Source organism: Vulpes vulpes, chromosome 15 (genome assembly GCF_048418805.1).
Source record: "Vulpes vulpes isolate BD-2025 chromosome 15, VulVul3, whole genome shotgun sequence".
NCBI lineage: Eukaryota > Metazoa > Chordata > Mammalia > Carnivora > Canidae > Vulpes > Vulpes vulpes.
The window spans coordinates 64115300-64259478 of NC_132794.1; the positions used below are offsets into that span (position 1 = coordinate 64115300).

The window sequence follows — 144179 nt, forward strand, 5'->3', positions numbered from 1 at the left end:
CGACCCGGGGGCCCAGCGGGGCTGTGGGCGAGGGCAGCCGCGAGGCCAGGTTCACCTGCGCAGGTGGGGCGTGCCCAGACGGTGGCCCCATCGGAGAGCTGCTCCCCGTCTGCAGGGGGGAGGCGGGGAGCGAGGGGCGCGGGGGCCCCGGAGAGAGTCGCAGGGCGAGCCCCGCGGCGGGTCCTCCGCAGGCGCCGTGTCGCCACCCGCCCCCCCCCCCCCCCCCCGGGTCGTCCAGCCCCGCAGCGGGATTTGTCTCCCGATAAGCGAAATCCCCGCCGCCAACTCCGCGCGGCTGGGCTGGCAGCGCGGCGGGGGGGCGCGACGCCGAGAGGCTATTTCGGGTGTGGGAACGCGGAGGGAGGAGGGGCGGCGCCGCCGGGCTGGGCGCGGGCGCGGGCGCGGGCGCGGGCGCGCGGGGAAAGCCTCCAGCTCGGGCTGCCACGGCAACCGCGTCCAGGCAACGCGCCCGGAAGCCGCTCGGGCGGCGCGCGGCGGCTCGCGCCCCCCGGGAGCCGCGAACCCGGCCGGGCCGCGCGCGGGGCCGGGCGGCAGGCGCGCGCTGATTGGACGGCGCTCCCCGCGGCGCGGGCCCGCAGCCGGGCGCCCCGCACAGCCCGCGCCGGGGCCGCCGCACCCAGCCGCGCCGGCGAGGACATGGGCAGCCGCGCCGCGCCCGCCCCCCGCGCCGGTGAGTGCCGCGCCCCGGGCGCCCCCCGCAGCCCCCCGCCCCGGCCGGCGTGCTCGGCTCCCCGGGACGGCCCGTGACCTTGGGGCAGCCGCCGGGGCGGGGGCCGGGGGCGGGGGCGGGGGCGGGGGCGGGGGTGCCGCGCCAGAGCGGCGCGCGGCCCCCGTGACGTGCGGCGGGCGAGGGGGCCAGCTGCATGCTGACGCGAGGGGTGAAGTTGGGCGCAGCACGCAACTGGCGTCGCGTTTCTGCGGGGGCCGGGGAGGGGGCAGCTGCGTGCTGGCTACACCAGGAGCCGGGAGGGACTGTCTGCGGAGCCGGGGGGGTGCACAGATTGCCGGGGTGCGGGGCGGGGGGTGAAGGTGAAGCCAGCCGTCCCAGGACTCGGAGCTGAGTGACCTTGGACCGGATAACCTCTCTGCCCCCCCACCCCCCACCCCTTCCTCATTAAAACGCGGAGCCCGGGCTCTTCGCAGTTGCCCAGGGCTGTGTGCCTTTGTACGGGAGCTGAGAAAGGGCCCTAAAGTATGATTCCGCAGGGACAGGGTGCACAGGACCTAACCGTGTTGGTTGTGCAAGCGATTTCCACTAATTGGCCCGCAGAGTGGCGAGAAATGGTGCCGTTTTAGGGGAGATTATGGGCAGAAAGCAGTGGGAGGTCCAGAGAGCGGCTTCCCACGGTCGATGCCCCAGTTAAAACCTCTTGGGTGCTCTCAAAAGTCAGGAACAAAGCCAGGGTTCATAGTCCCGAGTTGTTCCCTCCTGTAGTTAATCTCATAGGAAACTTTGTATCTGAACAGGTAAGATCGAGACCCAGTAGTGGCAGCAGCAGCAGCAAATTAAGTGAGTCATGTCTTCAGCATGCACGAGGTTGTGTGTGTGTGTGTGTGTGTGTGTGTGCGCGCGCGTGCCCGGCTGCGCTCACGCTCTCATCTTAAAGTCCGTGTATGTCGCTGTTAGAATCTCATAGGAGTAACCAGAAATAATGCTAAAGGGATTTGGATCCACAGAAGTGCAGCTCTCCCCGGGAAGCAGGGGCAAACATTTGCAGCTTGCTCTTTAAATAGGAGTTGGGTTTGTGAAAGTAAATATGTTCTTCCCACCCCCCACCCCGCCCCCGTCCCCCCAGAACCATCCCTCGGGTTTGCCCATCGTGGGGGCCTTGTGGAGGAGTGTGTGTATGGGAGGAAGGCACCCCCAGACCCGGTAGGCTGTTGTGACACCTCTTCTATTTTTAGTACCAGCTGGTACTAAAAAGACACTCAGGCCCCTTTCTGTATTCTCAATACTTAAACTTCCCTCTTCCAAGGAGAGGGAAGGGAGGAAATGCCCTGTCCCTCTCATGGGCCCTTGGGCTTGCCTCTTCAGGCTTCCTGCTCCAAAGCCACCCTTAAATGTTCATCCCAGTCTGCTTTCCTCTGTACAAAAATGTGGGTTGGGAAGAAAACATTTTCGGTGTTAATGAATAAGCTTCTGTAAGCTTGTTTACCTGACGCTTTAATAATCTTTAATGGTTTACATGTTAGAAATCTGATAGCATTCAGACCGAGGAATATTTCCTGCAGGAATTCAGCCCACTGAAGCCCTACGAATCTTTAATGAATCACACTTCATTACACTCGGAAACCTCGTTGACAAACTATTCCACCTTCTGTCTCTCCAGTCTCTCGTTTCTCACATCCTGCAGCCATACTCCTGAATTTTTCCTTTTCTGAAGCTCAGCCCATCTTCTGTCCCTCCCCTAGCACCAGAGCCTGAGTGAACAATTTCCCTCACCGGGAGCAGGGATTGGATTTCCTGCTTCTCGATGCTGCTTCCAAAGCATTAACCCTGCCAATAACAAGATCTCCAGTTTACAAGGTCATGCAGTCTGCTCGTGCCCCATCCCCTCCTCCTCCTGTTCTGGATCAGTGCTTACCAAACCTGGGGGGGGGGGGGGCTCCTGAGAATCACCCGGAGTATTACGAAAAATGTGGCTCTTTAGACTCTCTCAAATACACAAAATGAGAATCGTCAAGATGGGCAAGACCTACAAATCCTTATTTTAAAAACAAACCCAACAAGAAGGAGGAGGAGGAAGGAGGATGGGGAGAGAAAACAGAGTTCTGTGGGTGATTCTGATGTACACCCAGGTTTGGCAAGCACTTCACTGGATGCTACAAAAAAGTAACAGACAGATAAACATGGGCAACTAGCTTGGTTCTCTTCTCTACCTTGTCCTTTGCCCATGACTTTGGGGTTTATGTTGAGGCTCTATTAACTCATTGACCTTGAAGTTCCTCAAGGTCTTCAACATCAACTCCTGTGGCCTCAACGTCCACTTTACTTTTCAACCCCTCACATTTTGGATTTGTTAAGGCTTGGGAATTTTTTTCACCTTCAAGATCTGATCAGGACTTTGGCCTGCTCAGCTGGTTGTCTCCATTTACGGCATTTTATTTTAACCATTATTGAGGACTCTGGTCCCTTCATTGCTTGCTGTTCCAATCCCTTTATGGCTCCATTTCTTCACTTGGAGTCTATATGTTGCCAGCCATTTCGGTTCTGTCTGGAATCTTTATTCTTAACATATCGGGCTTCTCATATTCCAGTCCTCAATCCAAAATCACCCTCATTATCTACTTTTTCTTCTCCCAGCTTGCCAAGTTATCCAGGAGAAAGTCACAAAGACCTGTGGACTGGTTCCATTGCAAATTTATGCTGGCTCTAATTTCACCGAGGTCTTGCTTTTCTGTGAAAAAAAAAAAAATCCATCTTTTATTAACTCTCTACTGCATTCCTTTAGGGATTGTGCCAGATTTTCCCATTCCTTCCACTTCCTTCAGTTTCCTATCAGCAGATAGCCTTTTTTGCATTGAAGAGATGAAGGATGTCCATGTCCTGGTTTACTGCCCTCTGCCTCAAGATGAGCTGTCATCCTACCCACCTCGCCACCCCAAACATTTTTCTTTACCTATCTTCGTTCTTCTTTATTTCCTCTTTCTCCAAGGGAAAAAAGAATGTCTACAAGTCCCCTCCCCATAATTAACCACATACACTGCACACTCTCTGTTCTCTGGACTTTTTCCTATCCTTCTTGCCTCACATGGGAATTTGCTCTGTTAGTCCCTTTCTTTGGTTTCTTTGGTCCCTCCTTACTCTGCCCAGCTCTCTCCCCACCATATACTCCAGTCATCTTTCTCATAATAAAAAACACTGTGTTAGAGTCCCAGCTCTGTCCACCAGAACTTTTTGCGATTATGGGAATATTTTGTACCTGTGCTGTCCAGTATGATCGTCACTAGCCACTTGTGATTACTGAGCACATGAAATGTGGCTAGTGTGACTGAGGAACTCAATTTCTAGTTTTTGTTAATTTTAAAGATTTTATTTATTTATTCATGAGAGACACACAGAGAGGCAGAGACACAGGCAGAAGGAGAAGCAGGCGCCCTGCAGGGAACCTGATGTGGGACTCGATCCCAGGACCCAGGGATCACTACCTGAACCGAAGTAGATGCTCAACCACTGAGCCACCCAGGCGTCCCTAATTTTTGTTCATTTTAAATTAATTTCAAGAGCACACAGGGCGATGGCTGCGGTGTCTGGCGGCGCCACCGGGTACCCGCTGCTGTGTTACACTGTCCTCGGGGTTCCCTCCTCTGACCGCCCACTCACTTGTCTGGCCCCACCCTTACCTTTGTGCTGAAACTGCTTTCTTGTAGGGCTCCCGCAGAGGTGTTCTGGTTGCAGAGCTGAGGCCTTTACTCTCCCTCCCTCCTTGATCTGCCCCGCTGCCTACTGCCCAGATCTCTCTCATTCCTTGTCACTGTGTCACTGGTTGTCCACGTGCAACTTGAACCTCATTCATCTCGTTTTTCCTCCTGACTTCTGAACGTGGGATTCAGTGGGGTCCCGTCCTTGGCCTCTCTTCCTCTGCCAGCCTCCTGTCTCCTCTCCCTCCCAGCTGTCAGCTCACCTTGGAGCTAACATTAGCTGTCAACGCGTGGTTGCCCGGGGCCTCACTCACCACGATTCACTTGTATCCTGTCCTTCTGTCCTTGCGCTGCCTTTGTGAGGCAGATACTCCCATCAGTCCTATTATGTAGGTGAAGAACTTGAAACAGAGAAATGAGAATAACCTAGGTAAGTGGTTGTGAAGGAGCAGACCTGTGAAAGGAATTGGAGCAATGTGACCTTACAGCCTGCTTTAGGTTAGCCTAACGAGGCTTTCCTGAAGCCTCCAGATGCCTTCAAATCTGCATTTGGAGCCTGCCTTCTCCCAGATTCCATTTGGAATCTGTTACCCAGAACCCCAACTATTTGGTCTCTAAACAGCTCTTCATCCTGGCTTCCTTAATCACTTTCCCCTTTTTAACTTATTTTGAAATAATTCAGATTTACAGAAAAGTTGCAAAAATAATTTAAATAATTCTCCTCTTTAATCCAAATTCTATAAATATTAACTATTTGCCCTGCTTGCTTTATCCTTCTTTCTCTATATGCTCTCTCTACACACACACACACACACACACACACACACACACACATATGTTGTGGTTTTTCAGAACCATTTCAGAGGTAAGTTGTAGACATGATGCCCCTTTATTTACCTCCTCCAGTACTTCCGTGTTATTTCCCAAAAAACCAGGACATTTTTTCGTATAACAAGCATCCAAAATTGAGACATTGTCATTGAATCTGTACTGTTGTCTAATCTACAGACCTTACTCACATGTCACCAGTGGCCCTAATAATGTCTGCTTTTTTTTTTGAAAGTTATTTATTTATTTGAGACACACACACACACACACACACACACACACACACACACACGAGTGGGGGGAGGGGCAGAGGGAGAGGGAGAAGCAGGCTCTCTACCCAGGGGCCTCTATCCCAGGACCTTGAGATCATGATCTGAGCCAAAGGCAGGTGCTTAACTGAGCTACCCAGGCGCCCCTAATAATGTCCTTTATAGTAGAAGAGAAGGAAAAAAATCTTTAAATCTTTTGCTCTGTTAGTTCTCACCCCTCTTTAATCTCCTTTTGTCTGGATGGTTCCTTCGTTCTTTGTCTCTCAAGGCCTTGATGCTTTGGAAGAGTATAGGCTGAGATTTTGTTCCATATCCTTTAACTTGGTTTTGCCTGTGTTTCTCATGGTGGATTTAAGGAGGCACCCCATGGGGGGACAGTATGCCCCTCTCGCTGTGTTCCCTAATGATTTCTGTGCCTGTCGCCATCCTCTGTAACCTGCTCTTGGTCGCCAGGGTTATTCCAACTTCTCTGCACTCCCACAGGCAGTTGGTCACTGAGCATGGAGGTGCTCCCTGCACGGTGTCTCTCGATTACTCTCTTCCTTTCTGTTCCTGCTGCTTCTCTCCTGTCTCAGGGGCCCATGCCTCTGCAAACAATCCCAGCGACCCTCCCAGCCTTTACTTTCACTGCTTTCCAATAGGAACCCCTGTGCTGGGAAATTTCACCAGTCAGTGCTTCCTCTGCTTTGCCCTCCCTTCACCATTTCTCATGCTGCCCTGTGTTTCTTTAACCCATCCTTTTGAGTGTCCAACTCAAATGCTTTTCTGGATGGCCCAGTTCACACTGGTCCTGCCTTCTGCCCAGAGGCAATGCCTGATTTGTACCACTCACGGGGCAGGTTACCAGCCTCTCTGCTCTTGCATGGTGGCCTGCCTGTTTTATTTCCCTGTTGAATTGAAGCTCTGAAGTGTGGGGGCTGTGTCTTGTTCAGCACTGTAGAGGCTCAATGAGTATTTGCTGACTGGACTCATTTACTTGATTAATCATGTAGTGAAATGTGCAGGATGATCTTAGAATTGTCAGCAAGCATCCGGTATGTGATAGTGGGTGTGAAACCCATGCCATACTCCAGGAGTCAGGTAGATGTGGGTTCAAAATAGAGCAAAACGGTGGATAATTCGAAAAGGTACTAACCTGTTATAAGTGCAGTAAGTGATTTTCCCCTGATGACACCTAAGCCTTGGGTATATGTGTCAAGACAAAGAAATGGCATATTCAATTTAAAAAAAAGAGTGAAGAAACCTAACATAGCATATTAAAAATGGCCCATCTATTTCTTCACACCCCAAATGAGCAGCTGCATGTGTGAGGAGCAGTTTTCTCAGGCTTGCATCCTCCCTGGGAGCCCTCGGACCACCTGTTTCTCTCTTCATTGTCTAGCCGCCTCTCCCTCCTGTCACCCATCAGCACTGCCTTTCTGCCTTCACTCTTTCCCTCTGCTCCTTTGATTCTCCTGCCTGTTCCTTTCTCTTAATAACTCTTCTGCTTTCATCCCTCTCTGCATGCATGATTTTACTTTTTGACTTTTGGATGTGATTTTATGTTCCATGCATTTTTAATATAAAAGCAGGTGAAAAAAGATAAGACACTTTTGATTTTTGTGTTACTACTCGGTGATCTTCTGTTGTTCCTCCCCTCCACCCCCATTGGTTAAGTGGTTCTTGGTATTTTAAGAACATGGTTAGCAGTGATAATAAAATGGTTTATTGGGGTACCTTTCTGGTCCACCAGGAAATGACTGGGAATGTGTTGGTTGACAGACCTCAGAAGGCCTGAGTTTTTCAGTCTCTGTGAAAGCAAAATTGGCATTTGAAGTCAGTAATCAGATTTTAGGGTGGTGACTTGTTGAGCTTGTTGGAATGACAGTATTTTTGCTTAAGGCGTGCCTGCGCTTGCTGGCTGGTGGTCAGCTTTTTTTTCTCATTCTTAAGAGAATGCTTTTGTGCAGATGACATCTTCTCTGGATAAAGTAGCTACCCAAGTGAAGGCAAGAGATTCTGCTGCTTGGCTGAGTGGGGCTTACATACAAAGCGTGTTTATGTGGGAGAGAATGTGTGGGGGTTGCTTTCACATTATGGAATTCTTAAAATTGTTTAACCGGGAAGATGTTATTCAGAAACCCCTGGTGCCTTCAGCTTGTTTTTTGTTGATTTCAGATTTCTTTTTTTTCCCCATTTTTAATTATCTCTGGAAGAGCTCAGGAGTCCTCCCCTGCTCTCTCTAAAATAGTTATAAAATTAATGCACTGATGTCAAGTTGTTACTCCAAATAAAAGAGTCTCTCATAGACTCTTGTGTTCAGCGGAGAAGTCCAGCCCCCTCCTGCTGCGTATGAGAAAAAGGGCAGAAGCTGGAGGCTGGATGTTTCTTCCAGGGCCAAATCCTTAGCTTTTCAATCACAGACGCATATACGGTAGAACCCGGGAGTCGCAACTAGAGTTATCTCTACACGAATGTACAAAGTCATGCCTTCCTTTCGATGGTCCTTGGTGCATCTGGGGGTGTAGGTAATTTAGTAGGTAGAAAGTTTACACCAGCTTTTAGAAATATTTTTTCTGTTCTGTTGCATTTGGCAGATTCCCTTTTTAACATTTGGTAATGTGTCTTCTCTAATGCTAGAAAGAAAGTTGCCAAATATAGCTGTTGAGCATAATAAAACACCCTGAAAGTAATATTAAGACACTTCTTTTTGGTGTGGGTGCACGGATGTGTGAGTGCCCGTGCACACTGCAGGGCAACCTGAAGGAATCTGCCAAGCTCACGGCTGGAAGGGATCTTGAATCAGCAATCAGTATGTCATCTGGGCAGAGCAACTCAGTAATTAAAATGATGGGTCTTACCAAATTAGAAAAATAAGCAAATAAACAAATGTTTATGAGTGTCTGTGAAGAGGTGCTGTGCTGGGCTTCATGGGTGTTACAGATGCATGTGGTAGCATGTCCCTGCTGCCCCAAAGTAGCTTAGCTGGGGAGACATAATCCATGAAAATTCAAATAACAATAGAAGATTTAAATAGTATTTCAAAATAGCTATTATTAATAGATGGGAACAAAAATTGGATGTGTTTTTGCAAAAGTTCTCCTGAAAACATTAATATTGTTCTAAGATATGGAGAGTGGATTAAAGCCACATCAGTGGCCGTTCCGTGGGTTTTAGGGGTTCAGATAATTCCAGACCATTTGTGAATTCATCTGGACCTGACAAAGGCCACGTGTATGTTACAGATTTATTGGTAATCCTTGCACTTGCTGGCAGCCACCATAAATGTTTTGAGCATTTTGAAGGTTTTTTTTGTTGTTTATTTGTTTGTTTGTTTTAAATGGGTCAGAAATACAGCCCCTCTTCACATTTGCAGAGGGGAAAGAAAACAAGGCTTGCAAAGTGGAATCAAGGCCATTTTCACAAAAGGCAGAAGAAATAGTTGCCTTGGGACCCTGTGGAGAGACTCACACCGTCTCTGGAATCTAAGACTTTTGGAATGCTGTCCTGGCCGTTCCCACTGATGGCAGCCACTGGACCTGTATACAGTGCCTGATTCCCTACATAAGGGCAATCCAGGGCTCTGATGAGGGTTTCAGCAGGGGGACTGGGCTCAAGCCTCCTTATGTGCCCACAAGGGAATGGGGTTTGGGGAACAATTCATAGGAAAATGGGAGTTGTTTGGTGAGTATAGAGTTTCGGTTTTGGAAGATGAAAAAGTTCTGGAGATCTTTACACACCAGTGTGTATACAGTTAACACTACCGTACTGCACATTTACATTTTTTAATGATGATAAATATTTATTTATTTATTTATTTATTTATTTATTTATTTATTTATGGATTTTATTTATTTATGAGACACACACACACACACACAGAGGCAGAGACACAGGCAGAGGGAGAAGCAGGCTTCATGCAGGGAGCCCAATGTGGGACTGAATCCTGGGTCTCCAGGATCACGCCCTGGGCTGAAGGCGGCGCTAAACCACTAAGACACCCAGGCTGCCCAGTCTTTTTTTTTTTTTTTTTTTTTAAGATTTTATTTATTTATTCATAAGAGACACACAGAGAAAGGCAGAGACATAGGCAGAGGGAGAAGCAGGCTCCATCCACGCAAGGAGCCCGATGTGGGACTGGATCCCGGACCCCAGGATCACACCGCGAGCCTAAGGCAGATGCTCAACTGCTGAGCCACCCAGGCATTCCAAGGATGATAAATCTTGTGTTACCTGTTTTTAACCACAGTAAAAAAAAAAAGAGCCCAGCAAACTTATTTTAACTGAGCATATCTTTAACATAGCGTATCTTTTAAACCCAGAATCAGACTTGTCTCTTGGGTTTTGATAACTGTAAGTGGGGAATTTCTTTCTTTCTTTCTTTTTTTTTTGCTTTGTTTTTGCTCATTGGTTTATTCTTTTATTCAAGGAGTTTTTATTTAGATTTTTGTCATTGTGAAAATAACATTCAGGTATTTTGAAAATAAGGAAAAGTGGAGTATAAATGTACCCAATGCCACTATTTATATTTTGATATATTTCTTTATATTGTTATAAAAAATATTATCATAGGGGCACCTGGGTGGCTTAGTGGTTGAGCTTCTGCCTTCAGCTCAAGTCGTGATCCTGAGGTCCTGGGATCAAGTCTCACATCGGGCCCCTACTGCTCGCTCTGCCTATGTCTCTGCCTCTCTCTGTGTCTCTCATGAATAAGTAAATAAAATCTTAAAACAAATTATAATAGTACTTTTAGTTCTTGAACCCCTCTCACACTCCCCTCAGGACAGTTGAATGATTTGTGCATTGCTGGGGTAATATAGAATTGGAAAGAAATGTCAAGGTGTGTCAGGTGAGATTCACCTGCCATTGATTTAAGGTGTCCAGAGAAGGACATTTTGGTGTGACGATGCCCAATGACTTAGAGACTCTGTAAGGCCTTATAACATTCCTTCTTTTGGTGACTTACCCAAATTTCTCCCAGATCCACCTCATAACCCTAATGCCATTTCCATCCCCAAATGTGCTAGTCCTGTACATTTCTTGCAAGCATGGCTCATTTAATCACCAAAATTCTGTCTAGCTTTAGGGAGAGGGAGCTGTCTATTAAGGAGACAGATGTGCTTCTTTGAACGGTTTTATTTTCTTTGCACATAGTTTGGAGGCACAAATCTTAACCCTCAGTCTTCACCTGCTGTTATCCATGGTCTTTCTTTGGCCGTCTTTATCAATCTAATACTTTGGGCTTGGAATAAGTCATCCCTGGCCTCAGTTGCACAGCCCTCTTCATCCTACTTGTACTGAAAACAAATGATTTACCCTGATGCCAGCTATTCACATCACAAAGCAATGCTAGCCGTGTGGCACAAGGTAGGTTGGGGGAGTGGCATCACAGGTAGCCACAAGTCAAGGAAGTGTCCATTCATGGAGGCAGAGCCCTGTGGTGGGTCAGATAGGAGAGGGGAGGGAGGCAGGTAAGAGTGGCCTGTGCACACAAAGCGGTGGTGGTTGTCTTGTCCTTGACCACTCCATCCATCTCCCTGGGCCTAGGGTCAGCTGAGCTCCTCGCTTTGGGGAGGAGGAAGAAAAAGGAGAAGATGGCAGAGGTAGACCTTAAAAATTGACAAGTTCTTTAAACTCAAGTTAAAATGTTTTGTACCATTTAAATTGTGGTGCCATAAAGCAAAGCCCTGGTTTCCAGGTCCTGATTATGGTTTTATATAGCACTATAAATCCTTTTTCAAATCGTGTTCTTTTAAAAAAAAACCTTAACATTATAGCTAGCATATAAATATTTTCTATGTTACTTCATAGTCTTTGTAACTATGATTTTATTTTATTTTATTTTATTTTATTTTGTAACTATGATTTTAAATAGCTATTGATATTCTCTTAAGTGGATGTGCCATATTTTAATTAAGTACTCTTTTATTGTTGGACATTTAACCAATAGCCATTTATAGGAATATTAACATTTAGATAAGATCACATATTAAGTATGGATAAAATGCTTTATGGCTAGAGATTTGATGAAGATTAGTTACTGTTCTAATTTCATGGTCCTTGGAACGTCTAGGGCAAGACTGAGTTCTGGGTGTGTGTGCTGGAGAGACTAACACTTTGACTTCCTTCCTCCTCATGGTCTTTACATGATTGTTTGTGTAGGCGTGGGAGTAAGTAATTTTCTTTCTTTTTTAATGGTACAATGAAAAATTAAGAAGTAAAACATCATTCATTTAGTTGAAACCCTCTGTATCCATATGTCTAATCCCCTCTGTCTCTTGTGCATCTTCAGCTTTACTAGATATTGAAGATAGCTTTCCAAAGTAGTGGTACTGATTCACATTCCCATCTGGTGTTCCTGTTGTTCCATATATATTCCTGTCAATACTTGATCTTGCTGCACTTGATTTTTGCCAGTCTGGTGGGGTGAAACGGTATCCCTGCGACTTTATCTCTTGTGGCAAATTAGATTTATGTTATAATTTGTTTTCACTGGCCAGCACAGAGCCAGTGTTATGAAAAAACTTTAACAAGTTTTTATTCTTATTCTGGGCAGCCTTGTTAAAGTTCTTATTCTGGGCAGCCTTATTCTGGGCTCAAGCGGTTTAGTACTGCCTTCAGCCCAGGGCCTGATCCTGGAGACCCAGGATCGAGTCTAACATCAGGCTCCCTGCATAGAGCCTGCTTCTCCCTCTGCCTGTGTCTTTGCCGCCTACCCCCCCCCCCATGTGTGTGTGTGTGTGTGTGTGTGTGTGTGTCTCATGAATAAATAAATAAAATCTTTAAAAAAAATAAAGTTCTTATCTTTCTTCAGTATTTTTTTGAGATTTTTTAAAAAAACATAACAACCATTTGGAAATTTATTAAATGACATGAAAGTTGGACTATAAAGTAAATAATCTCTTCCCAGTGAGCAGAACTACACCTTGTGTGATTTGGTATCAGAATCCTAGGTGATTACAGCTGCCAGCTGTGTACAAGTGACTGCCATATGACTGGTCTCTGGTTTATTCTGTTAGTTAGGAGCATGTCACAGATCCCACCATACTCAAGGGGCGGGGATCATACAAATATAGACTCCAGGAGGCAGGGATCATGGGGGCCACCTTACATACTAGGCTGTCCCCCACAATAGTTACCATGTTGTGATCATCATATTTCAATGTCATAGGTTTGGATGTTTAGCACTGCTACTGCAGTCAGAGACAGTCAGATTTCAGGAAACAGACTCGTGCAAGTCTGGTTTCCATCACAGTGAGAAAAGTAGCTGGCAGACTAGGACTTGTGCTAATTCCTGCATGATCTCCTTTTATACACATCCAAATGGGAAGCTAAATGAAGTGCTTGGTGAGTGTGGGCTCAGGGCAAGAGGAGTGAGCAGGAATATCTTAGTGGCTAATGTCATTGGACCATGAGAACTTTTTTTTTAACGCATAACTTTGTTTTTAAAGATTTTATTTGTTTATTCATGAGACAGACAGAGAGAGGCAGAGACACAGGCAGAGGGAGAAGCAGGCTCCCCGTGGGGAGCCCGATGTGGGACTCGATCCCATGATCCTGGGATCACGACCTGAGCCAAAGGCAGATAGATGCTCAACCACTGAGCCACCCAGGTGCCCTGGACCATGAGAACTTAATGCGTTCCTCTCCATCAGAGAACTCTTTCTGCTGCTCCAGATTCTTAGATTGTTGGAAACACTGAAATATTTTGCCTCTGCAAACTCTGCTCTTACTAGACATGCTGTGTATACCATCCCCCTTTCTGGTGCACATTCATTCTCTAGTCAGAATATAATTCATTTGATTGAAGTTGACATTATGAAATGTCTTCATTTCTGTCATCTATCCTTGAGATTCATTTATCCAGCAAACACTCATTGATCATTACTGTGCCAGATGCTTGGAATAAAGCTGTGTACCATACAGCTCTTCATGGAGCCCTCAGTATAGAGCCAAAGACTGACATTGAGCCAGTAATCACAAGTGTGACAACCGTTTGCCCTGTTTTATTTTTATTATTTTTTTAAATTTTTATTTATTTGTGATAGAGAGAGAGAAAGAGAGAGAGAGAGAGGGAGGCAGAGACACAGGCAGAGGGAGAAGCAGGCTCCATGCACCGGGAGCCCGACGTGGGATTCGATCCCGGGTCTCCAGGATCGCTCCCTGGGCCAAAGGCAGGCGCCAAACCGCTGCGCCACCCAGGGGTCCCCTGTTTGCCCTGTTTTAGTTGTGTCAGCAGTATCTTGGATTGTTCTTCATGATCCAATGATTTTAATCCCATCTTGATTCTTTAGATTTCACTGTCAGAGTCTCACTTTAACCTTAATTTTGAAAGTAACTTGCATTCTGTCCCACAAACTTTTATACTATCTACATCATTTTTTTAAAGATTCCATTCATCTTTTTGACAGAGACAGAGCTAGAGAGAGAGAGTGAGAGAGAGCAGGGGAGCAGCAGGCAGAAGAAGCAGGCTCCCCGATCAGTGGGGAGCCTGATGTAGGGCTCCATCCTAAGACCCTGTGATCATGATGTGAGCTAAAGACGGATGCTGAACCAACTGAGCCACCCAGGCGCCCCCTACCTGCATCATTTCATAAAACAAAGGAAAGGAAAGGAAAGTAAGAGACCAAAAAGTTGAACTGACTCATGATTTAAAATAACATTTCAGTGTAAATGTTCATCAGTGAGAGGCTGCCTAAAAATTTAGTGTATCCATTCAGTCAGTGTAATATTATGCAGGCATTAAAAATCATGATGTGTCTTTATATATTTAGATGGAAAGATGTTCGTGATACAGTGCCAATTAGGGAGTGCAGGATACACATGGTATAGCGTATGATCTCATGGTTTTTCAAAAAGGAAAATGTATCCCTGGAGAGAGATCTTTAAAAAATGTAAATTGATATATTAACATCATCAATTTCCAGTGGTTTTCACTGTATTCTTTACACCTTTATGTAGAACTTAAATTTTAATATTAATCATTGAAAGCACTTTTCAGTTTAAGAAAAGGTGTTTCTTAACATGTTTCAAATATCTTCATACAAAATATGTACGTTACAAATTGCTCTTTTCACATGATGTGCCCTGAATCAAAAACACAAGTGACAGCATTGCTTCAGTGTAGCGAGCGGTAACATCAGCAGCACATGCTGATGCCAAGAGGAATAGCATTGGCCAAATGAAAGGGTTAAAGCAGGTACCCAATAATTTCCCCACTAGTCCCACCCAGGAAACAATATATCTCCTTAAACCAATAAATGCTACTTGCTGAACTATTTATATAAAATTTTATTTTTTAAAATTGGTGTATTTTCTATCAGATGTGCATTAGCCAGAGAAAGGAAAGGAGCCAGCCCTTCCTGGGAGCATATGGAGTGCCCTAAGGCCAGACAGTGTTCTGGATTCCCCATGGTCCTCCTGTGGGTTATGCCTGGTGAAGAAGAGACCCAAGGTTCAAATCTGTCCTCCCTCCTTTCCTGGCCACGCACGTGTGGTTGGGCCAGTTGCTGAACATTTTTAAATCTCTTTCCTCTGGGTAAATGGTGATGATAAGAGCATTCCTTCACCGATAGTGAGGATGAATTCAACTGGTGCACATGAGTGTGCTCCGGGAGCATCTGACACTGGTAAACACTTGGTGAGAGTGAACAGCTATTATTTATGTGGTCCCCAGCCCAACAAGCTAGGGCCAGCCTGCTAAGATCACATTGTTAACGGGGAAGCTAGGATTCAAAGAAGGGTCTTTCTGACTTCACCGCCCATGGTTTCCATGCTGGAGAAATGTGCCTGAGATTGCACAAAGCACGAGTGGGAGAGGAGGGAGAGTACAGACATTAGGGGGAAGATAAATGGACAGTGAGAATGGGAAGTTAAGAAAAAGGAAGAGGCAAAGGAAAATGCAGGGAGAGCCATGAGGGTTAGGAAAGGGAAGCCAAGAGGCCAGGGAGTGGAAGAGTGGGGAGAGCGAGAGGAAGGAGAGAGGAAAGCAAACCCCCCCCACCCCCCCCACCCCCACCCCCCCCCCGCGAGTTCCTGGCGAGTTTCTGGTTAGTTCTTGGTCCTGGGACTTCTTCCCTCTTCTTTGCCTAAGGCAGTTTGCTTTTCCCAGTTCCAGCTCTGGCCCCACCCTCACTGCCCCAGCACTGCCCCAAGGACAAAGTCCCAATCCCTGAGCGTGGGTTAGAGCTGTAAGTTAAAGCACGACTCCCTCCTACCTAATCTTTCTAGACACACCTTCAGCTGTTCTCTGCTCTCTATCCTTTCCCTCTATTTTTAACTATAAGAAAATAGACTTTATTCCCCTACTGCCAGATTACAACCACTTTATTCATGAATGCTTTGCCTATTTTTAAAAAAAGTTCTGACACTCAGCAGAACACATCAGTGCTGTATTTTGATAGTAAACTGAAAAATTAACTTAATTTTTATATAATTGGTATTTAATTTTTCAGTAAAAACTATCATTATCAAAATGATGTATCATTTTCCGTGAAATGATACTGTAGTTATTTCTACCCAGTGTCATCTTAGTGATTTTCTTTAAAGATTTATTTATTTATTTTAGAGGCAGGGGAGGGGTGGAGGAAGAGAGGGAGTGAGAATTCAAGCTGACTTCCCACGGGCTGGGAACCCAAAGTGGGGCTCTGATCTCACCTCCTGAAAATCATGCCTAAGCTGCAGTCAAGAGTTGGAGACCTAACAGACTGAGCCATCCAGGCATCCCCAGTGTCATTTTACTTATAAAAATATGATAAGAATTCTCACAATCACAAAAAGTTATTTTGGTTTAGGGAATAGCATATCCCTTTAATCTTTTGTGAACTCCCAAACTGTATTGATATATTGCACACTGTAGGCATTGTGATACTTACTTTTTCTTATTTCTTTCAACTCTTCTCTCCTTGCTTTACCTACCTGTCCCTTCCCCTGATTTCCCCAAGTTTTTTAAACTCATAAACTGGAGATGAATGTTATAACAGCAAAATACAGCACAAGCAGACCAGCATACAACCCAGATCTGCCTAATAATGTCGCAGACCCACTTGCAGTGCTAGAGCTCAGATTTATAAATGTATAGGAACTGATGACCACAGGCAAGGTAAGCCAGAATTGACAATGGGAAGATCTGGAAATGGTCTTTGAGAAGTTATTTAACCCAGTGACTTATTTATTTTTAATATTTTTAAGCCTTATTCCTTTGTGACATAAGCCCCATTGTTCTAGCAGACTCAGGATACTAGCCAACCAAGCAAGCTAATAAACAAGTTCCCACCACATTTCATGAAGAGGGCACCAGTTCTGAACAGACCTCAGTGTGTGTTGTGAGCTCATGCCACGTGACATTTCCTGTCATAGAGAGTGCATAGTGCTTGGTAATAGGTTTGTTATTGAAAGGCAATCTCAGACAATGCATAGTGGATAGAATCCTTTTTCAGGAGGTTGATGTGGCTGGGCTTCTGTACCTCCAGCAGGAAAATTCTAGAAGGGTGAAATGACCTTCAGAAAAGGGGATTCTGGGCACCTGGGTGACTCAGTAGTTGAGTATCTGCCTTCAGCTCAGGTGGTGATCCCGGGGTCTGGGATGGATCCCACATCAGGCTTCTCACAGGGAGCCTGCTTCTTCCTTTGCCTATGTCTCTCATTAATAAGTAAATAAAATCTTTAAAAAAAAAAAGGGGGGGGATTCCAAAAGTGTCCATTCATTTATAAATCTTATATTAAGTGGCTGTTTGGGATACAGTCTTAGTAAAGAACTATACTTTTTAACAAAACATTCTCTAATGCCTTCATTGCTGCAATTTCTGATACTGGAATGCAGGTCATGCTCCCATTAGCAGACATGTATGGACTGTTCTAGGTCAGCTCTATGTCTATTAAGATTTGAAATGTGCTCTTATGGAACATGTAGTTTAATAGAGAAGACAGACTATTAAACAGCTAAAAATAACAGTATAATAGGTAGTATAAAAACATATAGAATAAAGTGCTGAAGAAATACAAATGAAGGAGCTATTTTATTGAATTGAAGGGCGGGTGAGGCCTTAAAGGATGAATAGGAGTTTTCTAGTCAGGAGGGATGAGAAGCGTGTTTCTCATAGAGCTCACCGACAGAGGTGTGAAGGCAAAAGAGTGCATGACATATTCAAGGACGGTGGCGGATGGAGTGGCAGTGGGGAGGATTAGCATTGGCTGGAGTGGTACCATATGGAACTGGAGGAATGAACTAGGCCAGAGTGTGCTGAGAGCCTAGAAAGTAGAGGTGATGTTGGAGTGTTGAGGAAAGAAGGTGTGGAACAATCTTTCTGTTTTCTACTTGTGGAAATCTTACTCATTTTCATTAGTTCCTTCCTGACCTAGCTGCTACCTGGGAAAAAGTAAGGCCTCTCCTTTCCTCCCCATGTGTTTTTGTTCATAGCTGCTTATCCGATTGCTTCATGCTTGGCTGAGATATATATCTATCTTTCTCTGTAGGCTGTGAAGCCCCTGAGGGGTTGGGATTTTGTCTTATATATTTAGGTTACTCAGCTGCATAATAGATGCCAGATAAATGTTTCTTAGACTGGGCTATTCCATAGATTAATATCTCAACTAAGGTATATTCCAACTTTAAAATGGTAAAGATTCTATGATTCTAAATCTTAATGTCTTCCACACTGGCCTAATTTCATGTGGTCTAAATGACAGAGATTATTATCTTAAGAATTAAAGAACTCCTTTGGCATCATCACTTGTTTGGCATGAATCACTTTTTTTTCTTAAATGTAATTTGTTTAAATTCAAAGTTTTTTGTCTAGGAAAATGAAATGTTCACATTTTGAAACTCTAAAAATAACACACTGGAAGAGTTGGTGCCAAAACAATGGTTTCAATCAGAAATGCTCTGTGAATCTAGCATCTAAATGAGACCTAATTACTGAATCAGATCACGGTTACTAGGCATTCATTATTTTAAGGCAATTAACATCACTATTGAGAAACCTAAGTGATGAAATATTTTAAAAACTCTCCAGTTTTGCTCCAATTTCTAATGTGTTAGGATGACCAAATGCTCTTTATAGGCGAGATAAAATGGCAATGATGATATCTTTTAATAAAGTTTTAATGAAAAAAAAAAATAAAGTTTTAATGAATATCAATCTTATTCTATTTGTGGATAGATAGGTTCTCCTGAATCAGATCCGGTTGATTACGTATTGATTTAAGATGAATTTAGAAATAAGTGCTCTTAATTTGCTATGAATTTACTAAATTTGCTGAGATCATATTTACTAAGGTAGTTTTCTACCTTACATGATTGAATAAGCCTGTTAAACTATCTTGTTTCTGTAAAAGTGGTTTCTCAAGCTTGAAATGCAGTTATGGGAGGAGGAAACTTCAAAAAAATCTGTTTAAGAGTCCTCGTTGATCTGTCTAACAAGGCTTAGCAGTATTTTTTTTTTTAAGATTATTTATTTATTTATTTATTTATTTATTTATTTATTTATTTATGAAAGACACACACACACAGAGAGAGAGAGAGAGAGAGAGAGGCAGACACACAGGCAGAGGGAGAAGCAGGCTCCATGCAGGGAGCCCGATGTGGGACTTGATTCCAGGACTCTAGGATCACGCCCTGGGCCGAAGGCAGGCTCTAAACCGCTGAGCCACCCAGGTGCCCCAAGGTTTAGCAGTATTAATTTTGATTTTTCTTGATCCTTTTCTCCTTATTTGCTGTTTATTTCATGTATATGATATAAGACCTTTAATAATATAACTGATCAGTATGTCAGCATTAATATACGATCCACTTAGTAATTTAATAATAAACTTTAGTTGTCATTTAAATTCCAGATATAAACTGTTAAATAATTTAATGCTTTTTTTTCCCACAGATGTGAATTATTAAAAAGAAAATGGCCCAACGGAGCACTGTATTTCCTTCTCTCGTCACCGAGGAAAGGTATAATATATGGAAAATATGCATCTAAGGTATACTTTTCCTTTCCACCAATCCCATGAGGGCTGCTAGTGGGTGTGATGGTTATTATAAATGAAGCCTTGTGGCTGTTACATTACCCAAGGATGATTTTATTCAAGGGCAAGAGAAGTACAGTTGCGTCCCTCTCCAGCATCCAATTTGTAGGATCTGCTCAGTGATGATAAGTGGAGACTTCGTAATAGCCCTACAGTACAGCTGTACCTCTGGTCACTAGGAAAATGCAACTCTGGACGCTTGGGGGCTAATGTCCCACTAACCCTCTTAAATCAGAAGTTGCAGACTGGGGATCCATAGACCAGAACTGGCTCATGGAAGCATGTTGTTTGGCCTGCATTATCATAAATGCTTCTTTTTTTGTATATATATTTTTTGGAGTTCAATTTGCTGACTCATAAATACTTTTTAAATGACTTGTTAACATTTAAAAATCAGGTGATTTCACATACAAGTCTGAATTTCCCACTATTCTTGAAATAAGAGATAATCTGGAAAAATAGACCTGCATTCCCCATTGGTCATTCATGGATGGAGCAAAACTGTGGCTGCTGTAGAGGAGGAATGCCCTTTCCAGGTCTCCAAGGTCCCCTCCCTGTCCTATCAAATATGATATGCATCATTTGTTTATGTCATCTGCTTGACCCTGGTAGGCATTTGAATTTGTTGTTATGTTAAAAAACAGCTCTAGGGGAATGGAGGGGAGGGCGTGTCAGGAGACTTTGTGAATAGGTTTTTTTTTTTTTAAAGATTTATTTATTTTAGAGAGAGAGCCTGTGCATGTGTGAGTAGGGGGAGGGGCAGGAGGAGGGAGAGAGAAAGAAGCAGACTCCCCACTGAGTGTGGAACCCAAACTAGGGCTCCGTTTCACAGCCCTGAGATCATGACCTGAGCCGAAATCAAGAGTTGGGACACTTTTTTTCTTTTTTTTTTTAGATTTTATTTATTTATTCATGAGAGAGACACAGAGAGAGGCAAAGACACAGGCAGAGGGAGAAGCAAGCTCCATGCAGGGAGCCCGATGCGGGACTTGATGTGGACTCAATCCCGGGTCTCCAGGATCAGGCCCTGGGCTGAAGGCGGCACTAAACCGCTGAGCCACTGGGCTGCCCAAGAGTTGGGACACAACCAACTGAGCTATGCAGGTGCCCCAATAAGCTTGGTCTTAAGAAGCTTATATTGGAATTGGGCATATCTCTGTATGTCCAGTTCCACCAGCCTCTTGCTTTTGGAGGCCATGGAGCCTTGTTATCAGCACAGTTAAGTCTCTGGGTATCACTGTTTAAAGATAACTGGCTCCCTGAGAAAACTCTTTGTGGCAGAAACCCGGCCTCAAACCCCATTTAGCTTGTAGGGATAGATAATTTGCATTTCCTTCTTTGGGAAGGAAGTTTTGAATCTGACTTTGAAAATTACCTTTTCCCAATTGACAACCCTAATAATGTGGCTCCCTTCCACAGGCGAGTTAGAACCATGCCCCGACATAGCCAGTCCCTGACCATGGCACCATACTCCTCTGTAAGCCTAGTGGAACAACTGGAAGATAGGATCCTCTGCCACGAGAAAACAACCGCGGCCCTTGTGGAGCACGCATTCCGGATTAAAGACGACATCGTCAGCAGTTTGCAGAAAATGCAAAACAAAGGCGGAGGTGACCGCTTGGCCAGGCTTTTCTTGGAGGAGCACATCAGAAACATAACTGCCATCGTGAAGCAACTCAATCGGGATATTGAGGTGAGTTAGGTGTGTGAGAGTCAGGGTGGCCGCGTTCCTCCTCGCACACCTGCTCCTCTTCCCCACATGGGGTCAGCAAGTCAAGTTCCTGCCTCCTAGGCAGTAATGCATTCACATCAGAGCTTTCCAGTCTTGTGTATTCTAGTGATCACCAAGGAAACAAGCTTGAGCAAATATCCTAATTAAATTTATTTCAGTATTTGATAGCAGTTACTGTCAGTGTTATTTATGTTTAATCTAAATTTACCTTGCTGACTATTAAATCACTTTGTTGTGTTTGGCTCTCAATGGAGAAAGAGAACAACTAGTCAAATAGTTTCTCTGTAAAACCCTTCGTATCGTCGAAGATAGCTATTAAGTCAATTACTAGGTCAGCCTTTGCTGCTTCAGATGAAATGTTTCTAGGCCATGATGATTATATATATAATACAGTTTATTACTCAAACAATTTAGGGATTTGAATTGCTTCTCAGACTTTCCTTTTATTGCTTTATTTTTTCTCTCTGAAATGAGCCCAATAAAAAGCCAATATTGTCTAATTTTTAAAGTTTGTAAATCTGCTATTTATTGAATAATCACAGAGACCACACAGTTTAGTTCAGAAGCGTAATAAGATCATTTAGGGCTTGGGCTTTCATTACTGAACAGTGGTAATATCCTTCACATGTAATTTTTAAATATATATAAATAAAAGGTATCTGGATAGATTAAGGAAAACCTTTGTTCCAACTCATAGAGATTGTATCTGAATTATGCTTCCTGAAATTAAGCCTCATTTTTTTTCAGTGTCAAAGTGTGTTTATTCATTTTTTTAACAGCTTTATTGAGGTATGATTTATAAGGCACAAAAATCTACCCAGTGTAAGTATATAATTCAATATTTTTAGAAAATGTATAGAATTGTGCAACCATCAACATAATTTAATTGTAGAACATTTCCATCACCCCCGAAATTTGTATAGTTCTGTCTGCAGTCAGAACTTCTACCCAAGCAAGGCCCAGGTAACCACTGATCTGCTTTCTGTCTCTAAATGTGTCTTTTCTGGGCGTTCCAGTTTTATAATATGAAGTCTTTTGCAACTGACTTTTTTCACCTCGGATAGTCTTTTTGAGGTTTAGCTATGTTCTAGCACGTGTCAGTGCAGGCATACCTCAGAGATATTACAGGTTTGGTTCCAGATCACCACAATAAAGCAAATATTGCAATACAGCAAGTCAAATGAATGTTTTGGCTTCCCAGTGCATATAAAAGTTATGTTTATACTATGCTGTAATCTATTAAGCATACAGTAGCATTATATCAAGAGAATGTACATACCTTAATTTAAAAACACTTTATTGGAGGTGCCTGGGTGGCTCAGTCAGTTAAGCATCTGCCTTTGGCTCAGGCCATGATCCCAGGGTCTTGGGGTTGAACCTCACATCAGGCTCCCTGTTCAACGTGGAGTCTGCTTGTCCCTCTCCCCTCTCTTCCCCTCCACTCATGCTCGTTCTCTCTCTCTCTCTCTCTCAAATAAATACATAAAAATTTAAAAACAATGGCAACAACAAAAACCACTATTGGGCTCCATGCTGGGCATGGAGCTTACTTAGAAAAAATAAAAAATTAAAATAAATAAATAAAAATACCTTATTGCTTGAAAGTGCTAACCATCATCTGAGTCTCCAGTGAATCGTAATCATTTTGCTGATGGAGGGTCTTGCCTCTATGTTGATGGCTGCTGACGAGTCCGGGTGGTGGTTGGTGAAGTTGGGGCGACTGGGGCAATTTCCTAAAAATAAGACAATAAGATCAATCAATCAATCAATAAAAGTCTGCTCCATTAATTGGTTCTTATTTTGTGAACAATTTCTCCATAGCATACGATGGTGTTGATACTATTTTACCCATAGTAGAACTTCTTTTAAAAGTCTTACCAACTACCTATTCTGAATTTTTTGTTGTCATTTCAATAGTCTTCACAGCATCTTTACTAGGAGTAGACCGCATTTCAAGAAACCACTTTCTTCGCTCATCCATAAGAAGCAGCTCTTCATGTTTTATCATGAGATTACAGCAATTCAGTCCCATCTGCATGCTCCACTTCTAATTCCAGTTCTCTTGCTATTCCCACCACATCTGCGGTTACTTCCTTCCCTGAGGTCTTGAACCCCTCAAAGTCATCCATTAGGGTTATAATCAACTTCTTTCAAGTTCCTGGTAATGTTGATATTTTGACTTCTTCCCATGAATCATGAGTGTTCTTTACAGCATGTAGAATGGTGAATCCTTTCCAGGGGGATTTCCAGAAGGAATCCTGATCCCTGGTAGCTGTAGCCTTGTGAAATGTACTCCTTAGATAGTAAGACTTGAAACTTGAAAGACTTGAAAGTACTCCTTGATCCATGGCTGCAGAATGGATGTGGTGGTGAGCAGGCATGAAAACAACATTTATCTCATTGTACCTCCCCGTCAGAGTTCTTGAGTGACCAGGTATGCTGTCACTGAGCAGTGATATTTTGAAAGGAATCTTTTTTTTTTTTCTGAGCAGCAGATCTTAACAGTAGGTTCAAAATATTCAGTAAACCATGTTGTAAACATATGTGCTGTCATCCAGGCTTTGTTCCACTAACGGACAGCACAGGAAGAGTAGGCTTATAATTCTTAAGGGCCCCAGGATTTTCATCATGGTAAGTGAGCATTGGCTTCAACTTCAAGTCACCAGCTGCATTAGCCCCTAACAAGACAGTCAGCCTGTCCACTGAAGATTTGAAGCCAGGCATTGACTTCTCCTGTCCAGCTATGAAAGTCCTAGATGGCGTCTTCTTCCAATATAAGGCTGTTCCATCTACATTGGAAATCTGTTGTTTAGTGTAGCCACCTTAATTTGTTATCTCACATAGATCTTCTAGATAACTTGCTGCAGTCTCTACATCAGCACATGCTGCTTCATGTTGCACTTTTATATTATGAAGATGGCTTTTTTCCTTAAACCTCATGAACCAATCTCTGCTAGCTTCAGATTTTTCTTCTGCAGCTTCCTCACCTCTCAGCTTTCATAGAATTAAAGAGAGTCAGGGCCTTGCTCTGAATTCGGCTTTCTTTGGCTTATGGGAATGCTGTCGCTGTTTTGATCTTCTGTCCAGATTACTAAAGCTTTCTCTGGATCAGCAACAAGTCTGTTTGGCTTTCTTATCATTTGTGTGTTCCCTGGAGCAGCACTTATAATTTCCTTCAAAAACTTTTCCTTTATGTTCACAACTTGGTTAACTCTTTGACACAAGAGACCTAGCCTTTAGTCCATCTTGGCTCTGAACATGCCTTTCTCATTAAGCTTTATCATTTCTAGCTTTTGATTTAAAGTGAGAGATAGAGGGCAGCCCGGGTGGCTCAGCGGTTTAGCACCACCTTCAGCCCAGGATGTGATCCTGGAGTCCCGGGATTGAGTCCCATGTCGGGCTCCCTGCATGGAGCCTGCTTCTCTCTCTGCCTGTGTCTCTGCCTCTCTCTCTCTCTTTCTCTCTGTGTGTCTGTCATGAATAAATAAATAAAATCTTAAAAAAAATAAATAAAGTGAGAGATATTTGGGGTACCTGGGTGGCACATTCAGTTAAGCGTCCGACTCTTGGTTTTGCCCCTGGTCATGATCTCAGGGTTGTGGGATCGAGCCCCATGTCAGGCTCTGAACTCAGCATGGAGTCTGCTTGAGATCCTCTCTCCCTCTCCCTCTGCCCCTCCCACTCATGCGTGCTCTCCCTCAAATAAATAAATTTTAAAAAATTTTAAAAAGTGAAAGATGTGCAACTCTTCCTTTCCCTTGAACATTCAGAGGCCATTGCAGGGTCATTCGCTGGCCTGATTTCAATATTGTGTCCCAAGGAAAGGGAGAAAGATGGAGGAATGGCTAGTAGGTGAAGCAGTCAGAATATATGCACGTTTATTAAGTTCACTGTCTTATATGGGTGCAGTTTGTGGTGTGCCAAAACAAGCATGGCAGTAACATCAAAGGTCACTGATCACAGATCTCCAGAACAAATATAATAATAATAATAATAATAATAATAATAATAAAGTTTGAAATATTGTGAGGATTACCCAAATGCGACGTAGAAACATGAAGTGAACAAATGCTGTTAGCAAAATGGCAGTGGCAGACCTGCTTAGTGCAGGGTTGCCACAGACCTTCAATTTGTAGAAAATGCAGTATCTGGGAAGCTCCATAAAGCAAAACACAATAAAGCAAGGTATACCTGTAGTTCATTTCCTTTTATTTTTGAGTAGTATCCTGTTGTTTGGATATACCTCATCTTGCTTATCTGTTCATTTATTGATGGGCATTTGGATTGTCTCCAGGCTTTAGCTATTATGAGTAAAGCTGCTATGAAACTTGTGTACAAGCCTGTGTGGACATGTTTTCATTTCTCTTGGGTAAATTACTAGGAGTGGAATTGCTGGGTCTTAAAGTAGCTTATGTTTAACTTTTTAAGACATAACCAAATAATTTTCCAAAGTGGCTATACAGATTCTACAATTTCATCAGCAGTGTGTGAGATTTCTTGTTTCTCCACATCCTTGTCAACACTTGGTATTATCTCTCTCTTTGATTATAGTCGTTACAGTGGATGTGTTGTCATATTTCACTGTAGTTTAATTTGCATTTCCCTGATGACTAATGATGCTGAGCACCTTTTCATGTGCTCATTGGTCATTTGTATGTCTGCTTTGGTGAAATGTCTACTTATGTCTTCTGCCCATTTTTTAAAAATTAGTTTTTAAATTATGGCAAGATATTTACCATTTTAGCCACTAAGTATACAATTCAGTGACATTGAGTATGTTCACTGTGTTGTATGCAACCAACACTATTTGCCACTTCCAAAACTTTTTAATCATCCCAAACAGAAACAGTGTTTGCATTAAACAATAATTCCCCATTCCACACCTCTCTCAGCTCCTGATAACCTCTACTTTACTTTCTGTCTCTGAATTCACCTATCCTAGGTATGTTATACAATATTTGTCCTTTAGTGTCTGGATTATTCACTTAGCTTAATGTAGCATATACCAGAACCTATTTTCAATTGGGTTGTTTGTCTTATTACTGATTTGTAAAAGTTCTTAAGATAGGCTAGGTACAAATCCCATGTCATCTATGTGATTTGCAAATATTTTCTCCCTTTCTGTGGCTTATATTTCATTTTCCTAATGGTATCTTTTGAAGTACAACATTTTTTTTTATTTTAATGAAGTTCAGCTTACCAGTTTTTTCTTTTATGGTTTGTACTTTTAGTATTGTGTCTTAAGAGCTGTTTGATTAACCCATGTCACAAAGATTTTCACCTATGTGTTCCTAAAACAGCAAAGTTTTAGTTTTAGTTCTTACATTTAGGTCTATAGATCTATTTTATCTTCCTATAAAAAGTGAAATAAAGGTCTAAGTTATTTTTTCGCCTGTGTGAGTGCTCAAGGAAAATCTTCTCAGTTGTCCCTTTGTCAAAAATCAACTGACCATAAAATATAACGGTTTCTTTCTGGATTCTATTGATCTGCATGGTTTTCCTATACCATTGCCTTAATTTCTAGCTTAACAGTACATTTTTAAATCAGGTACTCTGAAGTCCTCCAATTTTGTTTTCCTTTTCAAAATTGTTTTGCCTTTTCTAGGTCGTTTGCATTTTCATACAAATTTTAGGATCAGCTTACCGTTTTCTGTAGAACAGCCAACTGAAATTTTTTTGGTAATTATATAATTATATTAATTATGAAAAAATGTAAGGATGGAAGAATTATGTGATACAGACTGATGAAAGTAAATCTCTTAGTTGCAGGCCTACTGAAATTTTGACAGAAATTGCTTTGAATGTATAGATGAATTTGGGGAGAATTGCTATCTTCACCACACTGAGTTGTTAATCATTGCAGAGAACCAACTCCTGGTTTTATTCATCTTTTTCTATTGCTTTCCTGTTTTCTAGTTCACTGGTTTCAACTCCATATGATTTCCTTTTTTTTTTTTTCTACTTGTTTTTATTTAGTTTGCTTTTCTTTTTCTAGTTTCTTAAGGTTGAAACTTAGGTAATTGGTTTGAGATTTTTAGTCATTTCTGATAATGGTGTTTAAAGTCATATAGTGTTCTCTAAGCACTGCTTTAGCTGCTTCCCATGAATTTTGGTATGTTGTGTTTGAGTTTTTATTTAGTTGAAAATATTTTAAATTTCCTCCTGTTTGGTTTATGTGTTATTTATAAGTGTGTTGTTTAATTTCCAGAAGTTTGGGATTTATCAAAATTTATTTCTTTTGTGGAGCTCTAGTTTAATTCCATGAGGGCTAAGAACATACTTTTTATATTTTTGATCTCTTTAAAATTATTGAAACTTTTGTTCTATCAATTATTTAAGTCTCTGACTCTTACTGTTGAATTATCTTTTTTTTCCTTTCAATTCTGTTAGTTTTTGCTTCAAGTGTTTTGGGGTTCTTTTATTTGGTGCATATACATTCATAATGACATACTGACCTCTTAATCATTATAAAATGTGTCTCTTTCCGGGCACCTGGGTGGCTCAGTCAGTTAAGTGTCTGCCTTTGGCTCAGGTCATGATCCTAGAGCCCTGGGATTGAGCCCTGTGTCAGGCTCCCTGCTCAGTGGGGAATCTGCTTCTCCCTCTCCTCTGCTGCTCCCCCTGCTAGTGTTCTCTCTCTCTCTTTCAAATAAATATATAAAATCTTAAAAAATAAGTTGTCTCTTTCTAATATTTCTTATCTTAAATTTGATTTTATCTGATTTTTTTTTAAGATTTTATTTATTTATTCCGAGAGACAGAGAGAGAGGCAGAGACACAGGCAGAGGGAGAAGCAGGCTCCACACAGGGAGCCCGATGTGGGACTCGATCCTGGGTCTCCAGGTCAGGCCCTGGGCAGAAGGCAGCGCTAAACCGCTGAGCCACCCAGGATCCCCCTGATTTTATCTGATATTAATATAGCTATCTCAACACTTTCATGGCTACTGTGTGCATAGTTAATTTACTTTTGTGATAATTCTCACTTAGTTTATACCTAAATGAGGTCCTGATGAACCACATGGGGTTACCAGCTTTCACTGTTCATTGAGATTCTCATGTACCTTTACCAAGAACAGAGCTTCACTTGTAATTGTACCCTAGTTAAAATACATTGGTCTTCAGGGTTCTAAAATGTCTGTACTTCTTACGTTGTTTAAAGAAAAGGATTATATGTTTGTTATTCAGGAGATGTAGTGAATCTTTGTTGTTTTGGTGTCTGAGGACATCCACTCCAATTTCTTTCTTTCTTTTCTTTTCTTTTTTTTTTTTTTTTTTTTTTTTTTAGAAGGGGAGAGGAGGGGGGAGGGACAGAAGGAGAGGGAAAGAGAAAATCTTAAGCAGGTTCCACACCTGGCATGGAGCCCGTCATGGTGCTCCATCTCATGACCATGAGATCATGACCTGAGCTGAAGCTAAGAGTCAGGCCTTTAACTGACTGAGCCACCTAGGCACCCCTCCAACTTCTTTTGGTTAGAAACTTGATTTCCATGATGCCTGGGTGGCCCAGGGTATGATCCCGGAGTTCCAGGATCGAGTCCCACATCAGGCTCCCCATGAGGAGCCTGCTTCTCCCTCTGCCTATGTCTTTGCCTTCTCTCTGTCTCTCATGAATAAATAAATAAAATCTTAAAAAAAAAAAAACTCGATTTCCTTTTGGTGTTTACCTTTCTTCCATTGGTTACAGATTGGATGGCTGTTCATCAGGTGCTGTATCACCTTATTAGCTAGAGAGAATTGGAACCCATAAATTAGGCCAGAGAATTGAGACTCTCATTCCCTGGAACTTGAAACCTGAGCAGACTGATCCAAAGAGTGGAAATGCTTGGAGCATCTTCCCTGCAGCAGCTGTGCCTGCGGACACTGGCCAGTGTTCCTGCTGCCTAGACTCTAGGAAACATCCTTTATGTCCTTTTCAGTCTGGATCCCCAGCTTCCCTTTTGGTTGTGTGCCTCTCTTCCCTAATCCTTTCACTAAATCCCATTTTTTCCCCCAAAGTCAGTTTTCCATTGCCTGTAACCAGAGAACTCAAATGATATCAGAAGGGCATAGGAAGTTTAAAAGATTGCTATAGATACTATACATGTTTTTGAAAGGTGGTATTGGTATTTAGAATGATCTTTCCAATTTTCTTTTTGTGTGCTGAAGTATCCCAGAGGGTGAATAACTTGCCAACCCCAAGTTGGCACCTTTACCAAACTGAGGAACCCCAATTTAAAGATTTCAATTTTGGAAAGGGGCAGAGATATATTAGGGGGCTGATATCCCTGCTGTACCCAAATCTAGAGAAGGAGATGGATAAAATCAAAGCTGTTGGGGATAAATCATGATTCTCACATTCCCATCCCTTTAACCAATGGCAAAGAAGCGTTTCATAAAAAAATAACAAACATCCTTCTGTTTCATGCTAGAAAATAGTGTGACCTTTTCTTTCTTTCCACGCCCAGCATTTCCCTGGAGGTACTCAGCTAGGCTCCCTCTGCTCATGTGGGTGGAGGACAGACTGTAGACTGGAGCCAACCTATTCTGGCAGTACTGTTCTCAGGTAAAAGCATAGAATGTAACCACATCCTTAGAAAATTCTGGACTTGGGGCATCTGGCTGGGTCAGTCGGTGGAGCATGTGACTTTTGATCTCATGGTCATGAGTTTAAGCCCCATGTTGGGTGTAGAGCTTACTTAAAATAATAAGTAAAATTTTAAAAATTTTCTTAAAAAGGGAAAACAAGAAAACCCTGGACTTAATTTTTGCTGTCATCATAAAAAGTAATAGTGTCTTGGCTGCAACTGTGAGGTCCAGGGAATAATTTCCTCTTTGGTAGCTGCTATGTACTAATCCAATGATCAGAACCATTTTAAAACATATCATTTCCAAGCTCAGTGGAGCCCACTATTTAATGCTATTTAATAGTTTTTTTAATTTAGGAAGACCTCCCTGCCAGCTCCTCCTTTGCTTCCAATTCCCTTTCCCTGAAGGTATCCTGTGCACCCAGCACTTGCCACTGTTACCACAGCATTTAATGAATAGGACTGGCATTGTTTCTTTACAAGTCAGTTTCCCCAATAGATTGTGAACTCCTCAAAAAGAAAGAAACCTTGTCCGACTCATCTATGCATTGTCCAGCACAGCGTTTGGAGCAAAATGCCATGAATGCTTATTAAGTGAATAAATGCCCAATTCATAGTGAAGCCAGTTGCCGATTTGCTGGTAGCAGAAAGAGAAGAAGAAACCCTAAGGTCATCTGTACAGACTGCAACCTTCTCAGATGAGGCAGCCAAAGCCCAGGGAAGTGAAGGGACTTGTCTGAGATCTCAAGACCAGTAAGTGGCAGTGCTAAGACTAAACCCAGATTGTTAAAATCCAAAAATGTTTTCCTTTTCTTTTCTCCTTTGCTTCTTGGAAGCTCTTCTAGAAATCTCATCTTACATAGCCAACTCTCAATCATGATCAGGAGTGGTTTTCAACTATTCTTTGCTTTCTCAGTATTTCTACCCCTTCAGGAAGAATTTCTTCATGAAAATAGGGAATTCTGGCTTTAGTTCTCACTGAGTTCTCTCCTGCCTCTTCATTCCTTTGATGCAAGGTCATTAAACTGCTTCATTACAGTTATTAGCAAACATTCCTGCGAATCCAGTCATCAGTCATGTTGGTTTTTGCTAATTCTTTTTCTTTTCTTTTCTTTTTTTTTAAAAGATTTTATTTATTTATTCGTAGAGACACACAGAGAGAGAGAGAGAGAGAGGGAGGCAGAGACACAGGCAGAGGGAAAGCAGGCTCCATGCAGCGAGCCTGATGTGGGACTTGAACCCGGGTCTCCAGGATCACACCCCGGGCTGCAGGCAGCACTAAACCGCTGCGCCACCGGGGCTGCCCGCTAATTCTTTTTTCTTAAGGTGTGTTTTTAAAATGTGATTTTTGGGCTATTTATTATGTAGTGAGTTTTAAAGTAATTTCAATTCTGCTGTTTTTCCATCTGAAACACGTTGTATGGAATGATTATTCTTGCCTGAATCAGACAGCACTCTTTTCCATTTACATATATTTTTGGATTTGTGGTTTTGCAAATGAAACGATTTCCGTTATAGAGAGGAAAAACAGTAAAATCTGATTCTGATAAAAACATACTTTGCATGTATGAGCACTTACTTTTTATAACTGGTAATAACTATATATCATTATAAAGTAACAGAAGGAAATTTGGAAATTTAATAGATTCCAGTATGAAACACTAATTATATGGCTTTACATATATTATGAGCCTAAGTATGTTTACCCACACATAACTAAAATTAGGATGCTTGATGACATATCAGAATTGCCACATTGTAGCCAGAATTTGTTAAAGTAAAATCATGGTGTAGATTAAAATTTTAAAAGTACTAAAAGGAAGTCTTTATTTATAAGTAGTATAAAATTGGGATGTGGGTATTATGCAAAGGCAATATTTGCATATTTAAAGAAAAGAGGTGTGAAGATATTCAAACTGTATTTAAATGATGTGAGAGATGTATTTTTGTCTGTAGATTCTTTTTTTTTTAAAAAGTAGGCTCTATGCCTAATGTGGGGCTTGAACTCACGACCCCAAGATCAAGAGTCTCATGCTTTGCCAACTAAGCCAGCCATGTGCCCCTTGTCTTTAAACTCTTTTTTTTTTTTTTTAAGATTTATTTGTTTGAGAGAGAGACAGAGAGCATGAGGAGGAGGAGCAGAGGAAGAGGGAGAGAAAGAATCTCAGGCAGACTCCCTACTGAGTGTGATGCCCAATGCAGGGCTTGATCCCAGGACTGTGAGATCATAACCTGAGCTGAAATCAAGATTCAGACTGGGCCACCCAGGTGCCCTCTTGTCTTTAGATTCTTTTTTTTTTTTAATGTTTTATTTATTTATTCATGATAGACACAGAGAGAGGCAGAGACACAGGCAGAGGGAGAAGCAGGCTCCCTGCAGGGAGCCTGATGTGGGACTCCATTCCAAGACCCTGGGATCACACCCTGAGCCAAAGGCAGATGCTCACCCACTGAGCCACCCTGGTGCCCCTTGTCTTTAGATTCTTAATGAATTTCTTTAGTGAATTGCCTGTTTAAAATTATTCTTATTGCTGGTTTACATTTGTTTTTCAGTTCAATAAATAAAATTTTATTGGGTATTTGTTTTGTTAAAATCTGTCCCTGTAGATGATTTTGTATCATCAAACTAAAGCTGTAGCCATATCAAGATGTAAAGTTCACTCTTGGCTCCTAATAGAGCTATTTGAATTAAGGTATGTTAATACTATAATTTGGCAAATTTACCTTGATAAGTCTTTTTTTATTTTAAAAGAGTTTTATTTATTTATTCATGAAATATATATATATAGAGAGATATACAGAGAGACATAGGCAGAGGGAGAAACAGGGTCCCTGCAGGGAGCCTGATGTAGGACTCAATATGAGACTTGATCCTGGGGCCCTGGGATCAACGCCCTGTGCCGAAGGCAGATACTCAACCACTGAGCCACCTGGGCATCCCTTGATAAGTCTTTATGATTCTCTGTCATGTGGCTCTGACCATAGTACACAGGAAGAAAAGTAAAATATATTGTCTGACCACTAGCCTATGTGATCCTTAAGAGCCAGAACTGAATCTTAATTTTTCTATTTTTAGCACCTACCACACTGTCTAGCACATAGTAGGAACTCAAAAAATGTTTTATAATCAAATGCCCTGAGGACCCTGGCCCTTCCAAAACTGTGATTATCTGCCCAGCAGATTCCAATGTCAAAATAAATGACTCTTGTGTGCTAGTACACAGTAGGTGCTTGATAAATGTTGAACGAAAGAATCTATTGTTTTTAATGCATCTCCACCCATTGTCTCCTTTGGCAGTTTGCCTAATGATGTGGTGTATGTTATCAATTATTTATTCCTCGGAAACATTCCACAAATAATCGTCATCATTATAAATTTAGAAGAGGTAATGTGGTCAACTATGAATTATACATGTCTAGATTATCTGTACTGTTTTTTATCAATCCCTGGACGCCAACTCCTGATAATCAGTCCATGGTTTTTTTGTTGGTGATAAGCTTCCCCTTCCATGACACTTTGATGACTTGGCAAGGGGTTGAGACCCCCATGTCCCCTGAGGGTTTTTCCCTGTGTCTTTAGACTTTGGGGAGCCAGGCGGTGGAGTTTGCTACCTTGCTGGTTGGAATTGGCAGATCTGCTCCTGGTTTTCACGTGCTCAGGCTTCATAATGTCTCTCAGGCTTGGGGTGGCTTCGACCTAGTTAGGTTATGGGAAACTGTCTCAATCCCTCACCTATTAACTTGATTGTACATATTGCTAGTTTAATAATTTGCAAATGGGCCACTTCTGGAGAGTTTTCTGAACTCAAGTGGTAATGCGGAGTTGGGCCTTATTAGCATGTCACAGCAGAGGTGTGGACAATCAAGTTAATGTACAGTTCGATAAACATATGGGAACTTGGTTCAGTGTGCATCTAGCACTGTAAGCAAAGAGAGTCTAGGTGGCCAGACTTCATATATTTTACCTAAACAGGGAATTTCAGCCTGCAGCTATGATCTTGTCCCATTGGAACAGGTTTATCAGCAGAGGGACTTTGGTGATTATCATCTGTATTAGTCAGGATACTCCAGAGAACAGAACCAATAGGTTATTTATTTATTACTTATAAGGTATTGGCTCACATGATTATGGAGACTGAGGTGTCCTATCATATGCCATCTGCAAGCTGGAAACCCAGGAAAGCCAGTGGTATAGCCTTCAGGCCTAGGATCCAGAAAGCTGATAGTGTAGACTTTAGTCCATATCTGAAGACCTGAGCACCAGAAGTGCTGAAGGCAGGAGAATATGGATGTCCCAGCTCAGGAAGAATGGGAATGCCACCTTCCCCCTTTCTTTCCACCATGGCTCTCAAAGGATTGAATGATAACTACCTGCTTTGGGAAGGACATGTACTAGTTCAAGTGCTAATTACTTCTGGAAATACCCTCACAAACACACCCAGAAATAATGTTTAACCAGTTATCTGGGCATCCCACGGCCTGGTCAAGTTGACATATAATTAAACATCACATTATCAAAATTCATTTTGTGTTAAGTCTACCCACTAGATGTGGCTTGTCATGCCTTGACTCTAGGGAGAGAAGACAGTGAATTGAATGCAATTTGAGTATTTGTTCAGTTCTGTTGATAGAGGTTTTTCAGTGTGAATTAATAAATTGGTGTTCTGTTATCTGCCCTTGTCTCTAATATATTTTAGCTTGTCCAAGTCCACCTTTGAGGACCTTATCACCTCTCTCTGGGGCCTGGCTAAATATAATCTCTGAGACTTGAATATGGAAGACCAAGTCCTAGAACATGGAGCTAAGTTCATTGATCTCTTTTGGGACCCAGGCATTGTTAGCAGCACCCGGGCTACCGTAGGGACCCAGACATGCAAGGCCCCTGCTCTTAGGCCTGCTGCACGGTCTAGTAGGGTTTATAGCCAGTAAACACTAAATAACCAAGATAATTTCAGCCTCAGTCCTGTGCTCTGGTAAGATAGGATGAAGGAACGTGATTGTGGGGCTATTTTAGGAAGAGAGTGGGTTAGGTAACATGTGAACTGAGACTTGAGTGACAGAAGGGGCCAGCCAAGCCACGGTGGTGGTGTGTGTATTGGGGGAGACACACAGGGCAGAGAACATTCCAGAGAGAGGAAGCTGCAGGTTCCAAGGCCATAAACAGAAAGAAGCTTGGCATATTTGAGGAGCAGAAAAAGAACCAATGGGATTAGAGAGTCATGGAATGAGTGGGGCAAGTGAGTGGGATGTGTGGGAATAGGACCTGATCTTTAAGCCTTGAAAGTTATGATGGGAAGTTTGGAGTTTGGAAATGGGAAGCATTATTTAATTTTAAGCAGAGGAACTTAATTCAAACCTTGGTGCTGGGAATACATTAGTGAATGAAACAGATAAAACCCTTGGCCCTCCTGTTGCTTACAGAATGATTTGTGTTTCAAAAAGATCACCCTGGCTACTACATGGGGAAGGGGTTGTAGGGGAGCAAGAATGGAAGCAGGGAGATGGGTTGGGGCTGCCATGGCAATACAGGGGCAAGGTGATTAGGATAAGGGAAGTCACGGTGGACATGGGGAGAAGCGGATGGGTTCTGGGTCTGTTTTGGAAGTAGGCTGGGCAGGACATCTGGCACGTTGGAGGCAGACACTTCGTCGAGGACTTGACAAATTTTAGGGACCCCTTGAATGTCCATATGGAAATGCCAAGAAGGCAGTTTGATATAAGGCTGGAACTCTGGGAAGTTTTAAGACCTACTGTGAAGATGAAAAAGCCATATAGGGAACTACTACCTTATGAGGCCCTGCTCCATTGTAGTTGGGCCTTTCTCCAGGTGATACCGGAGTTACACTTTCTTTTCCAAGTCCTCACAAATCTGGGAAGAGTTAGAGAAGGAGAAACAAGCAGAGCTGTTTCTTTTCTGGTCATTCCTAGGTGATACTAGCTTGTCTGGGTAGGCGAGGTTGTGGGTAGGGAGGCATGGGTCCACATCACCTTTCTGTATACAGCATGATGTAGTGCTGTGGGGCTCCTATGGGAGCGCCGTTTCCTACCGTCCTTGGGAAGGGAGATTTTGTAAAGATAGGCCTATCTTAGAAAAAAATAAATGAAGACTAGGGATATCACTTTTTCCAAGTGTCTGTGCTCTGTGAAACATTATTGTATGGTTTTAGGCCATGGACTTACTTACCACTCTGTAGTCTTTGCTGCCGCAGCCAAGTTGCCTCTTTGAAGGCAGGCCTGGGGGACACCTGGGTGGCTCAGTGGTTGAGTGTCTGCCTTTGGCTCAGGTCGTTATCCCAGGGTCCTGGGATGGAGTCCTGCATCAGGCTCCCCACAGGGTGCCTGCTTCTCCCTCTGCCTATGTCTCTGCCTCTCTCTCTGTGTCTCTCATGAATAAATAAATAAAATCTAAAAAAAAAAAAGAAAAGAAAAAGAAGGCAGGCCTGGGGCATAGCACATGGTGGGCATGCAGAAAATAGTTTGTGGAATTGACAATAATGGCGTGTCAGTGATAGAGTAGGGATGTAACCTTTTTACAGTAAGCACATCACTTTGATACATTGTTTCAAATGACAAATTAGGGAACATTACTGACTGTATAGAGGGTTTGTTTTTCCAAGGCTTCACCATAGAATTCTCTAATACCTTTTGTTTTCACATAACTTTTCAGTAACATGAATATTGCATTAAGTGTTGATGTAATTCTTTTCTGTATTATTCAAAGAAAGCACTTCTAATACAATATCTTATTCATCTGCTTAAGAATTTTGAAAGTTCAATAGACTTTTCTTATTTGTAAGCATTAAAACACACACACTATTTCCTGGTTATAAAAATAAGGCCTTTGTAGAAAATATACAAAAAGAGAAAGCAAACATAATCCCACTCTAGAGAGTAGCAAAATGTTAATATTCTAGTATTTATGTGTATCTTATACAAGCTGGAATCATGCTGAATATTTATTTTTACCCTTTCTTTTTGCATGATATTAAATTGTACACATTTTATCTCTCTTTTTTTAAAAAAGATTTTATTTATTTATTCACGAGAGACACAGAGAGAGAGGAAGAGTCATAGACAGAGGGAGAAGCAGGCTCTTTGCAGGGACCCTGATGTGGGACTCGATCCCCAGATGTGGGATCGTGCCTTGAGCCAAAGGCTCAACCACTGAACCACCAGGCGTCCCATATTTTCTCTTATTTTAAAAAGCTCTCCATGAACTTCTCATTGGTTGCATAATAATGTACAGATACCTTGGAAAATACTTGGTATATCTTACTAGGAAGATATTTTTGGGTATACATTTTTGTCATTTTTGTTATTATTTCCCTTAGGATTAATTTCAAGAGCTAAAGTTACTGGATCAAAGGTTATGAACATTATGAATATATTTTGATGGATCATGTCCCAGAAAGATGTATCAGGAAGGGCCAACTGTGCATTTTTAATTTCGACATACATTTTAGTATTATACATTAAAAATATTTGCTTTTTTAGTAAATGAAAATGGTATGATTTTTTAATTTTTAATTTTCAGTAAACTTTAGTAGAGCAAGTTTAAGATCACAGCAAAATTGAGCAGAAAGCACAGCATTCCCATATACTTCCTGTCCCCACACTTGCACAGCATTCCCCATTGTCAACACACCACAGTGGTGCATTATTATGACATGGCTTTTATTTTGTTTCTTTGCTTGCTAGAAAGATTTAACCATTTATTTATTTTAAAGATTTTATTTATTTGACAGAGAAAGAGTGAGAGAGAGAGCAGAAGCAAGGGGGGTGACAGGCAGAGGGAGAGGGAGAAGCTGGCCCCCCACAGAGCAGGGAGCCCTATGGGAGGCTCCATCCCAGGACCCAGGGGACCGAGACACAAGTCCAGGGCAGATGCTCAACTGACTGAGCCACCCAGGCACCCAAGATCAAACCTTTTAAAAACTATGTTGTTTAATTATTTTTAGCACCTCTTTTGTGTGTTGCTGTTCATTTTATTTGCTTCGTGATTTCTTGACTGAGACACAACCCAGATGAAATAAGATTGGTTATGGTCTTTGCCATTTCTGCAGCATCTGATGCAATGTTCCTCCAGGAGTCTGTGGGCCTTGAACTTCTGCCCTTCTGTGCCTATACCCTAGCTTTGGCTCTGTGGGGGTGGGGCTCAGGGATTTCTGTATTTAACAAACCACCTGGGGATTCTTATGTTCCCTAAAGATGCTTAAGAATCCCTGGTCTTAGGCCTTATAATAAACAAAGGTTTGAAGCATTACATATAAAAAATATGTACTACTTTCTATAAACTATAACAAATAAGTGTTACTTCCTATGAAAAGAGAACACCAGCGCTTTTTCATCAGTGGGAGAGTGTCAGAACCAGATTAGTCAGATCTGAAGTTTTCTTACAAGAATGTGTTCAGATGACTAACATTTTGTCATTCACAGGTATTGTAGCTGGTTTGCATTCTTCTTAATAGAGTGGATTCATTCAGAAAAAGCTAGAAACTATAGCAAATAACAGATAGGTCTAGCAGTTCCAGATTCCTTTCAATGAAATATTCGTTTTACTGTCACTGTTACTCTCATCTATACTGGCTCCAACCAGGTTTCCAATAAGGAAAACACAAAAGTTTCACATTGCTAATTTCTGCTTTTCTTTGTCAGTAAGTTTGAAAATCCTAAAAAAATGCATGTAAGTGCAGTTGTCTGCATACTTAAAAAAGAATAATTGAGAAAAGGCAGCACAAAAACAATTTATGTACATCTGTGCACAAGTCTGTATGTTGTGCTATGTGCACTGCAAGCGTGGCTACCCTCTGTCACCTGCAGTGCTATTATAGTATCGTTGACTGTGTTCCCAATGCTGTGCCTTTTATTCTTATGACGTACTCATTCCATAACAGAAAGCCTGGATCTCCCACTCCCCTTCATCCCTTTTTGCCCATCCCCCACACCTCCCGTGTGGCAACCACCAGTTTGTTCTTTATTTATGGGTCTATTTCTGCTTTTTATTTGTTTATTTGCTCATTTGCTTTGGTTTTCCAATGTGAGGACACAGTGAGAAGGGAGAGAGCCATCTACAAACCAGGGAAAGGACCCCCCTGGGACAGGCCATGCTGGCACCTGATCTCTGACTTCCCAGCCTAAGAACTTCGAGAAATAGATGTTTCTTGTTCAGAAGCCAGTCTGTGGCATTTTGTTCTCGCAGCCCCAACTGAATAAGACAGGACACTTAGGTGATCTCGGTACAACATAAAATTTCTCCCTTGAGCTTAAATTTTTAAGTCAGTAGATGGGGGGCATCTGGGTGGCTCCATGATCGTATGTCTTCCTTTGACTCAGGTTGTGATCTTGAGGTCCTGGAATTGAGTCCCACATCAGGCTCCCTGCAGGGAGCCTGCTTCTCCCTCTGCCTCTGTCTCTGCCTCTCTCTGGGTCTCCTATGAATAAATACATAAAATCTTCAAAAAAAAAACAAAAAACAAAAAACAAAAACAAAACCCAAAAGTCAGTAGATGAACACGAGGCCAGGATGATTTCTTTCATGAATTAGTTGCCCACAAGGCAAAGTAGAAGAGATGCTGGAACATCAGAGCCAAATACAAAGCGAGAGAAACCATGTGGGGAAAGATGAAGACTTGGGGGATAGATCTAGGGCGTGTGAATAATTGGAGTTCCAGAAGGAGACAAGGAAACAGATGGGAGAAGAAACAATAGCTACATAGAAGAATAATCTGAGTCTAAGATTGAAAATTTCACTGAGTTCCAGGTAGAATTGAAAATTAAAAAAAAATCTAGGGCAGCCCGGGTGGCCCAGTGGTTTAGCGCCACCTTCCGCCCAGGGCGTGACCCTGGAGACCCGGGATCGAGTCCCACGTTGGGCTCCCTGCATGGAGCCTGCTTCTCTCTCTGCCTGTGTCTCTGCCTCTCTCTCTCTCTCTCTCTCTCATGAATGAATACATAAAAATCTTAAAAAAAAATAAAAAATAAATTAAAAATTTTAAAAAATCCAGTTAGGTACATTCTTATAAAACTGAACTCCAAAATAGGACAAAATCTTAAAAGCTTCTAGGTTATAAGGATCCAAGAAACGTACAGAGCAAGAAGCACTAGACTTGTCAGCCTCAAAGTTCACTGGGAGGAAAGACCTTTAAGTCAAGGATTCCATACCCTTTTGATTTGTCCCTACCCTTTGGATTGAGGAAAGGAGGATTATCAACGTGGCAGGGATTCAGAGTCTTCATCTAAGCACTTGATCTGGGGAAAGACCCTAAGATAGGGGAGAATGAAAAGGAGAAGCACAAAGGTAGTCAATGATCCATAAAACAAGATCTATATTATTTCATGTAAATGGATATTGAAGGGTGCCTGGGACTGGGCAACAGGAGCACTGAGAAAAGGAGAAAAAATTATTGAAATAGAAGAGACATTTTACAAGCAAAATTCTAATTATAGCCCAACTAGAAGTATGGAGTTAGCAAAGCCTACTTGGGAGGAGGGAAGAAAAGTAAAATCCTTCCCTTTAGGTTGGAGGTTAAAGGAGGGTGGACGCGAGGTGTGCTGAGCGTCTTTTGCAGAGGAGGCGGGGAGCCATGCAGGAACAGAGCCTGGAGTAGACATGTGTGGTTATGGACATGGGCAAGGGAAGGAAGCCATTCATGGAATAGTAGTGTCCAGAAACATTCATAGCAAGAGGGAGGACAATGGATGGCAACCTGATTAAACCAGTCTAAATAAGGAAAGGGAGTGAGAAAATAAGCAACATAAATTGTATACGTAAGGTGAGATGAATGGTCAAATGAAAACACAAACAGGGTGTGCCATGATTGACAGCACAGTCTGTGGAACTAGAGTCCCTAGTTCAAATCCCAGCCCAGTTACTTATTACTTGTGGCTTTGGGCAAGATACTAAATATCTTAGAGATTTCACCTCCTGTGAAATGGAGATCACAATAGTACCTACTTCAGAGGGTACAATGTGAAGATTAAATGGGTGAACATACGAATAGCACGCAGAATAGTGCCTGGTAGAGAGTTAGACCAAGCAAGTGTTTGCTTTATTATTTACAAGGCGTAGCCATTACAATGTTAATATTAGGTAAGAAGAAACAACATTAAAAGCACTAAATCAGGCACGCCTCGATGGCTCAGTGGTTGAGTGTCTGCCTTTGGCTCAGGGCATGATCCTGGGGTCCTGGCATCGAGTCCCCTATAAGACTCCCCCCGAGGATCCTGCTTCTCCCTCTGCCTATGTCTCTGCCTCTCTCTATGTCTTTCATGAATAAATAAATCTTAAAAAAAAAAACAACCACGAAATCAAAAGAGAAGGTTATTGTGAAATGGTGATGGCCACTTTTATCACAAATCCGTATGTGCCAGAAAAAAATGGCAGCTAAATATGTAAAATGAAAAGGGTTGAAAATGTAAGAAGAACTTGATGAAAATATTTTATAAGAGGAGAATTCATAAAATGTCTTTCAGAGGTGGAGAGATCTACTAGACAAAAATAAATAAGATCTAGAAGTAAATCATGGAATCAGCAAACTCAATCTAACAGACAATATTAAACCTTTTGTTCCTTGAATAGTTTTTTTTCCATGGAACATTTAATAAATATGTGCCACAAATCAAACTCTAATACATTACAAAAATTTCTTATTCCACAGACCATATTTTTGATCCTAAGCTAGTAAAGTAGAAATAAGTAAGAAAAATGACCAAAAAACTTAATTGCTTGAAAATGAAAAAGCACAACTCTAATCCTTAGTTACTAAATATCCTTAGATCAATGAGAATTTCAAAGCTGAAAACTGTTAAAAGGAAAGCACTTCACCCCCAACCTGTGGACACAGCAAATACTGTTCTAAATAAAGTCTGGAGGGACACCTGGGTGGTTCAGTGGTTGAGCATCTGCCTTCAGCTTCAGTAATCCTGAGGTCCTGGGATCAATTTCCACATCAGGCTCCTCCCAGGGAACTTGCTTTCCCTGTGCCTGTGTCTCTGCCTCTTTCTGTGTCTCTCATGAATAAGTAAATAAAATCTTAAAAAAAAAAACCAAAACCTAAAGTCTTCATTATTAAAGAAGACATAATATAAATAAAGGAGCTCAATGCTCATCTTTTACAGTTACAAAAAGTGAATAAAACCAAAAAGGAAGCAAGAAAAATTTAAAAATATGAAGCTGACATTAATCAAAAAGATGAAAATGTTTAAATGGTTGAAAGGGAAAGGATGTAAGAAATCAAGAGCTTTGTCTTTGCAAAGGGGAGGGAAGGTGGTGGTGGTGAGGGCAGTGTGAAGGACAATAAAGGTGGAGAAGAGGAGCACAAAAAGAAGGCATGTACAAAAGAATGAGGAACTAGAAGAAACATCGATGTAACCTTTTGCTTTTGAGTGGCCTCCTGTGACCTAGGCCTCAGGTTCTCCAGTCTGTTTGTCCGTCTGTCTGTCATGCTTCTGTGCAACCTCTTTCCTGTTTTTGGCAGGCAGCATGGCAGAGTGGTTACAGCATACGTTCTGGAGCCAGGCTGCTGGGTCAGTCCTGGCTAGTCACTTGCCATCCATGCGACTTTGGGTGTATCCTATTGGCTGCTTGACCCTCAATCCCAATCCCGGCCCATAACACAGGGGCCCCGAGAGTGTGGGTTTGATTTGGTGAACGGCAGTGTGCAGTGCAGCCCCAGGCTCGCTGTCTGGCACGCGCTCGGTAAACACCAGGGGTGTCCTCGCCATCTCCATCTCCATCATTCCATAGAAGATTTCCCAGGATGGATGCTCTATGAGGCCATGCTGCTGTTGGGCCACCCGATCTTCAAGCAGTTCTGCTGTCATTGAATGCCTTTCTAAGGGACACCATTCTGGCTGCCATTCCAGCATGAATGCTCTTATCAGATCAGTACTAGAAGGAGATTGGTATTTGCTGTCTTTGCTGCATGCTAGGCATTGTTAAGTGCTTTCTATGCATTGCCTTGTGTAACATTCACAATTCCCTTAAAAGTACAGTGACCGGGACGCCTGGGTGGCTCAGTGGTTGAGCATCTGCTTTTGGCTCAGGTCGTGATCCCTGAGTCTGGGATCGAGTCCCACATTGGGCTCCCCATGGGGAGCCTACTTCTCCGTCTATTACTCTGCCTCTCTCTCTGTGTCTCTCATGAATAAATAAATCAAATCTTAAAAAAAAAAAAGTACAGTGACCATTACTATTAACAGATGAAGATAAGGAAGCTAAGAGAACTTTGTACACACTTGCCCAGGATCATACAGCAGGAAGAACTGAATTTGGACCTGTTTGACAACTCCTGGCCATCCTTGTCCCTGCTTGCTCTTGATTTATTGCTTCCTGAGAGATTTAGGAAAGTTCACCTAAAGCAGTGGCTATCAAAAAACAGCCTGGAGTGGTGGAAAGAGCTCTGACCTGTAATAGCAAATGTCCAGGGCACTAGTCCAAGTCTGAGCTTTGCCCTGTCCTGCAGCAGTAGTTGGAGGGTGATGGTGGGAGTGGGGTCTCCAAGTGACATCCAAGTCTCAGGGTTTTTACTGGTAGGTTAAGGGACTGGGTCTGTGTGAGGTCTCTGAGGTCTCTAAGCCCCTGGTACTCTGTACACATGTATATCAGGTGACTCTTAGGAATCTTTTTTTTTTTTTAGAATTTTTTTTCTTAATTTAATTTAATTAGTTTATCTGAGAGAAAGAGAGCACAAGCAGGGGGAGAAGCAGAGGGAGAAGCAGGGTCTCCACTGAGCAGGGAGCCCAATGTGTGGCTCAATCCCAGAACCCTAGGATCATGACCTGAGCTGAAGGCAGATGCTTAACTGACTGAGCTACCCAAGTGCCCCTAAAAAGGAATCTCTTATGAATGGAGTTAAATGTTCTTATTTTTGCCAAAAGTATAAAATGCTTTTGTGGCAGCATGTAAATTCTCAGATGACCCCCTTGGTGGTTTTTTTTTTGTTTTTCCCAGGTACTCCAGGAGCAGATCCGGGCCCGGGACAACATCAGCTATGGAACTAATTCTGCCTTAAAGACTTTGGAGATGCGTCAGCTCTCTGGTTTGGGAGACCTTCGGGGAAGAGTGGCAAGGTACATGGTGGGATGTATGGGACTGTATCCATCAAAGGCTGTTTTTCATCAACTCCATTTCACAAAGTATATATTCACAAAGCCCCGAAGCAGATTCTTCACATCCTTCTAGTACATTCCCCTCCTTTGCCTGTAAACTCTAAGGTAGAAGTTACACCTGATTATGAGCATGCCATGATTTCTTATGTTGCCACAGTTGGAGTTGTGTTCTTGGAGGGTAGTGTTGAGAGAGTGGAACTGACCTGTGTAAGTTGGCAGGGAAGTATTATGTTCATTGACTCCAATGATACAAAGTGTGTCTCTTAAAATTTTCATTTCCTTGTAATTTATTTTTATTTTGTTTTCTGAAAATACTGGTCTATGATAGATTAGAAATTTAGAAAAGAGATCTCAGATAGTATAAAAGGCGCTGTTCCAGCCCTTTACCACTGAAAGTGTGCTCTGTGGACCAGCAGCTTTGGAATCACCCAAGAACTTGTTGGAAATGCACTATCTCTAAAATATTTATGAGCCTCTTCTGCCCTCTGCTGCTGTTAAGAGTCAAGCACAAGTCTACACAGGAGCAGCGGAGCCAATAAGCAATTAGAATCAGACTGAGGTGAAAATGAGGTTGGATGGAAAAAAGAACAGGACCCACATGGTCCAAGGCTTCAATGGAGCAGAGGAAGGTAGTGTTGGGGGTATATTTGTGCAGATAACACATGAAGGACCTTGGATGCGAGGCATGTGTGTTTGGATCTGGTGGATGAACATCAGTCTCATAGCAGAGGGCTCCATGAATTAAATGTAGGCCTAGTTGCCACTCTTGTGTGGTTTTCTATTCTCATTTGGGTCAACTCCAGTCTTTTTAGTACCACCCTAGGTGACGAACCACACCCCTCTCCCCCACTGACCTCCTTCTCTCTCTCAACTCTGGTGCTATAACTTCCAACAGTGATCAGCGACTTGTTATTCCCTGAATGGGCCGTGCTCTCCTATTTGTATCTTTGCACATGCTGTTCTTACACACAGCATGACTTTCGTCTTCCCTTTTTTCTGACTTCTAGTCAGCTTTTCAAGTTCAGTTCAAATGTCACCTCCTCCAGGAAGTCTTTCCTGGTACCCCACTCTCCCAAGCTCCCCTGTTATTCTGTTCTATTGAACCTCTCTGTTGTCTTCACCGTCTTGGGGCTGAGTATGTTATCTTTTATCTTTGTAATGTGTGTGCATAGAAAAATATCTGGAAAACAGTAGATACTCGATAAATGTTTGTTTGGGTGAATTAATGATCTAGGAAATCACTGTAACAGGACTGAAAAACTCAAATCCTTTTTGTGGTGGTTGGCTTAAAAGCAACCCCATTGTGTAATACCTCTCAGAAGAGTGAGGAGTTAGAAGGGCTTCAGACTAGAGGGCAGAGGAGAGACTTTTGGAAACCTTTGAAGATCTGCCTGTATACTTTAGTTGCAGATGAAGATTTGGTGGGGGAGAGTATGTGTGAGGCCTAGCACAGGGCATGGCATGTAGAGAGCTCATAGCATGAGAGAGCACTTATTACACAAGGGAAGCAGCAGTGAAATTATCCTCAGGAAACTGGAGAGATGACCTTGAAATATTTCCAGGTATTGCGCATTTTTCCTGTGCATTTTCTTTCTTTCTATTTTTTTAAAAAAAATTTATTTATTCATGAGAGACACAGAGAGAGAGGCAGAGACACAGGCAGAGGGAGAAGCAGGCTCCACGCAGGGAGCCTGATATGGGACTCGATCCCAGGACTCCAGGATCACGCTCTGGGCTGAAGGCAGGCGCTAAACCGCTGAGCCACCCAGGCATCCCTCCTGTGCATTTTCTTATTAACTTCCCTACCCAGCCAGGTTCCTTCTCAGTAACAAGTACTTTACTCTGAAACAATCACAAACATTGGTTGTGAGCACCCCCCCCCCCATTTTTGCTTTATTTTGTGTCTTTCCCCTGGAATGCTAATGAGACTGATTGTTGAAATCAACTTAGGTGAAAAAAATATTTAGCAAAGTTTTGGCTTTCTTGCATTGAATTGGAGGAGTATAGAGGAGTATAGACTTTTTTTTTTTTTTTAAAGATTTACTTATTTACTTTAAAAGAGAGAGAGAACATGCAAGTGGGGGTAGGGGAAGAGGGAGAGGGAAAGAGAATGTTAAGCAGACTCCCCACTGAGTGTGGAGTCCAACACAGGGCTTGATCTCACAACCCTGAGATCATGACCTGAGCTGAAATCAAGAGTTGGATGCTTAAGTGACTGAGCCACCCAGGTGCCCCAAGAGTATGAACTTTTTAAGTGATAGTATTACATTACTAGGTTGCTGGGGCACCTGGGTGGCTCAGTTGGTTGGGTGTCTGCCTTCAGTTCAGGTCATAATCCCAGGGTCCTGTGATTGAGCCCCACATGGAGGGCTCCCTGCTTAATGAAGAGGCTGCTTCTCCCTCTCCCTCTGCCTGCTGCTCCCCCTGCTCGTGCTCTCTCTGTCTGCCAAATAAATAAATACAATCTTTAAAAAAAATTACAAGGCTGCTCTTTTATTTCAGGTTTTATTTTTCTAGTGTTTATGGTTTCATTGGTGATGCCATTGATGGGAAACAGGCCCTGCTGCTTCCCCTATAATTCTCCATTGAGGTGAGAGACATCCTTACCCCCTTAAGAGTGGCACACTCTGAACAGGATTTCCTCATAGGGTTTCCCCTTTCCCCTGAAGCAGAGCTAAGGGAGTTCAGGTTTCCTATTCTACTGGAACAGTTGGTCCAGTGCTCAGAGGCCACTTCCAATTTCCTCTACGAGGTCTGTGTTCATGGTGTCAGAGCCTTAGAGGAGAAATAGCTGCATATACTGAGGCAGGTGCACAAGTTCCCTCAAGGTAAGCAAGTCCAGGTGTACAGGAGAAAATAGAGAAATTGGACATTAGCAGATTAAAGATCTTTGGCTCTTATAAGCTGTACGAACATTCACAGACAAGTTTCTGTGTGGCCATATGTTTTCATTTCTCTTGGATATATATACCTAGGAGTGTAATTGTTGAGTAATGTGGTGACTCTATATTTAACCTTTTGAGGAACAGAACAGCCAGGCTGTTTTCCAAAGTGGCTGCACCATTTTATGGTGCCAGCAGCCCTGTGCAAGGGCTCTGATCACTCCCCTTCCTCACCAACACTTGTCTGTCTCTTTGATGAGAGCCAATCTAGTGGGTGTGAAGTAGCATCTAGTGGTTTTGATTTGCATTTCTCTAGTGACTAATAGTGCTGAACATCATTCAGCATGTTTATTGGTCATTCGTACATCTTCCTTGGAGAACTGTTTTAGTCAGATCTTATGCCCATTTTTAAAGTGGATTAATTGCCTTTCTATTATTGAGCTATAGGAGTTCTTTATATATTCTAACTTCAGTTCTCTTATCAGATATCTGAGCTGAAAAAGTTTCCCCCATTCTAAGGGTTTTCTTTTCATTTTCTTGATTGGGTCCATTTGATCCTTCTCAAAAATTATTTCTTTCTCTTTTTTGATATTCTCTATTTGATGAGATGTTATCATTATACCTTCCTTTACTTCTTAAAGCATGTTTTCTCTATTTCTTTTATCATCCTGCATTCATAATGGCTGCGTTGAAGTCTGTGTCTTTTTAAATCAGACACCTGTTCCCTCTCACTGGCAGTTTCTTTTGCCTGCTTTTTTTCAGTGTTCAGTTCACATTTTCTGGGGTCTTTGCATCTCTCATAATTTTTATTAAAAACTGGACATTTTAGATAATATAGCAGTCCTGGGTACTGGATATTTTTTAAAAAGGTTTTATTTATTTATTCATGAGAGATACACAGAGAGAGGCAGAGCATAGGTAGAGGGAAAAGCAGGCTCCATATGGGAAGCCCAATGTGGGACTCGATCCCAGGACTCCAGGATCACGACCTGAGCCAAAGGCAGATACTCAACTACTGAGCCACCCAGGCATCTCTGGATACTGGATATTGACAGTCCCTACTTGCTGCTTGCTTTTATTGTTATTTGTTTGTTTAGTGACTTGGCTGGATTATTTTAGTGATGTCTGTTTCCCCTGCAATAGAAAGTGTCTGGTGCACATTCACCCTGTGAAGACAGTGGCTGTAACAAGACTCTTTTTGACTGTCTCTTTCCCTGGTCTTTTTTAAAAAATATTTTATTTATTTATTTGAGACAGGGAGAGCATGCATGAGCAGGGGGAGGGGCAGAGGGAAAAGGAGAGGGACAAGTAGACTCCCTGCTGAGCATGGACACCCCCCCCCAGTAGGGCTCTGTCCCAGGGCCCCAAGATCATGACCTGAGCCAAAATCAGATGCTTAACCAACTGAGCCACCCAGGTGCCCTTTTCCCTGAACTTTTATTAAGCTGTCTGCCTCTGTAGGTATCACACCCAGCTCTTAGGCTCCACTAGTTGCTGGTAGATTGCTCTACTGTTTTTTATTTTTAAAGATTGATTGATTGATTGATTGATTGATTGATTGATTTGAGAGAGAATGAGCAGGAGGGGCAGAGGGAGAGGGAGAGAGAATCTCTGCTAAGCACAGAGCCTGACACAGGGCTTGACTTCACGACTATGAAGTCACAACAATGAGATCATGACCTAAGCTGAGCCAAGAGTTGAATGCTTAACTGACTACACCACCCAGGTGCCCCTCTACTGTTTTGGACAATGCCCTGTAACATAAATTGCACCACAATCTGATTCTCTGATTCAGTTAAATTATTGCCAGCCTCTAAGGGCTTAATTGTGTGTGTGTGTGTGTGTGTGTGTGTGTGTGTGTATTTTTTACCCCTTACAGATAATTAATGTTAGCAGCTTGCTTGCTATCCTTTTAGAATTTTCTCATACATAGTCTTAAGGTAATAATTTATTATGATAGTAATAGGATTTGCATCAAAACAATTACTTAACAATGTGATTTAATTTTGCAAAGTATTATATATGAATTATTATATATGTAGGTAATTATAAGATGGAATATGAACAACTTAATGTTTTAAATGTCACTGCCTTTGGTGTGCTAAGCTACCATGTCACAAGCTGTAAGAGATATTCTGCTTAAGCATGTTGCTTGCTCAGGTTTGTGGCTAGACCTTTGGAACTCTGTTGATGAACTTCTGACCACCTCCCCACCATTGATCTGAACCAGGTGAAAAGTTACTCTGACACACAATGACCACAACCAAGAACTGCACCTAGGAGATAGCTATCCAAAGATCTGAAAAGGGAAATTTTAGAATGACTACATTATCAGTTCATCTATAATATAACATTGAGATAAAACAGAGCAATTGGTCAGATTTATTGTGAATTCTTGTCTAATTAAAGCTCTTGAGCCATGCACACAGCTATATTTAGAAGCCTGAGGCTTACTCTATTTCCCTTTCTTATGTAAGTTTTTTTCTGAAATATTTGAGAGTAAGGATAACTTTGTTTTTAACATAAGAAAACCAGAATTGATTCACTTGTGTATGTTTTCTGATGGCAGGCTTTGGTATCCTACCCTGCACTCCCCCTACCCCTGCTGGTTGTTCTCTTATTTATAAAGGTACAGAAGTGAAATGTGCTAGTAATAAACAGTTCAGAAACACTATGAAATATATAATGTAAAAAAAAAAAGAAAGAAAACTCACCAAGCCCTTGCTTTATTTTACCCCTTACAGATAATTAATGTTAGCAGCTTGCTGGCTATCCTTTTAGAATTTTCTCATACATAGTCATAAGGTAATAATTTATTATGACAGTAATATGATTTGCATCAAAACAATTACTTAACAATGTGATTTTAATTTTGCAAAGTATTATATATGTTATTCTGCAACTTAAGTGCTCCCACATAACAATATATTGTGGGTTTTCTTCAGGTATACACATAGATCTAGCATACTACTTGCTTGGATATGGAGTGTTCTGCTACATGTGGGTGCCATAATTTAATGTATGTAACTACTCCTTGGTGTTAATGGAAATTTACATTGTAGTATTTTTGTTTCCAACTGAGAAATAATATTGAAGCCAGACTATAGCTAGTGAAAATCAGTAAGCCATTAATGACATGATAATTTGGAGACCTTTCCGAATAACTTTTTCAAACTTAGCCTGTCCCTCAAACAGCTTTGCAAAGATAACAGAACTGGTCTGATGTAGTGATACCTGGCAGTTTCTACCCAGTAAGCTGTGTTTGGATTGGAAAATAAAGCCTTTTTATAATTTTTTTTTATTTCATAATATGTTCAAACCTAGATGTCCCCACATATGATTTATTTTTATTTTTTTTTAATAGGATTTTTATTTTTATTTTTATTTATTTTTATTTATTTTTAAGTTTATTTTTTATTTATTTATGATAGTTACAGAGAGAGAGAGAGGCACAGACACAGGCAGAGGGAGAAGCAGGCTCCATGCACCAGGAGCCCGACGTGGGACTCGATCCTGGGTCTCCAGGATCGTGCCCCGGGCGAAAGGCAGGCGCCAAACCGCTGCGCCACCCAGGGATCCCCCCACATATGATTTAAATAATATTTTGTAAAAAATTATGAACTCAAAAAAGAAGGGTCTGTATTTGGTGGTGTTTTTAACCATCATTTGTGAAATGGGGATGATTTGTGAAGATGAAGTAATATGTATCAAGGATCTAGCACAGTGTGTGATACATAGTAAATATTCTTTATATTTATTCATTCACAAATATTTATTGAGCCTCTGCTACATGTATAGCAATGAACTGGACATTAGGGTTTTTGTGATGAAAAGGGCAGATATCATCCCTCTTGCTTGCAGTTTGTATTGTTTCTAGTAGGGAAGACAGACATCAAACAACTTATGGCAAAACAATTATTTTATTTCATTTATGATTTGAATAATTTATTTGTAGATATTTGGAGTTTTCTATAGAAATTATATCATCTATAAATAATGACAATTTTATTTCTTCTTTTCTGATCCTTGAATCCTTAGTCTCTTTTTCTTGTCATTTTGCAATGGCTAAACCCTCCAAGATAGATGTGATTGTGGGCATCTTTATCTTTCTTTTTACTTTAATGAAATTCTTCCAGTGGTTTTCCATTTTGAATTGCTCCAGTGTTTCTTTTTTTAAGGTTTATTTATTTTAAAGAGAGAAAGTGCACAAGCAAGGTTAGGGGCAGAGGGAGAGAGAGAATCCCAAAGCAGACTCTACACTGAGCAAGAAGCCTGACATGAAGCTCGATCCGGACCCTGAGTTTCATGATTCAACTTGAAACCAAGAGTTGCTCACTCAACTTACTGAGCCATGAGGGCACTCCTGGTCTAATTTTTTTTAAAACATAGGTTTATCAGATTAAATAAGCTTTCTTACATTCCTAATTCACTAAGAATTCATAAATTTGTATTGGTGTTTCCCAAGTGTGTTTTGTATCCATTCAGGTCAGGTATTCTTCTCTTTTGATTTGTTAATGTGTACTTATTAAGGTGGGTAGATATATTAATATACAAAAGTCAGTTTTCTTACTATAAAACAATAGCAAATAACTAGAAAGCATGTTTAAAATCAGAGAATATATAATAACTAGGCAGAAATCTAACAAAAATTGTTCAAGACCTCTGTGGGGAAAATATTTTTTTTATTTTTTTTAAATTTTTATTTATGATAGTCACAGAGAGAGAGAGAGAGAGAGAGAGGCAGAGACACAGGGAGAGGGAGAAGCAGGCTCCATGCACTGGGAGCCCAACGTGGAATTCGATCCCGGGTCTCCAGGATCGCGCCCTGGGCCAAAGGCAGGCGCTAAACCGCTGCGCCACCCAGGGATCCCTGGGGAAAATATTTTTAAATTTGATTAAGAAATAATAAGAAAACATAAGTAAATGGAGATAGATATTATATGCAAGGGTAGGAAGTCTTAAAATTTTTAAAGATATCAATTCTTTCAAATTGATTTTCAGAATCAGTGAAATTCTAGTTAATATCCCAACAGAGTGTTACACTGAGCTTGTTAAGATGACCCTAATGTTTATACCTAGGGGTTAAGAGTCAAAAATATCCAGGACACTTCCAAAGATGACTGAGGAAAGGAGAATTGCCCCTACTTGATAGCAAGACTTGTTACAAAACTATATGCTCTTGGCTTAGGGATAGAGAAAGTGAACGATGGAATAGAATAGAGAGTGCACAAATTGAACCACAGGTGTGTGGGATTCTGATATATGTTATAGATGGCATAGCAGATCAGTGGAGAAAGGAGGGGTTGCTTAATAAATGGAGCTGAAAAATACATTATCCTTGTCAAAAAAGAGAAAAAATTTTCGTATCTCATACCAGATACAAAATCAACCCTGGATAGGTAAAGGGCCCAAATGCTAAAAATAAGACTTAAAGACTTTTAACAGAAAAATATAGATGAACATCTTTTAGACCTTTAGGTAGGGGAGGATTTCTTCTTGGCATGAAAAGCATTGGTGGGTTTGCTTACCTTAAAATTTAAAACATGACTCTTCAAAAGACCCTTTGAAAATGAAAATGAGATGTTACAAACTGAGGAAGATCTTGGCTGGTAAAGGGTTAGTTTAAGAACATATAAAGACTTCCTGCAAATTAATAAGAATAATGCAAACAATCCAATATAACAATGGGTAAGAGAAGTCAGTGACCTTTTACCAAAGCAGAAACATATGGTCAATAAATGTGTGAAGAGATTTAACATCTGTAGTTGATGTGGAAATGAAAATTCAAAAACACAGCAAAATACTGTGGGTTTTTTCACCCAGTTTATTGGCATCTGAAATATCTGAAGATGGCAAGCGTTAAAGAGGATGTAGCTTCTTAGGAGATCTTATATATTGCTAGTGGGAGTATTGTATCACCACAAGTGCATTCCTTAATCCCCATCACTTCTTTCACTCTTCCACCCTAACACCTCCCTTCTGGTAACCCTCAGATGGTTCTCTGTGGTTAAGAGTCTGTTTCTTGGCTTACAGTTAATTTTCTTAATGGGAAAACAAGGGAATGATGACACAAGATTCAAAATGCTTACTTTCATGGGAGCAGTTATTAAAAATAATTAACTAAATAAAGTGAGCCATGCACAAGCCAATGAAGAGAGTATATTATGAAAAAATGAGTAAGAGATCCAAAATAATAACAATAACAAAAAGTCTTAATTATAAGAAATTCAGCAAAAGAGATATGAGGGGCATTCTTAGAGTGTATACTTGGTGTGCCTAATCTCTAGGGGCTCTGGAAAGGCTTCCTTAAGGAAGAGACTTGTTTGCTTAGCTCTGAGGGATGAATAGTAACTAACCAAGGAGCGGGTCAGAGAAGAACATTCCAGACAAAGAACAAAATAGGAAAGAGTGAGGTAAGTTCACAGCTCTGGCATAGAACCAGTGTGGCTGGTTGAAGAGGGAAGGGGACAGAAATGTGTGAGATGATGCTGGAAGTTAGAGGGTAAGGAGCAACCCTTTTTGGGGATTTTAATAGGTTTTGGTCTATATTCTAAAACAGCAACAAGTTGGAGCACCTGGGTGGCTCAGTCGGTTAGGCATCTACCTTCAGTTCAGGTCACTATCTCAGGGTCCTGGGATCGAGCCTCACATTAGGCTGTCTACTCAGCAGGGAATCTGCTTCTCCCTCTCCCTCTGCCTGTGTTATCTCTCTCTCTCTCTGTTAAAAATAAATAAGTAGATAGATAGATAATAACAGCAAATTAAATAGCAGAAATTTATACATGTACAGAATTGTGTTTAGTTTGCCTTTTTTTCTCACAGCTTTGTTTCTTTGGGGTTAATACCTAGATTGAAAGGCACATAGAAATATATTTATGTTTCAAGATTTGGGGTATATCCTGCCAAGTTACCCTCTAGAAAGCTTGTAAAATTTATTTTTCCAACAGTAGTGTGTGATGTAGCTTGAATCTACAAACTTTCTCCAACACTGGGCATTCAATTCATATTAAAAAAAGATTTCTGGGGTGCCTGGGTGGCTCAGTCAGTTAACTGTTCAACTCTTGATTTCGGCTCAGGCTGTGATCCAGGGTTGTGGGACTGAGCCCCACATCAGGCTCTGTGCTCAGTAGGTGGTCTGCTTGAGATTTTCTCTTTTTCTCAGATATATAAACAAAAATTAAAAAAAAAAAAGGATTCCAATACAGAAGAATAGCATAACTATTGCTTAATTGTATACATTGAGTCTATGGATACTGAAAAAAATTTAAATGCATATATGCAGTTTTGTCAGATTGTTTAAAATCTTTTAAAAAAATTTTAGGCATTTAAAAAAAAATTTTAGGCATTTAAGTCAATATTTACCAAAATATCTGTCCCATTAATTTTTTTCCTGTTACTTCCAATAAAGATTATAGCATTTTAACAAAATGACTGAGTTAGGTTGTTCAGTTTAAGGTAAATGTCAGGACTAAGAAAAGATTTTTAAGTTTGGAATAATTGAGCTGGTAACTTACTTTATTCAGTCTCCAAAACATTAAACTTACCAATGATCTCAGTTTGTTCACTATTGTTTCTTGCATCCCACTCCTTTCGCTGGGGGCTCTTTTTTTAAGATTTTATTTTTGAGTAATCTCTACAGCCAATGTGGGCCTCGAATTTACAGGCTGAAGATCCAGAGTTGCATGCTCTACCAGTTGAGCCAGTAGGGTGTCCCTGGGTACTGTTTCCTTTTACTGAAGTACATGATCTAGTGACTCTTAGTATGGGCTTTGTAGGTGATACATTTCTTAATGTTTGCATGTCTAAAACTATCTCTGTCTTTATTTTGCATTTATTCTTAGATGAGATGTTATTTTTCCTCCATCCTAAGAAGGTGTTTTTCCACTTCCACCATTATGGTATCTTCTGACACCTACTGTGGGCTGTCAGTCTTACAGTAGGTAGGTTACCTGTCTTTGGTCTCTGGTACTTTTTAAAATGTTATCTGTATCATTTGTTATCACCAAGCCCTATTTTCTCTTTACTTTTACTTATCCCACTATGTAGTCGCCGAACACTCAAAAACTCATGTTTTTCTTCAATTTTAGAAAACTGGCAGCACTCATGCCTAAGAGAGGCAATTCTCTCCGTTTCCATCTTTGGGGTCTTCTCAACTCCTCTTTCACTTATGTTAGCATCCTCCTTGTCTCCTAGCTATTTTTCCATGTTTTGAATCTCTGTCTTTGCTGCCTTTCAAGTGAGCTCTTTGCTGTTGTCTTCTAACTCACTGACTCTGTCTTCAGTCATGTCCGGTCTAGAGTTAGTCAAGCTTGTGAAGATGCTGTGATTTACTTCTAGGATTTCTCATTTTTCTTTTGTCCACCTGTTCTTTCCTCTCTGCCTATTTTTGTTTAATAACTCTTGATATATATTAATCTGTCTTTGATTTTTTTTGGCATCTTAAACATATTTCTTTTAAACTCTGTAGATCCAGGTTTTTCATTTGTTTTTTTTTGTTTGTTTGTTTTTGTTTTTGTTTTTGCTTTTGGTTTTTTTTGAGCTCTCTATAGATGGTGTAGCCCCATTCAGGTCTCTGGTTTTGTTACCCTGGTTCCTATGTTCTGTCACAAGTGGAGCAGGTTTTCACCCATCTTGCCCCGTGGAAACTAAAACTTCTTCTTACTTCTGTTGGTTTTCAGATATAGAGTCCTTCAAGCTTACAGCACCAGCTGTAGCAAAACATATGCTTTGCTCCATCTTCTGCACCATCTGTCTGTTTTCTACTTTCTCCCATACCTTTTTTCCCCCCATTCTTTTTTGTCCTTTTGGATTTATACCTTTTTTATTCATCTGGAGTCATCTTGAAGGTTTTCAGGAGGGAGCCAAAATGAGGGCATGTGTTGAGTCTACCATGTTCAACTGACATGAGCAGGTAGTAGGTTTTTTTTTTTTTAAGATTTTATTTATTCGTGAGAGACACACAGAGAGAGGCAGAGACACGGGCAGAGGGAGAAGCAGGCTCCCTGCGGGAAGCCTGATGTGGGACTCGATCCTGGGACTCCAGGATCATGCCCTGGGCCAAAGGCAGGCACCAAACCGCTGAGCCGCCCAGTAATCCCCAAGCAGGTAGTAGTTTTAATTCACAACATTTTAGTACAAAATAATTAGTAAATTGGTTAAATCTTCTACCTTATTAGAAAGCCTACCAAGCACTGGCATGCCCTCTCATTTTTATTCATGGCTTATAAACTATAGATCAATATTTCATTTTTTCAAACTTCTAGAGGGATTTATACTTTAACCTTTATCAATTAATATGCTGTTTTTGATAGTTGGTTGCAAATACTTGATATATTTTAGTGAGTGAGATCCTTTTCAGTATGCTTAGTCATTTAGGGAACCTTTTTGAGGCCCCAGTGCAGATATACATCTTAAAGAACACATTCCCAGTGCTTTTAGGAAGATCATAGATTGCTGACTTACTGAAACCATGAGCGGTCACAGGCTTGTTCTTCAACCTGTATTTCTTCAATCTTGTTCTTCAAGTGCGTTTATAATGACTTGTTCAGCAAGTTCCCAGTCTTCTGAGCTTCTTTGTCTGAGTTGGGGGGGATAATGAACAAAAACAAAATGTTAGATCTCCATTAACAATAGAAAAAATACACATGTAAGCTGAATAACAGTATTACAGTAGTGGCATGAGAATTTTTTTTTAACTTCTAGATTGTGTGGTATGTGTCTTGAAGAAGAAAAATGTTCCCACTATGCCCTCATTTTGTGTAACTAGTGTGTGACACATAGTAGTCATTCTACAAATACTGATTGACTGAATGCCTGAATTATGATGTGGGGTTCCAACTCCAGCCTCTCTACTTCTGCTGTATATTGCCTTGACCCTGGCCTCACTTTCATGACAGTGACTCTATCCACATTTCTCTAGCTCTGGGTTTCTTCTGCTCCAGCCTCATTTCTGCTTCATGGGGAGCCCAGGGAAAGATGGTATGATGGTGCATATTCAATGAAGTTGTCATGCATTCTTTATACACGGCCGTTGATTGAAATATTTTCTTCATATGATTGTTTTTCTGATCAGAACATTATATATATATTGCAGAAAAGTTGTACAATTTATAAAAGAATGAAGAATTTTAAAAAATCACACATTATCTAGAGATAGTTGGTTAATATTTTATTCACTTCCTTGTAAAATTTTAATAACTATATATGCATCAAGATTCAGTCGAGAAAACAGAAACCACTCTAAGTATTTTAACAGGAAGGGGTTTAGTCTAGGAAATTAGAGTTTACAAAACCATTTAGATTTAAGGAAGCAAAGGGAAGGAAACTTCTAGTGGCTCCCAGGACAGTAGGATGTAGAAGAGTCACAGAAAGGAGCCATTGATGATATTAGCTGCGTGTAACATGGAAGTAAGTGATTTCCAGGAGAGTACCTGGAGGTGGCTATAAACCTCACTTGTGCAAGTTTACTACTTATCTGCTCATCCCTGCCAGGGGAACATAAGGGATTCTCCACCTCTCTAGATAAGTGCCTCTCATTGGTGGGATATAAATCAGAACCCAGCTGACAAGGTTGTCTGGGAAGTAGTTTTTAGGCTTCTACCCCTTTGATACCGAAAGCATTCGCAAGAAACAAAAATGCTCTGCTCTGTCAATTCTGAGCGAGCCATTTTATAAACCTTTCCCCTTTTCATCAGTCCTCCAATATCTTTCTTCTATGTCTCTTGCATTAGCCAATGGCCATGAGTACCCAGCCATTTTTTATTCTAGGCAAAACAAATCCTCAGATGCATTGTTTGAACTTCTGCCAACTGTGAGGGTTTCCCTTCCTTGATAACCTTGAGGGCCACTCCTGAGTGGGCTTTTAAATCTTCTTCTGGAAGGGGTCAGGGTATCAGTGCCTTCTGTAAACCAGGCCTGATTCTTCCTCCTTCAGTCCACCTGGTCATCAGGAACTCCTCAGGAGCCCATATGTATGAGTTGAAGGAAGGTTGACAGTAGCAAGAGTTTATACCATGGGAGTCTGGGCTCGTGCAATTTACTTATGCCTTTGGGACCTATTTAAGCCTGCCATCTATGTATCCCTCCCTCTTGAAGATGGCATGCTGCTCATATGCCGCCTTAATAGCTTGGTGCTCATGATAGATTGGCCAGATTGTATGGTTACCGAATCCCATGCTTAGGCTGTAGTTTCTACCAGAACCCAGTAGCAAGCCAATAGCTACTTCTCATAGCAGAATGTTTGGGTTGAAATGGGACATGACTTTGCTCCATATTCCTAGGGAGCTGTTCTGTGACTCACCTATTAGGGTTTGACAGAAATCTCCCACACAGCCACAGATACTTCGAGCACGATTGGAACTGCCAAGTTTTAAGGCCCAAGGAGCAGAGCAGCCTCACTGCAGCTTAGACAACCTGCACAGCCTTCTCCTGTTCTGGACCCCACTCAAAGCATACAACCTCATAGGCAATGCAGTAAAAGGTTTGGAGTAGTTCTTTGAAATGTGGTAGACGTTGCCTCTGAGATCCAAAGAAGACCCAAAGCACTTGAAAGGATGGAGGTGGTACCAAAGAGTGACAGGCCACATCCAGCACATCATGTAAGCCTTTCGTCATTGAGCTCTCACTGCACGTTCAGTTTTGTACTTATGAAAGGCTTTGCAAAGCCTTTCCTACTTTGATGGTCACATTCCTACTCTTATTAAGCAACACCCCTGTGGTTTAACTTAAAAACCATAATGAAGGTAGCTCTCTGTATTCATTTGATCTTCCGTGTAAAATAATCAGTCATCATAGTACAGTTTTGTTGAGTGGGGTCATGCATTTTACAGTATGTCAAGAGGCCTCAGTGCTTGTTTTTAAACTTTAATAAGAGTTAGCTTTATTATTTTCAGATGTGATGCCAGCATAGCCAGACTCTCTGCAGAGCACAAAACAACTTACGAGGGGCTCCAGCACTTGAACAAAGAACAGCAGGCGGCCAAACTTATCTTGGAGACGAAAATCAAAGACGCAGAGGGACAGGTATGGCCTATTTCCGGTAGCCTTTTTAAAGTAGTTAATTTGTGTTAGCTAAGAATAACGTGGTTTGGAGAAACCAGCGTGGGCACCCAGTATGTGCCATTCTTTTCCTTGCTTCTTGCTTTCCTCTGTTTCCCTGCAGTGGCCCTACAGGAGTATGGCAAGCAAAGCACCAAGATTTTTGGTACAATCCTAATTTTATTTTTTTTAGATTTTTTTTTTACTTGCTTATTAATGAGAGACAGAGAGAGAGAGAGAGAGAGAGAGAGAGAGAGAGGCAGAGATACAGGCAGAGGGAGAAGCAGGCTCCATGCAGGGAGCCCGATGTGGGACTTGATCCCGGGTCTCCAGGATCACGCCCTGGGCTAAAGGCAGCTAAACCATTGAGGTATCTGGGCTGCCCACAGTCCTAATTTTAAAGATTCTTTTCCCTCATTCCTAAAACAATTAATATATTTCAGAAATTCTAAATTATAGCTCCAAAACTACTCCTGGCGTAGGGTAAGTGATCAGACTTTCTTTTATATGCTCCTTGTCCCAATTTTTGGTTCAGAAAATAGTCACTGTACTGGACCTCATGCTACTTCATCACAGTCTGTTGTGGGAAAGAACTCAGACAAAGCTAGAAGGTAGGCTGGCTGGTGAATTTTAGAGTATTCCACCTTGAAATTCACAGATCAATTTCATAAAGCAAAATTCTTGACATTTCACAGTTTGCTTTTGGTCACTTTAAAGTTTCCCTTTGCCATAAAGGGGCCTGTCTCCTAAGATTTGCCCCACAGTATCTGCCCTACTTGCCATTATTCATGTAAAGAGAGACCATTCCAGTAAAATAGGGCATCTGGTCAATCTATTGGATTAAAAGTACTTGTGTCCAAAATAGATTCAATAAAAATCTAAATCTACTTACGTGAAAAACACAGATACTATAAAGCCATGCAAAAGAAAACAACAAAACAACAAGTCTAGTAATTTTTTTTTCAAAGAATGAGGATAGAGTGATCACATCAGAAAATAAATGCTTAGGAAATATTAAGCTTCCCAGTAGCCACACCAAGTAAAATACATATAGAAATCTATAAAAAAAAGACATACTTTTTCTTTGTTCTGGATTGTGTTCCATGAATTTCTTTTTTTTTTTTTTTAAGATTTATTTATTTATTCATGAGATACACAGACTGAGAGAGAGAGGCAGGGACATAGGCAGAGGGAGAAGTAAACTCCTCGCAGGGAGCCTCATGTGGGACTCAATCCCGGATCCTGGGATCACGACCCAGGCAGGCACCCAACCACTGAGCTACCCAGGCGTCCCCATGAGTTTCTATATAAGGAACAATTGAACATCATAATTTTTCACAAGTAAGCACATTTCATATAGGACTAGTTTTATATTAAGTTTTAGTAGAAAGATAATGCAAGGGGGTAGATAGTGAAAAAAAGGAGTAGGAGGGATATAATTTACAAATTCTATTTTCTGGTGACTCAACTTGATAGGGAGGTAAATTTGGGACCTTAATTGTATTTGTAAATGATGAGGGTTCCATTCTCTGTGACTAGCCAGCACATTTGTGGTAGAAATTCCAAGGTAAAAAATACCAAACAAACTGTATCTTGTGCCAGTAGGTGGACATAGTGGTCCCGGGCAGGAAGTAGGCTTGCTCAGCAGAGAACTATAAAGTTAAGTACTCAGAGTGTAATGAATATTTTGGCAGTGTTCCTGGTCCTGATTTTTGATGAGTGTGTATGATAGGAAATGGAAGTGGAAAGACAAAGTAAGCTCCTAAATGAATTGATTAAATTATATCGAACCTTAATGTCATGAACTAGAATATAGCTTACTTAAATGTTATCTGAGATTACCTCTGAGAAAATGAGATGTGATATTACAAGCAAAGCTTCTTTCACAGATTTCTCAGCTTTTGAACAGAGTGGACTTGTCAATATCAGAGCAAAGCACCAAACTGAAGATGTCCCACAGAGACAGTAACCACCAGCTTCAGCTTTTGGATACGAAGTAAGTAGTCAACTTACAAACTTCTTTTTTTGGTTAAAGTTCTGAAGAAGCCTATTCAATAGTACAGCTTTCTGCCTCTTCATTTTTATTTATTGCACAAAACAAAGTGAAAACAGTAATGGAAGTTAAGAGGAAAAAATTTCCTTGTTGCCTATTGCCACTTTACATTCCTTATTGTTGTTTTTAGTTGTTAGATAATTATCTATTCATCAGTAAATATATGTTGAGTGCTGAGGATCCAGAAATTAAGAAAAACAGGCTCTGTTCCTATCCTTGTGAAGTTTATAGTCTAGGGAGTTGATGAGCAATAATCAAATACTGACTCGAGTGTCAGCTATATTACTGCTAATGGTGATTACTGCTTTGAAGGAAAGGTACATGGTTGTGGTAGGCTGAATAATGGTCCCCCAAATATCACCACATCCTAGTCTCTGTGAATATATTACCTTAGATGGCAAAAAGGGACTTTGCAGATGTGATTAAGGATTTTTTAAAAGATTTTATTTATTTATTCATGAGAGACACAGAGAGAGAGGCAGAGACATAGGCAGAGGGAGAAGCAGGCTCCATGCAGGGAGCCCAATGTGGGACTGGATCCCAGGATCACGACCTGAGCTGAAGGCAGACGCTCATCCACTGAGCCACCCAGGTGCCCCATGGTTAGGGATTTTAAGATAGGTAGATTACTCTGGGTTACCAGGGAGATCCGATGTAATCCCTGGAGTGTCTCCAAGAGGGAGGCAGGATAGGCAGAGTCATGAGAGAAGAGCATGTGATGATGGAGGAAGAAAAAAGAGTGATGCTCTTTGAAGATGAGGAAGGGAAGAGGACACAAGCCATGAAACACAGGTGGCCATGAGGTGTGGAAAACAGCAAGGCAATGATTCTCCCCAGAGAGCTTCCAGAAGGAACCACCTCTTCTCGCACCTCTATTTTAGTCCAATCAAACTGATTTTAGACGTCTGACCTCCAGAACAAGAATAAATGTGTTGTTTTAAGCCATCAAATTTGGGGGTAAATTGTCCCCACAGCCACAGGAAGCTAATATAGTGGCACTCTGAGAGTGAGGCCTGGATGTAGGGCCTCCTTCCTCAGGAGGCAATGCTTGACGTAAGAGCTGAAGAATGAATGGAATTTCCTAGGTAAAGAGTTGGGTAAGAACATCTGGGATGGAGGAGTGTGGCATCCCAGAAGCTGCAAGATGGCCAAGGTGGCTAGAACAGAAATGGAGGGGAAGCGAGGGCCGGAGAGGAGGTGGGCTTGCAGCAGGGCCTTGTAGACCATGGGCGGGGCTTCTGTCTCTGGCCTTAGCTCAGTGAGGAGCCACTGGAGGGTTTGAGGCATATGGGGTGATAGAATAAGATTTGTATATTATTTTTAAATGGACTTGATACAATTGGAAAATGGATCACAAGGAGCTGAAGCAGAGGTGGGAACATCAGTTGGGGGCATTGCTGCAGCAGTGTAGGTGGGAGAGGTGTGCACTAGTGTGATTGGGAGCTATCCAGTGGGCACCCTATGATTGTTATATTTTCCCATTTTGTTATAGTGATGCTTTAAACTGTACTTGCCCACAGTAAAACACATCATCTGCCCTTCTGCTCAGTCATAAAACCATGCATCTTTTCCTATCATGAATCTTTATGAGCTTTGCATTTTCCTGCCAAAGCAGAGCCAGTAGTCACTATATACGTGTATGTGTGTGTACATGTGTATGGATGAGTGTGTATATATACATACACATATACATTTGTTTATATATGTATATATTTGACTTAATATATTTTTTAAAGATGATTTCAGTGCAGATCTGTGTTAGAGATTTGTGGAAATTTTAAATTAATCATTCTCCTGGTTCTTACATCTCATTGTACCATAATTTAATGCTGTTTTAGCGTGGTTGCTGAGTTAACAGGAATTCTCTTATGGAAAGCATGTTTCTTTTCCTCTAATTATCTGTATTTATGTAATCGTTATGTCACCACTTCTCATAGATCCTACAAACTTGCCAAGTACTGAAAAATCTCTTCAATACTCTTCTTTCTATCACAGAGGAAAAAAAAATAAACATCTTGGTATTTTTTCCTCTGTAAATTACTTCCTTAGGAGATATTACTAGTCAGCAGACATGAACATCTTTATTTTTCTTCCTACAAAATTTAAAGTCTAGAAGTCTAGACACAAAGGCAGTTCACAGGGAAGAGGCGGCAAAGCCTGGAGCAGAAGGTCAGATTGGAGACCCAGTAGGTAAAACCCTGGTTGGTGAGCTAGGGAAAAAGCCCATTCCACAAAGAGAGCCTAGGAAAACTCACCTGTCTAAATCTTGGCTCTAAGTAAAGGCGTAAAAGACATTCCTTGAAAATCCAGGACGACAATCCAGCATTTATTTATTTATTTATTTATTTATTTATTTATTTATTTATTTATTCATTCATTCATTCATTCATTCATTCATTTAAAAAAAATAAGCTCTACACCCTACAGGGCTTGAATTCACAACCCCGAGATCAAGAGTCATATGCTCTACCTACTGAGCCAGGCAACTGCCCCCACAAAACAGCCTTTTTATCGCTTCAGAGGTAGAATTCACATTACTCAAGCAACTTGAAAACCACAGTGGATAATTTAATCTGAGAATGATCCTGTTTGGTGGTGGCCTGAGATGCATGGTATAAACAAATGCAAATAGTCTTCAAGGCTTCCCACAGGCAGATGAAGTTCCAAGGAACACGAGCATAGAATCAGAAATTGTAAAACAAAACAAGGAAAAAAAGCTACATAAGCGATAGAGTCAAAAGAAACAAGAAAAAGTGGAATCAGACGTCTAAATACTCCATATATGGGAATTATTGTATAAAATAAGTATATGTGTGTGTACATACGTTTGTATGGGATGTATATGTATTGTGGGTACACACACACACACACACACACATTTTGAAAGTATGACTAAGGAATGAGAGATTATAAAAAATGATTAGCTGGAGTTGAAAACAACCAAAGAGAACTTCTAGAAAATATAATAATTGAAGATAAAAGCTGTAGCCTCTGGCCACACCTGACTAGGGAGCTGGAATAGTGACCCCAGGCAGCCTTGGGGCACACCCCACAGTACTTCACAGCTGCAGAGCCCAGCTGACAGCCCCGTCTGGCAAGCGGAGCCCAGACTGCTCCCACCTATTTGTTGAGCACTGCCTACAGCCTCACTCAAGCAGGGAACTCAGCCAATAACCCCTCCCAAAAACAGAACATAGCCTAAGGCCCTATCTAACCGTGAAGTCCATGCCATGATGCTCCCTAATCACAGAACACAGCTCCCAGCCCCACCCAGCTGTGAGGTCCAGCTGCTGGCCCCACCTGACCAGGGAGCCTGGCCAGTACCTCCCTCAGTAGTGCAGCGCTACTCCGAGCCCGCCCAACCATAGAGCATAGCCTGAGGCCTGATTGTGAAGCCAGCTGAGCTTGGAAGTTGGCCAGTAGCAACATCTGTCTGGGAAGCACAGCTTGGGATCCCACTCAATTGGGTGCAATTGTGGAGGTCCCCTGGCAGCCCTTAATCATGGAGGCCAAATAGCAGCACTGCCTAAGCCAGGGAACACAGTTTGAGACCTCAGCCAACTAGAGGTAATTGCCCAGTGCAGTTAGTGGCTCTGTTTGATCATGTAGCCTAGCCCAGCACCCCCACCTGGCCAGGGACCCCAGCCAGCAGCCCTGCTTGAATGCAGAGCCCAGCAAGTAGGCCCATCTGACCATCTAGACCAACTAGAGTTTCCTCCCACTCCTTGATTTCAGAGCATAAGAAGAAGCCCTGTCCAGCCAGAAACCTAACAAGCATATATAGAACTTCCCATCCAACTGTAACAGAATACAATACTCTTAAGTGCACACAGGATATTCTCTAGGATAGCTCATATGTTAGGTCACAAAACAAGGCTTAAAAATTTAAAAAGATCAAAATCATATCAAGTACCTTTTCTGATCACAGTGGCATGAAACTGGGAATCAATAAAGGAGGAAAATTGGAAAATACACAAATATGTGGAAATTAACACACTCTTGAACAACAGATGGGTCGAAGAAAATCAAAAGGGATAAATTTAGAAAATCTTGAAATAAATGCAAATAGAAACAGATGTACCAAAACTTAGGGGATGCAGCCAAAGCACTTTTATGAGGAAAGTTTGCAGTAATAAATGTCTACATTAAGAAAAAAGAAAGACCTTGAATAAGCAACCAAATTTATACCTCAAGGAATTAGAAAACAAAGGATAAACTAAGCACAAAGGTAGAAGAAGGAAGGAAATAATTAAGATTAGGCTAAAACTAAATGAAATAGAACATAGTAAACAATATAAAAACAATGGGAAAAATTAGTTAAAGTAATTGTTGGGGTTTGTTTTTTTCTCTTTTTGAAAGATAAACGACATTGACAAAATTTTAGGCAGACTAATCCAGAAAAAAAAGAAGACTCAAATAAATAAAATTATAAATGAAAGAAGTGGCATTATAACTGATACCAGAGAAATACAAAGGAGCATAAGAGACTACTATGAAGAGTCATATGCCAACAAATTCAATAACTAGAAGGAATGGATAAATTCCTGGAAATATAGAACCTATCCAGACAGAATCAGGAAGAAACAGAAAATGTGAATAGACCAATAACAAGTGAGGAGACTGAATAACTAATCAAAAACCTCCCAACAAAGAAAAGCCCAGGACTAGATGGCTTCATGGATGAATACCACCAAAATTTAAAGGAGAATTAATGCCAATCATTCTCAAACTTTTCTAAAAAATTAAAGAGGAGGAAACACTTCCAAATCCATTTTACAAATCCAGCATTACCCTGATACCAAAGACAGGCCAATAGATGAACATAGATGTAAACATTCTCCACAAAATGCTAGCAAACCAAATTCAACAGCAAATTAAAAGGATCATACACCATGATCAAATGGGATTTATCCTTGGGATGCAAGGATGGTTCAATATATGCAAATTAATAAATGTGAGATACCACATTAACAAAATGAATGATTTAAAAAATCATACGATTATCTCAATAATGTGGAAAAAGCATTTGACAAAATTGATATCCTTTTTGGGATTGAGACTCCCAACAAGTTGTGTATAGGAAGAATGTATTTTGACATAATATAGGCCATATATGACAAGCCCACAGATAATATCTACTCATCAGTGAAAAGCTGAAAACTTCTCTAAAATCAGGAACAAGGTGGAGGGTGCTCATTCTCCCCACTTCTCTTGAACATAGTACTGGAGGTCCTAGCCAGGGCACTTAGGCAAAAGAAAAAAAAAAAAAGGAATAAAAGGCATCCAAATCTGAAAAAGAGAAGGAAAATTATCCGTTTACAGATGCTATGATCTTATAGAGAGAAACTCTAAAGACTATATCAAAACACTGTTAGAATAAGTGAATGCATTAGAGTTGTGGTGCTCTGTGGACAGTCTTCCTGGTCAGGCAGGGGCTGCAGGATGAGCTCCACAGTTGGGTTGAGCTGCAGGCTTGCTTGGCTTCCAGCCCAGGTAAGGCCCAGAAGCTTCTTTTATAGTAGCATGACCCAGGAAGTTGTACCTGCTACTCTTGCATGTGTCCCATTGCCTGAGTTAGTCATATGGCCACACCTACCTGCAAGAGAGGCTGGGGATGTAGTCTCTGGTCAGCCAGCCATGGACACAGCTCACATCTGAGGATTTCTTAATAGGAAAGAAGAGAAAAACAGATATAGCAGATAATTAGGATCTTATACCACGGTGTCCATTTTATTATTACTATTATTATTTAAGTCATATGTTCTTTCCTACTTTTATTCCATTTCATAATAAAATTAATATGAAAGAAATGAAGGGGAAGTAGCAGTGTGGAGTGTTATTTCAAGGTATTTGGAAAGGGTGAGGACCAGCGGAATGGAGGGTGGTTTTCTTTCAATTTTCTTTTTGGTTTAATTTAGGAAATATCTGCATGGGGCAAGAGCAATTTTGAGAACATTCAAGAGAAAGGTAGTCAGGCTCCGGGCCTGGGAGATAACAGGGAAAATGAGGAAGAGCCTGGGGAAAGGGAGGAGGCTACAAGGGTGTCCTCTGAGGTAGGAGCACTGGGGACCCCGTGAAGGCAAAGATGAGCACCTGGGTGGCCATGTGTCACCGTTAACACCTCAACACCCACCCCATCAGCTCTTCACTGGTAGGAAGTGTCATCAGGTGCCTGTCCATTGTATACTCCTTCCCTGCCCCCTAACCCCACCCCCAGTTTAGTGCTAAGGGCAATTCTAAGGGAAGATAAGCTTGTAATTCTAAGGGAGCCAAGGTTCATGATGACACGTTTATGAGAAATTTGATAGCTGGAGACTGAGGTTGTATGATATAACTTTATAGTTGTTTTACATCTAACTTGCTAATTTTCTGATTTTAGATTTAAAGGGACGATTGAGGAACTCAGTAATGAGATTTTATCTGCACGGAATTGGTTGCAACAGGAACAAGAACGGATAGAGAAAGAACTCTTACAGAAAATTGATCAGCTTTCCTTGGTTGTGAAGGAAAACAGCGTAGGTATCGATGTATAGTGTGTTCCAGTGAAGGTGTTCGGCGGAGGCGGGGGTGGGGGGTAGGTAGTGCGGCTGCGATGTTTATGAATAATCCCTAGTAACTCAGCATTGATTCATTTAGCACCACCTTAAGCTGTTCAGCTGTTTCTTGCCTTAGAATCCCTCCTTTCTCTGTATTCGTTTATAAGGAGAGCACTTGGACTTCTTTTAGTTAACAAAAGGCTAAGCAGAAAATTTCAGCACTTTCAGCTAAGATGCATTTAAACCAAGGCCTTCATGAACCAAATTGTCCGCTTGCATTTCTAAATAAAACTAACTACAAATGTCATCCCAGTTTGGTTGAATTTCATCATCTGGAATACACAGTGTGGACTAGGTTCTTCCCGCTGGGCCCCTCTGCTATGCTAGAACCACAGGATGTGGAGTCACGGGGCAGCACGTCAACATCTACCGTTTTTTTTTTTTTTCTGTTTCCTTCTCTTTTTACCCCCCTCTCCCAGGGGACTACAGTTTGCAGCACTGCTCAAAAGCCATCAAGAAAGCCTTGCATGTAGAGTATTCTGAACCAGTAGATTCTGAAATTGGTATTTGGCAAGCAAATATATATATATATATATATTTTTTTTTTTTGGTTTGGTAAGTTAGCCTGACCATCTTCCTCTCTCTTCTCTTTTCACTGCTTCCTCCTATTGGGCTTTGATGGAGCAGAAGTATCTGGTGCAGTTTGCATCTCTGATTCTGCTGTGTCGCAGTGCAGAGCAGCTCTCAATGCAGACTGCACTGTACAACATCGAGAGCTAGATCATGCAATAGCCCACTTACAGCTCAGTGTTCATAGTCTTGGCCTCCAAAGCTCACCCGCAGATGCAGATTCCCATAAAAACCAGGCATGTTGGAAAGAAAAGGAAAGACAATATTTAATGTTTCAAATATTTAAGTGTTCTTTCATATCTTTGTCCAAATCCCAGTCTTGGAGGTTCAGACCTAATTGATCCAGGGCATTGGTTTATTTTTAAAGCACCCCAGGTATTGCAGCCTGGGCTGAGAACTATAGCTTTAGATGTAATGGTTGTGCATATTTCAGACTAGGCTCTGTCACAGATGTGTGTTTTCATTATACAGGCACATATTGACATGCTGATGGGGTGTGTTCCAGCTACAAAGCTAACACATTGGTGTTGGCCAAATGCTGGCACTTCTTGATTCACTGCCAGGAGCCTTTGCCTTCACCACTCACCTCCACACCTATGCCCCCTGACCTGTCTCACCTCAAGGACGGAGCCAACAGGGAGCTGAACTGCTACCCTGCAGCTGTAACTCAAGACTATGGGAACAGGGATTCTGATGTCCTTGACCAGCTGCACCTGACTGTGCAACCTTGAGAACGTTCCCTTACAACTCCCTACTTCAGTGACCTTGGCTATACTAATGGAATGGACCCACTTGCCAGAAATGTCATGAGATTTAATGAACAAATAATTGTGAAGTGCTCCATAAATACAGATTCTTGTGCAATTGTTAAATAACTTCATTGTATAAAATTCCATAGAAATCTAAAAAAAAAAAAAAAAAAAAATCTACTGATTGATTTACTTAGATTCATACTACTACATTTGTAGGCTTCTGTGTCTTTGGATCGCTGTTTATTTTCTCTGTGGATTGGTGAATAAGTGATAGGAAGCCCCAAGATAATAGTAGCTTTCATTAGATAGCATCTTCTCTTTCACATAAAAGCTGTCGGGGGTGGGGGGGTAGGGAATGCAGGGCTGATGTGGTAACTTCTCAGTCCTCAGCAACCCACGATTCTTCTGGCTTAATTCCCTGCCAATTCTAGAGTGATCCTTGTTCTCATAGTTCAGGATGACCACTAGCGCTCCAGTCATTACGTCTGAATTCCAAGAACAGAAGGAAGACACAAAGGGTGAGGATATACCTCAGATACCTTTTTAGCTTCTCCTAGCAGAGAAGCCACATATCCTTCTACTTACATCTCATTGGCCAGAACTTCATCTTTATGGCCACACTAAACTTAGGAGACAGCCGAAAATGTAGTCTTAACTCTGGGTGAGCTTACCCCCACCTGGAAATCGGGGGTCTGTTAAGGAAACGGGAGAGTGGATGTTAGAGCGAGCAACAAGCCACCTTCGTGGTTCTGTCCCCTGCAGATGGTTGTTAAATGATACTATGACTGATGCGGGTGCAGGACAGACTTTCCTTTTGGAGTAACCAGGTACAATTCTTCTCACCAATCGCAGGGAGCCAGTGAAAGGGACATGGAGAAGAAGCTCAGCCAGATGTCAGCCAGGCTGGACAAAATAGAAGAGAGTCAGAAGAAGAACATGGAAGTGCAGAGAACAAAACAAGAAGAGGAGAGGGTGCACGGGCGCATCAGCAAGCTGGAGTTACAGATGAATGAGGATATGAAGGAGATGAAGGCAGAAGTTGACGCTGGTAGGCCACAAAGCAAACCACCCTCGTGGGTCATTTTCAGTGTGATCCGAAAACCAGTTGATGAGCCCACCCCCTGCCACTCCCTGTGAGCCTGGCTGATGAGAATCACGGAGAAATGTCCTTAGGTGATTTTCTAAGTAGCTGTGCTGTAGTGAACTGAAGTGTCGTTTCAATTCCAAGTACACAGAAAGCCACCCAAGGGACAGGCACACAGACGAAAACTGCTCAGCTTGCACGGGATGTGCACTTTCTCTGGTGCCACCTGTGGGTTCGTTTCTGTTCATAGCCATGATTGGCAGGTCTCAGAAATGAACCTCTATCTTTGAGGTGCTCCTGAAGGCTTATTTCAAGTGGAGGCTGGTTGGTTATGGTCGGGAAAGACAAGACAGTCTTCAGGTGTGATGAGGGGGACCGCCTTATCTCCTAGCTCCCTCCAGTTCTAGAATTCCATCATTTTCTTCTGCAAAATCATTCTACTTTGGCCACGTGGAAATAAGAGTAGTCAGTTATCCCAAGAAAAGTACTGTTGTTATCACCAAAAAGTTTTTTATTTTATTTACATAGACACTACGAAGTCACAATTAAATTTACGCATTGAAGAACATCGGAAGATAAAAATGAATTTTCTTTCTTTTTTTCTTGGGGCTGTTAGAATATGGTATGTGAATATTTCATCAGTGTTTAACTCTGTATCATTTAATTCCCTGGGTGGGTTTGTTCCCATCCATTGAGGTGGTTAATATTCAGTCCCTCAAAAGAAGGGCGTATGAGCCTCTTAAAAATAAAAATATTTACTTTTTCTTATTCCAAAACCAATATATTTATTAATGGAAAATAAGAAAGCACAAAATATTTTTTAAAATACTCATAACTCCTCTCACCCAGAGGTCATCTTTATATATATCACTTTATACATATATGATATATATGTGCTTTTTCAAGTGAAAGCTCATGCCATATGTGATGATTTGTCATCTATTCTTTTATATGTTGTATCTTTCTATTCAATAAGAACATTATTTTTCACAAATAATATTTATTACTTAGATGACATGAATTGTCAGTTGAGAAAATTTTCTGAGAGAAAATTATTTTTTTCCTCTAAAGATTTGTTTACTTTTAGAGAGAGAAAGAGAGTGAGTGGGAGGGGCAGAGGGAGGAAATCTGGAGCAGACTCTGTCCTGAGCGTGGAGCCCGACTCAGCTTGATCCCATGACCTTGAGATCATGTCCTGAGCCGAAATCCAGAGTTGGACATTGAACCAACTGAGCTACCCAGGCACCCCTGAGAGAGAATTCTAAACTTGCTAGTGCAGACAAGACCGTTTAAACTTGTATATTAAAAACCCATAGAGGGGTTGCCTGGGTGGCTCAGCGGTTGAGCGTCTGCCTTTGGCTCAGGACGTGATCCCGGAATCCCAGGATCGAGTCCCACATCAGACTCCTTGCATGGAGCCTGCTTCTCCCTCTGTGTCTCTGCCTCTCTCTCTCTCTCTCTCTCTCTCTGTGTCTCTCATGAATAAATAAATAAAATCTTAAAAAAAATAAAACCCATAGAAATACAGAATAATATGAAATGCTTTTTTGATGGGGAATTTTTTCCTTTTTTTTTTTTTTTAAAGATTTTATTTATTTATTAGTGAGACACACAAACACACACACACACACACACACACACACAGAGAGAGAGAGAGAGAGAGAGAGGCAGAGACAGAGGCAGAGGGAGAAGCAGACTCCATGCAGGGAACCTGATGTGGGACTCGATCCCATGACTCGGGATCACGCCCTGGGCCAAAGGCAGACGCTCAACCACTGAGCCACCCAGGTGTCCCGGGAATTTTTTCCTTTTGTTTTGCTTTTTATCTTGAAAATATTTTAAATTTAGAAAAAGTATAACAGTCCAGAAACTCTATACATCTTTCATAGAGATTAACCAATTGTTAACATTTTGGAAATTTGCTTAATCTCATTGTGTGATAGGAGTGTATGTGTGTGTAAATATAATTTATTTTCCTAAATCATTTGACAGAAAGTTGAAGTCATGATGCTTTTTTACTCCCTTATTATTTCAATCTATATACCCTAGGGACAGTGAGATTCTCTTAAGTAACTGTAGTCCAGTGCAATATTGAGGAATATTTTTTTAGTACTCAATTTTCAACTTTCACTACTGTTTCCTTAATGCAGACCTTTCCTGGTCTAGGTTCTATCCCCAAACCATACATCATAGTTAGTTATCATGTTTCTTTATTTAGTATCTTTTTTTTTTTTTTTTTTTTAAGATTTTTATTAGGGATGCCTGGGTGGCTCAGTGGTTGAGGTCTGCCTTCAGCTCAGGGTGTGATCCCAGGTCTGGGATCAATCAGGCTCTCCACAGGGAGCCTGCTTCTCCCTCTTCCTGTGTCTCTGCCTCTCTCTGTGTGTCTCCCTGTGGAGAGCCTGATGTAAGACTTGATTCCAGAGCCCCGGGGGATCATGCCCTGAGCAGAAGGTACATGCTCAACTGCTAAGCCACCCAGGCGTCCCTATTTAGTGTCTTTTAATATGGATCAGTTCCTTGGTGCTGTTCCATCATTAAAGAACATAGGCCAGAGTTCTGTGGAATGTTGTGTCAGTTTGTGTCTGTCTGCTTCCTCTTACTAGATTCAGGTTGTGCATTTTGGACAGAAATGCCACAGAAGTGGCATGTCCCTCACTTATCGGGGATCCTTTCTCAGGGGTATGTGATGTTGGTTTCCAGGTATTGGTGACCCCTTGGTTAAAGTGGTAGCTGCCAGATTTCCCCACTGTAAGAGTTCCCTTCCCCCTTTGTAATCAAATAGTAATCTGCAGGGAGATAATCCAAAACTGTGTTAACTATCCTGTTCCCTCTCAAACTTTTACTCCAGTGAAGTTTCAGCATCTAGTGGTAACCTTTGCCCAAGTCAACTATTATTCTATGCAGTAGAATTTGACACAGCATTGTTTTTGTTTTTGTTTTTGTTTTTCATATTAACTCTGGTGAAATTTACCTCTTCCTAAAGGGTTTACAGCCATCTATGAAAGCATAGGATCCCTCAGGCAAGTTCTTGAAGCCAAGATGAAGTTGGACAAGGACCAGCTACTGAAGCAAATCCAGCAGATGCAGAAGCCAGAAGCTCCCCTGTGAAGGGAGCCAGGACCAGGACCTCAGAAGGGGTTTTGCCAGTGGGGCTAGAGCTGGATACCTCTGTAGCCAGGCTGTCACGGCATTCAGGATTGTTCTACTCATGGCGTGCATGTGCCAAGCAATGTTTTTTCATGGGTCTAAATGTTTACCTTGAGTCTCGAAAACACTTTCTTTAAAAGTATTAAGTACAATTTTTACTACTGTATTCCATTTCTCTAAATTCAATGGAATATCCTCCCTGCCCCTAGATTGGGAAAGGCTTCTATTCCCTTCATTTTATGAATGAAAAGACTTAACAACTTTCCTTCAATGCTTGACGCTCTAGCCAAGACTTTACTATTTTGAAAAATGTCATGGTGATTTTTTTTTTAATTAAGAAGCAAATGAATTGTCACAGGAATGTGTTGCTCCTCACCCTAAATTAAGAGAATGTCCTGGTAGATTAGAATTCAACCTTTTAGTCCATATTTGGATTTTATTACTGTTAATCTGTGCATTTCTTATATGGTTATCTTCTTGTAAATCTTCTGTCTTTTGTAGGGAGAAGGGATTTAACTTTTGGAACCCCCCACCCACGCACATACCATTTATGTAATGAAAATAGCTTCAAAATTGATAAAACTGCCATATACATTGCAAATTAAAATGGAAACTTAAGACAATTATCTAGATAATGCAAGGCACAATGTCTACATCAAACCACCTAGTTATACCAGGTTTTAATATTGAAAACTTTTTTCAATTATCCACAGCCTGTATAGTGATAGCCATATATTTAATAATGGAATGGTGGTTAATAGTCTGTTTATTGCACAATTAATTGTTTGTTAATCATAATAGGATGTGAGAATTTTTCAGGCTTTATGATCTCTTCTCTAAATGTTTCCAAAATTGGCACAAAGTGCTAACTAAGGTTTATATACACTTATTGTAACTGTATTCTTGTGCCTTGGTTTTACCACGTCAATGCACTGTATCCTATAAAAGTTTTACAGACAAAATAGAAGGCATGATAATACATCAGAATTATGATGTAAAAATGGGATCCTATGTAATTTTTAAATGTTCTAAAAATTTTATCACTGTTAAGACATTGATCATTCAGTATTATTAATGAAATAGAAATTCATACTTTTGTATGGACAGAGAATCAAATTGATATTGCATTTATAACATTGTCAAGAAACTTTCATTTTGAGCAGCTTTGTAGATGATGGGTGTTTTCTTTTCAATCGCCATATTTGATTAATCATTGAAAATTGGCACCAGTGAAATTGTTCACCTGTGTATGTACAAACCAATGGTGAGACACACTGTTCTAAACTGTGAGGGTGCCCAAGAAAAGGAAAACAATTCTTTAAAAATTAAAAAAAAAAATTGTTTTTTGTTTGCCAAGGACTCAGGAAAATTAAAGCATTTTCTATTTTTAGGATAAATCATAAATGAGATATATAACTGGCTATTACTGTTTACCCATTTAAAATATGCTGCTAAAGTATATAATATTTTACCTTCAATGGCTGGACACATTTTTTTTTTTTAATTTGGACCTGAGAAATCATATAAGGAATGTGTCATCCAACATATATTTCCTTATTTTGTCATAAATCTTTGCATCTCTATATAGGAAAACCATTTCCACTTAACAATGAAAAAACAAAGGTTCATGCTCTTTTCCAATCAGAAAGTGAATTTTTTTTTATGGCGGAGCAACCGCATTTAACCCAGTTTTCCCTGTTGAAGCACAAGCCACAGCACAGAGAGTTATGCCCCCTCCAGTGTCCTTCTCTGTGGTCTCATGAGGAGGAAGAACCAGCATATGGGACTCCTGGGGAGAGCGGGACAGCTGGACTCAGGTCAGGGGGTGACAGGAACAGGTGGCGGTTGGCTGTCCACTGAAATTGCTCAGGTGCTTCTGATGCTGCCAACCTGCTGTCATGAGCTCCAGCAGGGGTTCTCCACTCTGGCAACATGTTGGAGTCACCTGGGGAGTTCAGAAAGCTACCAGTGCCCAGGCTGTCCCCTTGACCAACGAAGCCAGAACCTCTGGGAGGTGGGACACAGGACAGGCATCAGTAGGTACCAGAGGCCCCAGGGGGATGTCAGAGGCTGCCGAGGTTGTAAGCCACTGAGCCTACAGAGTACTCTTATGACCAAAGTTTAAAAGAGGATCAGCTTCCACGTTCTTTCCTTTACCAGAAATTTGCAATAAAAAGAATAGAATTCCCAAATAAATGTGGCACATAATTTTTAAACTTAAAAGTATTTTAGTGTGAGGCAACCGCCTGGGAACTGGAAAGTCATGAGGAGCTGCTCCTTCTGTGGGTTTCCCAGGCTGCGGTGCCTTCTCACCTCTGGAATAATGCCAGCGAGCAGTTGCCAGTGTGTGCGCTGTGCACCTGTGCTGCTGCTAACCTGGTGTGTGTTCCCTTGTTTCACTGTAGCAACAAGTACTCGCTTCTCCATTTTACAGATGAGAAAAATGGGTCACCTAAAGGTTGGGCAACTTGCCCTCAAATCCTGCAGCTAATAAGTGGGATCCATGATTCACACCAGGCAGCCTACTTCCCCAGTCTGGGCAACCAGTATGCCACTGTCCTACCTCTAAAGAGGCATCCTTGCTTCCCATGTAACTGACTCATCAGGCCACCAACTGCAGCCCCCTCTCTACATGACCTTACAGCTCTACCATCTGAGTCCTTTTGCTTTTTAATGTCCCAGTTCCAAACACCTAAGAGAGGCACCTTAGTAGCTTCACTTGGGTCAGATGTCTTCCTCTGGTTTATCCAGAGGTAAGAGAGGTGGGGCCAGTTGGTGCCACAGGACTGTAGGGTCCCAGGCATTTCATGCCCTGTGCTTGGGCTGTCCTAGGCAGTGGACTGTGGTTCTGTGTATTGGGAGGTGAGTCATGTTGGGTGACTACAGAGCAGAACAGATGAATGATTCCTTCTAAACTCTGGTTATCCCACTTGGCTCTCAGTCTGAAAAAAACCCATAAACCACCTATGACATCCTGGAAACTCAGTGGTAACTATATGGAGTTCTTCTGTCACTGCCCTCTTCTAGCTGTGTTCCCTTAACCTTTCTGAATCTCTGTTTTCTCATCTGCAGAATGGAAATTATAATTGTTTAAAAGAGGCAGGTAGGTTATAATTTTTGAAATGCTGAAGTAGTTAATGTAATATTGGGTATTGAATGGTCAAATATAGGGTATGGAAGGGAAGATCCTGGTGGTATAACATAGCAAGTAAATGGGAGGGGTCCATGTTTTGGTTCAAAGCATCCTATTACCTGCTGGGATCATTTATGGGAAGTGACTCTAACCTCCAAGAAGGTATCTCAGCCTGAAACACAGAAGAGCAGTAGAGCCTGGATGAAGAGATAAGTAGCCAGGACCAGAATCAGGATAGTCCTTGAAAGTTGGGGAGCTCTGGGCAGATCCTCAGGCTAGTCAGGCTTATCTCGAGCAGGCGTGGCTTCCCCAGGACTGAGCCTAGGATGAGGTGCATCCACTGAGGGCCAGTGTTGAGAGGGCTGCAGTGGGTGGGATCAGACCCAGAAGGTAGAAGCAATGAATAAGCAAATGTGGTATATACATACAATGGAACACTATGGAATACTATAGCAAGGAAATCCTGACACGCATTACAGCATGGATGACTCTCGAGGGCATTTTGTTTAGTGAAATAAGCAAGTCACCGAAGGACAAATGTTGTATGATACCACTTATATGAAGAACATAGAAGAGTCAAATTCATAGAAACAGAGTAGTATGATAGTTGCCAGAAGCTTGGGGGTGAGGTGGGGAATGGGGAGCTAGTATCAAAAGGGGAGAGTTTCAGCTGGAGAAAAGGAAAAAGTTCTGAAGATGGATGGTGGTGATGGTTGCAAACAATGTGAATGAACTTAATGCACTTAATCTACTTAATGACACAATGTACCTTAATGTACTTAATGACACAGAACCATACGTTTAAAAAGGATTAAGGATGCCTGGGCAGTGCAGTTGGTTAAGTGTCCAACTCTTGGGTTCAGCCCAGGTTGTAATCTCAGGGTTGTGAGACCTAGCCCCGTATTGGGCTCTGTGCTCAGTGGGGAGTCTGCTTAAGACTCTCTCTCCCTCTCCCTCTGCCCTTCCCCTCTGTGTGCTCTCTCTCTCTCTAAAATAAATAAATCTTTTAAAAAATGGTTAAACTAGGGGTGCCTGGGTAGCTCAGTCGGTTAAACATCTGACTCTTGGTTTCGGCTCAGGTCGTGATCTCAGGGTCCAGGGATTGAGCCCCTTGAGACAGGCTCCGTACTCAGCAGGGAGTCTGCTTAAGACTCTCTCTCCCTTCCCTCTCCCTCTGCCCCTCCCCTCCAAATAAATCTTTAAAAAAAAGATATATGTACATTTTACTAGTTAACCATTTTTATTTAAAAAAATTTTAAAGACCATTTTAGAGAGAGAGAGCACATGTGTGAGTGGGGGGAGGGGAAAAAAGAGAGGGGGAGAGAGAGAGAGAGAGAGAGGCAGACTCCTGCTGAGCGCGGAGCCTGACACAGGGCTCGATCCCACGGCCCTGAGATCACGACCTGAGCCAAAATCAAGAGTCAGATGCTCAATGGACTGAGCCACCCAGGCACCCCAAAATGTACATATGTCTTACAAACAACAAAACAAAAGAAATGGATTTCTTAGCCTTCCAGTTGACCCTTCAGATGAGACTGCAGCCCTGGCAGCTTTACTGCACTCTCCTGAGAGATGTTAAACTAGAGGTGCCCAGCTAAGCCATGCCCACACGTCTGACCCAAAGAAACTGTGAGATGATAAGTATTTGTTGTTTGAAGTTGCTACATTTTGGGGTAATCTGTTTTATGTAGCAATAGAAAACTGATGCACTGGCACTGGGTAATTTTGACACAACTGTTTTGTGGAAATGCGTATTTCTTGTGCTACAAATGACATGTTCACATATATAATCTCATTTAATACATTTTCTGAGCAGGACATGATCTTAACAACTTATACTGAATGGCATATATACATTATCTCATTTAATCTTTGTAATTACCCTATTTGGTGTGTACTATTATTTCCATTTTGTGGATGGAGCAAAGAGGGAACAGTTGAATGTTGACTAATATTACAGTTGACTCTTGACCAACACAGATTTGAACTGCTAAGGCCCACTTACATGTGGATTTTTTTTTTTTTTATAAATACAGTACTGTAAATGTATTTTCTCTTATGGTTTTCTTAATAAAATTTTTTTCTAGCTTACTTTGTTTTTTTTTTTTTAAGGTTTTATTTATTTATTCATGAGAGACATACAGAGAGAGAGAGAGAGAGAGAGAGAGAGAGAGGCAGAGACACAGGCAGAGGGAGAAGCAGGTTCCATGCAGGGAGCCGGAATGTGGGACTCAATCCCAGGATTCCAGGACCATGCCCCTGGCCAAAGGCAGGCACCAAACCGCTGAGCCACCAGGGATCCCGCTTTGTTGTAAAAATATATAATGCATATAATTTACAAAATACGTGTTAATTGACTATGTTATCAGGAAGGCTTCTGGTCAACAGTAGGCTATTAGTAGTTAAGTTTTGGGGAGGTCAAAAGTTATACCCAGACTTCCGACTCTGTAGGGGTGTGGGGGATAGTTGTTGGTACCCCTAATCCCATGCATTGTTCAAGGGCCAGCTGTATATAGAAGTTGAACGTGAAACAAAGATCATATAGCTAATTAAGGGAGGAGCAGGGATTTGAATCCATATCTATCTGTCTTCAAAGTCTAAGCTGCCATTTTGCTTCAAGAAAGCCAACACCTACACATAAGGTGATTTCAATATCTAACAATTGTTCGGAGTCAGAATACTGTTTAGCTTAGTGCTTCTCAAAGTGTCCCCAGACCAGAAGCCTCACCGTTACCTGGGGACTTGTTAGAAATGTCAGCTATCAGCCCCATGCCAGACTTCCTGAATCCCCAACTAAGATGGGCTCAGCCTCAGGACTTTGACAACTCCTGCTGTTGATTCTAGTGCAAGTTAAATTTGAGACTTGCTGATATAGAAGTGACTGTAATACAGTAGCCCTTCACCCATTTAAATTTAAATATAATCACAATTAAATAAATTCCTTGGTTGCATTAGCCACATATCACGTGGCTTAAGAGCCACATGCGATTAGTGGTTATGATATCGTCCCATTCAAGTGTAGAACATTTCCTTTGCAGAAAGTTCTGACAGCCCTTGCTCTTTCAACTGACAGCTCTGATCAAACTCTGTACCTTTATCTGTCAGCCTAGAATGAGATTTGGACCTGGAACTTTCCTTCTGTCTTATCTCTACAATCTTGTGTCAGTTGTCCCTATTAGAACTTCGCAGGTCTTCATTTATAAGGTTTTGTCATACCTGCTGGTTCTGATGAGTAGATACTGCTCCTGGGAGCACTGTTTTGAGAAGGATGGGGAGGCTGGTGCCAGACTGCAGGGGAAGGGCCACAGTGTGCCTGCCAAGAGGCAAGGCTGTGTGTTGCATGTCTGCCAGGTTCACACCAGGAGCAAAGAGTTGTCGGCCAGGGGAACTCTTGGGTGATCCTCAGGCTCTCCAGTGAGACTCTTCAGGCTGGGATTAGGGGGAGGCAAAGTGACATTCATGTTGGAAAATTAAAAGGGACACCAAGAACGCTGTAATTAAGAAGTGTTAACACAATATATTTTTTAACACAATATTTTTAAGATCAAAATCAATGCAAAAAAATTTCAAACCTTAAGGACCAGATTCAACTATATTGTGCAGAGCCATTTTTGGAACCGAGGCCACACGGAAAGAAAACTGCTTCTAAGTACATGTTGCACGTAATTTTAAATGTTTGACATTTTGTGCATTGTGGATTTTTGTTGTCTTTAATATAGATTTAGCAATATTTCATTAACATATTGTCTCGATGACCGGATTTTGGCTGCTTCCCTCCTTACATTTAGCATTTGAAGAGCGTGCCCCACTCATCTCATCCTGATTGTTGCTCTGCCCAGATGTCTAGAAAGTTGGAGCTGAAGTCAGGGCTCAGTTACTGTCGTTAGCTTATCTCCAGCATCTCTGATTGCCTTGGATGGTCTCTCCTCACTTTTTGTCCCTAATTGCCACGCTTCGTTTAATTTTCCGACTCATGACTTCATTCTCCCTAGAACTAGGTTGGGACCCAAATAAAGCCAATACCTGACTCCTCTCTGAGACCCGAGGAAGGGCCTCCGGGGAGCGCAACTCTCAGGGATGCGCTGGCCTCTGCCGCCCTCGCGTGGACGGAATAGAAACTCCCGGGGAATCCGTTTGTGTAGGAAGAACGCACCGCCAAGGAGCGCCTCGGTGGAAACCCTTGCAGGTCACGGACCTCAATTCTCTTATTTTCTGGAACAGAAAACAGAGTGCCAGAGAAGTTAGAAGTGGGGTGGGCAGGGGACCATAACAGTGATTTAATACCAACTCTGCACTGGCTGGCCCTTGGCAGAAGGAAAACAGGCCAAGGTTTCCGCCTTTATGGGATTTTAAATCCAGCTTGAGGTGGGGATGGGGAGAGAAGGTAGGCAAGGAAGAAAATACCAAGTATGTCAGATGACGGTAAGAAGGTCAGATACCAACTGTGTCCGATGACAGCTTTGGAGGAAGATACAGCAAAAGCAAGGGTGGGGAGCCCCAGGAGGGGAGGTGCAGACCCAAACAGGATGGCCAGAAAAGGCCTTGCTTGCTGAGAAGCAGAGACCTGGTAGAAATAAGAGAGGGCCAGGCAGATACTTGCAGAAGAATTTACCTACATCTTGTCATTTCTAGAAAATAAAGCTAATTTAGGTGTTCAGGGTCCATCTAGCTGCCAGTGCTTTGTCCTTCCAGCTGCACAGTTAGTTAGTAAGGGCCTCCTGCCTCCTGCCATGAGAAACTCTGAACGTCTCAAGTGAACGTCACTTGGCTCCTCATTCCCACACCCTGGGTGACCAATTCCCTGGATTCAAGTCCCTGTTTGAAACACCCAGTGAGGTTTCTGCTTTCCTGAAAGGACCCCGACTAGTGTAATGCTTCAGGAGAGTGGACTGCGCCTGTGATTGTCATGCTTCGTACACACCTCATGCTCTTCCTCTGGTGCTGTGGGGCTCTTTGGAACTTCCTGGCTTGGGCTCTCCCATAAACCAACACCACCCCTACTGATGTTTTTTGAATATGCCCCACATTGTGCTAGGCACCGATCCCCATAGTCACCAAGAAGTCTCAGATGGGGCAGCCCCTTTGTTCTTGCCCCAGGCCCCCGCTGGTCTATCAGCACCTCCAGGCCCTCAGTCGGGCCTTCTAGAATCTGACCAGGAACTCCCATCTCAATAAAGTTGTCATTAAAAAAAAAAAAAAACAAAACCAAACACTCAAAGAGGGACATCTGGGTTGCTCAGTGGTTGAGCATCTTTGGCTCAGGTTGTAATTCTGGGGTCCTGGGATCGAGTCCCACATCAGGTTTCCTTCACGGAGCCTGCTTCTCCCTCTGCCTGTGTCTCTGCCTCTCTCTCTCCCTGTCTCTCATGAATAAATAAATAGAAAAAAGACACTCAAAGAAATAAAAAGCTCCCATTTAAAAATGTAATAATGCATGTGTAGTCTGGCCATTGGGTTCAAAACACAAGTGGGCTGGGGTAGACATCTGGCCAACCTCCTCTTTCTTTTAGGTGACAACGTCCGGTTTCTCTGGAGAACTAGCCTCTTCCCAGTGGTCATGTTGGGAGTGGTAGTTACAAGGCCTCTCCTCCCACGAAGGGGCAAACAACCCCAGTTCAGATTGTGGCCTGGAAATCCTAACCCCGAATCTAACGGTGCACGAAGCTCTAAGGACTGTGTCACTTGAGAGTTTCCAGCTGACGTCCCTGGAACTGGCCCCATCCCTGTGCTTAGTTTTGGGCACTGCCTCCTAACAGGCTTCTCTTCTGCCTGGGTTAAGCCAGAATGGGTTAAACAGGAGTCACTAACAAAGGGTCAATGTGGCTGATACAATGAGTCAATGTGGCTTAGCAGTGGCTCCTTCCAAATATCCAGAACTTTTAGCATCAATGTTAGTAACAGCAACTAACCGGTGCTGAGCGCTTCCATGGGGCTGGTGCCATGCTGAGAACTAGATCTGCTTTCTCTCATTTAACTCAACCCTCACCATGACTTTAGGAGGTAGATACTATCTCGGCTCCATTCTACACAAGAGGGAATAAGGAAGAGAAATTAGGTAAATTTTCTGAGGCCCTCTAGCTAATAAGCATGAGAATCAGGATTTGAATCTGGATTCACCTGACTCCAAAATAGAGCTGCTAACCACTGCTCTGTAGTGCGTCCAAAGGAGCCAGCATTGTGGGTGGTTGCCCAGAGCAAAGGGGAGCTCCAGCCATGACCCGAGGAGCTGAAGATGATGACACATCCTTGCCTTTCTCTGGCAGCGATCTCAAGGGTAAGCCTACACTTTATTTATTTATTTAAAGATTATATTTGTTTATTCATGAGAGACACAGGCAGAGGGAGAAGCAGGCTCCATGCAGGGAGCCCGGTGTGGGACTCGATCCTGGGTCACCAGGATCACATGCTCAACCACTGAGCAACCCAGGCGTCCCTAAGCCTACACTTTAAATGCTCTGTGGCAGGGCTCTTGACCCTGGCTGCATAATGCCATCACCTGAGGAGCTTTAAAACTACTGATGCCTGGGGGCACCTGGGTGGCTCAGTCCTTTAAGCCTCCAACTCTTGGTTTCAGCTCAGGTCAAGATCTCAGGTTCAGGAGACTGAGCCCCGCCCAGGGCTCTGTGCTCAGCAGGGAGTCTGCTTCAGATTCTTTCCCTCTGCCCCTCTCCCTACCCCTGCTCTCCCTCTCTCTCTCTCCCTCTCTCTCATAATAAATATATCTTTAGGAAAAACAAAAATAAAACCAAACACTGTTGATGCCTGGATCCCATCCTCTGATATAATTTTGGTCTGGGGGTGCTGCTGGGTCGTGGGTTTTCTAATCTCCCAGGTGTTTCTAATATGCAGCCATGGTTGCCAGCTTGTTTTTCTAACTTTAGTGGGGGGATACTGGGGCGCCTCGATGGTTCAGTCGGTTAAGCATCTGCCTTTGGCTCATGACCCTGGAGTGCTGGGATTGAGCTCCGCAAACTCCCTGCGCAGCGGGGAGTCTGCAGCTCCCTCTGCCCCTCCACTCTGCTCATGCACACTCTCTCTCTGAAATAAATACAATCTTAAAAAAAAATAAAATAAAGAGGCATATTCTAAACCCATGGATGCTGTTAAAATGCAGATTCTGATTCGGGCTGTCTGGATGGGGCCCAGGAGTCACGTTTCTAATAAGCTGGAGGTGATTCCGAGTAGAGAGTCCTTCCCAAGTGGAAGTCTTACTAGTCAACGTGGTGGCCAGCATCATCTGGAGCTTGTTAGAAACTTGGACTCCTGGGCCCTGCCCAGACCTGAGTGGGAAGGATGAGAGCCCAGGTGATGTTTATGCACATTACGGTGTGAAAAGCACTGTGAGCCCAGTGCAGATTTAAAGGAGTGCAGGTAGGCCTGTAAGGGGACTCAAAGCTGAAGCATCTGAGCAGCATGGAGGGATTGGAGATGTTTAGCTGGGATAAGAAAAAGAAAGAGGCAGGTGAGTGCCTTAGACCTTGGGAGGGCAACCCCAAGGAAGGGGTGGGGGTGGGGACTGGCTTTCTGTGTCCCAAAGGATAAGCTAGTGGCTCAGGAGGACTCATGTCTGTCCATCGTGATGGCTGGTCCCTCTGGGCGATGCTTCTAGTCTTGTCGAGGATGTGCTTCCCTGAATTATGCAGAAGGATTCAAGTGTTGTAGAGCCGATGGCTCATAAGTTCCTTTGTGACCCTGACATTCGGAGTTCTCCAGTTGAAGTGGCAGGACCATCGGGTCACCGGGGGGGCCTAGTCAGCACCTGTGGAGTTGAGACATGTTTTGAGGTACAAGTATATGGTCTTGGATCAAAGCTGACAAAAACTAACCTAATATGGGGAGATGCCCACAAAAGGGAGACTTGCATCTTGTGCAAGGGTGCATGGGAGATTTTTGGAAGCCCCCAAATCCAGCAGCGGCAACCCCGAAGTTCTCAGGCCCAAAGCTTCCTTGTATGTCCTGCCGTGATTGGATATGAGGTAGTCAGGTGTGGGCAGGAGACAGGTGGGCAATGAGGAGCCGAAAAACCAGTGCTGAGGCTGAGAACCGGGGGGAGGGTTGCAGGAGGGGGTTTAGCCTGTGCCAGCCAGAGAAGAGGGGCTCAGCTCCGGATTGCCTGGTGCTGGCCCTTTAGACAGAAGCAATTCTGGAAAGGGCAGGGGCAACAGTAGCCTCTTGACTATCTTGTGTGGAAGGACTAGGGTCCAATTCTTTCAAGCACGAGGGCTCACTGTGAGGACGCATGCCTCTGGATTTCGGAGGAGCTGAGGGACCCCACCCAGGGCGCGTGCTGGCGTGAGGAGGTCTGGGCCCAGGTGCTCTGCAGGTGGAGCATGACTTGTTAGAGCTTCCTGCTTGGGCTTCCTTTTGCACAGCTCTGTTCCCCTCTGTGTCTGTATGTCTGTCTTTTGTGCCAGTTGGCTCTCCAGACTCTCCAGCTTCCACCATGCTGCGGCATGCCCCGACCCTCAGAGTCCAGGGACCGTGGCCTCATTCCTAGCTTCCCTAGACCAGATGGAGACCTTTGGCAGGTCACGTCCTTTCAACCCGAACAGACTTGGCTTCCATATCAAACACCTGGGAAAACTTTTTTTTTCCTTGATCTTTCTGGAAGCACACAGTCCTCTCAGGCAACCTTGTATTTTCTTTATTATTTAGTAGAGTTCTTTATTATTTTTATTTTATTTCTTTATTATTTAGTAGTATTCTTTCTTATTTGGTAGAGTGCGACATTCAGAGAGACAGTTGTGTGGGGTTTCCAGGAGCCGAAATTCGGGAGCAGTGAGCTGGGCTGGGCCTCAGGGGCCTTCTTGCCTCCTGTGCTTTGGGGGAAGGGCAGTGCATGGAGGGCTGTGGGGGGCAGGTTTCTTGGGCCTTACCTGGGACAGGGCTGCTTCAGACCCCATTAGCCAGCACCCAAGGCAAGTCAGGCGGAGAAGCAGTCATACGTGCAGGAGCAATGGAGGGGCGTGTGCCTGGGGACTGGCCGTGGTTTCCTGCTTGGGAGGAGCTGGGGGGGGGGGGGGGGCCAAGGCAGCCAACATAAATGGACTCCCTGTTGTGAAACGTGCTATGTCCCTCACAGTTATAATTTCACTAATCCTCCTAAAATGTGAAATTTTTAGAGGAGAGAAACTGACTCCCAGAGATGTGAGTGGCCCTAGGTTAGGCACCCAGGGAGAGGGGGAGGTGGGGTCCTGGGAGCCCTCTTCCACCTCACCTGGGTGCCCTCACAGCTCCTCGGGCCCTCTGCAGCCGGGGGGTGGGGGGGGTGGTGGTGGGGGGGGTGGTGGGGGTGGTGGTTTACTTGTGTTCAGGTGGCTCAGGTGGCAGTTACACAGGGAACTGTTCCCTTTCAGGTAAGACAAAGGGGCTATTGTTCTCTCAGGCCCATGACCAACTCAGGCTCTCTGGCTTTTACTCCAATTTTTTTTTTTTTTTTTAACTGGTTCTTTTAATCCTAGGAAGCCGGTCTTTGCTTTAAGTTACCTTCCAGTTTGTTTTATGGCTCCTTTGTCTTGGAGGGCTCACCAGGAAGTAATTTTGCTCCAAGTATTCCAAAGATGCACCCCTCCATTTTTTTTTTTTTTTTTAAGAGATGAAAGTTGCCTTGTGCCTGCCACTTGAACATTTTCCAGCCAACAGTTTGTGGTTGGAGGGGTGAGGGCTTTCCCCCTTCCCCTCTGAAGGGGCGGAGTCCCTGTCTCCACCGGGATCATTTTTTGGCCTGGTTCTTCGGTTCACGCTCTCAGCTCTGCTGACCACTAAATCCCACAGGCTCGCCCTGAGCGCACCTACTACTAATAGGCCAGTGATACCACCACAAAGTCTGGAAGCCACCATATTTATAGGAAACTTCTTGAAGAAGCTACTGTTTTTCTAAATCAGGGGGTGATTGTAATGGTCTGTTAGCTGATCTCCAGTGAGTCCGAGCAGGCAACATCCTTACGTGATGTCCTGTTACCCCTCAAATCCCTCCAGTGGCTTCCTCTGAAATACCTGCAATGATCTAGCAGATCCTGTGTTTTGTGCCCTGCCCTTTTACTGTTTCTTCTCTCTTTAGAGCTCACCTGTGCCTTTTCCTCTGCTCACGTTTGGTTGTGTGCTGGTCCTCTGAGGCAATCCCCTCCCTACCTCAGGGCCTTTGTACTTGCTTTTCCCCTAGAGAGCCACAGCTTTCTCTTTTTCTGGTGCTTATTCAAATGTGATCTTCCTTAGGCACTTTCCTGGCAATTCCATACATTTTTCCTCTCTCTGGCCCTTCCTCCCTTTTTTATTTTCAGTATCCCTGACCCTTCTGATGGATCACTTGTTATCTGTTGCCTATTGATTTCCACGAGGATTTAAGCTTCCTGAGGCAGGTTATTTGCTTACTTGTAGAGAAGAGTGCCAAACTAAAAGTGCTCGAAAATATCTACTGGATGAGTAGATGAATGACCGAGTCTCTAAGGCAATGCCTTTGGGGCCAGTTAGGCAAAATAAATATATGAAGCCACTGGAGGAGAAGTCAATAGAGGGTGGGGAATTGAAGCCCCAGGCCCCTCCTAAAGGCTTTAACTTTAAAACCACAGTGATGACAATCAAAATAGTCCTCCCTGCACCACCACCCCCACCCCAACTGAACCCCTCTCTGGGCTTAAGGCTTGGTGGCCAGACTAGGAGGTGCTCTGGAGCCCAGACTTGCTAGAATTGCGGTTAACAGCATGGAGAGATGGCCATGGTTTTCCTTGAGTTATCTTCTGGCTATTTCTGTGAAACTGTCATTTTGTCCATTCTAAAGACCTTGCTGAGGGGTGCCTCGGGGCTTAGCTGGTTGAGTTAGTGACTCTAGGTTTGAGCTCAGGTCATGGGCTCAGGGTCTTGAGATGGAGCCCCATGTCAGGCTCCATGCTCAGTGAGGAGTCTGCTCGACTCTCCCTCTCCCCCTCAGCTCCCCTCCCCCAACCCCCCCCCCCCCAACAACCCCTCGGGTTCCCCTACCTCCAATAGGTAAAATCTTAAGAACAAAACAAAAGCTTGTTGAGACTTCATTCATTCATTACATACCTGTAGAAAATTTTCTCCTGTCGGGTATGTTTCCCAAGGCATTTTATTTTTTGAATCAGACCCTGGGATTCATGTTACTCTGTGGGGGTTTCTTTTTTTTTCTTCCAGTTAGAAGATTTTTTTTTTAAGATTTTGTTTATTCATGAGAGACACACACACACAGAGGCAGAGACACAGGCAGAGGGAGAAGCAGGCTCCATGCAGGGAGCCTGATGTGGGACTCGATCCCAGGACTCCAGGACCATGCCCTGGGCCAAAGGCAGGCGCTAAACCGCTGAGCCACCCAGGGATCTCCAGTTAGAAGATTTAGAATTGGATTTGTAACCATTTTATTAAAGGCCTAAGACTTCCTGGTATGCGTTCTGGATTCCATCATTTGTCTTGTCCTTCCTATTCCTTTGCTGATGCTTTCTTACTCATCCCTAGTTTTTGTTACTTTAGTATACTTTATATACTAATTCTTTTAAGGAAATGCATGGGTGGAGGTAAATAAATGAACACTAACTTAGGCTTCCCGAAATTTAACACCTCCAGAAGAAATAGAAGAGTTTCCCCCTGCACCCCCACCCCAACCAACACCTTCCAACTGGAGACTGGGAGAGGACTACATTTGAGATCTAACAGGGGAGGGGAAATTAGAGGTTACAGAGGAGGTCTGATCTTCTAGAATAGTAAGATTTGGAATTTAATTCTTCAGGAGTGATTTCATCCAGCTCTAGAAGATCAGGCCTCAAGCAATACAAAGAGCATCCCGCACTGACCTGGCCAAACACAAGCACTGTGTACAGGTATGTTAAAGGAAGTGCAGCTTCTCCTACTTGGGTGTCAGAGGTGTCTAAGGGTCCTTTCTCCTGCTCACGGTGTGCTCATGACTCTCACAAGGGTGGGGGTCCTGCCCCGCAGTGACCAACTCTACTACACCAGCAAGACAGTCACTCATTGACTTATTGGTCCTCCCACTGTCCCCTTCTCAGGGGCTTCCTATTTGTCGTCTGGACAGATATGAGCAGAGTCCTGAGCCACGAGCTGGGTGAGCAGAGCTGTGAAGCTCCCAGCAACCCTGGCACTAGGGCTGGAACCCCAGTGGCATCCTCAGAGGAGAGGTGAAATCTATGTCTAATCTGATTCCATCTACTCAGGGAATGCATCCTGTTTCCCACCCTGGAAAAATGACTATACCCAGAGTAATGTTGAACTTCACTTGCTTTATCCTACTATCTATCCTACCGCTTGTATCCATTCTGTGTTCACGTGTTGCAAGAATGCTCCCTCGTCTCCCTCTGGGAGAGCTATAATGCTAAACCTTGTAAGACCTTGTATGACTGTTGGAAGCTCTTTATGACAATTAGTGAAGGTATGACTCATGCCTAAACTTTTTTTTTTAAAGACCCATTTATTCAGCATCATGATCAGACTATTACATTTAGCAATCAACAGCATGGGTGCCAAAAAAAAAAAAATCTACATTAAAACCCTTTGTTGGAATGCTTTACACTTTCCACAGAACAGAAACTAAAATAACCTGTTATACAATTAGTCACAAATACAGTCCTTGAGTTTTTTGCCCATACATATGAGTATTGTCTAAAACCTGTCTTCTTTGTAGCAGCTAGGCCCTGCCACCACTGTGCTTGGCTGAGTTCACAAATCTGTTGTAACCTGTAGCTTCCCTGTCACTTCTCTGGCTCTCCTCTCCTGCTAAGCTTTGTTTCCTGCAGTAATTAAAACCTTCTGCCACTGCCATAGCTGCTGCTGCTGCTGGAACCGCCATAGCCACCTTGGTTTTGTGGCTTGGTAAAGTATTGGTCTCCACCACCATAGGGGCCAGAGCTTCTGCCTACAAAATTTCCTCCTTTCATGGGTCCAAAATTTGAGGATTGATTGTTGTAATTGCCAAAATCGTTATAGCTTCCGCCACCTCCAAAGTTGCTTCCACTACCACCGCCATAGCCGCCTCCGCCTCCTCCGTTGTTATAGCTGTCATAGCTGCCACTCCCGCCATAGCCACTGCCCTGGTTTCCATAACCCTGTCCACCACTTCCATAGCCTCTGCTTCCTCCAGAGTAACCAGGGCCGCCGCCTCCATAACCACCGTCATTACCAAATCCGTTATAGCCATCCCTACTGCCACCGTATCCACCACCACCTCGACTGCCACTGAAGCCACCTCGACCACTGAAGTTCCCTCCACGACCAAAGGTGTCATTCCACCAACACCACCTCCATGACCACCACCGAAGTTTCCAGAACCACTCCGGCCTCTTTGGCTGGACGAAGCACTAGCCATCTCTTGCTTCGATAGGGCTTTCCTTACTTCACAGTTGAGGCCATTCACAGGATGGGATTTTTGAATGACAATCTTGTCTACAGAGTCGTGGTCGTCAAAGGTCACAAAAGCAAAACCTCTCTTTTTGCCACTGCCTCGGTCAGTCATGATCTCAATCACTTCAATGTTCCCCATACTGTTCAAAATAATCTCTTAGATGATGTTCTTCAGTGTCTTCTTTAATGCCACCGACAAAAATCTTTTTCACAGTTAAGTGGGCACCGGGTCTTTGAGAATCTTCTGGGGAGACAGCCCTCTTTGGTTCCACGACTCTCCCGTCCACCTTGTGCGGCCTTGCGTCCATGGCCGCGTCCACCTCCTCCACGGTGGCGGACGTGATGAACCCAAAGCCTCTGGAGCGCTTGGTGTTGGGGTCTCTCATTACCACACAGTCTGTAAGTGTCCCCCATTGCTCAAAATGGCTCCTCAGACTCTCATGGGTTGTTTCGAAGCTCAAACCTCCGATGAAGAGCTGCCGCAGCTGCTCGGGCTCTCCGGGAGACTCTGCCTTAGACATGACGTTGGTGGGAGAGGAGACTTTAACGATGCTTACTCGGTGGCATCCAGGGGCAGAAAAGCCTAAACTCTTGTTTAAGTGATTGTCCCTTCTGGCTGGTTCTCTTCCTGCTTTCATTACATGCACACTCCTCCAATACTAAAAAGTATCTTCCAAAAGTGGGTGGCCCACCTGCTGTGGGGCTGAGAACAAATGGTCAAGAAAGAAAGCTTGGGACTTTTTCAGTGCAGAAAGGTGCTTCTCTTATATAACATGGGGATAGGACCTGTGAGCAGAAAGAGCTGCACTAGGATTGTGAGGAGTGACCGCAACTGTATATACTTTTTATGAGTGGGAGTTAGGGATAGTGTGAATCTTTAAGGAATTTGGAAGCAAGGCTTCCAGGACCTTGAGGGGCTAGCTGCTGTTAAGATAATCAACATATGTTTGAAAGATGATGGCTCGCTTATATCTTGGGTGAGGGTGTTCACAGTTGTCAGAGGGAAGTAACTAACCAGAGCAAAGCATGGTGGTGAACATGAAAGGGCGTCCTGTGGGAGCTGTAAGTGTTAGAATCTGGATACCTCAAGAATCCTACAGGAATCCTTGAAGACTACAACCCACAACAAAGTCTAGTCTTTCTTTTTCTACCATCACACCTCCCTACCTTTTCTTTGGGCAGGTATCTAAGTGAACTAGTTTAACTCAGTATCCCATCTCCTGGGGGCCAGAATTCTATAAATATTTATCTAGCACCTTCTAGGTGCCACATACTGTTGTCGGGCCTGGGGATACAGCAGTGAACAAAATGAAGTTTCTCTGTTCCCATGGAGGAATAAATAAGATCTATAGTGAAGAGGACTATGGAGATAAATAAACCAAGAAAGGGGAATAGAGTGTGTGTGTGTGTGTGTGTGTGTGTGTGTGTGTGTGTGTATATAATATGAAAGTGGAGTGGGGGGAATCCCTGGGTGGCTCAGCGGTTTAGTGCCTGCCTTCCACCCAGGGTGTGATCCTGGAGTCCCGGGATCAAGTCCCACATCGGGCTCCCTGCACGGAACCTGCTTCTCCCTCTGCCTGTGTCTCTGCCCTTCTCTCTGTGTCTCTCATGAATAAATAAATAAAATCTTTTTTTTTTTTTAAAAAAAGTGGGTGACCAGCAAAGTTTCCCCTGAGAAGGTGACTTTTCAATAATGCCCTGAAGCAGTGAGCCACTCAGGTAAGTGAGGATGAGGTTCAGGTCATGGAATGAGCATGTACAGAGGCCCTGGGGGAGCCAGGTGTTAGTGTCCCACGTGTGGCTCCCAAGGAGGGCAAAGAAGTGTGCTGAGGGCTGTTGGCAGAGGCAGGTTCCATAAGGCCTTATTGGGCCTTGTAAGGAATTTGGCTTTGGCTGAGTTGGCAGCTGTTAGAAAGTCATGAGGGACGTATCTGGTTTACATTTTTGCCTGTTCCCTGTAACTGCTGTAGAAAGAACAGCCAGGGTCAAGATTAGAAGAAGGAGCCCCATTAGATGGTGGTGTGGTCTTAGGATGATCCTACAGAGGAGTCAGCCAAGCTCTCTGTGGCCTGCATGGCATCCTTGGACTGCGGCTAGTCTGCTGTTTCAAACTATCAAAAATATGAAAGATGAAAGTTCTAAATTGGGCTGTTCTCATTTAATTTTAGAATAGAGTTCAATAAAAAAAAGTTCAATAAATGGTGCTATTCAGAATGATAAAAGGACTATCAGTGAATTGTGTTCTATTCTGCAGAAGTGTCTTATACAGACTTTTTTTTCCTTTCTTTTTACTACTTAATTTTCAACTAACTCATCAGTTAGATACCATTATCCATTTTAAGTTACATTTTAAGTAAAGTAACACACAAGATAAGCTACAAATCAGGCTGAACCACATGGTATGAAAAGGCAAGACAAGGCTCTTGCTCTTCTCTGCCTTGTCTCTGAGTCCATGTGTAAGGCCCCTAGCACATAAGAGCATAGAATTCCTATCCTCTACCCAAGCAGGATCAACACAACACATTTTGTTCTGTGACTATTTTCTTTCACTAACTGATGGATTCTTGGTGCCCTTTCCATACTCCTACATAGGGTCTATCCCCAGTCTTTTTATTGTCTACATTAATTCCAAGGTATGGATGTGTCCCACTTATTTAAAAAAAATTTATCTTTAATCTCTACACCCAACATGGGGCTTGAACTCACAACCCCCTAGATCAAGAGCCAGCCAGGCGCCCCTGGTTCTATCCTATTTTAAATAAGATCTGAATCTTGGAAGATAGGGAGATTTATAAATGAGAACTCCAGAGAGAGTACAGCGGTAAATACTAGATCCAGGTCCTTTGACTCCATTCTTATTTCTTCATTAAGGATGGCAATTCAGGAATAGCATTAATGCATGGAAGTGGAAAGGTGGCGGGAGAATTTGGGGATGGTGAGAAGCACAGTGGACTAAGAAGTTCCAGTGAGTTAGTGATGAAATCAGAAAGGCAGTTTGGTAGGATCTTGAATGTGTCCAGAAAAGGAATTTAGACTTGATCCAAAGGCAAGAAGAAGACCTGGAAGATGAGGGTGGGGTTGGGAATTCCTATAACCAATGTGCCCATTCTGTGGCTTGTGGTTTATGCGATAAGTAAAAGGGGTGTGTGGGGAGAATGAGAATATTTGCATTGACTGAACACTCTGGAATATAATTGCTGGAAGGCCACACAGAATCAGTTCAGCCCAACTACTTTGGTTTGATAAACCTGGAGGGAAGAAGGGCCTTGATCCAAAGTACACAGTTGGTGACACACACCGGACCATGTGATGGAGTGATGCTCTAGCCTCACTGTCCTGTCAACTTGCTGATGACTTATAATGTCATGCCAAGTTTGCCGATGCAGCTTGGAAAAAGCACTGAGTTTGGCATCAGGAAGTTAGTGTTCCAATTCCAACTCTGCCCTTTGCTAAGGCTTTCAGACCCTCCCATGTTGGCAGTTTCCATATAGTAAAACGAAGATGCTGGATTAGAGCCTATGGCTCTTCCCCCGACCCCAAGAGTCTGAATCCTACTTCTCTGTCTTAAAAAAGCCTTTTTGCATCAACTAGCTCATTGAATTCTTAACCCAATCATGGGTGTAGATGGAAGAACAACTGTTCCTTGATATTACAGATGAAGAAATTAGGGTTTCGACAAGGATTAAGGCGTTTGTCCTAGGTTATTCAATGAATAAAGTGCAAAACCCAAGTTTCATATTCTTCTGTGTCCTTTCCACTAAACCACACCACTGAAAGAAATAATTTCTCTTTAGTTATGTTTGTTCAGATTTCCTCCAAATTATATTCACCCACAGCTCAGTAGGGGTTCACATGGGTTTGCCCCCAGGAGGTACTCAACATTGTGGATCAAATGAGAGAAAGATAAATCGAGGAGAAAATACCTTTTTTGGAGAAAATAAAACACCTGGTTCTCTGGCACCTCTACAATTCACGTTGTTCTCTCATTCCTTTCCAAACTGTACATCTGATCCTATCCACAGGTCTTTGTTGCTCTGATTTTGTCCACTAAATTCAATGGGAATATGTATTCGCCATGTCATCACAACCTTGGTTAATGCCTGCATTTTTAAAGAGATTTTATTCATGCGAGACCTACACAGGCAGAGATATAAAGGGAGAATCAGGCTGGGGAGCCTGATGTGGTTCTTGATCCCAGGACCCCGGGGATCACGACCTGAGCCAAAGGCGGACCTTCAACCACTGAGCCACCCAGGTGCCCCAAGTTTACTTTTATTATGTGTAAAGTTGAGTCCCAACTTCCCATATGTTTAAGAGCCATTTTTGTTTCCTTTCTATGAACTCTTCATGTTCTTCACATATCTTTCTTTTGAGTTTGTTTTACTTCTCAGTTTCTAGTTCTTTACATATTGGGACATTAGCCTTTTACCCTTATTCCGTGATAGATATTATGGCTCTTTTCTTCAGGTTGCCTTGTTTTGTTTTTAAGATTTTATTTGAGGGACTCCTGGGTGGCTCAGTTGGTTAAGTGTCTGCCTTGGCTTGGCTTGGGTCATGATCCCAGGGTCCTGGGAACGAGTCCCACATTGGGCTCCCTGCCCATCAGGAAGCCTACTTCTCCATTCCTCTCTTCCTACTGCTCCCTGTGCTTGTGCTCTGTCAAATAAGTAAATAAAATCTTTTTAAAAAATAAAGATTTTAAGAGAACAAGCATGAGCAGGGGGGAGGGGCAGAGGAAGAAGCAGACTCCCCTTTGCAGAGTTGTCAGATTGGCAAAAAATGCCAGGTTGAGCACTTGCTGGCAGGACGGTGGGGAAATAGGCATTTTCATACATGGCTGGTGTAAGTGCAAATTGGTTCCCTATTGAAAATGTCAAAGTTACAAATGCACACATTCTTTGTTACAGCAATTCAGTTTCTGGGGCTTAATCCTACATTGTATGTGTACTTGTATGAAATTATGTATATGAGAATTTATTAGTTGTAGTATTCTTTTCATAGAATTAGAAACGACCCAAATGTCCCTCAGTAGAGGATTAGCCATGTGCATAGATACAGTGGAAAGCTATGCAGTCGTAGATTAATGTGGAAAGATGAATTTGTAACTAAAAGACCAAGCAAACAAAATTCCACAAATATCAAGGTGGAAAACAGCTATATACTTACATCTTGTGTAAAAGAGAGATAGGCAGGATGTATATATCTCTGTCCTCCTATATGAATTAAAAAACTTATGGAAGGATACATAGAAAACTAATAAAAGTGGTTTTGCATCTGAGGTTGTGGGAAGGGGGTGGCAGAAGAAAAGGATGGGTGGTAGCAGGATTTCTCACTGTATATCCTAAATATTTCTATGTTGAAACATGGCACATATAGAAAAGAACAGACCACATAACGCTCTGCTTAAGTAAATCCTAAAGTGTACACGGAACCCATCCTCCAGGTCAAGACCTAGAATGCTCCACCACCCATAAGCCCTCTGTTCATCACAACTTCTCCTGGAAAGGTGCCCACTAACCTGATTATTAGGATGATCCCCATCTTGCTGTAGAGTTTGATCACCGACATGTGCATCTCTAAATGTTGGTGCTTGTTGTGTTCCTGGATTCACAGTTTACAAACACTCTTGTATTGCACTTCTTTGCTTAGATTCATACACTTGTGTAGAGCTGTGATTAACTTTTTTTTTTTTTAAGATTTTATTTATTCATGAGAGACACACAGAGAGGCAGAGACAGAAGCAGAGAGAGAAGCAATTTCCGCGCAGGGAGCCCGACGTGGGACTTGATCCCAGGTCTCCAGGATCAGGCCTTGGGCTGAAGGTGGTGCTAAATCGCTGAGCCACCCGGGGCTGCCCTGTGATTAACTTTTATTGTTGAGTGTGTGATTCCCTTTTGTAAAGATGCCATAATTTACATATCCATTCTACTGTTGGTGAACACTTGAGCAGTTTTCCATTTGGGCCCGTGATAATGTGATTTATGAGAACTAGTATTTGGTTGTTCAGATGTCAAAACATCTAATTCTTCTAAATATTTGGTCTTTGTCTCACATTCTGGTACATAATTCCTAAAATACTTGGTATTTGCTGAGTGATAGGAGTATCTTTTGTTACTATATTTGTTTTTTTTTTTTTTTTGTGCCCCATTCTTGAAATCCCTTTAGACTCCCTCATTTAGGTGAAATGAGCCCCTTTCTATCACAGTAGGGTTTGTTAACAAGGTGGCTTTTGCAATGCACTGAAGGATGGGAGCTGTTGACAGGAGAACCAGTAGTGAATAGAGGGTTGGAACTTTCATTCCCACTCCCTTAATTGCCAGGGAGGGAAGTAAAGTTGAATTAATCCTTGATGAACAATGATTTGCCAGTCAGGCTTATGTAATGAAAACTTTGTTTAAATTAAAAAAAAAAAAAAAAGGATGGGGGCAGAGGGAGACATACCTGGTGGCTCAGGGGTTGAGCATCTGCCTTTGGCTCAGGGCATGATCCTGGGGTTCCAGGATCTAGTCCTGCATTGGCTCCCCCACAGGGAGCCTGCTTCTCCCTCTGCCTTTGTCTCTGCTTCATTCTTTGTCTCTCATGAATAAATAAATAAAACCTTTAAAAAAAAAAAAAAGAAAGTGTGGGTTCAGCAAATTCCTGGGTTGGGGAAATGGAATACTTCATATGCCACCACATTGGGCCCCAAACTCTATAAGGACAGAAGCTACTTTGTTTGGAGCCTCACTGCATGTGCCTGTTCAGGTGCCTGTTGATTTGCACCCTTTTAGTACCCTGTGTAATGAACCAGGAATCCAGTGAGTAGGTGAGTTTCCAGAATTCTGTGAGCCACTCTAGCCAATTAATCACACCCAAAGATGAGGTTGTGGGAACCTCCCATCTGTAGCCTGGGCTTGCAGTTGCATCTGAAGCAGGGGGCAATCTTGTGGGACTGGGCCTTTGACCTGTGGAATCAGACACTGACTCTGGGAAGATAGTATTGGTGTTGCTGAATGATCTGCTCATGCAGGAAATGAACAGGTGAGTTCGGCGCTGCCATGGCCACCAGTTCCCATGGAGAAGTCCTGAGGTGACTGGACAAATTGAGAGCATGGCTCCTGGCTGGGTTTGCCAACAGTGTTGCCCGGCAAACTCAGATAAATGCTTCATAAGAGAAGCCAATAACTCAATGGGTTTGGAAAAGTGAAAGGGAGAAATTTCAGGTGGCAGCAGCCAGGGGGAGGTGGCAGGCTTCAAGTCTTAACAACCCACCAGTGTGCCCACAGGATGGACACCTAGAATTTTATAGAGGGGTTGAGGGGGGTACCTGCAAGAGAGCAGTAAGGGAGCATGGGTGGGGACTGGTGTGTACCCAGCCCATGATCCTGGGCAGGGAAGGCAGTGTGGGGGGTGTGGCCTTCTAGGCTTTCTGTTGCTATCAGGGCTTTTCCGGTCTGGTGGTTGGGATATTCCAGTCCTTGTAAAATATGTTCATCAGTGCCTCAAAGTGTGATAAGAAATAAGCACAATGAGTTTTAGTTAGAGCATGGGTTAAACAGTCTTCCCTATTTCTGGTCTTGGCTGTTAGAGTCTGTAGTTAGGGAGCTCTCTTGCTCCACATCAGATTTGAGTTGAATTGTATGACACCCAGCTGGTGCTGCTGAAGGATTGTTTGGTGGTGTGGGAGAGCCCTTCCGCGCATGTTAAAACTGAGTGTGCAGAACTTAGAGGGACTGTGAAAGATAAGGCTCCTGGAAACCATTTCATGCATGTATCTTGGTGAATATGTAACATATTTCTCTTGTTTATATACCTGGGAGTGGAATTGGTGAGTCAGAGCAGGAATATCTCAAATTTCTGTGGATACTGCCAAACTGTTTTCAAAGGGGCCACAGCAGTTTATAGTCCAACCAGTGGTGTAGGAGAGCTTGTTACTTTGCATCTTCACCGACACTTGGTATTATCAGTCTTTCAAACATGAGCCATTCAGGAAGTCTGTCATGGTATCTCATGCTGGTTTTATTTTTTTTAATAAAAGAGATTTTATTCATTTATTAATGAGAGACACAGAGAGGCAGAGACATAGGCAGAGGGAGAAGCAGGCCCCCTGTGGGGAGTCCAATGTGGGACTCGATCCCAGGACCTCAGGATCATGACAGATGCTCAACCACTGAGCCACCCAGGTGTCCCCTCTCATGTTGGTTTTAATTTGTGCTTTCCTGATTACTAATAAGGCTGAACACATTTTCATGTTTATTGGCCATTTGGATATCCTCTCTTGTAAACATCCCTTACTACTTTTCCCCTTTTAACTTCTTTTTTTTCCCCCTCCACAGAAAGGAATGTTTTGTTCTACTACAGATATCCTCTTCACCTCTGTGAGTAGTCTTCATTGTCCTCCTTTCTCACTGTCACTCCCTTTACCTAGTAGCATATTATGCATGCTCTCCTACACCTGCTTTTTTTTTTTGAGTTTTTTTTTAAGATTTTTTTTTTTTTTTTATTTTAGAGTGTGTGTATGGAACAGGAAAGGAGCAGAGAGGGAGGAAGAGGGTAGAAAAAGAATCCCCCACAGACTCCGTGCTGAGCACGGAGCTCAATGTGGGGCTTGATCCCACAACCCTAAGATCGGGACCTGAGCTGAAACCAAGAGTCAGAGGCTTAAGTGACTGAGCCACCCAGGCACCCCTGTACCTGCCTCTTATTTTACTTTTTAAATTAAAATTCAATTTAACATATTATTTTCAGAGGTAGAATTTTGTGATTCATTGGTTGCATACAATATCAGTGCTCATTACTTGAAGTGCCTCCCCTTTAAGATTTTACTTACTTGAGAGAGTGAGCATGTACACATGTGAGAGCATGAGACTGTGAACAGAAGATAGGGAAGAAGGAGAGAGAGGGAGAAGCAGACTCTCTGCTTGGGGAGCTTGATATGGGGCTCAATCCCAGGGTCCTAGATTCATGACCTGAGCCTAAGTCAGACACTTAACTGACTGAGCCACCCAGGTGCCCCTCAAGTGCCCTCCGTAATGCCCATCACCCAATTACCCCATCCCCCCCACCTCCAGCAACCCTCAGTTTGTTTCCTATGGTTAAGAGTCTCATATGGTTTGTCTCCCTCTGTTTTTATCTTATTTTCCTTACCCTCCCCTCTTTTCGACTGTTGTTTTTTCCTCTTAAATTCTAATGAGTGAAATCATGTAGTATTTGTCCTATTGATGGACTTACTTCACTTAGCACAATTCCCTCTAGTTCTATCTTCATTGTTGCAAATGGCAAGATTTCATTCTTTTAATGGCTGAGTAATATTCGTGTGTGTGTGTGTGTGTGTGTTTGTGTATCACATGTTAGCTATCCATTCATCTGTCCATGGATATTTAGGGTCTTTCTGTAGTTTGGTTATTGTGGACATTGCTGCTATAAACGCTGGAGTGCAGGTGCCCCTTTGAATCACTGTGCTTGTATCCTCTGGATAGACCCCCAGGAGTGCAATTGCTGGGTCATAGGGTAGCTCTATTTTTAACTTCTTGAGAAAACTCCATACTGTTTTCCAGAATGGCTGTATCAGTTTGCAGTCCCTCCAACAGGGAGAGGGTTCCCCTTTCTCTGCATCCTCATCAACATCTGTTGTTTCCTGAGTGGTAATTTAAGCTATTCTGATTGTTAGGAGGTGGTATCTCATTGTGGTTTTGATTTATATTTCCCTGATGCTGAATGATGTTGAGCATTTTTTTGTGTCTATTGGCCATTTGTATGTCTTTTTTGGAAAAATATCTGTTCATGTCTTTTGGCCACTACTTGACTGGGCTTTTTTTCTTTTTTTGGGGTGTTTGATAAGTTCTTTACAGATCTTGGATACTAGCCCTTTATCTGATAAGACATTTGCAAATATCTCATCCCATTCTGTAGGTTGCCTTTTGGTTTTGTTGACGGTTTCCTTTGCTGTGCATAAGCTTTTTGTCTTGTTGAAGTCTCAATAGTTCATTTTTACTTTTGTTTCCCTTGCCTTTGGAGACCTGTCTAGCAAGAAGTTGCTGCAGCTGAGGTCACAAAGGTTGCTGCCTGGTTCTCCTCTAGGATTTTGATGGATTCCTGTCTCACATATAGGTCTTTCATCCATTTTCTTTTGCCACTTGTAGATCTTCATTGCTGAAGTATCTGTCTGAACCCTTTAGTACATCTTAAAAATTAAATTTTCTTATTGCTTTGTTCTGAGGGTTCTTCACATTTCCTGACTACAGGTTCTTTTCAGATAGTCTTTGTAAAGCTCTCCCTTCAGTCTGTGGCTTGTATTTTCATTTTTCTTTTTTGAATTTACATTTTATTCATGAGAGAGAGAGAGAAAGAGACACAGGCAGAGGGAGAAGCCAACTCCATGCAGGGAGACTGATGTGGGACTCGATCTCAGGTCTCCAAGATCAGGCCCTGGGCTGAAGGTGGTGCTAAACTGCTGAGCCACCAGCTGCCTGTCTTTTCATTTCTTAAGAGAGAGCAGGAGTATTTAATTTTGAAATTAAATATATTGATTTTTTTCTTATGTTCTTTTCATGCCCTATTTAAAACCTTTTTGCCTAACCTAACCTTATATTTTCTTTTTAGGATTTCCTCTAGACATGATAGTTTTAGATTTAACATTTGGTTTTATGATTTTTTTAAAAAGTATGTAGGTATTTTGTTCATATGGATATCCAGCAGTTTCAGGATTATTTATTGAAAAGATCATCTTTTCTCCAATGCATTAATTTGGCACACTGTGTTTTAAAAATTCTGTTCATATGTATGTGAGCTTTTCTGGGCTCTATTCCATTGATCTTTTTTTCCATTGATATTTTCTCTCTCTATGTCAATGTTTTGTGTTGATCGCTGTCCCTTCATGATAGTCTCAATCAGATAGATTAGCCCTTGAATTTGTTCTTTTTTCAAAGTTGTTTTGGCTAATCTGAGTCATTTTTTAAAAGATTTCATATAGTTATTCTTAAGGGACACAGAGAGGCAGAGACCTAGGCAGAGGGAGAAGCAGGCTCACTGCAGGGAGCTTGATGTGGGACTTGATCCCAGGATCATGCCTTGAGCCAAAGGCAGATGCTCAACCATTGACCCACCCAGGAGTCCCTAATCTGGGTCTTTTGCATGAATTTTAGACTCAGCTTGATTGATTTCCACAAAAAAAAAAAAAAAAAAAAAAAAAAAAAAAAAAAAAAGGCAGCTGAGACTTAGATTGGGATGGACTGCATTGAATCCAATTATTATTTGGAAAGCTAATGTTAATTGATGCTTTACCTTTTTGCTGACAATCTTAGGACCTTAACATACTTTGAGTCCATTTATACCTCACCTGACTTACATGCTTATTGGCAAATATTTTCTTTCTATATGTATTATTTTGAACTGCATAAGTCATTGCTATTTTTATATTTAGATTCATTTGTCTTTATTCTGCTTTGTTCCTTCACTTTTATGCTTCCATCTGATCAAATTTTCCAGCCTGAAATTTTTCTTCAATGGCTCCTTTAGTATAGCTGGCTTGTAGCATTCTTCCTGTTTGTCTAAAAATTTTCTTTACTGTTATTCTTGCAGAGCTGATTTAGTGGTCACAAACCCCTTTAGTTTAATTTTGTTTTTGTTTTTGTTTTTGTTTTTTTTTTTAATCTTGGAAACTCTCCTATTATGAATGACTGCTTCACTGGGTAAAGTATTCATGGCTGCATAATTTTCCCATGTAACAGTTTAAATATTTCCTGCCACTTTCTTCTGGCCTGCCAAGTTTTAGTGGACAGATTTACTATTTACTTTGTGTCTACACTTGCGGGTTGAGGACCTTTTTGTCTCTAGCTGCTTTCAGAATTCTTTCTTCATCTTTGTATTTTGCAAGTTTCACTGTGATATGTCATGGTATTGACCTGTTTTTGTTGATTTTTTTTTTTTTTTTTGGAAGAGCATTATATGTGCCTCTTGGACTTGAATGCCTATTTCCCTTCCCAGATTAGGGAAGTTCTCAGCTATAATTTGTTCAAATCTTCCACCCTCCCACCCCCACTGTTGTCTTCTGGGCTTCCTATGATCTTATGATAAGATACTATTTCATTATGTGGAATCACTGAGGCCCCTAAGACTACCTTCATGATTGTTCTCTTTTTCTCTTTTTCAGCTTCATTATTTTCCATAATTTTATCTTTTATATCACCTATTCTCTCTTTTGCTTCTTCAATCCTCATTGTAATTATTTCCAGTTGATTTTTGCATCTCAATTATAGCATTTTTTATTTCAGCCTAATTTTAGGTCTTTATCTCTGCAGCAAGGGTTTCTCTGGTGTCTTATAGGAAGCTTTTTTTCAAGTCCAGCTAGTATTCTTATGACTCTTTTTCTAAATTCTTGTTCAGATACATTGCTTATATTGATTTTTGAGCAAGTCCCTTGCTGAACCCAATCCCCACACTCTCTCTACTCCTCTCTCCCTCTCCTTCATGGCACCACAGTTTTCTCTCTCCAATTCACTTCCATGTACCTCACACCTGCCTCTGTGGCTCTCCATCTATGGAGATCCTTCTCCCAGTCTTCAGATCAATTTCTTGGGTGTTTCAAGTGATCTAACCTTGTGTTTGAGGATCGAGGAAAGCCCGGAGTTCCCCTACTTCTCTGCCATCTTAATTCTTCCCCCCTTTATTTTTATTCTTCAAGGGTAACTTCATTAGTTATAGAATTTTACTGTGGCAGTTATTCTGTCTGAAGTTTGATATCTTTTGTATTCTGTCATATAGGGTCCAATGTTAGTTCTTAGTCTAATTGTTTGGAAGCAGTAAGCCTTTTTCCTATCTGGTTGCTTCCAGATTTTAGGATTTTTCTCTTTGGATCTGGTTGTCTACAGTTTTCCTATCCTGGGTTTATTTATTTTTTAAAGATATTATTTATTTATCTGTGAGAGACAGAGAGGCAGAGACATAGGTAGAGGGAGAAGCAGGCTCCATCCAGGGAACCTGATGCAAGACTAGGACCCCAGGATCACACCTTGAGCTGAAAGCAAGATGCTCAACCACTGAGCTACCCAGGTTTCCCTGCAGTTTTCCTATCCTGTGTTTAGAAAAGGGTTATGTCTAATTTTGCTTGGGGTTTGTAAGGCTTCCAGTATGCATAGATGTCTCTTACCAGTTCTGGGAAATTCTCTGGTAATATCTTGTCAAAGGTGGCTCCTATCCCTTTTTCTTTCCTTTTCTTCTGGGTCTAAAACCAAACATAAGACCGTTTCACTGTATCTTTTCTCTTAACTCTTGTCTGTTTTTCATCTTTTGACTCTGTGCTTCTATTTGAAGGTTTTCTTCAGAACTGGTGGTGGTCTGGAGTCCGCTTGTATCAGCTTTCCAGAGCTTATTGTTAAATTTCGTATTTAGGAAATTTTGTGAGCTGGTTGGTAAACTATTAGTGACACTTATCATGTCTCATCTCAAGTTTTTATACCATAGAAACTGGCAAACACTATAAATGTAAGGATTCTGTTAATTTCTATTTACTAGCATAGCACTTTCAATACATTGGCCTGTTTACCCAAAAAGGTTAGGAAACCAGATATGGCCTGGTTTACTGAAAATTCTAACCAGTGGAGATCTTCTAGGTTTACTACATATGGGCAATTTAATTTAAAGAATGAATCCATGACTACCGAATGGCATTACACTAAAATTACATAGCATATAACTTCCTTACTTGAGCTTGATTATACATCACAATCTTGATGATTAATATCACCTATAATTGTACAAGCTGTAGCTAAAATGGTGTAGGAGATTGGGTTGAATAAGTTCTGATCTAATAACAGGCCTGATTTTTATTTTTAATTCATAGAAGTTTTCCTATTTCACCTTCTCATTTGTATCTTAAAAGACTAGAGAACATGGTCTGGCAATGGCAGTGGTGAGAGGAGAGAAATGTTTCCTTTTGTTGTAGATAAATAACATGCCAGCTTAAAAGTCAATATTCTGAGCTGATAATAGACATCTAAGTATTACCATGCTACTGATATCACTGACGCCAAAAGAACTTGAGTTTGGCGATTTCCTGGAAGTTGAAAAATAAACCACTTTTTTTTAGATTTCCCCCTACATTGGAAACATTTTAAATGAGTATCTTAGGGAGTAACCTTCCTGGTTCCATGAAGACAGCCATGGATGTTTTCTCTGCCTCTTTTTTCTTTGTTTTCTAAGGACTCTTACTTGTATGACACTTAATTGGCAAGAGTGCCAACTTCATCTAATATTACTATTTGTTAAAGATTACTCATGTACCTGCCATTCTACAGTAATATTTTGTTTCTCCTGATTAGGTATATGCATGAATGTGCATTGTGCATAAGAATACAGACACTTGGGATACCTGAGTGGCTCAGTGGCTGAGCATCTGCCTTCAGCACAGGTCGTGATCCCAGGGTCCTGGGATCCTTCTGCCTATGTCTCTGCCTCTCTGTGTCTCTCATGAGTAAATAAAATCTTACAATACAGATACTTACTTGCACAGGGGCTTGACCTTAAATGTATCAATTTTTTTTTCTCCTAAATGTACCAGTTCTACATTAACTGGCAGTAGCATACATCTATTCATATAATTATAACTATTAAGTATTACAGAGTCTGAGTTTGCAATCTTGAAGCTTTGAGCCTAAAGCTACCTATGAATCCCTTTCAGCCATTAACAGCTCAAGGTGTCCCTCCCAAAAACCCTCTACTCCTAAATACCTGTGCTTGCAATCTCGATGTCTTTACCACTTTTATGAAAAGTATAATTTTAAGGAAGAGAAAGTGGATCTCCATTTCCTATTTGACATAACTCCTAGATCTGGTTTTTATCCTTAATTGAATTCTGTGTTAAAAATTATTATTATTTTTAAAGATTCTATTTACTTATTCATGAGAGACACAGAAAGAGAGGCAGAGACATAGGCAGAGGGAGAAGCAGGCTCTCTGCAGGGAGCCCATTGCTGGACTCCATCCCAAGATTCTGGGATCACAACCTGAGCCAAAGGAAAATGCTCAGCTGCTGAGCCACTCAGGTATCCCTCTGTGTTACAAATTAAACGGCTTCTCTTGAAAGTTACCTGGATCCTTTAGATGTTCAGCCTTGAGTGACAGTCCTTCAAGATCTTTCTAACCTCTCCAGTCTGAAAAGAACAGGTAACTTCTATTTGCATTACTAGATGAGCTTATATGTATTCAATAAACTTGCATTTTAAAACGATCATTACCAAGAGTGCCTACAGTGAATGCAATCAGGAGGAAGCCTCAGACAAATTCAAGGTGAGGGACCTTCTACAAAGTAACTGACCTGCCCTATTCCAACATAGGTCATTAAGCATTTCCCCAGGTTTTGCATTTAAGATAAAAGGCAAGAGCTGTGACAACTAAATGCCATGCATGATCCGGAATTTTCTTTTGCTAAGGACTTAATACAATTAGCAAATAAATGTCTGTATAATAATAATAATATAAAAATCTAAGATAATAAAAAAAATCTAAACATTGCCATACTTTTTCAGCTGAGAATTGGCAATTCTATTTTCAGATTGGCTGGGAGCAGTGGGGGAGACTTTTTCCCTAGGCATAGTCAGACCCAGCCCCTCCCTCCCTCCACTGAGCCTGTCTTCATGTCAGGCCTCAGCCACTTCAGACCCTGTGCTGGGAGGAGCTGGACCAGGCCACAGCCAGCGTTAGACATGTGATAATATGTCTAATCCCAAGCTTTGTGCCCTCATACCTGTGTCACAGTAGTCTCCTCTCCACAGTGGCTGTCAATAGCATAACATTCTGCTTAGCCTCAAACTAACAGCATTGCAACTATTGTCAAAACATGATGAAGGAACTACAGGAAGGGGGAGGCCAGCCATAAACCTCTGCCTCTCTTCCCCAGGGTAGAGTCGGGGGGCGGGGGGCAATGCAAAGTTCTGCATTAAAAAAAAATTAGCATTGTATAATTTAGTCTTTAGATTTTAGTAATTGTGTAATTATACTATGGTAACTTAAGAAAATGTTCTTATTTTTAGAAAATATAAACCAGGGCAGCCCAGGTGGCTCAGCGGTATGGCACCGCCTTCAGCCCAGGGCCAGATCCTGGAGACCTGGGATCCAGTCCTGTGTCGGGCTCCCTGCATGGGGCCTGCTTCTCCCTCTGCCTGTGTCTCTGCCTCTTTCTCTCTCTGGGTGTCTCATGAATCAATAAATCTTTAATAAATAAAAAAATATATAAACCAAAGTTTTTTAGGTGTATTAGGTACCATGTCTGTAACTGACCTTTAATGGTTCAGAAAGCAAACAATATATTTTAAAAATATTTATTCATGAGAGACAGAGAGGTACAGACACAGGCGGAAGGAGAGGCAGGTTCCCTTTGGGGAGCCTGATGCGGGACTTGATTCCAGGACCCCGGGTTTACAACCTGAGCGGAAGGCAGATGCTCAACCACTGAGCCACCCAGTGCCCCCAAAGCAAGCAATATTTGGGGAATCTCTGAAAGGTATAGGGGAAATACTTGTAAATTTTTTTTTTTTTTTGCAACTTTTCTGTAAGTTGAATTAGGTAAAATTAAAAGGAAAACTGCATTATCTTGCAATCTCTTTGAAGCTATTTTTAGGAAAGCATGACAAACCCAAATTGAACAAAAATGCCTCTGAGGAGTCCTACAATTGGGTGGCAGATATAGGAATACCTGTGCTGTCCAGCTAAGTTCGCACATGCAGAACAGTGACAGCCCAGCCATCCGTGCCACAACCCACCTTTCTGCCTAACGGCCACTTAATGTGGCTTGTAAAAAGAAAATCCTAAATGTTGAACACCCACTTTACATTAACCATTTCTCTGTTCAAAACACTTCTGCTTAAAAAAAAAAAATTCTGCTTTGTGGAATATCTAAGTGTTTTAGAATTAAGGAAATAGGGCATCGATAGTGATAGAACCTGATGATACAATGACAGGAGGAAAAAGTTTGCGTCAAAAAGCACTCCTAGGTTTCTCATAAAAGCCATCAGTGCCATTTACTGGAGAGACACTGGAAGAGAAATGGATTTGGTTGGAGGAGGAGGTGCTGGTGAATGGAGGGTATATCAAAAGCCTAAATGTAGACATTTTTTAGACAAGATTTTGTTTATTCATGAGAGACTCAGAGAGGCAGGGACACAGGCAGAGAGAGAAGCAGGCTCCCTGCAGGGAGTCTGATGTGGGACTCAACTATAGGACCCTCGGATCACAACCTGAGCCGAAGGCAGATGCTCAACCACTGAGCCACCCAGGTGCCCCAACTGTGACATTGTAAGTCTGAGTACACAAGACATCTAAAGAGCAAGGAATGTACAGATCTAAACTCCAGAGGAGAGGACTTGAAGACATGTGTTCATCACGCGGTCACAGAATACTGGGGGTAGCTGTATGTGTGTGTGTTATGAAACAAAGAGTGGAAATGCCAGTAAATATCCATTTTTTTTCCACATCAGGTGGGTTTCCAGGGATTCAGTACTAGATCTGAGGTTCTGTGGGTGACCTCATCCTTGGCTCTGTACTAAAGCCTAGGATGTGCTGTGGGAGGCCTGAAGGGAAAGGGTCACAGGAGCGAGGCTGCTCAAGCAGGTTTCTGGCAGTTATTGCAGATGTGGATTTTTGAAAGCTGACCTTGTGATAGAGGGCAGGAACTCAATCCATATTAGGCATGAAAGTCACTGAATATTGTCCCAGCCTGCACATATGCAGTGTTGACTTACCAGAAGGGATTATAAAGGACTCTATATAATAATTTCTATTCATCTCAAAAGTAAAGCTAATAAATGACCATGACCTTTGCTCTTGTCGAATTCTTGCTGCTTCCAATTAATTTCAAGTCAATCTATTTGATAATACCTCTAATTCCCAGGGACAGATGGACTATAAAGCATGCACACACACCAAAAAAACACAACCTACTAAAATATTATATTTTTTTTACTTAATCTAGACTAAATATCCCCTCACTAGAAATGACTAGAGTGAGAACTAAATCTGAAAGAGCTTTCTATTCACTTGCAGATAAAAAGTTGTAAAATGTTTGAGCCACACAGATGCCCCGAGCTCCTAAGTCCATTAAGGGTCTCCATCAGCTCAGGTCCTGGTTCCAGGGTCCTGGGACCTGGGATTGAGTCCCATGTTAGGCTCTCTGCTCAGTGAGTAGTCCTCTCCGCCCCTCCACCCCCCACCCCCCGCCTCCACCTGCAAATAGTCTCTCCCTCAATTCTTAAAAAAAAAAAAAAAAAAGTTTAGGGACACATGGGTGGCTCAGCAGTTGAGCTTCTGCCTTTGGCTTAGGGCATGATCTCAGTCTGGGGATTGAGTCCCACATCGGACTCCCTGGGAGGAGCCTGTTTCACCCTCTGTCTATGTCTCTGCCTCTCCTCTCTCTGTGTGTCTCTCATGACTAGATAAATAAAATCTTAAGTGAGCTCTTGAAACTTTTTTTTTTTTTTTTTAAGATTTCAGATCTCCTCTACTAGGGGAGTGTTCAGAGAAGTCACTTCTGCCTCTATTCTAAGAAACCTACAAGGCTAGGTAGGCTGTGTGACCCATTCTGGCCAATGAAATCTTAGTGGCTTAAGTACTTAAGAACTGTTGAGGGATCCTACAGCTCTCCCTTCTCTGCCACAGAAATATCAACCAAATTTATCTGATCATAGAATACCCTTTGTAACACAAAATATACATCTTTTTTCTTTTTAAGATCTATTTGACAGCATGTGATGAGTGTGCACATGAGTAGCACAGAAGGCCTAGGGAGAGACTCTCCAAGCAGACTCCCTGCTGAGCACAGAATCCAATGCGAGGGCTCCATCCCCTGACCCATTAGATCACTACCTGAGCCAAAACCAAGAGTTGGATGCTCAACCCACTGAGCCACCCAGGTGCCCCAATAAACACAAAGTGTACTTAAAATACCAAGGTAGGCCAAATTCTGGACCATAAAAGGATTCTTAATTTAAAGGAATTCAAATGTTAAGGTACATCTTATCACACTGAAATTAGAAATCCATAACAGTGCGGTGCCTGGCTGGCTCAGGTGGTGGAGCATGTAGCTCTTGATCTTGGGGTTGTGTGTTCTAGCCCCACGAGGGGTGTAGAGCTTACTTAAATAAACATTAAAAAATAATGGAAAGTTAACAAACATCTGCAAATACTTTAACGCTCCTAAATAACCCTTACACCAAAGAGGAAGTCAAAAGTAAATGAGCAACTTTTGAAATAAATGAAATCACAGTAAATTGATGTATCTGGAACATAACTTAAGCCATACTTGGAGAAAATTTGTAGCACCAAACCTCTATTAGCAAAAATAAAGGTCTCAAGTCAATTCAGCTTCCACATTAGGCTAGATGAGGAGCAGGGAATGAAACTCAAAGTATGCCTAAAGATGGAAGTAATATCAGAACAAAAGTCAATTATAGAAAAGAGAAACATTCATTTGGGGAGTATAAAAAATAGTGAAAGGGAACAAAGGGGAAAGGAGAAAAAATAAGTGGGAAATATCATAAAGGGAGACAGAACATGAAAGACTCCTAACTCTGGGAAACGAACTAGGGGTGGTGGAAGGGGAGGAGGGAGGGGGTGGGGGTGACTGGGTGGCGGGCACTGAGGGGGGCACTTGATGGGATGAGCACTGGGTGTTGTTATTCTGTATGTTGACAAATTGAACACCAATAAAAAATAAATTTATTATAAAAAAAAGAAACAGAAAATCAAAAGCCAAAACCTGGTTCTTTGAGAAGGTAAAATTGATAAGCCTATAGACTGATCCAGAGAAAAAGACCTAAATTACCAGTACTGGAAATGGAAAAGGCAGCATCAGTACAGATTCTACAGCTAGTAAAAATACACTAAAGGACTATCACGAACAACCTGAGGTCAGGGAGTTTGACAACTTAGACTAAATGAATACGACGTCTCAAGAGAAACAAATTAAAGCTCACACGAGAAGACTGATAACCTGTATATCCCTAAATCTATTAAAACAAATTAGTAGTTTAAAACACACACAAAAGCAGTCTCGAAGCCCAGGTGATTTCACTGGTGAATTCTACTAGACATTTAAGGAATATCATCCCTACACAAACTTTCAGAAATTGAAAAGGAGGCAATACTTGCCATTTCTATAAGGCTAGCGTTTCTGAGCCACCAAAGCAAGGCAAGGACCTTGCAAGAAAAACTATACCACAAATCTCTCACATGAACATAGAGACAAAAATTCTTAAAAGGTTAGCAAATCAAATCCAAGAGTATATAACAAGGATACTACATTAAAACCACATGAGACTTTGTCTAGGAATTCAAGGTTAATGTTAAAATATCAATGCATTTCACCATATTAAAAGACCCCAGGGAAAACACACGATCATCTCAGTTAGATACAGGAAATGCATTTGACAAGGTCCGAGGTCCATTCCTACTTTAAAAAAAAAACTCTGCAGAGTGCCTGGGTGGTGCAGTCTGTAAAACGGCTGACACTTGGTTTCGCCTCAGGTCATGATCTCGGGGTTGTCAGGGCCTTGTATTGGGTTTGGTGCTCAAAATGGAATCTGCTCGGGATTCTCTCTCCCTCTCCCCCTTGTGCTCCTGTGTGTGTGTGTACTCTGTCTCTCTCTCTCTCTCTCTCTAATAGACAAATCTTTATTTAAAATGTTCAGAAGATTTTATTTAACGGAGAAAGAAGGCCAAAGAGCTCAAGCCGGGAGAGCAGCAGAGGGAGAGAAAGAAGCAGGCTAAGCAGGGAGCCTGTTGTGGGGCTTGATCCCAGGACCCTGGGATCATGATCTGAGCTGAAGGTAGACACTTAACCAACTGAGCCACCCAGGCACCCCAATAGATAAATCTTTAAAAAACAACTCTCCCCATACTAGGAATCCTCAATCTGACAAATGATTTTTTTTTTTTTTTAAGAGAGTGATAGAGTATAAGCAAGCACCAGTGGGGGGTAGGGAGGGGCAGAAAGAAAAGGAGAGAGAATCTCACGCAGGCTCCATGCCCAGCACAGAGTCTGATGTAGGGCTCTATCCCAGGACCCTGAAATCATGACCTGAGCTGAAATCAAGAGTTGAATGATTAACTGACTGAGCCACCCTGGTGCCCTCTGACAAATGACATCTTAGAAAAACAAACAAAAAAACCAACCAAACCTATAGCTAACATTGTATTCATGGTGGAAGATCGAATGCTTTCCTCCCAAGGTTAGGAATAAGTCAAGAGTATGTGCTCTTACTGGTTTTACTTGATTTTGTACTAGAGAGGGCTACTGGGGCTAGTGCCCTTTCAGAAAGGAGCTCTGGTGCCTGAGCAGCATGGACAGCGAACTAACTGCTAAGCGGTGGTTGATCCAAAGATGAGGAAATGCAGTTAACCATGGTAGACCTTACAGATCTTAGTTGTAAGGACAAACAGGGGTGACCTTTCTGACTCTTCCATCCAATGGAGAAATATATCTATAGAGAAACTATTTTTGGTTTTCTGCTTCTTACATATGAAAAATTTCTCTGTATCTTTAATGTCCATGAATAGATTTATGCAACCCCTGGAGAAGAGAATGAGCATTCACTTGTTCAACAGACATTCTCCGAGGACCTGTGTGATATATATAGGGACATGTATGATAAATATACTATTAACGGTGTTGACTTTAACATGACTAGTATTAGTAATGCTAACATCTACCATATGCCAGAGATTCTGGAACTGTACTTAATACGATTTATTTCATATAGGATTTTATGACCAGTATCTTAGAGGTGTAGCTACTGTACCTCTAAGCTGATAGAAATGACAAAATTTGCTCAAGAGTGGGGGGAGGCAGAGATAGAACTGGAACACAATTGCATCTGAGACCCAAACTGGTGCTGATTAATGCTATTCAGCATAGCCTCCTTCCAGCCTGCTAGTAGCTTAACTGGGATAGACTCCAGCCCTTGCCTATGGCCACGCAGAGAGGCAGGGGGAGGGAGAAAAGAGGACTGAAGTGTTAAGAACAGTTGGGTCTTAGATTCTTTCCTGGATAGGCTTCTTCCTCACCAACAGTTCCTTGTTCCTGGTTAACTGAAGAATTCTTGCCAGCACGGTGGGGAGCTGTAATTTAAGAATTCTTTCCGATCGGTTACCTTGACCCAGAAAGTGAGTGCCAGGGGGTTCTTTGGGCAGGGAGCTGGCTAACTCAGATTCCCTAACTTGAGGAAAGCTTGAAGAAATCCCATGAAAGAAATCCCAAAAGAAGTTACAGTGAGCTGGCTAAAGGAGTGCTGACAGGAGGGAAGCCCTGGGAGCACAGAGGAATTCGAGGCAAGGGCCTTGGTGAAATGCGCTGGCTCCCTGGCCCAGCCTGCCCCTCCCACCCTTGCCCTGGGAAGCCCTGCTATTGGCTTTGCTCATTCTTCCCTGTGCATGCAGGGTGCTTCCCCGTCCCCCCCCCCCCCCCCCCCCCCCCCCCCCCCCGCCCACAGCCCTCCCCACAGCCTCACAGTCCTTGCATGCTGGAGCTGGAAGGATGGCTTTCAGACCGGGACTTGATGACCCCCTTGGAAGCACTTCCAGCCGGCCATGTTGCTTACTGCCTGTACCTCCAAGTCTCTTCCAGGTGCCTTGATCCCCTTGACCCTTGGCTATCAGACTAGCCTGGCATTCATTTCCTGATTGTCATCTGGGGCATCCCCAGAATCCAGAGAAGTGACTAATCTGATACCTGGCCTCCCTGTGTCATCTTCCTTTCCACCTTATTAGCAGTCCTCTTGGGCAGGTCCCCTCACAGAACACGAAATTACACGGAAGTTCCTTGCTGCAAGGGTGACCTTTTACCTTCTCTGTGTCTCCTCTCCCCCTCTCCACCTGCTCTACGATAGCATTGCAACTTCTTGTTCCTCAATTCCTTATCTGCCCAGAGCCTGTCTTGCTGGCCTACCCAGCGTGGGCATCCTGTTCCACCATTTCTCTGCTCTCATGATCACCCTCCTTTCTTCTCCCCCTTGATTTTCCTGCCAGGGGCCTTGTCGATTTCCCAGCACAGGTTAAGGCACCTGTAATGTCCTGCATGTGGGCACATGAGCTGTTGAAATAGACATGGCCCAACAAAACCTGGAGCCATGTTGCTCGACTTCATCACAAGCTTATATGATCCATCTGTGGCCAGACCCTGCATGTCTCCTGCTTTTCTTTGCCCCTAGTTGCTCTCACGGTCTCCCCAGCATTAGGAATTGGCCCTTGCAACTTCATGCATCCTGTGCCATCGCTCCCTTGGTGACTGTGCCTTCCATTTCCCTGGAGAAGACCGTGGTGTCCCCTGTCCACTCAAGTACTTGTGGTCCTCTTTGCCAAGAGGCCTGTGACCTCTGTTCTCTCTTGTGTCTTAAATTCTTCCCAATCCCCTCAAATCTGCCACAGTCTAACCCAAGCATCCCTATCCCCGTCCCCAAACACAAATCAAACCTCTGGTTCTTTCCTCTGCCCCTCAGCATGCCTGTTCACAGAACATTGCTGGTGCTTCCATTAAGCATTTCTTTCATTCTGACTTGTTAGAATCTGTTCTTGTGGCTTGAATCTCCTCTTTTAACCTTTCAAGTACAGAGATTTTGGATCAGTTTTGTATATTTTGTTTATTGCCCCCCCCCCCAGACTAGATGGTGGAAGCAGTATTTATCTTTCTCTGTGAATCATGAATTGTTGTGCCCTGCTGGAACCTACTGAGGTTGGTCTTGAGACCACCGGTGAGCGTGGGGATGGTGACAGGACAGCATCACATCTTGGTGCAAATTACCGCAGGGAAAGGAAACCAAGTGTCCTTCAACCTAGAACCCTCACAGGACAGGAATGCTGTGGGGTGGGGGTGAGGGGTGGGGGAACAGCTGCGACTTGGTAGCAGTTGTCAAATTGCTCAAGTTTCTATACTGACTGCTTTTCATCATCAATCAGAAGAAGCGAGAATGAGTCCTATGGCAATAGTTGCTTAGAGGAATCTCTGTAGTGGGGATAATTCACAGCATGTTTAGAATAAATGAACTTTTAAATGTGTGAGGGAGGCAAATGTGTTGAGCTGAATGGAGGAACGTTAAAAAAAATACAACTGGCAGGCATTGTGTTCAAATCAAGAAATGTAAATATCCTGGATAAACAGATCTCTTCATGATGAAAAATCAACTTCAGTAATAATATGATTCAATATAATTTTATTTGAGTTCCTAGTATGGGCAGGGCACAGCTCCAGGCACTAAGGATGTAGGCAGAGGGAGAAGCAGGCTCCTCACAGGGAGCCCCACGTGGGACTCAATCCTCAGACCTGGGATCGTGCCCTGAGCCAAAGGCAGATAGTCAACTCCTGAGCTACCCAGGCATCCCTATTTTTGTTTTTTGTCGCTTTTACTTACGGTGTCAGATATATATATATATATATATATGAACTTACTGTTTAGGTTTTCTTCTAGGAGTTTTATGGTTTCATGTCTCACATTTAGGTCTTTAATAATTTTGAGTTTATTTTCATATGTGGTGTAAAATAATGGTCTAGTTTCTTTTTTTGTGTGTGTGTAACTGTCCAGTTTTTCCCACACCATATATTGAAGAGATTATCTCTTTCCCATTGTATATTCTTGCCTCCTTTGTCATAGATCAATTGACCATATTAGCATGGGTTTATTTCTAGGGTCTCTATTCTGCTCTGTTGATCTATATGTCTACTTTTGTGCCAGGACCATAATGTTTTGGTTATTATAGCTTTGCAGTATAGCTTGAAATCTGGGATTGTGATACCTCAAGCTTTGTTTTTCTTTTGCAAGATTCCCTTGGCTATTTGGGGTCTTTTGTGGTTCTAGTTTTGTGGAAAATGTTATCAGTATATTGATAAAGATTGCATTGAGTCTGTAGATTGCTTTGGGTAGTATAGTCATTTTATTTTTCAGTATGGTCATTTTGACCATATTCTTCCAATTCATGAGCATGGAATATCTTTCCATTTGTTTGTGTCCTCTTCAATGTTTTTCATCAGTGTTTTATAGTTTTCAGAGTACAGATCTTTCACCTCCTTCATTAAGTTTATTCCTAGGTATTTTATTCTTTATGTTGCAATTGTAAATCAAATTGTTCTTGATTTGTCTTTCTGCTACTTTGTTATTAATATATAGAAATGTAACAGATTTCCATATATTAATTTTGCATCCTGAATTTATTTTTGTCCAGGTACTTGTACTGCTCTAATGGCTTCACTTCTATCTTTTATTATAACTCTATGACATATGAACTCCTTGATGAGAAACTAAGGCACACAGAGGTTAAATAGCTCATCCAGTTAAGACCTACTGCTCAGAAGTAGCAGAGTTGGGATTTGAACCGGCATTCTGCTCCTGCCCTGGTGCCTGTACCACTGCATTGTGCTGAGCAAGGAGGGCATGCACTGAGGTGGCCCCTCTGAGGCTAGGGCTCTGAAACTCCTGTAGTGGCTCCATCAGAAGTGGTGGCTCCCTCCTCACTAAATTTAATCACACCCAGTACTAACCCTTTAGATGATGCAGAATGGCTTCTTAGTGGCCCAGTGCATTTAAATCAGCTTTATGAGGTAGCATTTACTGAAATTAATGTATGACAAGTAATACCAACTTTCTTCACCTCAAAGTATCAGGGTCACCTCTGTGTTGGAACATTGACTACTTTCTCATGACCTTTACTTCTCCTTTTGGCAGAAATATTTCAGAAGTTTCTAGAACCATGTAAGTAATATTTTATCCCTTTTATAGATTAAGAAGCTGGAGTTTAAATCAGTTATTCTCCAGCAATTGATTAAATCAGATGACATTTTGGCCTGGAGAAATTGCACTGGCAGGGCTAGGACTAGACCGACGGGAAGGCTGCGACATGGAGAGGAAGCCCAGTACGCTCAAGGACCAGTGCCTGGATCATTAGCTGGAATACTTTAGGAAGGTCATAGTTTATGCTTTGGGGATACGGATGGGGAAAGGTTCCTGAAGCATTGTGGCAAGTGGCAATGAGTAGGTGTTATAATTTATTATTTGACCTGGAGATTCCCGTCTGTCAGACTCTTTCCTCTTGGACAACAAAAGCACATTAAACATATTAACTTATTTGCTCAAGGCTGTGAAGTGCAACATCCTAGTTTGTCCAAAACTCTCAGCCAGGGCCCAGTTCCCATGGGAGCTTTAAATAAATATTGTCTCAGAAACCTGGAAAATAGAATGAATGGGGAAATTATAATCCCTGAATGATCAAACATAAGCATTTTCCTGGTGGTGGATTTTACTGCTCTAAAACAGTAAAATTTAAGACCAACCAATCAAAGAAATTATCCAGAGGACAAGGTCTCCATTTCTATTAGCTCCACACCCCTGGTCCCCACCTGACTATGCAAACAAGCAGGTGAGAAAAAAAATACTGCTGAAGAGCAAGTCTATGAATGAGGAATATGGACTATAGGACATCTTTGGCCTGGGATCTCATGCTGCCGTTCACGTGATGTTTACAAAGTGAAAAGAGCATTACTGAGAAGTTTTATTCACTAAAAAAAAGACTGGAAGTAGACCAACAAGATTATGCTTTATGAGAAGATGAATGAAATTTGTCCTTAATTGTCCTAAGTTTTTACAAGCCTCTCTTTTCCTCTCTCTCCCTCTCACCTATCTGTATTTAGATATATTGCCACCCAGACTGTAGTTCTTGGACATTGAGTTTCTCTCCAATCTTACTATAAAAGGTTAAAAACATCATCCATGATCTTAAATTTGACTCCTTAGAGTTTTTTCTCTTTTTATTACAAAACAAAATGGAGAAAACCACTCATTTTTCTAGAGTTTTTGGGTATATAGCTTATAAGTGAAATTCTAAAGGCTATATTGCACTCTGAAATTCATGATTTCTTCTCCCTCTCAATAAGTGAGCTTCCAGACCTCAAGAATATAAAATTAATTTCAAATATTATGTAGTACATCCTCCTTTCTCCACAAATCTATATCAAGTAAAGTCTTCTCTTGAAAGACAAAGCAGTTTATTAAACAAGATTACTTAAATGCTAAATATAATTTCACTTTTAAGAAAAGTGACATTCCAAAACTATTTGCTTGAGTAAAAGCAAAAGAAATGTTTAAGTTGTGTAACAGAAGGAATCCAGAAGTAGAAGCTGGGTGATCTGGATCCTAGACCTGACTCAGTCAACAAAAGCCTGTAAAAGCTTAGGTGGGCCATCTAACAAATTTGTGAGTCACCCCATTCATAAAATCTGGAACCACCAGATAGCAAATACTTTAATTCTGTACTGTACTCCACCTGAGTTACTCATAGACAAGTCTTCAATCTTTTTTTTTTTTTTTAAAGATTTTATTTATTCATGATAGAGAGGCAGAGACACAGGCAGAGGGAGAAACAGGCTCCATGCCAGGAGCCCGACGGGGTACTCGATCCCGGGACTCCAGGATTGCGCCCTGGGCCAAAGGCGGGTGCTAAAGCGCTGAGTCACCCAGGGAATCCCCCTAAGTCTTCACTCTTCATATTCACTCTTGCATGACCCAGGAGCTGCTCAGGACTCTGCCATATTCATATAAAACCAAAACCAAAGCACTTCCTGATAGGACATCCCCTCTCCTTCCCCACTTCACAACTGAACTTTCTTTGGAGTTGCTTGCACACATCCTCTACTTCTCTACCTTGCTTCGGCCCCTTAACCTATTCTCAATTAATCCACCACATCTGCTCTTAAGGTCACCTATAAACCTTTCAGACGTTTTCTTTTGTAACTTTCCAGCAGTACTTGCCAGTGTTGACCATCCCCTCCTCCTTGAAATGCCTTCTCTGGGTTTCCAGCACATCACATTCTGTTGACTTATTTTCTCAGAGGTTTCTTCCAAAGGTCGCCTTGGAGTTTTTGTTCCTGGCCCTTCTTCAAATGTTAGCTCCTCAAGGTTCTAATGCCATTTCCTCTCACTCATATTCTCCCTGGGCATTCTTACTCAGTGACTCTTGTGTCTAGAATTCCTTTCCAGGTCTGTCTCCTGAACTCCAAAACTGTATGTTCAGCCACTTACTGAACATCTCCACTTGGATTTTCCACAGTCATCTCAGACTCCGTATGTCCAAAACTGTGCTCACCATCTCTCCAACAGATGTTGACCATTTTCCATGCAACTTTCTCAGTGAAAGGCATTGCCATCCATCCAGTTACCCAAACTAGAAACATGGGAGTCATTTTTGACTCTTCCCTTCCTCATACACAGTTGATGACAAGGTCCTGTCAATTCTGCCTCTATCTCTAGAATTTGTTGTCCATTTTCCCCCCACCTTCAGGAGAGGAAACATGGATGGTGAAGAGCACATGGGTAAAACCCGGCTCTGTTGTCACTGATATGTGGCCCTCTGCCTCAAAAGTAAATGAAAATAGTAGTAAGGCTTTTCTCATGCTCTGGGTGGTGGAGAGGAAACAGTTTTCTCTATCCATCAAGGTTCTTCCAGGTGGCCCAAGAATTAAAATGATATAAGCCAGACTACTAGCAGAAAAAAAAAAAAAAAAAAGAGTTACGTGTGGATGGAGGCCCAATAATAACCAAGGCAAGCAGTTTTTATGCCTTTTAGACAGAGGCAATAAGTCTCTGAGACATTGACAGGATAAAGAACGCTTATGTTAATGAGCTTCAGTTAGGAATTCCAAGCAGAATTTGGCCTGGGGTAGTAAATTAGTAAAAAGCAGCAAGATTGTTTATATAGGCTTCTTGGCTCTTAATTTCCTATCCCTGGTGATAAAGATGTCTCCTCATCTCCTGGTACAGAAGGGCCCCTTTCACATGGGAGATTTATTTCCTGCTTTCTAGAGGCAGAGTGGGGTGGGGCTGTCAGCATGCTCTTTTTTGCATTGGTTTCTTAAGTAACTTTTGTTTAAAATAATATGCCAAAGTGGCACATTTTGGAGCAGCCTGCCCTTGGCCCCTCTTCTGAAACATCCCTGGAAGTGTCACACTTTAAGAGTTGAGCTAGGAGACTATTTTGTCTTGCTGATCTGGTCTTAGTCCTGACAATATGTCCGTTCAATTAAATTTATTTTAGGAGGTGGTGGTGCAGGTATGTTCGAAGTTAACTTACCTTCTTAACTAATCAGGTATTAAATGAGAGGCATTTCTTTTCTTTTCTTTTCTTTTTTAATATTTTATTTATGAGAGAGAGAGAGAGAGAGAGAGGCAGAGACACAGGCAGAGGGAGTAGCAGGCTCCATGCAGGGAGCCTGACGTGGGTCTCCAGGATCACACCCTGGGCTGAAGATGGCACTAAACCTCTGAGCCAACTAAACCTCTGGTCTGTTGAGGAGCTTCTATGGAAACACAAGAAAAGCGATGGCTAATGATTGGAGCAAATTATAAATCAGTTTCTGAGTTCTGAGGGCAGCCCTTAAAGACTTCTAGATGCCAGGGTGGAGGCATCTTCAGAGAGAGTGAGGGCAAGCAAGAGGCAATCTGACAGATTTCCCTGGTTTGTAGTTCGAATGTCTCTGGTGATCTTTTTGAGTGGCTCACAGAGCAGCAGGCATGGAGATTGGTTATATGTGAACTGTTGTGATGGTTTCTCTAAAGTTTACCTAAAGTCACTCATACTCAGTTTGTAGGGCTTCAGGGAAAGGGGCAGCCTAGTTCTCAATGACCCCAAGCCAAAAGGATGAGAGAAAATTGGAAATGTTAGTTTGGGAAGCCGTAGCCAAATATTTGAGGAACCCTGATGAATTCAAAATCCAGTTCAGTTTATAGGCAGACCACAAACCTTCAATGACCATCAGAACTAGAATCTAATATCCACAAACTTGTGTTACATACTTTCTCTAAAATCACCTGCATTTCCTCCAAAGAGAGCCAAATGAAGACCAATTTCAGTAAGTTTGGCCTGATTATTTACGTAAGCGCAGTAAGAATATCTATTGATAATATAGGCTCTTTTAAATAGATTTGTCAGAACTTTTCATAAGAAATTTCCAGATTGAAATTTTCACAGCCCTGCAGGGCTAAGCCAAACACTTGCCATCAGACTTTGCTGCAATACCTATAGATTTGGGTTAATTCCTCTTTTCTCAAAATCCCCCAAATGTCCTGAGGCTCCTGCATCTGCCAGGAAGATTACTCACCCAGTAAGGCTGCTAGAAACCCTGTAACCAAGGTATCAGGTTGTGTTTTCTGGGTGATTTATTGGCTCTATAAAGTCGACCTTAGTTTCTTAAAGTCGTCTGGTCATATCTATGTACATTCTCAAATAATGACATTCCAGTCAGTCTTGGTGGTATAAGCCAATCAATTGTTTCCAACTGTGTCCTGTTACAAGAAAAAACAGATTCTTACTGAATGTAGGCAAGTAAATGTATTGCCATGAAAATATAAGAATACTCACTGAGAGTTTCCATATTTCGGAGGGATCAGGTAGGAAGAAAAGGATTAAGTGTTTCAATTCTGCTTACAAAGGTATAGTTTGTCACACTGCTGTAGGTCATAGTTAGCCTAACATAAAGTTTTCTTAAATCTGAAAAAAAAAAAAATCCACAAAGCCTTCTAAAAAAAAAAAATCAATGTTTTAAACAAAAAAAGTACTAAAAATGATATTTATTCAGTCCCATGTTATTAGTTCTTGTTCTGCTTGAAATAATTTTTTGATTCATTCTGGAAATTCTTACCAGTGTTGAGTTTTATGATCTTAAGGTTATCAGAAACCTGTATTTGTCAAGAGTCCTTTCTGAGAATCTCTCTGAAGGCGAAACACATTTGCAAAAGCATCTGAGTATAAAAAGGACTGTAGAAGACAAAAGACTTAAAAATGGCTGTGGTTAAAGAGCTGATGAGAATTCTTTATAATATAGTTAACAAGGAAGTTCAGTCACTTCTGTGACCCATAGCACTTCAAGATAATCACATGCCAGAGCGTACCAGATTTTTAGGAGTTTTATACAATATGTAGAACACTTATTTTAATTACATATCTATACAAATATAATTTAAGAAAGTTTAGCATCACTTATCTGACAATGCCTCACATATAATTTAACATACCACATAAGCCTAATTGATTTAGAATCTTTCTTTTACCATGAGAAAGTATCCTTTGAAATATTCTAGGGAGCCTCTGGAAAACTTTAATTATATTGTGGTCGAAGCCTTCATTTTAGAATTTGATTTTGGGAATTATGTAAAAAAAAAAAAAGTTTTTGTAAACACTTAATCCAATAGGATCACAGTTCACTGCGAAACAGTTATCTGTTTAACCAAAGTGACCATTAAAGACTTCCCAGGCAAATATAGAAAGTTACATAGTTCTGAGCAAAACCTTAGCTCTTTTAGGAACGCCTGGGTGGCTCAGTGGTTGAGTCTCTGCCTTTGGCTCAGGTCATGATCCTGGGGTCCCAAGATCAAGTCCCACATGGGGTTCCCCACAAGGAGCTGCTTCTCCCTCTGCCTGTGTCTCTGCCTCTCTATGTCTCAAGAATAAATAAATAAAATCTTTTTTAAAAAACCCCAAAACCATAGTTATTTTAACATTAGGAGACTTTATTTTTTTAAGCTATCAAAGACCTGATGATAAAGATATCATGAAGCCCAGGAAATTATTTTGATAAAACATAAAATCCTTACTTTCTAGGTAGAAAATTTAAAAGAAAGACGGAGGAAAAAACCTTTTACAATCTCTTTTCAAGAATAGGCTTAAAAAAAGAAAAAAGAGTAGGCTAGTAGTTTAAAAAACTTTCTTTTTAATAGATGAAGGGAATTTAAGTTCTAATTTTATGTAAGTATGCTATTAATATTGTTACCAAAACCCAAGTTTAGCTGCTCTACGCTCTAAAGTCAACACTTGAGAGACAAGTGTTAGTTGGAAAGAAAATTTGCCTTATTCAGAAAGCCTCAAGCTGGGAAGATAGAGGACAAATGTTCGAAAACCATCTCCCAAACCCTGAGCCCAGCAGGGAGGTTTTTTTTATTTTGTTTAAGATTTTATTTATTTATTTATTCATGAGAGACAGAAAGAGGCAGAGACAGAAGCAGAGGGAGAAGCAGGCTCCCTGCAGGAAGCCCGATGTGGGACTCCATCCTGGGACCCTTTGGGACCCCGGGATCATGGCAGGGGAAGCATTCTTAATGTGATCTCAAGCCGACTTGCTGGTAGGCCAGGCTAGTCTCTATCATGGTGAAGCTCAATCCTCTAGGGACATCCGGTTCCTTGTTTCCCCAGGGTCCCTGTTCTGTTGAAATCCCAAAGAAATTATATTTGGTTAAGGTATAAACTAGAGGACACAGGCCAGAGAGATATGGAGCCTTTAGTTTGCTTGGGAAACAATTATATAAAAGAGCTTATTTTAAAAATGCTTGTAATAAATTTATTGAGTCTTATCTGGTTTGACCACACCTAAAATTTCTTTTCCCAATTCCTTGTTCATAAACCAACAGCTTCTCTTTTTGCATTCAGATTTTGCCCTTTGTTTTCCTTTTTTAAGTAATCAGCCTCACTTGAGGACAAAATTGCTTTTTTTTTTCCCAATAAAAGTGTAAGTTTATTCATCCTTTCGTTTACTGAAAGCACATGTTCTACCTTTTTTTTTTTTTTGGCATATGGAGAAGTTTTCCTTATTTTAAGTAGCTTTAACCACATGTATATTTTAGCCCTTAGGAACTTTAATTTTCAGTGAAAACCAAAAGTAAACAACTGTGAACTGTCTGTTCCACCAATATTCTTTAGATTGGCAAATTTATGAATACATTTCAGAATTTCTAGAAACATGCCTCTTTGTAGTGCAATCTTTTAGTAAGGCGCAGATAATGTTTACTAACAGACCCCAATTTATCTTTAGTTTTTCTGAAAGGGAAACCAAAAGCAAATAAACCTATGTTTAATAATATTTTATCTTGTTTTGAAATTATCTAGCTATTCAATGAATTTTTCTCATTTAACCTAACTTCCTAAAACTTTAAAAATTTTAGGTTGCCAAAAAGATTTAGGAAAACTAAGTTTACCTACAACCTCTCTCTTATTTATATTTATTCAGTTTGCTTGTTTATAACATTTATGCTTAGGTTACCCAGAAAAGTTCTTGAGACCTCAAAATCAATCATTCTCTGAAGGTGTGTGTGTATGTGTGTGTGTGTTTTAACATTTTATAATTGAAATAGCATCAACTTACTTGGATTTAAATAAACCCAGGAAGAATAAAAGCTTTAATTTAATACTGATAAGTCTAAGGACACATCTATTTTAATTAAGCCAAGAACCTTAAATCAGCTTTAATACCAAATATTTTCCCCACGTCACACAAACTTGAAATATATTTGGGCTAGTTTCTGTCTTAAAGTTTTAGAATGCCCAGTCTTTACAAGTACTTGCCTTCAAACCAACTAAATAGAGCTCTTGTGCGCATGTTAGCAATACCATCCAGAGGTAGAAGAGTACCTCACATTTACTATATATATATATATATATATATATATATATATATATATATATATATATATATATATATCGATTGATCAATCTGTCTATATAGACACACATAGAAATATCCCATACAGACCGTTGAAAATAAAGATCTTATATTTGTGGAGAGGACATTATAGGCCTGATTCCTAAGTGCCTCCTTCCTTGCCACCCCCAGCCCCCCACCAGCAACTTTTGTTTCCTTTTAAGAAGAAACTTCTGCCTAAAGTTTGAATTTTTTTCTTTTTTTCAAGATTTATTTATTTATTTTAGAGAATGCAGGGAATGAGTGGGGAGGGACAGAGGGAGAGGCTGTGAGAGTCTTACGCAGACTCCACCCTGAGTCCAGAGCCCAACCCAGGGCTCAATCTCCTGACCCTGAGACCAAGATCTGAGCTGAAACCGAGAGTCTGGTTTGGGGATTGATAAAGATAGGTAAGCTTTGACTTGTTTTAGAGTTGCATTTCTGGTTTTGTAGAGATTTATAAAAGGAAGACTGTTGTTTTTAATTTTCCCAGAAGAACTGGACTATACCCTGAATATCAAGGGACTGACTCACCTTTTAAACTAAACTTGCTTCTTTGTATCAGGGAGATTTCTAAGGTGGGAATAAAAAGATTTATGCCTTTGTAAAGTCTGTATAAAACATTTTATTTATTTATTTTTTTAATTTTTATTTATTTATGATAGTCACAGAGAGAGAGAGAGAGGCAGAGACATAGGCAGAGGGAGAAGCAGGCTCCATGCACCGGGAGCCTGATGTGGGATTCGATCCCGGGTCTCCAGGATCGCGCCCTGGGCCAAAGGCAAGCGCCAAACCACTGCGCCACCCAGGGATCCCTGTATAAAACATTTTAACAAAAGTTTTTTTTTTTTTTTCCCTGAGTACATAATTCAACCTTGGCTTCTGTTAGCCCCTGAATTTTGGCTTTTTATAGATCGTTTGTAGAAAGGCCTAGGTTGTGTGTGTGTGTGTGTGTGTGTGTGTGTGTGTGAGAGAGAGAGAGAGAGAGAGAGAGAGAGAAGGGGGGATTCTTGCAGGGGAGGGGTGATCTTGCTAAGTAGCCACACAGTATAACCATGGGCTGAAAGAACTCACTTTAGCATCCAGTCAAGGTCTCTGTGAATGGGATTGTAAATAGCCATTAATCTTCCTTATTTCTCTAAACTTGGTAGGATCTTTGGAAAGTAGAGCTTTAGAACTTAAAATATATGCTGTCCAAGAACATGAATTCTTTGCAGTTTTGGAGATGGTCTAGGCTACCCCTGCGAAGGACATTGCATAGGAATGCCTAAAGCTGGCAGAAGCTGATTACAGCAGAGCAAGACCTATGGCCCACCCAGGAGCTGCTCAACTAATTCCTCAGCTTTCAGCATTTAGATGAGCAGCTTTGTACATTATGAACCTACAGATTTGGCCCAAGTGCTCTCTGAAAATCTTGTAGGAAAAGGTAATTTAAAACAGGAAGATGGTTGCATTTTAAAGATGGGGAATTTTTGTTGGATGTAGATGTTAATTTTTGTCCTAAGCCTTATCTCTGTCTTTTTTATTGTCAAGGGACACCCAAAGGCTAGCTATTATACCATTAAGACATTTGATGGGATCCCTGGGTGGTGCAGCGGTTTGGCGCCTGCCTTTGGCCCAGGGCGCGATCCTGGAGACTCGGGATCGAATCCCACGTTGGGCTCCCGGTGCATGGAGCCTGCTTCTCCCTCTGCCTGTGTCTCTGCCTCTCTCTCTCTATCTCTCTGTGACTATCATAAATAAATAAAAGAAAAAATTAAAAAAAAAAGACATTTGAGAGCTTTCTATAATTTTTTAATTATAGCCACCCTAAAGGGTCCATTGTCTGGCTGTTGATGAGTAGGGTTTGATTAATTTTAATAGTGACTCAAACCAGTAAGCCTTTTTGTGGAAATACCTGAGGGTCAGTGACTTTCCAGGCTTAGAATATAGATGCAGGAGGCATCCCTGGAGAAGGCATAAATGATGTAGCCTCCATGATCCAAAATTCACTTCCCAAAATAGCCTATGAAAGCAAAGACCTTTATTGCACAGGTATATATGGTGTCTCTGGTTCTCCAGAAATGTGAGATGCCTGTAGTCATCTATACGAATACTAATCTATGACACTGGGCAGGTACTGCTGAAATGGGATTTTTCATCACTAACAAGCAACGAGGGCCAGGACAACAAAAGGTCCCTCATGCGCTGACACCTCCTAGGATAAACTCCCCCTGATAGCCGGTGCAGCTGCACAAATCGAGTGATGCTTGTAACTGCATGTCTTGGAACCCCAGTCTATTCAACTAGCTGTCAAGATGCACCCTGGTAAGTGTACCCTCTGGGAGGCAGAGGCTAGAGAGAATATCGTCACTGGCCACAAAGCCAAACTCTTAGAACATACAACAAGACAAAAGGAACAACCTTATTTGTTTTTTACACAGGAGATCCATGGCAAAGTTTGTCTAAAAGGAGAGCCAGTCTGATGAGAAAAATTAACTCATCCATCTGTGAGCTGGTTTGAGCAGCAACCTCCTAGGGCCTATGCCTGTGTCCTGCTCTATGGCAATTTCTTTGTATGACAAATGACACAAGAGACAAAGACAATCTCTAGGAGGAAATAAGTCAGTAAAATCAAGAGTACTCTACCAAATTTACCAAGAGTCACTAAACAACTACTTCCACAATATATTGTGCTGCTAATCTAAACAGAGAAAAAGATTCTCACCATTCTTGCTCCATTGGATTCCACAGACAGAGATCCCAGGAGCCTATTATGGTAAAAAATCTTACCTCTGCCCACGTCTACCAGACTCCCAGGATCTCAAAACTGCAGAATTTTCAGAACAAGTATCCAGTGGAAGTTTATCCTGCAAACTAGGCCAGCTGTTGGGGAGGAAAAATTTTCCTTTACCCGTCAAGATACTTCCAGGTCTAAGAATTAAATCAACACAAGAAAGTTTAATAGGAGAAGAAAACTCACAATGTTTTGGTGTTTTTTGTTTTTAAAGATTTTATTTGTTTAGGAGAAAGAGAACAAGTAGGGAGTAGGGACATAAGAAAGGGAGAAAAAGATTCCTTGCTGAGCAGGGAGTCCAACCTGGGGCTCGATCCTAGGACCCCAAGATCATGACCTAAGCCAAAGACAGATGCTTAACTGACTGAGCCACCCAGGTACCCCCAACACCAAAGTTTTATTATGTTTGTACGGAGGCCCAATAATGAAACCGAGACTCAAAGAAATGACCAAGGCAAACAGTTTCTATACTTTTGGACAAAGAAGCAATAAATCTCAGGAATTGACAGGATAAAGAACACTTATTCATGAACTTCAGTTAATAAGGAATTCTAAACAGAATTTGGGTAGGAATAGTAATCAGTAAAAAGCAACAGCCTTCTTGGCTCTGAATTCTCTATCCCCAGTAATAAGAATTTCTCCGTAATTTCCTGGTACAAGGAGGTCACCTGTCACATGGGAGATTTATTTCCTACTTTCTGGAGACCAAGGCAAGAAGGGTCAGTGTGTTCTTTTTTCACCAGTTTCTTCCGTTAACTTTTTAAAAATAAATATGCCAAAGTGGCATACTTTGAGGCAGTCTGTCCCTGTGCCTAATCAGGGTAAATGGTCAGTATGTGTAAAATACTTGGAACCATGGCTGGCTGTTAGGCAAGTGTGATCAGTTGCTCTCCGGGTTATTTTTTTCACTGTGAGTTCGTCTAAGACTTTCTCCCTGCTTCTAGTCTTACCTCCATCTATACCAGCCAAAAGGTGGGCACTGCAAAGCTTATATTGCCTTGCTCTGCTCATAACTGCACTCGGCAGTGGGGACAAATTTTGAACTCCTTGTCTTGGCTTAGAAAGGTTTTTCATAAACTAGCCACCTATTCAGCCTCAGCCGTTGCTGTTCCAATTTGAGATCTTCGATCTCCTGTGATCTGCCCTATTGAAAAATCCCCTCTCTCTTCTTGCCTTTAGAGCTTTTTATGTGCTATCCCTCTATCTAGAAAACTCTCCCCATTTCCTCCTTTCTCTAATCAGTGCTTCAGGTCTCAGCTTCAGTCATTTCCTCTGGGAAGTCTTGCCAGGCCTCCTCTTTCTTCCAAGCAAAAGCCAGTGAGCCTATAAAACTTGTGCAGGGAACAAAGGCTCCTTGTCTGTCCAGGGGAACGCTCCCCTCCCAACCCTACCCATGTTGTACCTGAGAGGGTGACAATTGAACAGGTATGCCCTGGAAAGCTAATTTAGGGATGGTTTTAACCTTATTGTTCCTTCTTTGTTCTTTTCTTGTAGGACCTCTCAACAGGGCCAGATTATTTCTTTGTAACTAACTGGATACTCCTTGAAGACCCTCTTTTTTATGTATGGGAGGCTATTTAGGGTTCCCTCCCAGATAGAAACATAGTGGCTAAGCACATTTCTTGGTCTTCTTTCTGTCACTTGAGAAAAAACTCAGCTTGGTCTCGAGTTGTTCTATTCTAGCCCTTCCCAGTATGGGAGCAGATGTGGCCATCTGAAGTAGATTCTCTTCTCCTATTCCTAAATTAGAGTTTGTGGGCATTAGGTCAGTTGATGGAGGCCAGGCAGAGAGAGGAAAGGAAGTTAGGGTAGACAAATGTGCATATCAAGCCCAAGAGCTGTAATGGGGCCCTTGCCACTCCCTGGGTACCCCAGGATCACGTGGCTAGATCTGGTGCTCAGTCCTTGACTTACCCATTTGAGAGGGCAGATGTTAGGCACTGGGTATGTCCCTGCTTATTTCTGAAGGCAGCACTCTGAGGTCAGTATGGGCACTTTTATTCATCATCATTGCAGTAAACAGGACTAACCCATAATCTGTTGATGCAGAAAGAGGGTGGGCAAGTACATCTCCTGGCCTATGTCTCCTGGAATTGGCCAGCACCTACTTAGCTTTGTACTAGATGTATAAGCACTCAGGGGTCTCAGGGGTGTTTTCTAGGTAGGAAAAGAAACTAAAATGAGGGCCCAGCCTTACTCTCTGTCCCTCTCACTGCCATCCACATCCTCCATTAAGTGGCTAAATTAGGGGGCACCTGGGTGGCACAGTTGGTTAATCGTCTGACTCTTGGTTTCAACTCACATTAGTGATCTCAGGGTCATGGGATTGAGCCCTGTGTTGAGCTCAGCGCTCAGTGTGGAGTCTGCTTGAGATACTGTCTTCTGCACCTCCCACTCATGCCTGCACATACCCTCTCTTTCCAAAATAAATTAATCTTTAAAAAATTTTTTATTTAAGTGGCTAAATTAGGTAAAAATGTAATTGCTTTGTAGAATGGTGTCATTTTTATTATATTTCCATATAGTGTATTACAATTTCAAAGTTTGACTGTAAGTTACTTGATTTATCAGGGAACTACTTGGTTATTAATATTTCTGAATATGCTCTTTTCTTTGTAATAGGAAGAAGAGGGAGGGCAAACAGTTTTAATATTGTTTTCCTCCTTCCAAACTTAGGTCAGCTATTGGTAGACTTCTTAATTTTGTGCTATTGAGCTGAACATTTTATATGCTCTTACCAGATCTGATGACACACAGAAATCTTTTAAAAATTGAGATAACTGACCTGTAGCATCATGTTAGTTGCAGGTATACAATATTGATTCAGTATATGTAATACTGGAAAATGATCACTATAATCAATCTAGTTGACATCAATCACCACACATAGCTACAAATTTTTTTTCTCTTGATTGAGAATTTTTAAGACTTACTCTCTTAGCAACTTTCAAAAATACAAGACTGTATTATTGACTATAGTCACTGAACATTACATTCCCAAGATTTATTTTATAACTGGATGTTTGTACCTTCTGACTGCCTTTACTCATTTTACCCACTCTGGACTCGTTGCTTCTGGCAACGACCAATCTGTTATCTATATCTGTGAGTTTGGTTTTGTTCTCACATATAATGGAGATCTTATAGTATTCACCTTTCTCTGTCTGATTTATTTCACTTAGCATAATACCCTTGAAGTCCATCCAAGCTGTCACAAATAGCATGATTCCATTCTTTTTTATGGCTGAACAATATTCCCTTATGTATATACATCACACTTTCTTTATCCATTCATCCATTGATGGACACTTAAGTTGTTCCCACATCTGGGCTATTGTAAATAATGCAGCAATGAACACGAGGGTGCATAAACCTTTTCAAATTGCTGTTTTTGTTTTCTTTGGAAATACCCAGAAGTGAAATTCCTGGATCATATAGTAGTTGTATTTTTAATTTTTTTTTTTTGAAGAATCTCCATATATTTTCCACAGTGGTAAAAACCAATTTACATTCCCACCAATAGTGCATGAGGTTTCCCTTTTCTCCACATCCTTGTCAATACTCATTTCTTTTCTTTTTGATTTTAGTTATTCTGACAGGTGTGAGGTGATATCTCATTATGGTTTGATATCCATTTCCCTCATTCTGAGTGATGTCAAGCATTTTTTCATGTACCTATTGGTCATCTGTGTGTCTTTTTGGAAAAAATATTTATTCATATTTTCTGCCCATTTTTAAATCAGATTATTTGGTCTTTGCCATTGAGTTGCATGAGTTATTTTTTTTTTTTTAAGATTTTACTTATTTATTTGAGAAGAGAAAGAACACATGAGCAGGGAGGGGAGGAGCAGAGGGAAGGACAGAAGCAGACTGTTGCTGAGCAGGGAGCCCAACTTGGGGCTTGATCCCAGGACCCTGGGATTGTGACCTGAGCCAAAGGTAGATGCTTAACTGATTGAGCTACCAAGGTGCCCTGAGTTGTATGAGTTCTTAATATGTTTGGGATCTTAGTCCCTTATCAGGGACAATATATCTCAAATATGTAACTTGTAAACATTTCATCCCATTCAGTACATTGCTTTCTCACTTAGTAGATGGTTTCCTTTGCTGTGCAGAATCTTTTTATTTTGATGTAGTCACACTTACATGCTTTTGCTTTTGGTATTTCTACTTTTGGTTTCAAATTAAAATCATTGCCCAGACTTAGGGCAAGGAGCTTACTGCCTATGTTTTCCTCTAGGGGTTTTATGGCCTCAGGTTTTAAATTCAAGTCATTTTTAAAAAGATTTTATTTATTTATTCATGAGAGACACACAGAGGCAGAGACCTAGGGAGAAGCAGGGTCCCTGTGGAGAGCCTGACACAGGACTCGATCCTAGGACCCCGTGATCACGACCTGAGCCAAAGGCAGAGGCTCAACTACTGAGCCACCCAAGTGCCCTACATTCAAGTCTTTAGTGCATTTTGAGTTAATGTGTGTATGGTGCAAAGTAGTGTTCCAGTTTCATTCTTTTTGCATGTGGCTGTCCAGCTTTAGCAACATCATTTATTGAAGAGACTGTCCTTACCCTATTTTATATTCTTGGCTCCTTGTCATAAATTAATTAACTGTATATGTATGGGCTTATTTTTGGGTTCTCTACTCTTTTCCATTGTAATCTGTGTGCCTGATTTTCATGCCTACACCATACTGCTTTCTTGCTGTAGTTTTGTAACACAGAAATCAGAGTTCGTGATGACTCTATATAAAACCCTAAAGACTCCACCAAAAAACTGTCAGAATTAACAAATTCAGTAGTTTCAGGATACAAAATCAATATACAAAAGTCAGTTGCAATTCTATACAATAACAAGCTATCCAGAAAGAAATATTAAAAAGACAATCCCATTTACCACTGCATACAAAAGAATTAAATACCTAGGAATAAATTTAGCCAGGATGTGAAAGACCTATATACTGAAAAATATTAAGGCACTGATGAAAAAATTGAAGAAGGCACAAATAAAAGATATTCCATGCTCATGGATTGGAAAAATTGGAATTGTTCAAATTACCTAAAGCAATCACAGATTCAATCTACTCTACATCAAAATTCCAAATGGTATTTTTCACAGACATAGAACGAAGAATTCTAAAGTTTATGTGGAATCACAAAAGACCCCACATAGCCCAAGAAGTCTTGGGAAAGAAAAACAAATCTAGAGTCATCACGAACTCTGAGAGATCCTCCCCCCCCTAATTTTCTTGGACAAATATGATAAGAAAATCAAGAGCACAAGAGCCAGAGTCTTAGGAGAGGATGCAGGCACCAGTTTGAAAGAGGCGTGTCTGAGTTCTGGATAAAAAGCATGTGATCCAGAGGTCCCCAACTGTGTCAGCTGGCAGTGGGCACCTTCCATTTTTACCCCCCGAATGCACAGTTCTCCTCTCCATAGGGGAGATACAGTCTTTCACTGGGTTTTCCTCTGTAAGTATTTCAGAGACTACCCGTGTGATGTAAATCAGTCTCCCTATCTACCTGGGGGTTGTGCTTGCCTCACCTATGCTTCTTGCTCCAGACAGTCTCTGGAAGGCTGCTTTAGTGGTCACTCAACAGCTTTTGCAAGTAGTTGCCATCCCTGCCTTAAACAAGGAGATGAGTTCTTTCCCTAATAAAACCCTGGGGATGACAGGAGGGGTCACTTCAAGGCTCACATTCTCTCCTGCCTCCTATTGAGGCCAACTTGCTTTCTTTAATCCTTGCCTTTGTCTTTACCCGCTAATGTTTCTGACACTGATGTCCAATGTGTGGGTTTTTTTCCCCATACCATCAATCAATTCTTGGACACTAAATGGGCGTCCTGCAGTTGAATTCAATGTTGACACTATCTATCTGGAGATTGTATCAGATTCCATAGGTTAAGGGCTTAGTCCTACAAGACTATCCCCCACTTACTTCAGAAACCAACTGCAAGTCCAAGTTTGTCATCTGTGCTTCTGACCTACCACCGATAGATTGGAGGTTCCAAGGATCCCCTCCTTGGGCTCAATTCATTTGCTAGAGCAGCTCACAGAACTCAGAGAAACATTTTATTTACTACATTATAAGTTTGTTATAAAAGGCTATATCACTAAATCAATTTGTTACAAAAGCCTATATATAAAAGGCTGTATAACAGCCAGCTGGAATTGATGCATAGGGCAACATATGGAGAAAGGACACAGTTTCTATGCTTTCTCCAAGTGTGCCATGTCCCCCCAGTCCCTGTGTTCACCAATTTGTAAACTCTCTGAACCTATCATCTTGAGGGTTTGTTTTGGTTTTGATTTTGTTTTTTTAAAGAGAAAGAGTATGTGCATGTGGGAGAGGAGCAGAGACAGAAAGAGAGAGAAAGAGCGAGACAATCCTTGAGCAGACTCCTCACTGGAGTGGTGGCCCCAACATGGGGCTCCATCCCAAGAATCTGAGGTGGTGACCTCAGCCATAGCCAAGAGTCAGCCACTGAACTGACTGAGCCACCCAGGCGCCCCCTCCTCTTGAGTTTTAATGGAGGCTTCATTACATAGGAACAATTGATTAAATCATTGGCTGTGGGTGATTAATTCCCCCTCTCTTCTCCCCTCCCTGAAAGTCATATGGGACTTAGAGCTCCGACTCTAATCAGAAGGCAGGTTCTCCTGGTTGGCAGGCACATTTCTAAAGTCACCTCATTCACATAATACAAGACACCGGGTCAATTTTATCACTTAGAAAATGCCAAAGGTGTTAGGAGCTTGGTGGCAGAAATGGGGATGAAGGCCAAATAAATAAATTTTTATTATAAATCACAGTATCACAACCAAGAAGTAAGGAATCCTCCCCTTTTCCCTTCTCATCCCTGCTAATATGTAGTTGCATCTTGCAGGCTGACGTTGCTTCAGACTCAGCCACCTTATTCTGGAGCACGATCTGGCTGTTTGCTTTGCATCTCCAAAATTGCCCTGAAGTATTCCAGAATAAAAATTCACCAATGTTTAATTTTGCCTCTCCTTTAAACATGAAACTGCTGGCAGTTTTGACATAGTGGTTTCCCTGGCTTCTGGCAACCAAGCAGTCAGAATTGGTGCATCAATCACTTTGGGCGGCTGCCCCGGAGGCTTGATTTGTCTGGAGTGGGGTGCAAGCATCACTGTAAGTCCACTTGCATGAGGTTGAGGAATTTCGCTGAACTCCTTCCAAGGAACAAGATGTTCAGGTGCCAGGGCCGTTGGCCCATGGGGAGATAGGAAGTGGAGATGCAGAGTACGGCACTGCTGCACTGTGCCTGTGTCCAGTGGGGGAAGGTGATGGAAGTGAGCAGCAGCAACTGGAGTAAACAGTAACAACCAAACCAAAAGAGCTGATTATTTTAGTTAGACACACAGTCTTAAAGAGGTTGGACTAGTAGTGTTGAGCCTAGTTACACCATGGGGCGAAAAAGTAAAGAAAGCATTTTTTCCCCCTGGGAAGTATCTTCAAAGTGGTCTCAGCATTGTCAGCAGAACCAGCTATGTGGGCCTGTGACCTTCACCGACACACAGGGCCCTGCACTTGGTTTAATGCTCTCCATTACCATCTCGAAATTCTTAAGTTTTTGACAAAGAGCTGTGTGTTTTAATTTTCACCAGACCCTACAAATTATTAAGGCAGACCTGGGCATTGGTAAGAGATCATAAGAGATGGTGCCAGTACTCGTTGCCACTTCATTTGCCAGCAGTAGCTAAAATGAGCTGTCTTGGTGGAACATTGGAGGCTCTGGCTGCTGGTGTCACCACAGGGTCCCCTAGCCGGGCTGGTTCAGCATGGTCTAGCTCAGCACCACTGAAGCATGGGTGATTTTAATAAGCATAAGTAACTTTAGGGAAAGTGGGTGCCAGGGTCTTTGATATGGTCAACAAGGCCATGAACAGCAAACACCAGGTACAATGGCAGCTGGAGTTTGTTTCAGGAAGCTCTTGACTAGCCAGTGGAGGGTTCAAAAGAGCAATTGAGGAAAGGGGAATATGGCATCCTAGTAAGCACAGGAACATTCTGATGATTGATTATTATTATTTTTTTTTTTTAGATTTTATTTTTAAGCAATCTTTACACCCAATGTGGGGCTCGAACTCACAACCAGAGATCAAGAGTCGCATGCTCTTCTGACCAAGCCAGCCAGGCGCCCTTCTGGTGATGTCTTTAAAGGACAGGGAGGTGGTCCTGGTCCACAAAGTTTGTAAGTATTGGAGGTAGACTTCTGAAATTTTCACTTTTATCTCAGCTGGTGCAGCCCAAGGAAACATGGGTTCATGGGTTGTACAAGAACCGTGTAGATGCAATACAGATCTGTTCACCAAATTCTGATTCTGACTGAGGTAAAGCAAAAAAAAAAAAAAAAAAAAAAAAAAGAACCCTAAGGCCTAGTTCCTATATTTGTAGTGGGGGTAAACATAGGTCTAGACTCTGGGCCTAAACTAGTAATGAGTAATGACAAAAATGCTGTCAGTTTATGTTAACCTGACATTCTTGCTTCAAAGTACTTCATGTATTTTGACTTAATTGAGCAGGAGAGCTAACCTATGAGATAGGTCAGGTGGGAATTATCTCCACTTTACAGATGAAAAAACAAACTGAAGTTGTCAGCTGACCTGTATTCTGGAATGTTGCAGGTAGAATGCAGGTTGGTTTGTGTTCTGGCCTCTCTAGACCAGTTATGGAAGTGCTTTCTTTATTATTATTATTATTATTTTTTAAATATTTATTTATTTAAGAGAGAGAGGGAGAGAGAGCAAGCTTGAGCGGGAGGGGACAGAGGGACAGAGAGCCTGATGTGGGGCTTGATCCCAGGACCCTGAGATCATGACTGGAGCTGAAGTCAGATGCTTAACTGACTGCACCACCCAGGTGCCCCACAAAGAATGCATTTAAAATCCTTACCAATTTCACCAAACCCAAAGTGAGATAACATGCAGAATCCAGTATGTTATTTTTGGGTTGAGACTTCACAATATAGAAAACTGTAATGCTTCATGGTTGCTGGGGGGCAAGATCCTATTAAGGAAAATCATCCACAACTACAAATGAGACAATGAGAGAGCAACATGTCCTTTGAAAATCATATCAGACACTTACAGCATTGTCTAATATCTGCTAAGTCATCTGATTCAAAGACACGTAATCTTAGCTTATTATTTACCATTGATTGGGGCCCAGACCATAAAATTAATGCTCTTTGTAGATTTTTGTTCTGAATAGATGCAAACTTTCTGTAGGTTTTTGTTCTGAATAGATGCAAAATAGATGCAAACAGATTCTAAACTTCTATTAGAAAAGATAGTCAGAAAGTTTAACAATTTATTTATCTTGTAAAATGTGAGCCAGGAAGTTTGTTTCTGTATTACTCTTGCCATTGGTTGTGTATTTGCCTATTCTCTTTGGAACCAGCTCTATCCTGCTGATTTCCTTAGTGATGTTAAGTACATCTTTAACACATGCTTGCTATAAATTTATGAGAACTATTTTAAACTCTTGAAATTTATAGTTTGATAGCTTGAACCGATATCACTAAAATTTCACTTGAAATAGTGTATGTTTTGGGTTAAAAAAGTACCATAAAAATCAAATTTGTTCATTACTATTATATTCTATGGTATATATGATTATTCCCAAGAAAGAGTCTTCAAGGCTTGTAATCATATTTGTATTGCATCAATAACCTTGAGTATCATTTTTCATAGTAAATGTACTTTTAAAAACCTTCATTATGAAGGATTTTGAGTATATACAAAAGTAGAACAGTAAAATGAATCTCCATGAACCCTTATACACCTTCAATAATTATCAATCCATTGGCCAGTCCTGCTCTACCCATACCTCCACTCACTGTTAATTTGAAGTATTCCCAGAAATTCTATCATCTTATCTATAAATATGTTCTTAAGACACATAAGCAAATCACTAAGTTCTTTTTGTAAACATTTATTTTTAAAAATTCATTTAAAATTTATTTTTAGTTATTTTTAAGTAGGCTATACACCCAGTGTGGAGCCCAACATGGAGCTTGAACTCACAACCTTGAGATCAAGACCCGAGCTGAGATCAAGAGTCAGATGCTTAACCAACTGAGCCACCCAGGTATCTCAGTAAAAATTATTTGAAATTGAAATATACTTGATACACTGTTACATTCATTTCAGGTGTACAACATAGTGATTTGACAACTCTACACATTATGCTATGCTCTCTACCCATGTAGCTACAATCTGTCACCATACTACCCTATTATAATACCATTGGCTATATTCCCTGCACTGTACCTTGTATTCTCATGACTTACTCATTCAATAACTGGAAGTCTGTATCTCCCTCTCCTCTTTACTCATCCCTCTATGTCCTTCCCCTCTGGCAATCATCAGTTTGTTCTCTGCATTTATGGGTCCGTTTCTGCTTATTATTATTATTATTTTTAGGTTCCACATATAAGTGAAATCATACGGGATTTGTCTTTCTCTGACTTATTTTACTTAGCATAATACTCTCTAGGTCCATCTGTATTGTCACAAAAGCCAAGATCTCATTCTTTTTTATGGCTAAAATTTCATTATATCTACATTCCATGTCTTCCTTCTTCATTCATCTATTGATGGACACTTAGGTTGCTTCTATGTCTTGGCTACTGTAAATAATACTGTAGCAAACATAGAGATGCATATATCTTTTCAAATTAGTGCTTTTGTTTCCTTCAGGCAAATACCCAGTAGTGGAACTATTGGATTATATGGTATTTTTATTTTAATTTTTGAGGAACCTCTGTACTGTCTTCCAGAACGGCTGTACCAATTTACAGTCCCACCAACTATGTACAAGGGTTCCCTTTTCTCCACATTCTTGCTGACACTTGTCAGATGGCTAAAATAAAAAAGACTGAAGTAACAAGTGTGATAACTCATTGTAGTTTTGATTTGTATTTCCCTGATTATGAGTGATGTTGAGCATCTTTCCATGTGTTTGTTGGCCATCTGTAGATCTTCTTTAGCAAAAGGTGTGTTCAGGTCCTCTGCCCATTTATAATCAGATTGTTTTTTAAAAAGATTTTATTTATTGATTGATTGATAGATTGTGGGCATACAAGTAGGTGGAGGGGCAGAGAGAGAATCCCAAGCAGACTCTGCTGAGTACGAGCCCAATGTGGGGCTCGATCTCATGACCTGAGCAGAAATCAAGAGTTGAATGCTTAACTGACTGAGCCACCCAGGCACCCAATTAGATTTTGAGGGAGTTTCTGTGTGTGTGTGTGTGTGTGTGTGTGTGTGTGTGTGTTAAATTGTACAAGTTTTTTTTTTAATATGTATATTTTGGATACTAGCCCCTTATCAGATATGTCATTTGCAAATATCTTCTCCCATTCAGTAGGTTGCCTTTTCATTTTGTTGATGGTTTCCTTCACTGTGCAAAAGTTTTTGTTTTGGTAGAGTCCCACTTGGATGGGGTCAAGTCGTGGTTCTAGTGTTAACTAGCTGTGTAATCTTCAACTTCTCTGTCCTCATCCAGAAAACCGGGAAAATGCTAATCCTTATAATAGGCCTTTAAGGTAGGTAGTAAATAACGTTTCTAAAGCCCCTAAAACAGGGCTCAGCACATGGCAAGCACCAAGTAAATATTAATGAATAACAAAAGGGAATGATTTTGTTTTTCAGGTTTTCTTTCAGACCTTACCCAGATGCATGCAATTTACATTCTCATAATTATAGTGTGCAATTTTGTAATTTGTATTTTTTACCTGTAATTAGTCTTTATCTTCTAATTGCTCTCATATTCACTTCTCTATGAGTCTCACATTGATTTTACATTGTTTAATATTTCATAATAGGCTACTTTATTCACCTCTTCCTCTAGTGCAGATATTTAGGTTATTTCCAGTGTTTTGCTATTGTAGAGAGGCTACATCTTATGTAGAAGTGACCAAAGAAAGTGAGAAGTTCCAGAAGTGTTGTCAGGGAGCCAAAGGGAAGAAGGGGGAGTGATTGAGGGTGGGGAATGTGGTAAAAGAACATGTGAGCTCCCCACACTGCCCCAATTAAACAAAAAGTAGGTGCTCCTTTAATAGGAACAGATGTTGAAGCCACTGAACCTGGAATCCAAAATGCTCTGAGTATGGACACCCAGACCATCAGTATTGTGGCATTTAGCACTCTGCACCTTGGTGGCTTGGCCATAGCCCATGGGTCCCAGCTTGTCTTGTGGAACTATGGAATTTGGAGAGCAAACACTAACCACGTGGAAGGAGTTGTTCTGTTTGCCTAAACTGCCACAGAGGTGGGGTTGATAAATTTGCTCAGGAAAAATTCTACCATTCCCAGGAGAAGTAGAAGGAGAGAGGAGAGAGAGCTTGTGAAACCCATGGAAGAATCTAGAATTGAAGCCGTGAGGCAAATAGTTGGCTGCTCTGACCCTTTATCTCTAGAAGCCAAGCTCTATAGTTTTGCCTGAGGATGGCTAGGACCTGGTAGTCTAGCTCCATGTACAAAATTGCCTTTGACATAAACTCTATATTTGGCAAATATCTGTTCCAAAATCTTTGATTCTAGTCCTCTGTTCTATGTATTGGCCTTGGCCACATTCTTCATATATTCTCATATTAGGGTATCTAAAGCCCAGGCAAAGGAAACCCTCACTGAGTACTATATTTGTTTAAGAAGTGAAGGGTTTTTATAAAAATTCATGCATAGTTCCTTTGAACTCCATAATTTGTTTTCTCTTTCTGTATAATGTAACCCTGGTCTCATCAAATCACACTAACATTTGCTTCATTTATTCCCTGGCCGACTACTGCACACTACATCCCCCTGTGCCTCAATGAATGAGGCATGGGAAGGTGGGTAGAACAGAGTAGAGGGGCTCTCTCCATATTCTGTGTCATTTCCCTCCTCCTGTTTCTCTCTTCTCTTTGTATAATACTAGATTCTTTTAAAAATATTTTATTACTTGAGAAAGAGCACAGGGGGGAGGGGCAGAGCGAGAAGAAGAAAGAGGCTTAAGCAGATTCCACACTGAGCATGGAACCCAATGTGGGCCTTGATCTCATGACCTCAAGATCACAAACTGAGCTGAAACCAAGAGTCGGACACTTAACTGACTGAGCCACCCAGGTGCACCAATACTTACTAGATTTTTTTTAAAAGATTTTATTTATTCATTATATATATATATATATAGAGAGAGAGAGAGAGAGAGAGAGAGAGGCAGAGACACATAGAGGGAGAGGCAGGTTCCAAACAGGGAGCCTGATGTGGGACTCAATCCAGGGTCTCCAGGATCAGGCCCTGGGCTGAAGGCGGCACTAAACCACTGAGCCACCCAGGCTGCCCCTTACTAGATTTTAAAGCCTTTTTATTTTTGACAAAAAATACATTCAGACTGCTTTTATCTTTTAATAAAAAGGTATGTTCACACTAACAGAAAAGCTGCAAAATTAATGCAAAAAATCCCACATACATTTCATTCAGATTCCCTAAATGTTAACATTTTGCCATTTATGCTTTCTCATTTTCTCTCTCTCCTTCTCTCTCTCCACCCTGCTGTACACAAATATTTTCGCTGTATCATTTGAAAGTAGGTTTCATACTCCTACCTCTTTCTCCCTACCCCTTAAGACTTCAGTGTGTATTTTGTACCAAATGATGGAAATTTTACCTTGATACTATACTTTCATCTAACATAGTCCATATTTTAATTTTGTCAATTGTCCCATTTTATATATATTATATAGTGTTTCTTTATAGAATATTTTTAATTTGTAGAACATTTTCTACCTAGTACCTTTCTTGTCCTGGTGCAAGATCATGTGTTGCATTTAGTTGTCAAATCTCTTTACCCTGCTTTACCTGGAGCACTTGTTCAGCCTTGGGCTTTGGAGAGATTTTTTTATTTTTTAATTTTATAATTTTTAATTAATTAAAAGTGGGCTCCATGCCCATTTTGGGGCTTGAACTCTTGACCCTGAGATCAAGAGTCACACAACTAAAAAAAAAAAAAAAGTCCTACACTTTACCAACTAAGCCAGCAGGCACCCCAGCTTTGAAGAGATTTTTAAAGAACACAGGATATTTATTTTATAGAATGTTGTCTCAACCTGAAGCAGCCTGATGTTTCCTCATATTGGGTTCAAGTCTGGCTGGGACATTGTATAAGAAAGTATGTGTCCTTCTCAAGGTGGGGCATCTGGAGGCATACAATATCTGTTCCTTACTGGTGTTAATTAATCATCCAAGTCAAGGTGTTGTCTAGTTTTTCCACTGTATTATTAATATTTTAACCTTTGCCGTTAATAAATAATCTGGGGCGGGCACCGTAAGGTCAGGCAGATACCTTGTTTGTTTTTTTTTAAACTTCCACTCTATGTTTAGAATCCATTGATGATCCGTGCACGAACCAATCTTTTACTGGGGTGGTTGCAAAATGATGATTTTCTGATTCTATCATCCCCTTCATATTTATCAATTAGTCTTCAACTGTAAAGAAAGGGTCTCTGTCCTCTCATTTGCTTATCCGTCCTTCCATCTGCCCATCTGTCTGTCCGTCCATCCATTCATCCATCCATCATCTCTCAAACTATCATATCTATTTATTAGTATGAACCCATGAATTCCTAATTTAGTCAATCTGTTATAACCTGGGACACCTGGGTGGCTCAGTGGTTGAACGTTTACTTTTGGCTCAGGTCGTGATTCTGTGTCCAGGAATCAAGTCCCACATCAGGTTCCCTGCATGGAGCCTCTGCCTGTGTCATGAATAAATAAATACAATCTTAATACTTATTATAATCTATTACTGTCCTAATATATTTTAACACTCCAGTTGTTTCAGATCAGTCCCTTCTAGCTGGCTCTTGTGTTTTTAACACACTTTCATCATTTTCTGGAGCATTTTTCTTACTTTCCGGCACAGCAGGATATTTCAGTCTCATCTTATACCTTTCTTAACCCAGCCCTGGAATCATCCACGGCTCCAAGTTGCCACGATTCTTTTTAGGGAAGAATGATATTTAGAAAGCAAAATGTAGGGACTAGGTGTGCTAATAGTTCTTGGGGTATCGTTATTTCTAGGCTCTTTCAGTGGATTGATCTAGGGGCAATGTATGTATATAATGTTTGACAATGGTTTCTAAAATTTATATATATATTTACTATTATATATATACTATTTTATACATATATTTACTATTATATAATATATATGCTATCTATATGATTTTTTAGAAGCCATGATTTCACTTTAATGATTTCAATTCCAATTTTACCCCAGGGTTCTGTTTTTTTTTTAAGAGTTATTTAATTTATTTTAGAGGAATTGTGAGCAAGGGGAGAGGGAGTAGAGGAGAGAGACAGAGAGAGAGGCACACCCCCTGCTGAGCACAGAGCCTGACATGGGGCTCAATCTCAAGATCCCAAGATGACGCCCTGAGCTGAAATCGAGAGTTGGACACTTATCTGACTGAGCCACCCAGATGCCCCTACCCTACAGAGTTCTCTGGCTTTTCTCATTCTACATTTATATTTCCTAGAACCACAGTGAGAAACCCAACCCAGTTCCTAAGAACATAAACATGTTTTTTATATTTTTTCATTTCCTAAGACCTATAATTTTGCATAAAAGAATTTTCATTTGCATGCTTAGCTACTGCAAAAAAGCAAACCTTACTAAAAACAATTCAAGATTTGTTTGTAGTTCTATTGTCTTTAGCCTACATGTACCTAGTCCAAGTGCTGCATTCAGTCACTTGGGTTAGATCTTCCAACTACCACCTTCAGTGTGGCAATGTTAGTCTATTAAAGTAAATCCACCTATTCCTATTTGTGTTTAGTTTTATTCCCCTATCCCTTGCTATTTAATTTTATTTTTTTGACATAGGGTGTATTACCATATTTTTTATTTTTTTTAAAGATTTTATTCATGAGACACAGAGAGAGAGAGAGAGAGAAAGAGAGAGAGAGAGAGGCAGAAACACAGACAGAGGGAGAAGCAGGCTCCATGCAGGGAGCCCAAGCTGGGACTCGATCCTGGGTCTCCAGGATCACGCCTTGGGCTGAAGGCAGGTGCTAAACCACTGAGCCACCTGGGCTGCCCAATATTTCTAATAATCAAAACCATTCCACAAAGATATACTCAGAGTTGTGTGCCTTCCATATAATTTTCATTGTTTTCCTCCTCTCCATTCCTTTCTAAGTTAACCACTTTATTTTTATGGTTTGTCTTTTCTGTATTTCTCAGCAAAAAAGAAAATCATATACATGTATATTTTCTTATTTTCCTTTGCTTTTTTGAACTGAAGTCTACCTGACATATTAGTTTCAAGTGTAAAGTATAGTGATTCAATAGTTATTAACATGAAATGCTCACCATAAGTGTAGTCACTGTTGGTCACAATACAAAGTTATTACAATATTAATGACTATATTCTCTATTTTGTACTTTTAATCCCTGACTTATTTATTTTGTAACTGGAAGTTTGCACCTTGTAATGCCCTTATTCCATCCATCCCCTAATGCTTTACCCATATGGCACCTACCACTCTTTTCTCTATAATTATGAGTCTGTTTCTTTTTTTAGATTGTACATATAAATGAAATCATATGATATTTATATCTCTTGGTCTGACTTATTTCACTTAGCATGATACCCTCTAGGTCCATCTGTGTTATGAATCATAAGATTTCATTCTTTTCTATGACTGAGTAATGTTCCATTGTGCATATCACAACTTCTTTATTCATCTATTGATCGACACTTAAGTTGCTTCCATATATTGGATACTTTATAAATAGTGCTGCAGGGGATCCCGGGTGGCGCAGCAGTTTGGAGCCTGCCTTTGGCCCAGGGCGCGATCCTGGAGACCTGGGATCGAATCCCACGTCGGGCTACCGGTGCATGGAGCCTGCTTCTCCCTCTGCCTGTGTCTCTGCCTGCCTCTCTCTCTCTCTCTCTCTCTGTGTGTGTGTGTGTGTGACTATCATAAATAAATAAATAAAAAATAAAAAAAATAGTGCTGCAATAAACATAGTACTGCATAAACCTTTTTGAATTAGTGGTTTTGTTTTCTTTGTAAATAGCCACAAGTAGAATTATTGGATCCTATGGTACTTCTATTTTTAGTTTTTTTTTTTTAAGAAACTCCCTATTGTTTTTTAGGGTGACTACACCAATTAATATTCCCACCACCTGTGCCCAAGGGTTCCTTTTCCTTCACATTCTCACAAACACTTGTTATTTCTTGTCCTTTAGATTTTAGCCATTCTGAAAGATGTGTTTTTGATTTATATTCCCTGAAAATTAGTAATATAGAGCATGTTTTCCTGTGTCTGTTGGCCAACTGTATGTTGTCTTTGGCAAAATGTCTATTCAATTCCTCTGTCCATATTTTACTTGGATTGTTTGTTGTTTGACATTGAGCTGTATTAACCCCTAATGAGATTTATCATTTGCAATTGTCTTCTCTGATTCAGTAGGTTGCCTGTTCCTTTTGTATGTTTTCCTTTGCTGTGTAAAAGTTTTTAGTTTGCTGTTGTCCTTGTTTTTGCTTTTTTTTCTCTTGCCTGAGGAGACTTCTCCAGAAAAATGTTGCTAAGGCCAATGTCCATGGGTTTCCTATCTATGATTTTTTAAGGAGTTTTATGATTTGAAGTCTTACATTTGGTCTTTAATTGACTTTTAGTATATGTATAGTGTAAGACAGTGGTCCAGTTTCATTCTTTTTCATGTAACTATCCAGTTTCCCCAGCACCATATATTGAAGAGACTGTCTTTTTCCTCACTGTATATTCTTGCCTCCTTTGTTATACGTTAATTGGCCATATAAGCATGTGTTTATTTCTGGACTCTTCTGTGGCATTAATCTATGTATCTATTTTTGTGCCCATACTCTAATGTTTTGATTACTATAACTTTGTGTTATAGTTTAAAATCTGGGATTGTGATACTTCTAGCTTTGTTCTTTTTCATGATTGCTTTGGCTATTCAGGGTCTTTTGTGATTCCTTACAAGTTTTAGGATTATTCTAGGTCTGTGAAAAATAGTATTTTAATAGGGATTACACTAAATCTGTAGATTGCTTTGGGTGTATGGACATTTTAACAATATTCTTCCAAACCATGAGCATAGAATATCCTTTAATTTGTGTTTTCTTCAATTTTTTCATCACTGTCTTAGTTTTTAGAGTATAGGTTTTCATCTCCTTAATTAAATTTATTCCTAGGTATTTTGCTCATTTTCTTGCAGTTGTAAATAGAATAACTTTCTACATTTCTCTTTCTGCTATTTTGCTATTAGTGTACAGAAATGCAACAGATTTCTATATATTTGTATTCTGCAACTTTACTGAATTCACTTATTCTAATAGTTTTTTGGTAGAGTCTTTAGGGTTTTCTATAGATAATATCATGTCATCTACAAACATTGACAGTTTTATTTCTTACCA

General features: G+C 41.5%; 1 protein-coding gene across 3 annotated transcripts; it reads left to right on the forward strand.

The window, feature by feature from the left end:
* Nucleotides 1-552: 552 nt before the first annotated feature.
* FAM81A (family with sequence similarity 81 member A) lies at nt 553-78227 on the forward strand. Of its 3 annotated transcripts, none has more exons than XM_072738648.1 (10): nt 553-691; nt 19334-19401; nt 20895-21168; nt 43723-43841; nt 58654-58783; nt 60688-60794; nt 67231-67366; nt 69622-69817; nt 72840-77184; nt 77562-78227. In XM_072738648.1, the coding sequence occupies exons 2-9, from the start codon at nt 19355-19357 to the stop codon at nt 72962-72964; spliced, it is 1134 nt and encodes a 377-aa protein (XP_072594749.1). In that variant the 5' UTR covers nt 553-691; nt 19334-19354; the 3' UTR covers nt 72965-77184; nt 77562-78227. The 3 variants fall into 3 exon arrangements, with proteins under 3 accessions (XP_072594749.1, XP_072594750.1, XP_072594748.1); XM_072738649.1 differs by having other exon boundaries at nt 572-691; nt 19334-19430; XM_072738647.1 differs by lacking the exon at nt 553-691 and adding an exon at nt 1488-1531 and having other exon boundaries at nt 72840-78227.
* Nucleotides 78228-144179: the final 65952 nt, after the last annotated feature.

Excerpts from the sequence above, each read along its gene's own strand:
- FAM81A (XM_072738648.1), top strand. The coding sequence starts at position 19,355 with ATGGCCCAACGGAGCACTGTATTTCCTTCTCTCGTCACCGAGGAAAG. Across the intron at positions 58,784-60,687 it reads TCAAAGACGCAGAGGGACAG|ATTTCTCAGCTTTTGAACAG; the intron begins GTATGGCCTATT and ends CTTCTTTCACAG. Across the intron at positions 60,795-67,230 it reads CTTCAGCTTTTGGATACGAA|ATTTAAAGGGACGATTGAGG; the intron begins GTAAGTAGTCAA and ends TTCTGATTTTAG.